The sequence below is a fragment of the Anser brachyrhynchus genome (genome assembly GCF_964034855.1).
Source record: "Anser brachyrhynchus genome assembly, chromosome: 5".
Classification (NCBI taxonomy): domain Eukaryota; kingdom Metazoa; phylum Chordata; class Aves; order Anseriformes; family Anatidae; genus Anser; species Anser brachyrhynchus.
Window position 1 is genome coordinate 41,209,248 of NC_137699.1, and position 121,896 is coordinate 41,331,143.

Sequence of the window (121,896 nt, forward strand, 5' to 3'; positions counted from 1 at the left end):
TATGCACATGCATTATACCAAATCAACACAATGATTGGATTCACAAAGCAAGCAAAACTTCCTCAAGCAGAAAAAAAAATTCTCTTCAGGAATAATAAGCTGCCTTCTGTTTTTTGTTGTTGTTGTTGTTTTTTAAGCCTCAAGATATGTAAATTCATTTTGTTCTCATCTATGTTTTAATGTCATATTGGGAATTACTGTAAGCAGGTCTCATTCCTTGTGTAAGACAGAGCAGTGTTTGACTGGTTCATTCCTGCGTCAAATGGATGAATTATACAAAAATGTCTGCAAAACAAAATAACACGTAGTGTAGTGATGCCCTATAGAGGCTTTAATGGTCACTTGTACAACTGAATTTGATCTTTATTTTACTAGCACCAATTTTACAAAAGGAGATCTTGATTTATTTCAGTGGTGGTGTTTCTCTCAATCTGTTCCTCAGCCCAGAGTGTCTGCTGAATATCTCCCAGCTGATGGTAGGATTTGGATCAGCCTCCAGTTAACTGAGTGCTGGTCTGCAAAAATATTTAGTCATGTGAGATGAAATTTAAAATAATCAAAAGGTACCAAAAGGGCAATTATGAAATGTTTACTTATTCCAGAGCATTTCATTGCCATTTTTGGTTACAGAACTATGCTGTCTGGAAAGTCTTTAAGTTTCTGGCAAGGTGACCAACAGAATTTTATTTCCAGTGCAGTATGCACTTTCTGCCATGCCTCATGGTATAGCCACAAGTGCTGTGCACCATTGCTCAGATCTCATAGTCAGTCACCCCTGCAGTCTCTGTAGCTGTGCATAGCCCCATTGCTCAATAGCGCTCACTTCCATAATCTGATTGTACTTACAAATTTGGATGCAGCACAAATATCTTGTTCATTTATTGTACTTGGAACTGTACATATCAATTATCTGAAGGGTCTTATTGCTTAAATTGCCATCATCCCGAGCTATTCTGTAGGCCTAAGACACAGCTAGATTTTCATGAGGGTGATAAAAAACACTTATCTGATGCAAAAGCAACCTACTGCCAAATTGCACATCTCTGCTTTAACACACAGGATCAGCAGAGCTGTTCGAAGACAAAAGTACACAAAATTTTGACTGCTAAGCACCTTATTTTCACCATCTGTAGTCTCAAAGATAGTATAACAAGGGGAAGATTCAATCATCCTTTTTTCTTTTGGCAATTCCTCATATGTAATTTTCTTCTAGGTAATTTTTCTTCATGGGAATAATTAGAAAGAAGGCCAACTTTAGTATGTGAAAATGTAGTGTCTTTCTTTACAATGAGAGACTCTCACAAGATTTTGGAGAGCCAGAAAGCCATTTATCTGTGAGGTATGGGAAAAAAAATAAGAACACTAGAAATCTGACTGCTGTTCCTTCCTGTGAGCTCTTTCTTTGACTCCTCTCTTTTCACTTCTGTGCATTCTCTAACCATGACTAGCACCTTCACCTCAACCCTCCCTCTAGATCCATGCATCTCTTCTCTGTATAAAAAAAATGCAAACAGTAAATTGTTATTCCATTATAGAATGCAATAGTCAAGATGAGGCTGAGCCTCTAACCTAGCACCACCTCCGGATCTGATATTCCTAGAAGATGGTCTGTGTTTAAATGCAAGCTTCTGAGTTAGCCTCAACTCTAGTAATTACTGATATGACCTAAAGCTATTAAGTCAATGGGAATCTTGTAATGGTTTCAAAGGACTTTGGGTCAGGATTTTTGTGCATATTAAGTCCAGTGGTGCATTAAGACCCCCCCACACATTTTGCTTCAGACACTGACATTTGAAAAGGTCAGTGTAAAAAAACCTTTGAGCCAATGATTAAGAGGAAGTAAAGATAAAATAATAAATTATTATCTCACAAGGAGTTCACTAAATGCTTTAACATATTTAAAGATATTTATGTTCTCTAAGGATGGCAAATAGAGACATAAAAATACCTCTTAAGACTTACGTTTTGCCTCTGTGAATGTTTCCAGAGTATGATTATCATTGTTGAATTTTCTAACTTCTGCATGTTGAAATAATTAGCTTTCAACCTCAGTGATTGTTGGAAAAGAGTGGCTCAGTCTTTCACTTGGTACTTTTCTCTGATATATTTAAGAAGTCAGCACAAACAAGGAAATTAGAAAATGAAACAGCTCAGTTAGGGCACCAGGTATTCATTGCTTAATGAGAAAACAGATCTCAATATCTGTAATAAGCTTCTCTAAAATTTACAATGCACTGGTGGCGTTGCTATTCCGTCAAGAGATCCCATTTCCAGTTTCATCACTCAATACTTTTATGCACCATTTTTGAATTCCAAAATCTCCAGGACAAGCTGTATTTTTGTTGTGATACTAAGACATGTAGTTACTGTGTCCTAAGGTAAATGATGAGTAAAAGAATGCATGAATGGATGGGAAAAAAATGGCTTGTGAGAAAGGGCAGTAGCAAGCACAAGAGAAATAATGAGATTCATCTCCTAGGAAAGTTAAAAAAAAAAAAACAACAACAACGAAAAAAAAAAAAACACACAAAAAAAAAAAAAAACACCAAACATCTCCTTCTTGTGTTTGTACCAAATGAAAGTTTGTTTTCTTATAAAGAGAAGCGAATCAAAGGTGGTTGACTCCACATTTACAAGTGTGTCCAAGACAAACCATACAAAACACTATTCACACATTAGCTGATGTCACTGTACAAGGAAGAGTGAAAAGGTAAGTCTCTAGAGGTAGCTTGCACTCATTAGCTACTCTTTCAATTCACTCCATAACCAGAGTGATTTTTCTCTGTATTAGGAAGAACACTTAGTCTCATTTTCAGCCTTATGGCTGGTGGATATCTGGGAGAGAAATACTAAGGAAGACATGAAAATGGACTAATTTTTTTTATTTTTTTTGATTAGCCACTAAAACTGGATTTAATTGTCTTTTAAATTCCTGTAACTTACTTGCCAGTATTGTAGTAGAAAGGATGACCTTCTACAGTGATAAAATAAACTAGATGCAATCCTACAATTAAACTCTGCCTGCTAATAAACATGGCCTCTAGGTCAGGCTGAAGATTGCTGTGTTGCTGTGGGAGCGGTGGATCATCATTCATGGCTCTGGAGGGTGTGATTTCCCAAAATGCATAAAGGGGTTGTAAAGACCTGAGATGTATGTTTTCCATGGGACTGCCAGAACCAGTTCAAGGCCTTATGATGCCAAATGCTGCACCTGTGGGAGGAAATCTTTGTCAGATGCAATCCAATGACTCCTGACAAGTGGAAAGAAGGGTGCAATATAAAGAGAGTTGTGAAACACTCTATCAATCACGCTCCAAAAAATAGCTGTAGTGAGGCAGAAATTATTTGGGGCAGGCTTTTGGACAATTAACTTGCTACTGAGCCAAATGCTGTCCTTGACTATGGAAAACCATGGGAAATATGTATGCTGGCATCCGTTTTCAGTAGATGTTGCCTTTTAAAAGCTTAAGTCCAGGAGAGGAGAGTTAATTGTGCCTTCATACAGCAAGACCAGCCTGCTTTGTATTTGGAAAGGAGTGATGCCAAAATGGAAAACTTCCCCCACCATTTTATGGGCAATTGTTTGCTTCAGGTGACAGATATCAATTCCTAAAACAGACAAACGGAAAACCTATATGCTGTGGACAAGGCAGACTCAAGAGCCAAAATTTGAGGATGTGAAAACTAATGATACTGACTTGGACAGATCAGGTTATACCTAAATGATGGAGCTGAATTTACAATCTGTCATCTCATAATATCATGAAAACTGAACTGAAAGGAAAAAAAAGAGATCTCTGAAGGTGTTTTTTTTGGTGCTTAATCCAAAAATAAGTTTCTATCTGAGAATCTTCTGCTGAAATTCTCTAGCCACAGGGAAGTAACTGGAAATCAAAGTACTGAAGATGGAGCATGCTGCCATCAAATGAAATTTGAAATTTCAAGAAATTGCATGATAGAAAGAAATGTTTAATATAATTGAAGACAACTAGATAAAATGAAGGTGAAATAACAGGGAGAGGGTAAAAGTTGTGGAATCTCAGAATACAAATAAATACTCAGTGCAGACTAAAAACGTAAAAAAAAAAAAGCAAGATGTGCAAGAAAATTGGTAATTAACAGTTGAATCTATGGATGAGTTACACCTACGCCTGGATACAGCACTGCAGAACTATTTGTCTGTTCCAGAGCTCATTCTCTGCACTTCTTTTTCATGTGAACCTCGTTCATCCCCTGCATATGACCAGGCACAGGTTACGTCTGAGAAAAGAGGTTTCCTACTGAAGAAATGTTGTGTCTTATGTTACTAAGCCTTGAATTGAACTTTGACATGACAAAAAAACTTCAGGCCAGGGGACAGTGTGTATATACCCTCCCTATCTTAACACTATTGCACCTATTTCATATAATCAATAAGTTCATATTCCTTCAGACCCTAAACCAGCAAAAATCCCTCCGCTCATCACCTGCAACTCATGCCTAACTGCTTTAACTTTAGATCTGTCTGGATTAGGCAGATCTATGAAGGTTAATAGTGGAGAACCTTCATTTCAACATATATTTTTTAAGTTAAAAGCAGCAAGGCAAATGTAGTTCATTTTCTCACTAAAGCTAATAGATCTGCACAGCAGGACCTGAAAGCATAATTGAGAGCCTTACCTCTTATACTTGTGAATGCAAAAGCAATTATTTGACTTAAACTGGACCTATTCTTATATCTCAGAGCCAGCTTTGTTTCAAAAATATCTACTTGTAAGACTGGGCACAATACCTAGTTATAGACCATTATGGCTGCTTTGACTGAGTCATATAGTTTTTAAGGATGTAAAAAACTGTGCACAGGTGACTTCTCCATTTCTTTTTGCCTAAATTTATGGGCATTGCTGATGGAATTAAGTTTCGTCTGTTCCAGAAACTCACACAGGCAGGACATGCATTTGATCTCAGATTTCGTTCACTCTTAGTCTCACGCCCACATACTCCCAAGCATCAAATGTGATCTGGCCACGATCACCTGTATGCTGCATAGGTACGTGGACTATTGAGTCCTTGTTAAATCTCTGATGTTCTTTTGTCTGGCAGTGGTGAAATAATTTGGGAGCAGATCTTTTACACTCTTGAGGAGTGTAAAAGGGACAAGTGTTATGGGACTGTCCTTTGCTTCAGAATCTTGCTTACTTCAGTCTCCATAAGCTGCATTCAAACTTACTCTTCATTGTCTGCTTTTTGAAACTGATGTCTGTTTTCCTGGTGGACTAACAAGGCAAGGAATGGTGTATGTGATGTGCTGCAACCTGGCTGCAATCATCCAGTTGACAAGTCATCCGTGCTGTGGTCTTATCAGTGCATAGGCCTTCAGATCTTGGCAGACACAACACATGCCTCAATTTTGTTGCTGGGAAAGGTTTCCTGGGAGCAGTGTCCTGGGAATGGTGCCCTTCATAAGCAGTATAGGCTTTTAACCCTTCTTCTGCTGTTTCTTCTGGTGTTCTTATGAACACATTTCCATTCATAGTTCTTTACGCTATTCCTATATTTCTGTTGCAGGTCTCTACAAGCTGGTCTTACTATTTTTGCCATTTTGGCTCCTCAGGGTTTTTGTTTTTCCATCTTCAGTTTACAAACATTACAAAAAATGTTTGTAAATGAGTTTCATTTCTTCTTCTTTTCTACTGGCTTGCAAAACACATTATAAATATATTTTTTTCTCCCATGTCTCACTCAATTGTTAGTACTAATGTATATTCCCCTTTGCCATGACTCAGTCATGGTACTGAGAAATAAGCAAGAATTGTTTATGTCTCAGAGTCACACCAGCATGCCAATAGAAACATTGCCTCAATCTGAACTGTAATCAGCAACTTTGAACAAGGCATTGCTGCCAGATGGTCAGATGTCAATTTAGCACTCGAACTAGATATGTCAGAAAGTTGAAACAAATCAATAAAACTATTTAAAAGAGATTTCAATGTGAGTTTTTTTGATAACTAGTTTCTTTCTTTCTCTCTCTCCCCCCCCCCCCCCGGTAGACTGATTAGATTAAGGCTTTATGAATAGTAATAAAAAAGCAGACATGCTTCTCAGTCTGAAGTATTTCACTCCTGAAAATTTAGGAAAAAAAAAAAAAAAAGAGAGGGAGATGTATAAATACACTATCTTTATCTAAATGTTAATAGATAGTCTCATATAGTCACTATGTCATTGCACTTTGTCTTTTTCATCCAAAGTGTCTATTCAGATAAGATAACCTATCAAAATATTTTAGAGTGAAATTCAGTATCACTTTAGACCTGTTTGGTGATGAAGCTCCACAGTCAATATTCTAGACAAAGAACAAAATTCAAGGACACATTTGCAAATAGTAATACTGAAAAACTGGCCATGTAATAGTTCTTTTTCAATCAGTACTTCTAAGAACAGACTGATTTTCCAGCTGAGCTCTTGCTGGCCTTACCCTACGTGTATATGGCTCTGCACTGAGGTTACAAAAGCAGCACATCCTTAGCAGATCAGTGTTCTCTGTAGCACAGAGAGGAAAGAGCAGCTGAGAACTGTCTATACCACATCTCTTGTCCCTTTCCATGTAGGAACTAACTTACCAATAGCATGCACAATAAAAGATGCAGGGGTGAATGCAGGCCGGATGAGAATGCATGGTGTTGTGAACAATTAAAACATAGCTTAACCTGGAACCACTTCAGCAACTTCTGTCATGCTAAAGTCTTCAGATAGGCCAAGGTCATAGAAGCAGTGAGTGATTTGAGTGTTAATGTGCCAGTGCCTGTGCACCAGACCTTTGTTCTAGCTAGCAAAGGTAATGACAGCAGCAAAGACAAGGTAGTGGGTAGAGGGTCATCACGCGGCACTTGCAGGGCAAGCAGGCAATCAGGCCCAGTCAGCATGGGTTTATGAAAGGCAGGTCCTGCTTGACGAACCTGATCTCCTTCTATGACAAAGTGACGCGCTTGGTGGATGAGGGAAAGGCTGTGGATGTGGTTTACCTTGACCTCAGTAAGGCTTTTGACACCGTTCCCCACAACATTCTCCTCAAGAAACTGGCTGCTCGGGGCTCGGACTGGCGTACGCTTCACTGGGTTAGAAACTGGCTGGATAGCCGGGCCCAGAGAGTTGTGGTGAATGGAGTCGAATCTGGTTGGAGGCTGGTCGCTAGTGGTGTCCCCCAGGGCTCGGTACTGGGGCCAGTCCTCTTTAATATCTTTATCGACGATCTGGATGAGGGCGTCCAGTGCACCCTCAGTAAGTTTGCAGATGACACCAAGCTAAGTGCGTGTGTCGATGTGCTCGAGGGCAGGAAGGCTCTCCAGGAGGATCTGGATAGGCTGGAGCGATGGGCTGAGGTCAACTGCATGAAGTTCAACAAAGCCAAGTGCCGGGTCCTGCACCTGGGGCGCAACAACCCCAAGCAGCGCTACAGGCTGGGAGATGAGTGGCTGGAAAGCTGCCTGGCCGAGAAGGACCTGGGAGTATTGGTTGATAGTCGGCTGAATATGAGCCAGCAGTGTGCCCAGGTGGCCAAGAAGGCCAACAGCATCCTGGCTTGTATAAGAAGCAGTGTGGCCAGCAGGTCTAGGGAGGTGATTGTCCCCCTGTACTCGGCTCTGGTGAGGCCGCACCTTGAGTACTGTGTTCAGTTTTGGGCCCCTTGCTGCAGGAAGGACATGGACGTGCTCGAGCGAGTCCAGAGAAGGGCGACCAAGCTGGTGAGGGGTCTGGAGAACAAGTCTTACGAGGAGCGGCTGAGGGAGCTGGGCTTGTTCAGCCTGGAGAAGAGGAGGCTCAGGGGCGACCTTATCGCTCTCTACAGTTACCTTAAAGGAGGCTGTAGAGAGGTGGGGGTTGGTCTGTTCTCCCACGTGCCTGGTGACAGGACGAGGGGGAATGGGCGAAAGTTGCAACAGGGGAGTTTTAGGTTGGATGTTAGGAAGTACTTCTTTACCGAAAGGGTTATTAAGCATTGGAACGGGCTGCCCAGGGAGGTGGTGGAGTCACCATCCCTGGAGGTCTTTAAAAGACGTTTAGATGTAGAGCTTAGCGATATGGTTTAGTGGAGTACTTAGTGTTAGGTCGGAGGTTGGACTCGATGATCTTGAGGTCTCTTCCAACCTAGAAATCTGTGATACTGTGATACTGTGACAAGGTAGTGCAGGCTTTAGCACAGTCTTACACAAGCAATCCTTCACCTCTGAATATATTCATGGATTACACCACTTCCTTCATCATTTCTCTGTTACTTAAGTTTATCTGATATAGCTGAAAACTGAAATCTTTGCCTACCCATGCAGCTGATTTAGGGCATGTCTGCTGGACATTAGCTGAAACTCAGATTTATGCGTATTCAAGTAGGGGTTGAATAAATAAATAAATAAATAAATAAATATATGCAAGAGCAGGTGAAGGCCATAATTTAAGAATCAAAAAAAAAGTATTGATTGTAGGTAAAGTATATAGCAACAGTACTATTTTTTTTTTCTTCAGAGAAGACTTCATTCCTTTTGCCTTTAGAAAACAAGTAATAAGGGCATAGCATCACTAACATCCTCTAGATTCAATAGCTCAAACCCAAGGTCTCAATAATTGTATGCAATAAGGTGCTTGAAATTCAAATAATAGCAGTACATAAAATAGAACAAAGCCAAAGTTCCATGGCAGTCCACAAGCCTGTAACAAAAAAAATGGCATTTACATTTAAAATTTTGTAAGGCCTTGCCCCTTCTGAAATCAAATCTGAAGAGAACCGATTTGAGGTCTCAATACCAATGTAACTGATGTACTTGAAGATACTAGTATCAGCACAAGTGACATCAGGATCTGGGGCAAAAACCTTGAAATATATATATATATTAAGTCTAGCTACTGAAATGCCATGTTTCCTGACTATTTACATGTGCAAAGACATGTCTGAGCTCAAAGCAGACAGATGCATGTTTAATTGGTTAGCCTTCCTGTAAAAATATCAGTTTCCAGATATGACAACCTTATTTGTAGAAAATTATTTCATAAATTTTATTCAGTCATGAAATCTGGTTTTCAAAATGTGTGTCTTTCAGATTAGCTCCTGCTACCTTAGAATTTTTTCTGTTAGCAAAATGTAGTCTGGTCTCAGAAATATGCACATATGCAACAGAAGGAGATACTGTTGAATGAAGGAACTCTTTATATCAAGTTGCCAAAAATGAATACTGAAATTCATGCCCCACTGAAATTTATGGTGTTTTCCCTACTGACTTCCATTCTGAAGAAATTTGATTTTAGTTCAAATTATAATATCTGAAGGGATGTTTAAAGAAGTATTGAGTTCTCTTGGAATAATCTATACCAAGCAGATCTCAACTGTGTTAAGAATCATGTTAATTCTTCCTTGTTCCTAAATGGCTAATGAAAGTATTCATACCTGATGGGGACACTCATGATTCTAGAGTGTGGAGAAGTGTGATATTTTTCCATAGGCAACAAGTTCTTCATTGGATTTTTTGAAAGACCTGTATGTGCAACACTTCAATGTGACATTTACAGCTTCACACAAGGCTCTAAAGAAGAAAAAATGCCCTTTTTTCTTGATATTTGCTTTTCCAATTTCCACCTTTTAATAATTATTTTTGTTTCTATTCTATGAGCCAATCAATCACTTAGAAGAGAACTCTAATCACAATGCACTACTAGATTGCAGATACCTGAATTATTAAAAATATGCTCACAAACTTATTTTCTGAAGGATTTATGGCTAAATTCACACAAGATCTTAGTAGTGAAAACACACTGCCCTCAACATACCTGTCTGCTCGGTGAAATCTACAGCCTTAACAGGCAAGGAGGCTCCCTATATAAAGCATCAAACTATTTGAAGAAGAGGATCGGCAAAAGCCAGCATCATGAAGGGATGATAGCTAATAGGAAATACTGAGGAGACAAATCAGCTTATAACTTCACACGTTTTTCAGTGGTGAAAGTTCCTTAGGGAGTGAAAAGACATTCTCTCATTAACAGCTGTGCTAGTAGAAGGCATTACTCTTCCGGTCGCTTAATACCACTGGCAAGGTGTACATCGCTGTGCCTACAGATATGCCAGGAGAACAGATGACACTTCCTTTGATAAATCAGGCAGATTTGTTTAGATAATTTTCACTGACTTCTCACGATCATGTTCCTGACTTTGAAGAAATTTTGGGAGTCCTCACATAGTCACTTCCAATGGCAGTGCTGTGAAGACAAGTTTATCCAACAGAGGCAGAATAGCAGGGTCCTTCTGTGTCCATTAGCATAACTGTTGTCAAAGGAGTTGTTGACCATACTGTCTTTCGTCAGATATTCTTTCCATTCAGGTAATTGTCTGTTGCTTCAGGCCCTAGCCTGGCTCAGAAGTTGTTGCATCCCTTTCCCATTCAGATGTGGGTTTGTGTTTAACACATACAGATGCAACATGACTGTCATGACTGTCTCTGTACTTGCTGTGTAGAATTGCTCTTAAACACAGGAGGTGACGGATTGCTTGAAGTTTAAGAGAATCACCAAATCAGGAATTTTGGAATTCACTGATAAGTCTTGATAACTGGATTTGTTCCATGAAGTGCTGGTTACACAACACAGACTTCTGAGTTAATGGACAAGTCCTTAGTGACTGTTCAGGTTGTTTTGCCTGTGTTTTGAGATCAAGAGGTAACACGTCTTAATTTTTCCAACGCTTTTAAAATTAAAATTATTTATTTTTAAGATTGTTATTTAAAATTATTTTCAAAATAAAATATATTCTTAAAATAATGATCTTAATAGTATTTTCTGATGCACATGGTGTTCAGAGCAAATTCTTTCATAAAAGTTGTTTTATTGAGTATTTCAGGAAGATATGTTGTACCATGTATGGACATATAGTGCAAGCAGATGCACATCAAAAAAAAAAAACAACAACATAAAATGGAAGGATGTTTTTGTAGGATGGAATGAAATGTTTTTTCTCTCAGTCTGTTGATAGTAGGTCTCTATTTTCTTCAGAAGCAGGAGTGAGATGAAACTTCTTCATTTTGCAAAAAAAAAGACCAAAGATCTCTTTTGCACCAATCACTTTTTTCCCTCCGTAAATGTCAAAAGTAAATGTAATTTATAAATTTATATTGTGACAATCTCATATTTTTTTATCATGAAAGCAATTGTTCTGAAACTGTCAGTGAAGACTAATTTTCTATTTGGCTGACTCATCTTGCAATTAGATAAGACGTGTGCATGTTATGATCTTTAAAGATGAATTCTGGATAGTATACTAAGAAGTAATTGAATTCTTTTGCATGCATAGTTTTTTAACAGTTCAGACGTTTAGTTCAATAGACAGTCTTGTTCTCTAATTGACTTTGTTGGTGGTGGTGGTAGCTTTTTGTTTTGATTTGCTTTGTTTTTATAATTCTGCTATCTCCATGATGACATGAGCTCTGCCTTTTCAGGAGGTTAAGCACAGAGATAAATGTAGCATATTGCGGTTCTTAGGAAAAACAAACAAAAAAATAAACAAAACTATTGAACTGGGGAATATGTAACAAATCTGGCTTTGGGTCCCATCAGATATCTATTAACTGTGATCCAAGAGATGCAGGGCTCCCAGAATTTTTTCTTTCTTTGCCATTTGGGCTCACTGTCTTAGCAGTGTTAATCCTTCCCTCTGTTTTGTGGTAAGGATCCCCACAGAAGAGTTGCCCTAGCCCCAAAAGCAAGTGCTGACTTCCTACATGCAGCAGTGCTTTAACAGACCAGCTCCTGGCTCCTCATACTATTTCCTTCTGGGACACGTCTTTGAGGAGCTAAATAAGGCTCCATGCCATGAGATTATGTCATGACAAAGTATATCTTACATGTTTGTAGTTTTTTCCTCAGTTGTTAATTTAAAAGCTCTCTCTTGAAATAACACTTAATACTTGAAATATTAACAGTTTGATATGTTTTAGTTCTTGTTCACCACACTTACTATAGTAATAGATTTATTTTATACTATTTTATCACATTAAATGTATCATATGTAGTAATGATATTATAACAATAAAATACTATTATTTTGCAATACTATTACATTTTTATAAAATAATATTGCAGGCTACAGGCATATCCAGACTTAAAATGAGAGAAGTACAGAGTAATTCCACTAGTATCAGCGTAGCTGCACTGATATTTGATGAATAACTATCCTTTTCTGATTATTCCTTAACTGAAAGGAAAATGAGTCATTGATAATGCTGGTAGTACTTGAAATCAGACTTTTAGTGAATCAAAGATCTGAAGAAAACACAGAACAAAAACATCACAGACGTCTTTATAGAGATAATTAAATCTTTGATTCTAGAGATTTGATTAATCTTTGTATGAAAGTAAGATGGTAGATGTGTATGCATATAGCGAGATTCTCAGGATTACTTTATATAGAGAGAGATAAAATCAATAATCTTCATAATCTTACTGATGCTTTGCTAGCCTTGTTAAACTATACCTCCATAAAATACTTCTGTTCTTTGATTTTGTCAGCCTCGCTTGTACATGTGTGTATGTATGTGTTTGTACAAGGTACAGACAAAATTCTTTACCCTATTACATGTCACTGAATTTGATTTCTTTTAAATGTTGATGTAAAAAACACATGAAAACAACCTTACATTTATAAGCTTGGGGCATGTGAGCAATGCCTTAAAAGTCTCTTTTAAAATTGCCCATTTTCACCCTTCTATACTGCAAATGGAAAACAAATTATGCCAAGATCAGAAGAGCAGAAACAACATTGCACTGTAAGACCCCACATAGCAGCTAAACACATTAAAAGGAGTGAAAATTTCTCTATGAACCCATTCATAAACATTCTATTTTATCAACTCTTTTCAGTAATACTGATACCTCCTCAAACTCTGATGTTTATTCCCTATTAATTTAGAAAATTAGTCTCCTCATGCTTCGCTTTTAAATGATGTAAACTAAATCAAACTTGGGATTTTATTAGACCTTAGCTCCTTTAGATGGTTCAGTCCCATCTTAATAAACATTAATAAACATTAGTCCTCTGGATTAAGTATTCCCATATCACTCAGTTTTCATCCACAGAGGCCTCCTTCTCCAGTCTGTGAATTATCTGTTTTCTAGTACATTCTTGAACTTTAAAAACTTTTTCTGCAAATAAGCTGATCAAAACTGAATGCTCTACTCTGCATACAGTCCAGACAGAGATCTATTAAATATTATCACATGATCCTTAGACTATGTATAGACTATACATGAATAAATAAACCTCCTGAGGCTGACCAATGCATAATGACCTGAACATCTCCTTGCTTTGTGAGAGTTTGAAACTCTTTCACAGTCCCAGATCTCTGCAGCAGATTGAAATAAACAATCAGTCCAAGCCATCTCCAGAAAGTTTTCAAAAGTGCTGTACTTTCATTTTGGGGATCTTATCCAACATTGTTAATCACTTCTTGTTACTGTTGCTTAAAGTTTCATCCCAAGTCTGTCAATGCACTTACAGGCAGGTCATCAGCTACAGCAACTTGGCTTGGCTGTATCAGAACAGAAAAAAATGTTGTTTATTCACCAGCCCTGGATCTGCATCAGACCTTAAACTGCTGGGGTTTTACCATACTGACTAAATTTTTGCTGTATCTCATGCACTATTTCTATTGAAGTGAGCTACTTAACACTTGCATTTTATGTTCTAAACATCCTTCCTCTGAGCCTTTTATTTAAGCTTTCAGGTGTATTGTGTAGCTGCAGCATCCCTTAATCACTTCCTCTTTTAAGTGCTGTGTGATAGTATCCCACATTCAGTTTGAATCATAAGGTGATTCATGTGTTCACATTTTATATAAAAGCAACATCATTTCATTTGTTCCTAGTTCATTTCTTTCCTTCATTCATACCCACTCAATAATAAGCACATGTGAATAGAAATACACTTGGTACTTATGATTTCATGGTGAAATCCTGACGGACCTTACTGTTCTTTGAAAGAGCATGACCCCTAGGATATACCAAGACTGCAACTTCAGTCTCCTGAAAAACAAACAAACATACAAACAAAAAAACACTACCAACAGGTACAAACAAACAGATAAAAATAAAAATAAAATAAAAGCAAAACAGGAAAGAAAAAAAAAAAGTTGCCTCATCTGTATAGCTAAGTGCCTGACTCTGGTCTGAGCAAATATAAAAGTACATAATGATTATATCTGGACATCTATGTGGGAAGAAGCTTACAGATAGCAGGAAGCTCTTTGATCTAGCAGAGGAAAAGCCAACAGCTGGAAGCTGAAGTTGGACAAACTGGAGGTAAAAATAAGGTGCACACTTGAACAGCATAGAAAATTAAACATTGGACTACCTTACCAATGTGGTAGTGTCTCCATTATTGTGTTGCATTAAAATCATGGTAGATCTTTCCCTGGAAGATGTATCTGTCATAGGAGATGGGAACACATATGGCATGAAGGACAGATCCATCATGAACCATTAGTTGTGCTGGTCCATATGCAGTTTCCATCACAGGCTGTTTTTTTTTGGCAATTGCCAAATATGAAAAATAAACAGAGCAATCTGTAAGAAGTATTTCTCAGCGCTTGCTCTCTTCCCACAGGTATCCATTATTGGCTAATTTAGGAGATGTGCTTTAATCCATACATCAGTCCTTATGTTCTTAGACAGGATAAAGAGGAAATGAAGAGAAGGAAATTTTGTAGCTTACCTGGTAGAATCACATCATTAATTACAGTAATAATTGTTTCTGTACATAAAATGTCTGAAAAAAACTTCCTTCTTTTGTACGAAAATTGCAACACTGTTGAGATCAAGCAGCTCCGTAGCTCAGGACTGAAATAGGCCTTGACATAAAGTAGATATTGTGCCTATAATTTGAAAGTGATGAGGCTGAGAGATAGTGAGTGATAATTATGACTCAGAAGAAAGGTGATTTCAAAATCAACAGTATCTTATACTGTTGACACACTCAACATGAGGCAGCTGTGTGCCCTGGTAGCCAAGAGGACAGACACATTTTGGGGTGCATTAAACAAAGCATAGCAGTCAGTCAAAAGAGGTGATTCTCCCAATATATTTAGCATTGGTGCAGCCTCACCTTTAATATTGTGTGCAGTTCTGGGCTCCACAAAATAAAAAGGATATTAAGACACTTGAAAGCATCCAGAGGAGGGCAACAAATCTGGTAGAGTGGCTGGAACATGTCCTGTGAGGAGAACTGAGGACACTTGGCTTGTCTAGTTTGGAAAAAGGAGGCTGAGAGGTGAACTCATTGCCCTCTACAACCTCCTGAGGAGGGGAAATGGAGAATGAGGTGCCAGTCTGTTCTCTTTGGTAACAAATGATAACAAGTACAAAGCTATGCCAGGGGAGGATCAGACTCGATAACAGGAAAAATACTTTTACCGTGAGGTTGCCAAACACTGGGACAGGTTGCCTAGAGTGGTGGTTGATGCCCCATGCCTGTCAATGTTCAAGAAGCATTTGGATAATGCCCTCAATAATATATTTTAACTTTTGGTTGGTCCTGAAGTGGTCAGGCAGTTGGACTTGATAACCTTTATAGGTTCCTTTACAACTGAACTATACTATTCTGTTCTATTCTAAATGCCATCTCTTCAGAATTGACCCATTTTTAGTGTACTATTTAACAATATACTGGGAGTCACAGTCAGGACAAAAGGGGGACAATGACTTACCAACAGAGAAAAGGAAATCAGCTCCTTCAAGTAAAGAGGGCTTGGGAAGCAAATCAATAAACTATCCTTCTTGTGTTAATATCTATTGGCAAGAAGGCATGCAAGGAGGATTTAATGATATATTGACTCATTTTAAGATATCAGTTTCCACCCAGAAGGCAAGTGTACTAACGACAACACAAAACAGCATTAGTACACTATGGTCAAATACATGCTAGAAATGTAAATATAATCATTACCTTCACTTTTCTGCTTACCAATATTTCCAGGTTTTGTGGTAGTTGTACCTTATCACAGACAGATAAAAAAGAAACTAGGTAATCCGTTCTTTTGTCAAGGTGAAAGAGATTGTCAAACTATGGCATCACATGAATGCCAAACATATTCCAGTACCTATTTATTCTACCTATACTGACTGTGGTGTAACTACCTAAGTAAAAGTGGGCCAACAGCAATTTGTAGCTCCTGTCAAGTATATTGGGACAAATGTATTTAGTATGAGGTTCAGAAAGATGAAGTCTCCACTATGAGAAATCAAGCAGACAAGCTGTGTGCAACTATTCAGAATGAAAAATGATTATTCCCTAGACAGTGTGTGAGAAGTAGTCAATCTGCACACCTTAAGAGCAATAGTCCATACAAAGCAAATTGTTTCATAAATTGATATGAACTGAGGATGGCAAAAAAAAAAAAAAAAAAAAAAAAAATTTAATACATTCATTTCAAAGGCAATTAAGAAAAGGTTGGAAGCACCATTTACAACCATTTCCCCTTGTCCCTCTTTTTTAATACTGAAATGCCTTTTTGATGCAATTAGGGTTAGGCCCTAACAGAGACAGATGCTATATGGAGCATGCAACAATGAGACAGCACAGCAAGACTCTGATTGGATACTAAGGCACAGAATGTCTACAGACAAACCCAAGCAGGAGTATTGGTTTGTTCTTCTGTAATCATTATAGAACAAACAGGTGAAAGCAAGATCACCAAGATTTACCTTGCTGCATTTTAACTTCAACCTTCACCTTTCCTAAGAGGGGAAGGTTTCCATCAATGTTATTTTATTTGTAGGAATGATCGTCATCACCTTGCTGGTAGGACACCTACTTGTTATAACTGCCTCAGTTCATGCATCATTGTCTGAGATTTGTCTGAAATGCCTTCACTTGCACTGCAGAGGAAACCTGGAATAAGGAGTTACAGAACTTAACTCTTCTTTTTCTTCAATTTCTGCCTAGCTGTCTTTGAATAAAGTACTCACTGGACTACATGTTTAATTAACCCTTTAACCCTTCTGTTCCTTTCCATTTAGCTCCATCTTTTCCACGTTGCTGTGAATGGGTACCCTTCTGGGCCATGGAAAATATTTGGCTGCCCATTAATGCCCAAACCACCTGAGCATGTTTCCAGTTTATCTGTAACACTGGGGAATGGCCTTCATTTAAAGGCAAAACTAACAACTCAGTGACATGACCTCGAGGGCTTTTTAAATACCATTACTGTCTGAAAGCTATTACACCATGCTGCCAAGTGGATACCACCACTGTTAACATAAAAAGGACTACATAAATAAATAGAGCTAATGAACTAAAGAAATGCTTTGTTTATAAACTTTCCATTTAGAGACCCAGTTTTGATTTCACTGTTCAAAAATTTGGGTGTCAAAAGTCTTCCATTTATTAATTATATTTACCACTAACGTATAATATATAGTGCAGACTGCAAATTACATTATTTTCAAATTCATCCAGAACAATATACTTGTAATGTTTCACTGTATCGAGGAATGGAATCTCCCTGAAACACTAAGGAAATCTGCATAGTCTTTGAAAATTGTCATTTAATGCATGGCATACTAATATGAGGGGAAAGAGATCAGACTGTCTGTGGTGATTGTGGTACAGTATTTTATGTTTGTTTTTTTTTCATCAATGATAATAGTTTCTGAGAGGTGGACAAAAAGATGGGTGAAAACCATAGTATTTTCACACATGCAGAAATCCAGACCGGCCTCATTCTCTTTCTTCACAGATGACCAGAATGTTCATCACTTTGAAGTCATGCAAGTGAAAAAAAAAAGTATAAAACTTGCTTAAATATGCTTATCGCTTCTGATTAGCTATTAGAATGTTTGCTATTCGAATATTAGCTATTAGAATAATTGGCCCTTCTGGGAATGGTAGTTCTCCTATTTCTTTTTCATTTTTTCTTGGCATCTTGGGAATCTTTACTGTCAATTTCCAGTGAAATTTACTCTGGCTCAGTTGCAGGTTTTAACTGTCCTATGCAGAAAGTAGTTCCTTTGCTAAGCTGTAGGTGTTAGGAGTTCTGGATTTTACTTTTAGATCTGTTACTTGCTTTCATTTTATCCTCGTTCAAACCTCATATGCTTTTACTTGCCTACCTACAGAAGAAATTATAGATCTACAGAAGAAATCAGTCCTGTAACTGATGATGTGAGATCATGGTTATATAATCTCTTTTCACCTTTTTTATGTTCATTTAGCATATCTTCAAGGTCATTGTAAGTCACATTGACTAAAAGGGGAGAACTGTGAAGAACTGAAATGACCTCATGTAGGATCTGTCCAATTCTCTGATGTTCTGTTAAACAGCAGCAGAAGCTTGCAAGCCCATCTGTCACAACTATCCTAGAGACACTAATTCTTGTTTTTGGATGCAGGGTTTACCGAGATTTATCTCATTGTACTCATACAAGACTGCTAGTACTGATTTCAGTGTGCTCCAACTGTCTAGATCATTGCATCCTTTGAAAATAGTTATCCAGACAAAAGTATTAAAAGCTCCATCAAGACTCTGACATGGAATCAAAAGGTAGCTTGGTCCATGGCCTGCTTAATGAACAGCTGGCCTGTTCATGTGAACACGTCCCAAAAGCAGCTCTTGAAGAATGGGCCATAGTATTTCTCACCAAGAACAATCGCATTTATGAAGGTAGAACCTTGAGCAAAAGACAAGGGGAAAACATTCTTACTGTGGGCCAAACTGCTGGTTTGCTAATCATGTTAGCTCTAGGAAAAGATGGTAGATGGAGATGTTGCAAAGAATTTTTACGCACAGAAGCATTTTGTCTTCTGCAACCTCTTTCCAGCCACCACCACCATTATCTTCTGCTTTCCCTGCAACTGCAGGCCGCATCTTACTGGGAAGCTGCTGACGCTGGCAGAGCTCTGAGATATTAACCACTCTATAGGTCTCCTTCAGAAAGGCATAGGCCCACCTTTAGCTGTCCATGTTGCAGCATTACAGGTAGATTTGGGCTAACTAGTCCCAGTAAAATCAGTAGGAAATTTGCTGAAGTAAAACACTAAATATATTTGATAATCCTATCCTGTAGTAATGGAATTGTTGTTAATAAAAGAGTAAACATGCATCATGTCAATGCTATAACTATAAGGGCAATGGAGGACTGACTAAATAAGGTGCTTGTAAGCAGCAGCATTTTATCCAGTCAAAAAAAGTAAAAAGTCATCTTCTTTTGAATTTGCTGATGAAACAGTGTAGAAATACCAGGGAAAAGTCTTGACAACTTTCCCTGCTACTTTGTAATTACACATTTGGAAGCCAAATGGAATCTAGGATCTCAGGGTGCCCCACGCCCATGGAAGCATACATCTTATTGTCTGATGTCCTAGAACTGTCAGTAAAAGGTAGGTGAGGACAAGCTGTTGTTTTGAAATATACTTCTTTTAAATAGCCTTACTTTCCTCCTGAGCTTAATAGCTTTGTGAGTACTGTAAAGAAGATGGAAGCTATTCCAATTATCTAAAGAGCTTTGGAAAAAGATCTCACTGGCTTTAGACACTGTGAGATCTCGAAAACTATTTCATAGCTATCTAGAGAAGCACAAAAGGAAAGAAGAACAAATCTAAACTGTCTTACACACTGTGAAGAAATAGATTTGATTTTCAAGAGCTTTGAGTATTTCAGACTCATATTTGTGACAATATGTAGACATGGATGAGATAGCACTTACAATCTAGAGCCCCATTTTCAGGGGCTTCAAAACTCCATGAAAATTATTTCTAGGAAGATGTTGGAATAGTTCCTGCTTTTTATTGCTTTAAAGGACTTCTTGATAGATTTTCATAAGGTTCTTTGAGCTGCTTTTAGCTTGCTCAGATGGGAAGATTAAAATTATGATTTTCTGTGATTGAGAGATTGCCTAGATGCTTCTCTGAACTCAAAGCCAAGAAAGTTGTTTGTGATTAAAAGTTTTATGCCATTGATATTAAAAATAAGGCCTAAATCTAAAGCCTTTATGTTAAATAGAAATAGCAGAATCCATTTGACCCATCTAACACCATCACTGAAATAAAAGAAGTTTGAAGGATATATATATATATCAGTCCATTCCCTTGGGCCAGTTCATATGGATTTCTTCACTTTTGCCCTCTTCTCAGGACCGCCCATGATAAACATAACCATACTAAACAATAAACAGTACAGATAGCCTGAGGCCTGAGTGGAGACAAACCTGCTAATGGTGTTGAAACAAAATCGTGGAAGAAAAATACCATAGTTCTTTGTGTTCCTGACCTTCATGACAGAGTGAATGCCCAGGTTACACCAGGAAACATGCAGTTATAGGTGCCAATGAGACACAGAAGGTTGTCCACGCTGTCCATGAGCCACAGGCTAGTGTTTGTGAACCCTTCCGAGGTCTTTGCATAACAAATTAGTGAGCAGTTTCTCTTCTTCCTCTTCTTTAAAAACAGGTGGAAGGGTGAGAAACTAAATAGTTGCAGTGCTAGTATTCAGCCTACCCCATACCTACATGAATGATGAGTGAAAGATATACAGTCTGGGAGGATTAAAGAGGTGAGACAGAATTTAAGATTTTTTCAGTGCTGACCCTAGAACTGAGGTGATCAGCCTGAGTAGAGCATATCAAAGCCAACTGTCACTTGGACTCCATGGAGAAGTTGAGGCAACTGGCCCTTCACTACATAGATCCCCATAGCATCATTTTCCTCACAGAGCAGTGAGGAAATAGAGAGAGAAGATTTGTGTGCTTGGTTCCACGCACACACCTCTCCAGCTAGGGGCTGCTGTGGCAGCTACTGCCTGGTTGCACAGCATCTGAACCACAGTCACTTTGCAAAATGAATCTCAGCTTCCTCACTTAACATAGAACTGAAAACATGATAAATGTTTATGGAGGGAACACTCTTGCATTTAATAGTTGCTAGTTTCTCATTTTAATTTATTTTTTTATAAACAAAATAACACGTTATATCATACCTAATAACTGCATGATTCTCAGGAGTTCAAATGATTTCTGCATTAATTTCTGCCTGCTGATATGTGGTTTGGCAACATTTGACTGTCAGCCTCCTTTTGAGTAATGGATTCAGTGTGGAAGGCCAGGATGCACACAGTGTTGTACCTCATTGCTCAGTTTCACAATGACTGTATAGTGGAGGGTAAAACTCAAAGCATTAAGTTTTAATTTAAAGCACGCTGAATTTCTTAAGCTGTGTTTGCAAGGTTAGTTTATCCTTTCATGGATGGCTGCTCCCATCTGCCTTTGTGTTAGTAAATGCCCCACAAAATCACTGACGTTCTTGTTGTGTGTGGAGCATGAACGGTAACTATTTTAGCTTTCCATCTTTCATATAGAGAATGGATCCTCCTCAAACCATGACCTTTCTGCCTGTCTTTCAGATTTCAGCCTTGTAGCAAAGCTAGGTTTGACTGACAAATCAAATTAAGGACAACAGTGTATAGGCTCTGAATTTTGCAAATTGAGAAACAGAATTAATTCACAAGCACAAATATTTATTTGGTGACCTCATTCTCCTCTCCAAGGTACCTTACTGCAAATTGAGGTGACCTATTAGCTCAATGGAACAGTAGAAATGGCATGGGTTAGATGAAATCTCAGGAAAATGCTCTTTAAACACAGATATTTCCTCATTAATGACAAGAATGAAGAATACAACAACAACAAAGGTCTCAGCTGGCAAAGGGGAAAGAGAAAGATACAACCTTTTCCAAGATGAGTTTTAAACTCCTGGACTGTTTCCCTTTCTCTGGTCCTCAGCTGCCAACACAGAAGCTTCTACATTCAATGATGAGCAATGCTGGTGAATTGTGTTGATGGACTGATTTCAGTCAAAGGGTTTTAAACAACCAATTTTAACCTTTTTTCCGTCTTTTCCAGATAAGAAGCAGGAAATCTTAAGCAAGCAATTTTAATTTTGTTTTGCATATATACCTTTCTTTTTATCCTTAAGAAATTCATAGATTTGTTTTCTTTTTCTGTATCTTTTCTTTTTCTTTTTCTCTTTTTCTTTCTTTTTCTTTTTCTTTTTCTTTTTCTTTTTCTTTTTCTTTTTCTTTTTCTTTTTCTTTTTCTTTTTCTTTTTCTTTTTCTTTTTCTTTTTCTTTTTCTTTTTCTCTTTTTCTCTTTTTCTCTTTTTCTCTTTTTCTTTTTCTCTTTTTTTTTCTTTTTCTTTTTCTTTTTCTCTTTTTCTCTTTTTCTCTTTTTCTCTTTTTTTTTCTCTTTTTCTCTTTTTCTCTTTTTCTCTTTTTCTTTTTCTTTTTCTTTTTCTTTTTCTTTTTCTTTTTCTTTTTCTTTTTCTTTTTCTTTTTCTTTTTCTTTTTCTTTTTCTTTTCCTTTTTTTTCTTTTTCTTTTTCTTTTTCTTTTTCTTTTTCTTTTTCTTTTTCTTTTTCTTTTTCTTTTTCTTTTTCTTTTTCTTTTTCTTTTTCTTTTTCTTTTTCTTTTTCTTTTTCTTTTTCTTTTTCTTCTTTTTCTTTTTCTTTTTCTTTTTCGTTTTTTCTTTTTCTTTTTCTTTTTCTTTTTCTTTTTTCTTTTTCTCTTTTTCTCTTTTTTCTTTTTCTCTTTTTCTTTTTCTTTTTCTCTTTTTTTTCTTTTTCTTTTTCTTTTTCTTTTTCTTTTTCTTTTTCTTTTTCTTTTTCTTTTTTTTTTCTTTTTCTTTTTCTTTTTCTTTTTCTTTTTCTTTTTCTTTTTCTTTTTCTTTTTCTTTTTCTTTTTCTTTTTCTTTTTCTTTTTCTTTTTCTTTTTCTTTTTCTTTTTATTTTTATTTTTATTTTTATTTTTATTTTTATTTTTATTTTCTTTTTCTTGTCATGCTAATCAGCAAATATACATGCCTCTCCCTGTATGTAAGCAACTGTCACACGCTCCCTGATAATTATGAGTTTCAGAAAGCCTTTTCCCTGTCCTCCTGCTTGCCAATGAAATTCCAGATAGGACTGCTCACAAGAAGTTTTATCTTTGTTACAGCAGGAGTGTTAGCCCCTCTGGCCCTTACCACCTTCTATTGAGGAAGGGACTGCAGCACCCACTTGCTGAAAACTGTGCCACTACCCCAGTTTTAAGGGTTGCCATGTTCCTAGGAATCAAGTTATTTGCTGCTTACCAGTTATATTATAAGTCCCTTATGAGAAAAAAAAAAAAAAGTTATTTTTTTATTTTTGGTAAGCTCAAGTAAGAAAACAGCAACAGCTTGTGTAGAAAAACTGCACAGAAATAATTGAAAAACCCTAACCCATGAAAAGATTTTACCTGCATTTTTTATTAGTTCCAAAATATTTCTCCTTCTGTGTTTTCATTTGACATTCATCATTCACTTAGTTGTTGTTTTTTTGTTTTGTTTTTGTTTTTGTTTTTAATCAGAGTTTTTTGACCTCTTATAGAAAGAATCTGTCCTTCAGTTTAAAAAGAAAAGAAACATCATTTAAAGATTTCTGGGTTTTTAATTGGATTAAACTGAATTATGTTGTATATATTAGAAAATCATCCATTAAATACATGTTTATTTAAAACTAATACACAAAAGGATATCTGTTGCGATCTCTGAATGGATGGATTATACCTGATCATAGGTGGATTTTACAAAGAGCTTTATAATTCATAATTTGAGTACAAACAATTAGGATTTCATTAGAAATATATATTTTTTCTATTTATTTTTAGTCATTTTGCCCTGCATTTGAGAGCTGATTGACATTGTGACCTATATGGGAGCGTTCAAGAACCTCCGAGAGGAACAAGCCTTGTGGAAATATTTAATGATAAAGCGTACTCTAACATGACAGTGGTAAAACTTCTCTTGTGGCCATCTGGAAGAGATATTGGCATGTGAAACTCAGAAGAACAATGTCGCTGATAGGACAGATGCAGTAAGCAAAAATGGGAGCAAAAATAAGTGTACAGAACTGGGTCTCTACAAGACTTAACAAAATGTTAAAATCAGAGCCCTGAGGGCACTAGGAGGCCTTAGTGGCCCTGACCAGTCTCACTTGAGACTCCCACCCGCAGACTCTGCCCATGGGCCCTGAAGCCTAATTTCAGCTCAGGCTTGAGCCCCCCGTCCCTGCCTGAGCTTTGCTGTAGGGGTGTCTTTCCCCAGTCCTGTCTGGCACATGGTCCCCTTGGACCTGTGCTGCAGTCCTGTCTCCAGTCCTGTCTTCAGACCCAGCTTCTGCTGCTCCTGAGAAGACTCCATGGATGGCTGCTGGGCCAGGTTCACCACTTTGCCCTGCCTGGGCCTGTCGATGGGCCCAGCTACCAGCACCCAACTCTGTCTGTTGTGTTCAAGTGCTCAGGAGCATGCCCTCATCAGTGAGAGCACGGCCTGCTCCAAGCTCACTTCCCTTATGAGCAAGCAGCCTGTCCTCACTGCTCCCAGACTATTCAAAATAGGATGGTTTTTTTTTTTTCCTGGCTTTCATAAATTCCTATGTGATCTAGACATAATACTCAGAGAAAGACAAAAAGCTGAGTGTAAGCACATCAAGAATGCACAACACTCAAGGGAAAGGCAATCCACCAGCTACTGAGACTTGGAGCCTGTATGTGATTATACTGTCCCTGGCAAACTAGAGGCAGATGAAAGAGAGAATCAGGATAATCCTCTCAACTGCTAAGAGACCTTGATCATGTAACACAAGCACCCCAAACAGCAGAAAATGTTCTTTATTCTTGGTTAATGTTTAAAGGCTTCAAAGTGCAATACTGCTATGGCTGTGATTGAAAAGGACAAATTCTGCTCACAAACACACATCAAGGTTTTCCTACTTATTTTCTACTCATAGCATTCTCTACTCAAAATACTGACAAAGTTGTTGCTCAGAGAGACAATGACAGTAGCTGAACACTATTTAATTGACTCTTGGAGCTTAGGTCCAGTAGGATAATGCAAAAGCTTCATTTTGCCCTATGAGGGTTGTAGCACTCATGTGTCTTTCCTGTTAACACCCTTGGAAAACATTTTAATAGTCCTGGTAGTGTAAAGGTGGGAAGACTCCAGCCTACACAGCTGTTTTGAATGCTGTATTCCCACTTCAAGGGAAATCCTGGCACTTGCAAAAGTATAGCTTATTTGGGAGCCAAACATGTGTTTTTAAAATTTTGCTACAGACATAGATTTCTGGAAGCACTTTGATTTGGAAAAATCTAACAATTTGTTTGATTAGTTGGGGTACTTCTCTAAGAGAACAAAAATAGCTATACTGATTCTTGGATGCTCTTGCCATGAAGCTGCTTTAGATTCCCTGAGATGGTCTTTACTCCTGGGAGTAGCCCTGGATCTCATCCTCTACACAGGAACGAGAACCCTGAGATTTGTGGTAACATCTCAGGAGCACAGAAATTCAGAAACTCTCTGAAACCAACTTGCATTTCAGGAATGATTTAAGGAAATAAACATGACTTGTTAGGCAGCATTTCCTAAACAGAAACAACAACAAAAAATAAATAAACAAAACCAACCAACAAACCACCGAGTGCATTTTTTGCTTCCATTTCCTGATCTTGTTGGTAGATTATAATAGTGCTGGGACCAAACTAGTGACCTTGTGCTGCTGTGAGCACGCAGGAAAACAGATACTGTAAACCAAACATTACTTCTGACCTGCAATGCCTTTATGACAGGAGACTGTCTTGGAGGGATCAAGAAAGAGGAAAACTCTGGTGTCCTATTGAGGTTTTTTGGTAAAATCTTCCATGAGTGGAAAGGTGTTAGGGAGTTAGGAGGTGGGGAGGGAGCTGCCCACTTAGCACACAGCTTTTGCCACCCCTTGGAACCTCAGCCCCCTCTCCACTGGCACCGCACTTCCCTCAGTGCTGGCCTGATGCCACTAGGTTTCATGGTTGCCCTTGTGAAGGACTGTGAGAGTTGGCCCTTAGGACTTGCTCTCCATAAACTATATAACCATCTGAATATGTATTGACATCTTTGCTGATTCCCTTCATGGTTAGTGAGGGCAGCATAGGATCTTTTCCTAAATCACATTCTCCCAAGATTTTAAATTCCCTCTCACAGAGTTTTTGGTGGAAACAAGTAATTTTTACAAAACAATCACAGATTCATTAAGATGGTGACTTGGAGCGTGAATCTCTCTTGGTTAGTATCCTTGTCACCACATACATTTTTTTCTCATCTTAAGTAGCTCATTATTTATATGGTAGGATAGCTTCAACTGGAGATACTCTGGTCTCAGAATAGAAGGTGGGACTGGGACTGAATTTGGACACAAAGTATGAAAATTTTGAAAGTTGGCTCCAGTGTCATGCTTTAATCTCTCAGGGTATTCTGGGAATTCATTGAATTCTGGTATTCATTTCTTATGAAAAGAGGTTTCTCTCCTTCCAAAAAAAGGACTTGATTAGGTGGTGCTTGGGCAGCAACAGGCATATCCTGCAGGTTTGGGTGTCAATGCATTTCTATCTTCCAGAGAGAGAACTTGCACATATTGCTCCTGAGTGTCCATGGCTGGCAACCGCAGTGTTTTGTCCTCAGCACACTGACTTCTGGAATCCTTTTCTTTTATTGCATGTGTTTCACTTTCTTCTTCAAGGCACTGGAACATCTATCCTGAATTCCACTAAGCACCAAGATAGCAGCTCTGTTGGTCTCAAGCATCAAACTGTATCATCCTGAGAAACTAAACCCTAGTTTCTTACAGAGCAGTCTAGGTCTAGACGTACAAAGAAACACAGAAAATCCCAGGAGTCAAGTTACTCAATATCTTCTTGAATCTGTGAGAGTAGTAACTAAGTCATTAGAAAGACTTGTCCCTCGGGTACACTGCATAAATGGATAATGTGTAATAGGTAGTCGCAGATTAATGAAGTTCATGTGGAGTACTGAAAAGATTTTCCCTTGAGGATCACGATTAGCTTTTGTATACTTTCGGTGTAGTCAATCCATAGCACTTTATTCTCCTTATAGTTGCAAAGTCTAATATTAGCAATATTGAGCTGTGATGGCTAGAAGAATTAGGCAAGAAGGAGAAAAAATATATACATTTGTACAACTCAATATTGAGCTGTGATGGCTAGAAGAATTAGGCAAGAAGGAGAAAAAATATATACATTTGTACAACTCCATCCCCCAGACAAACCCTTCCTCATCCCATTCCAGTTGGTTTTCCTTTTATAGGAGTCTTATTACTATTATTTGCACTTTTCACAGAAATACAATGAATGCCATCTTCACAGTAAGATGCTGCTGCTGCCCTTTACACTACTTCTAGATATTTGAAAAACAGTTTGTTATTCAGATATTGAAATAACAGCACAGTTGTGAGATTTAACACCATTGGGTGATATTTCAAGCTTCAGAACATTTTATGTTTCTTTAGGGGTCTAATTTTCAAGGTGATTTGATTCATTTTTGCTCCTGTATTCCCATAGCAACTGTAGCCAGAAATGCCTTTTACCGCTTGGGCAGGCTAAAAGGCTGCAGCCTTTTCACTAAGATGCAAGACTACATATCGGGTCTGGTGGTGACATCTTTGTCACAGGGAGTGGTGATGCCTACTAGGACTAAGCTTGCAGACTGCCTGGAAACTGTAGCTAATTCAAAATGCAGTGGTCTGCCAGCACAGAGATGAAAAACATTATACTAATCTCTAAATTGTACATTGGCCACCCATTGGAACCTGGTTTTAATTCAATGCACTGGTCCTTATCTCTAAAGCCTTAAGATTTGGCTGACTCTGAGAACATCTATTTTCTGCCTGCTAGCATGAAGCCTGCATGCAGCTGATGAATTTTTTAGACTTTTCAGCTCTAGACTGACAGACGGAGGGGGCAGGGGCACAATGCACCAGTTACTTCCCATTTCCCAATTTCATCTCTTTTTGCCTTTCCGACTGCAGTATACTAATTCAGATTTTCCTCTTAAAGAATATGGCTGGCAAAATTCTCTCACACATGCACTCAGGACAGGGATTTTTTTATTACTTTCCTGTGGAAGAAGGAGTCACGTCATCACTGGTGAAAGTATTATCAGCTCTTTTTTGGGAGAGGTCTGCTGTAATAAGTGTTTTTAAAATGTCTGTAATAATAAGCAGATATGGAAAACATTCTCCTCTGTTTTAGCTCACGACCCAATAAAACCTAGTTGACATGTACCTGACACATTTATGCCACCCAGCAGCTTTTAGTTCATCAAAAAAGGTTACTAAATGGACACAACAAAAAGATAACTGTACTTCAACGTTTGTTTCGTGAGTATTCACCAAATACAATACAATACAATATTCCTTGAGTACCGTATAAATACCATACCTTCAGCAAGCAACAATAGATACTAATGCAGTTGTGTCATTTCTAGATTTCAGCCTGTCATGCAATCAATTTAAGTGTGGCTAATGTTGTTTCTACCTGTAACCATAGTGAAAACAATGGATTTATTAAAATAACACATACTTAAACAGTTGCAGTAGCAAAGACTTAAAGATCAAGAAGATGTTTTTTACATTTATTTCTTCAGGTTTATTTTTCTTCTAGCATTTTCTACTACTCTTTGCATGCCTAAATCTTTATGTAGCATAGTTGTTACTGTATACAAATAAAAAGGTATGCTAAAAATATAAACAGCAGCACCTAAAGAAGCCAAAACCAAGCCCTGAGCCTGTATAAAGAATGATAAGAGAATGCAGATGGATGCAAGCTCACATTTGTGCTGAACACCCATCTACCTTACAAGTCAACACACATTAGAAGAGAGGAGGCTTTGTGTCAGAAATAAAGAAAACTGCCCCCCTCACAGATTCTTTTCTTTTGATTGTGCTGAAATGAATCAAGATTACAGAAACGATCAGCCATTTCCTTCCAAGTATCATTAAAGCTAGGTGAAAAGTCTGAGATGAAACTTGCCCTATCTACAGGTAGAAGATAGTTATTCACATTAGGCTCAAGATGAAGGGTTTCCACTTCTTGTGCAAGATTTTTTTTTTTGTACATGGCTGTGTTTTATAGCAGGTTGCTTTCTCTGAGGAAACTCACTTTTATCAGAAAATGTTAGATTTTTGTCTCATCGTGTGGAGATGATAGCTGTGTCCAATGCCTACAGACCTCAGGAGATCTGGGTAAGGGAAAAACAGCTGCGGAACCATGCCAATCTTGGCACTGAGCTGAGAGCTTGACCAAAGAAACCGGGCAGATCTGGACATTTGCATAAAAAAGGCTTCAAATATCTGTGGAATTTTAATAATGTTTTGGATAATACGTACAGATTTTTGGTTCATTTAGATAGCCACAGAATCAATGCTGGAACTCAGTTCACAAGTCTGGTCTTGGCGCTACCTTTTCTGCTTCTAGTTTCAGTTTTGGCATCTGAACCCTTTCTTTTGTGAAGTCCAAGAACTAAATTCAGATAACTGAAACCAGTTGGTGCATAGACTTGAAGCAGTCTAAAATTTATAGAAAAATGAGTTTTTTTTAATAAAATGTCCCCACTGTATCTCATAACGCTGAGCACACTGTGTGCTCACTTTAACTGGTGATATCTGGTGCTAGTCAGGTTTAATTGTAACTGCACTGGAAATCTGTAATCTTTTTTATTTCATTTAGCTTGAATTAATCTCCTCTAACAAGCACTCAGAATAGCCCTATTCCCTCTCAGGATGTTGGCCATAGAGCCATTGTTGTGACTCATTATTGAGAACCCTTTTTCTGCTCAGCAAAATTGAGACAAAGGAATGCCTCATCAAGTTTTTACTGTTCTGCTGCCTTGCATTTATAAAGCTCATATGAATAGGCAATATGCAAAAGTCCTTCCTGTACAAGGTCACCCAATTAACATCTAGTGCACAGAACCATTAAGTTTGATTAATGCAATGCTTTGCTTTAAACTTTTTCCATCTAAAAGCTTTTTTAAATTACTAGTAATATTTCTGAGTATGGTTGCAACTAATTTATAGTAATTAGAGGAATTACATCCCTGAGTCTTGTGTACCTACGTATATTTAGCTCTTCAATATTTCTGAACGTATAAACCTCAAAATATCTTTTTTAATCCAGTCCTCATTTTCTCATTGCTAAAGTTTCTTCAGAAAATTGCAATGTTTTTTCCCATCTGCTTTCTGTTGTATCAGACTGTAAATTGTTTGGGGTGAGAATTCTGTTTTATTTTGTGTCTATCCAGCACTCAGGACACTGATTTTTCTGGTAGCCATTACTAAAATAATTTAGAGAAGACCAAAAACAGGAGCTGTGATGGATGGCTGCTCACTTTCCTCCGTCTAGAGCATGTGTTGCAGTGGAAAGTGAAAGGAGAGCAGGAAATGTAGTTACTTGTAATGTTACCTCTCTCACCTACTTCCTCTTTTCTCTTTTCTACACTACTATGATGGGAGCCCAGCACAGGACTGGACATTTGATGCTGCTAGAGAATACATGGTAATATCTTTCCATAGCTCCATAGAGATTACACCTCACAGAGGTCATCCAGTCAGATGTCTTGCTAAGTAAGTGAGTTCTCTATATTTAAATCACAAAGCAGAATTAAACTGAAATACTTCTTTTCTCAGAAGATCTAATTGTTGCATGCTATGGGCAGAGAATAGGAGATCACCAAGCACTGCTGATATTCGAAGTTCCAATAGCTGTGTAGCAGGGAGTTAGTTATTCAGGTGGTCACAACAGGGAAACAACAGCATGTAATGTGGAGAAAAATAAAAACTTCTCCTTTTTGCTTGCACTTCTGTGACAATACCAAATCAACTCATCAGATATGGCCAGCATGCATAGACAGGGCTTGCAAACTCAGTTCCTAGGACCACTGTGTTCTACCCCTTGCTCTATGTCTGCCTACAGATAGCTTAATGTTTTACAGGAACACAAAGAAAAAAAAACTTGGAATACATGCAGTCTATCACGGGGAGAAAGAATCGTTTCTGATCCTTGCCTAGGTGGACTTGGGGGAGTTACGTTTTCCAAGGCATTTGAAAAATACATTTAAATTCTCATTTCATTGACAAATCATAAAGGTCACTTGAATGATCATGCAGTGCTTAACTACCCTAGCTGCCCTCACATTGATTGCACAGTATTAGAATACAGACACTCTTTATGAAACATTGGAGCATATTCTCTGTTATAATTATTATTTATAGTTAAGGCTTTAGTGAAACAGTTATAAGGGAATACTGACAGCAGTTGACTTGGTAGCAGACCCAAATTGGCTATAATTGCTGTGACAAATCAATTTCTCTGGGATTATTGCTACTGTAAAACTAATAGTCACTAAGAGTAATATGTCATTAAAGATGGCTCTGTATCAGAGCTTAGTAGTTAGGAAGTTAAGATATTAAACAGAAATAGAGCTGCTGGTAAAAATGATGTAAAAACTCTCTGAAAAGGTCAGCAATCAAAGAACAAATGAAAATGAACAATAGGAAATCTTGATAAAATTTTGAGGGTTACAAGAAAACAAAAATCACCAAGCATACTACCACACAAAGGTAGCGAACTGAATGCCTGAAGCATTCTCAGTCATTAAGCTCCCTGGTCTTCTATTGCTGTGGGAGTTGTGCTGTCATGTCATTAATAGAAGGGCAAGGGAGACTTCTGGAATGACACCACAATGAAACAGTAAGTGTGGCTCTTTCACCTGGACTAACTGAAACGCATTAAAATAAATGTCAGGATCAATCAGTGTAATATTCAGAATTTAGCTTCAAATTTCTCTCTGTTCTAAACAAGCCTTTTCAGTGCCGCATCTGTAGTTCATGCCAGGACAATTTTGGCTTCTGCTTACTAAATCACCCATAGATCCTTTGGTCAGTTTTCAACCCAAGAGGATCCACATCACTTTTACCTTCAAGAAACCAGCCTTTGAGAAATGAAAGATCGCTGTTCACTGACCAGCTTGGTCATGTTCCTCTGCTTGCATCTTTACTCTGTAAAAGGGGCAAACATACATGAATAAATTCACATTTGGAGTATTCTCTTCTTCATGTTGGCCAAGCAACACTGAATGCTGAGGGCTTTCCTGTAGAGTACAGGTTTCTGAATACGTCAGAACATTGAGTGATGAACCAGAGACAGTTCAATGACAACTTATGCTACATGTTTCACAGATCTGTTTTCCTCCCATCCCTTAGAGTACAGAGTACACTTCAGTGAGTTATTAGTTTATAGAGGTGTAGGGAGGTGAAGCCTTTTGGGGTAAATTTCTTGGTCTCTAAAACACAATAAATCTTTCCGCATACATGTACACAACTAGAAAATCTAGAAGCTTACCAAGGACTTTTTCTCAAAGCTTGTATTTAAAAATGTTAAGTAAAAACTTTTAAAAATTTACAGAGTTTAAAATACCACTTCCTATATCTATCTTTAAATATTTTGGAGGTACTGAAACATGTTGGTTTGCAGAGTTCATGGTTTATTTATCTTAAATAAACTAACTAGCTCAGATTAAAGATGAAATTATTTTGTTGACATGCTTGCCTTTCAGACAAGTACAACAGGGAAATATTAAAATGGGTTCGTAACTACATTTGACTGCAAACCACACTTAGTTGGATTATTTCCTGCTTTTCTTATGAGAAAATATAAATTTATGCAGATTATAAAATCATAACAGTAAAATCAATGCTAAAAAAGGGACTGCATACATAAGAGAAATATGTATATAGCAAACAGGAGGGAAGTGAGAACTCACTACCACAGTGTTCAGCTTATTCATAACCACCTTAATTAAACTGCAGGGTAGAAAGGAGAGAGAAGGTCAATGGCTTTTGCTGTGAAATACATTTCCCTTTTACTTTATTCATAACTTTTTGAAGAACGACTCCTCAACTCCTTAGATGTTGCTGCAACACATATCCTCCTATCTCACCAGCCCCTGTTTCTATGCATTTTAAAATGCTGTCGTTCAGATATTGCTTTCCAGACCAGGTCAAAACAAAGCCCACAAATAGCATGACTGCAAGACTAAAAACCACACAAGTACAAGGAATATGTTGGAGTTTTAATTAAATTTGACCAAACCAGCAGATTAAATCCTTATCCATTCTTGAGATGGGATAGCAGGAAATGTTGCAGCTACCTCCACCTTGTTTTCTTGAAGGAATGTTGATGCAAGGAAAGGATAGAAAGCTCCCGTCTCACTTGGACCCTGACAGAAGAGAGCCCAGTTGCATTCACTGGGCCTCTGCATAGCAGCAGAAAGAAATATTGCTACCTAACCACGAGCTTTAATTAATCAGACCTGAAACAATATGGACTGCATATTTTAGTAACTCTTCAGCCCTGGAATCTTAACAGAGTAGACAAAAAGGGGGAGTTTAGATATAGACCTGTCAGGCTACAGAAGACTGATGAGAATTTTATCCATTAGGATGCCAAGTACTGACTTGCCTCTACTGTCAATCACTATTCAGCAGGAATCTGACTCATTAATCAATCAATACATAGCACAAACGGGTAATGCTGAATACAGTTATTTCTCTGCAGATCAGTATGTCTTAACATAATGATGCTGTGTCTTTAAAACATGTTCAATTTCACAATCCAAAAAGAAGAAAAAAAAGAAAAAAAGAAGAAAAAAAGTTAAAGATAGAATGCAAATAACACAGGTTTCAGGTGTTTGACAATTTGACAATTCAGGTGCTAGTAGCTTATGGGAAATTAAAACATAACACAGGTTTCTGGAATAGTCTCCTGGGGCCTATTTTATAGCTGTTTTGCAGAAGGGTGTTTTTTTGTTTGTTTGTTTATTTGTTTTGTTTCTTTTCAGATAATAAGACGAGTTTTAAAATTATCACATCATATAAATGTTAGCAGTCTCCCAAACTGTCTTGTTTATTTTTCTCTTCACATCAGAAAATGAGTCTGATGATGCTTTGACTGAAGTCAATAGAATTATTCCCATTCAATTACACCCTAAACCTGCAATGGGATTTGCTAATGAGTATAATGTCAAAGACGGCACAAGTGATGAGCAAATGGTTTTTATGATGCAGTCAATATTGAACTTTTTTTTTTTCTTTTCTTTTTCTGGAAGGCCTTATTTCAGAATCAGGGACATAATATCAAATATGTATTTCAAAAGGATTAATTCTGCAACCAACACTCAAGCTAAACATCCAAAACTTGTTTCAGACTGGCTTCTGTGGCATTAAGTGATAGCTGAAGTGTATGAAGATGGCACCATTAGAGCTGATGTAAGTGATAAACATCAATAACAGAAGGAAGCAGATAAAGACCATTCTAAAGATAAAAGAGCGCCAAGAAATGCCTTCAAAGAAATCCTGCCCTCCATGTTCTTCTATAGACAGTGTTAGAAAAAACCGTCACTGGCTGATCAACTCAAATTCATAAGTCTGAAAATAATTCTGTCCGTCCCATAGCATGACAATGGTAATAAGATGGATTCTGCAGCTCTAATCCACCATGACCACCAAGAATAAATATCTCAGAATATTTCTGCCTGTCAGGCAACTGGGATCATGGCCTGAAACTATTCCGAAAGGAATGTTGAGAAACAGATGGGAAGGAGCTGTACTCACAGGTTGTTGGTTTTTTGTTTGTTTTTTACCACTATTAATACTGCCTGAGAATCATCTCCACATATTTTCCCCATATATGCAGGTAGCACTTCAGTTTATGAAAGCGAGAAGTGTAATATACTGTATGACATCTTCCTTTCTAATCTGTTTAGAAAACTCCATCTTTATAATCTTGGTTTTATTATCTGATAACCATATACTAGCACAATGTGATGTGTTTATTTCCATTGGTGTGGGAAATGCTGAGTTATTCATTCATCCTCCACAGAATCCCCCAAATGATATATTGGCTTCACTTAATCCAGTATTTGGATTAATGTAAACTCTGATATCACTTTTTGCAGGTGGTGGCAAATTCTGATAAAGTGAAAGAGGCTACTGAATTGGTTCTGACTTCAGCCAACAAGGAGAGAGATGAGAAAAAGCTGAGAGAGAGATGAGAGAAAGCTGAGAGAGAAGAGAGAGGGAGGCAGAGGCAGAAGGTGTCCTACCAGCATGTCTCTGAAAGAGACTGGTAGAGTGAGTGATGCTCTCAGAAAATCTGGGGAAAAGAGTGGAAAGATACAGGCTTTCTCACGCTACCAAAGGACAAGGTCTGAGAGGATCTCAAAGCGTGTGAATCATTATTAATTTAGGAAGGTAAGACTAAATGTGACCTATAACATCTATTTTCTTTGCATGTATTCTTGTTAATCCAAGAGCTTGGGGCTGAACATCCTCTAACTGAAAGCATATACTTTAAAAATCTTTTATTTCTTTCATTTCATTCATATATTATCATGCTTAGTTTGCATTTTGAGATGACAGGATGACATTAGGTGCATTATTGACTCCGACATAGAGATGAAATAACCATTTATCATCCCTGCTTCCTTCATGACCTTCACCTAGTCATTTTCTTAAGATAGTTTTAAATATTGCAAAATGCCTTTTCCTGTCTGAAAACTACAGTAACTAGATAAATGCAATGGGAGATAGTAGCTAGCATGATGGAAACAAACAACAATTTGTATTTCTTGTGTCAAAAGAAAATGAGATGCATAGATGGGAAATTAAAAACAAGTAGCTTGTTTTAAAATAGAGGTGAGAAAAAATTTACAAATAGATCACCTCATGCAAATTGCTTATGGAAATATTACTTTCACTCAAGACATGCAGATGAGTTTTCAACCTACATGAAGCTCTGCTTTGACCCCTGCCTTGCGGCCAAGATGTGAAGTTATGTGTTATATACCATGATATGCCTTATTGTTTCATATGCAGCAGGCCTAAGTTGGTCTTTCAATGCAGGAAGAATCAATGAAAGTCTTGAATTACTGCAGAGGATTTAGTACTGAAGCATCTGCAAGTGGTCAGGTTTTAGCTACGAAGAGCCATTACTTGAAATATTTTCACTGTTGCCATTATTCAGAATATTCTGTTTATTTCTTAGAAAGTGGAATAAAAAGTACTGGCTGTTCTAACTATTGCAATAAATCTATTTTACAATTGCATTTACTTAGTTGTAAATTTTTACTTTACAACTGAATTTTAGGTTATTAAGTTTTATTTTAAAAACAACTAGCCTTTGGCTTTTTCCTTTTTCTTTTTTTCTTTTTTTTTTTTTTTGGTCATGTAGGAAATTAAAATAGAAGTTCTTCAGCTTAATAACGTATACAAGATAAAACTGAAAAAAACAATTTTATCATGTCAAACTGGAAGATACCGCTTTCTGTTTTACTGTATGAGTGTTAGATGTGCAAAATGCTGCGCCTGAAATGTCGAACGGTCTTCAGAGATGTACAAGTACCATAGGTAGCCAAAGATAACTCTAGGATTATGCTTTTTTTTTTTTTTTTTCACAGTTAATCTTTCTCCTGCAGCTGGACTTGAATTTCAAAACACAGACTAGATCTGTGCTGTCACTGTAGATGTGTGCTGCTACTTCAGTTGTTAGCAGCCAAATATCCTTTTAATCATCTATTCTCATTTCCATGATAAAAACAGTTTCCGGTTGCTTGCAAGTAGAAAGAAACAATTCTACATCAGACTATGATGAGACATCAATTTTTAACAAGATTTACTGTGAATTATATGATTGTTCCCTGTACAAATGTGTTTCAGGAGTTTGAGAAAGGAGTTATCCATCAGGAAGATCATCAGACCTTTAAATGAAAATTCATACACTGAGAGAAGCAAAATAGATGCAATAAGTAATAAAATTTAACTGGGTGTCATACAGGCAGCTATGGTTATCCTATATGTTTACTTTGTTCAGAGCAATATTTCCCGATTTCTTTAAAGCTATTTGCATGTAAACAGGACCTCCCCTTCTCCCAGCCCGCCCCGTTCATAACTGATCATCCACTCGCTGTGCTCACACATTTATTGCCATATTTATTCTCCGACTATATCTGCCAAAATAAATACTTAGCACTGGCAAACAGTAGCCATCAGCATATATTTAAACATAACAATTACTGTAAAGAGGCTGGCGAAGACTAGTAACTGAGCCATTTCAAAATTAGGCTGGGCAAAGCACCAGAGAACAATATATGCTGTAGGAAAGTACTTTGATAGAAGGCAAAGAACAGATGACCTAAAACCTTTATCCCCAACAAGCTTTTGCAGTAATTATTTGCAATTACTTGTACTTAGTGATTAACACAATCTCCAACATAACAAAAGTCATAAATGTCACAGATGTTTTTGTTTAAATCAATTGTGAAATATTTCATTGAATCACTGGGAAAGTTCAGTTTTACAGACATATCTCAAACCCAAATTATTTCAATGGATTTACATATTCATTGAATACACATTTCTATCTCTGCTTGAATGACGAAAAATTCCTATTCTTCTTGTAACTTACATGAATATAGCTATTTAAAGATTAAGCAGTTCTCCAAAACAAAGAGTTTATAGTGAGTCACTTTTACCACACAAAACAATTCCCAAACCCCAAAGATTACACAGCAGGGAATCAGTAAAATTATACCAATACATAGAAAGAAGCAAGAACAAGTAGAGTATTTCAAATTGTATAGAATTATCCACAGAATTAAAATGATGATTTTAATCATCACCCTTGATGTAGGGATTACAACATGAATTTGTGAATAAATTGTGAGCTTGTTCTATCAAAAGGGGTTTCTGACATTTCCATTTGACAATGAGAATTTTAACAAGTTTTCATTTACTTTCATTTCCTTGCCCAGTTACAGAGAAGAGAGAATAAGTAAAAGCAACTCTATTCTGCAACTGAAATAAGATGTTATTCTTCCATTTACTGACAGATGAAGTGGGCAAAATTTTCTTCAGGGGTAATGTATGAAATCCCTATTGGTTTCAATAAGGTTTTGCACATTTACCCATAAGAAAATTGAGATATTTTATCCTGTACAGTTATACAAGATAAAGAAAACTGCTTCAAAAAACAGCATATTTCTTCACCACATGAAATTTCTTTTAAGATTATCTTTGTGTCAAGCCTAACTAAATTATTTCCAAAATGCTTTTTGGCTTAAATATAGTAATACCTATCAGTCATCTTGAAATGCTGCAATTTTATAGGGGCTAAATGTAAAGATAATAATAATAAATAACCTGTTTTAAATACCTGTGGAAGCTTCATGGCCATTTTCCTGAAGAATGTACTGTCTCCCTTTAAAACAGATCTCCATACTCAGAACTTCAGACAATGCTTTTGGCTAAGATCAAGAGGGCTGATAGCAAAAACTGTAAACCAGCAGCTAGTTGATTGTTTCTTGAAGGATGTTAGGTTAGATACAGACTCTAAATGTTACCCCAAAAAAGTAACTGTACACTGATCTTCTCCTCAAGAGATACACCTAAAATTATACAAATCTTGCCAAGGTGAGAAAATTACAGTGAAATGAGTCCAGACACCAAGTTTGTAAGCTGAACACTGAATGTTTTCAAACACCAGGAATGTCTATAGGAATCCGGTCACAAATCCACAAATCCTCCATGTTCAAGTATGCTGTCATAATGACTGGCATCTGAGACAGAAATGCTCTGCCCCTGGGCAGAATGCCTACCACTGTGAAACCTCAGAGGCAAGACACCGTTGATGTCATGATCCATGCTCAGCAAAGTCAATAGAAATACAGCAATTTTCAATTGTTTGAAGATGTTCCCCTTAGAAGGTATCCCTACTTCCAAGCTAAGAAATAAAACATACAATCTTCTTGCAATTAATATTTAAGAACTTGGTTTATGCCCTTTGAGGTAAGGAGACAAGTTGTCTTACTTTGTTAACGCAAAACGTTTTTCTACTGGAAGATGCATCGTAGCACAGTATGATGTGGTATTATTTGGGGACCATCACTTCTGATCTATTCTTTATCTGTCTAGAACAACACATATAGCTCTCTCATTCTTTAGAAATATTCAAGTTAATCAAGCAGTAAAAACAAAACAAAAGAAAACAAAAAAAATATATATATATATGCAAATTTTATATCTGCTCTGTTCCAGGCAGATTTTAACTAGGCCTGATGAAAATCTGTTAGATATGGTTTGTCCATGATGATGTTTACAGCCAAAACACTCGGTAGCCTCTCAGCTGCACCTACTGCTGTGGCCACTTTTCGCCAAGTAATTTTTCTAAGGGAAGCAAGGATTAAAATCAAGATTCCAGCCTCTGATACATCAATACAAACCTAGTTATTTACAAGTCAATAGAATTACTCAGATTTGGAAACATGTATCTGAGATCACAATCTGACACGTTTTACCTTGTTTGCTGGGGCAGCAACCATGTGTTTGAGAACTTGGGGGAATGTGCTGTCAAGACATGTATTCAGCCCTCGGCTCTTCTGGAAAAATATTGGCATAGAGTCACTTGTTGTATGATTCTGCCAGATTATTGATTTCAGGAATGGTACTCTGCATCATTTATTAACTATTATAGTAGAAAAAGTGATGAAGTGGGGAGAATTACAATACAACACAGCTTTTGTCAACCATCTGATTTTAATATTTTCAGCAAATAAATCTGAAATAAATGCATCTGGATCAAGAGACAAAGAATCATTTGTATGTTCACTAAGCAACAGCTTGACACTTTCTGTGATGAATTTGGTTTAAAACATCTGTTTCTACAGAATAGATGTTAATTTCTCAATTAATTGTAAAGTTCAAAAGACAAAATTGTCCTTTTAGAAGCAAATGCTTTCTAACATACTATTATAATGAATCACTCCCATCTGTCTATTTGCACTGCATTTTCAACCATAACTATAAATGATGTAGAGTTTAGGCTGTAGAGTTTACTCTGTTAAAGTAAAATGATAAGAATCATGACATCTAAGATACAATAGCTGTATTAAAACAAAAACTTCTTAAAAATATGTTGACATTCTAGTGAAAAGTTAAAAACTCTGCTGATTCACAGCACATCCATTGATACCTCTCATAAAGTAAGAACAGAATTTACATCTGAGTAGTTTAAGTGGCCCAAAATTTTCTATCTTAATCAAAAGGTCATGAAAAATGTATGACTCAAAAATACGCAATTTAAATGGGTACTGAATGATTTATAACAAAACTATAACAGATTACAATTCAACTGATTAACCAAACTACATCATATTTTGCTATTTTGTAGAAATAGATGGTTGTAAAAGAGCATTCAGTCATTAACTTCTCAGCAAGATTTATGAAACATTCAGTTGAAATGTACAGGGTATCTGTAGTTTGAACAGGAGACACTTTACCAAGTTATTCAGTGGAACCCCATCATAATGACTTCAGGCTACCGAATTGATTTTGATTTTGCCAAATTTTCACGGCATATACAAATCAGAGCAGTTTCACAGGCTACTACATCACTGCTGTGTTGAAAAGTTGAAAGACATACATTTTCCAGGTTTTAAAATGCATAATAAATTATCTTAGGATCCCTTTTGAGTGCCTTGGCTGTCTCCTTTTGTCTTCTTACAATACACAAGGCATGGTGACACTATGCAAAATATATGTTAATTGACAGAAAACGTATCTGACATGAGCTGTTTGTAGGGTTTTTTTTAGATGGGAGATTTTGAGTGGTGGCCTTACACTGCTGTCAGGAGACATGTTTGTCAGAAGACTGTTTCTAATTGCCACTGACTTTCATGCCTCAAATACTTCAGATGGAGTTGAATGGGCTGGCATGTAACTGGAAATAAAATGAAGGTTTATTCTCTTCATATCAGAGCAGGAAGTGCTCCATCAGCTAGTGCAAAAGCAAATGTACTTGCCTGGAGTTCAGACCACAAGGAAAAGCATCTGTGATTTTTACAGTCCACTTGATTTTTGTTGCCTGTCTCCTCAAAATTACACTTTGTAAACAAATTAGACTAAGAGATATGTATGCCAGACAATATTTCTGCTGTAGTTAAGTAATTCAAGTTCAGGATATGATACCAGGGGCTCAGGGTTCAGTTTCTGCATGCAGTGGTGACAGGTCCCCCCCTCTGCATTTTAGGGAGCTCTGAGACTCACAAGAGAGCTGGGGGGAAGATCCTACCCCAGCATGGTAGTCCCACTGCACCTGCAGCTCTGGGCTTTGCCTCCCATAAGCCTAACCCTAAGACTGTGGTCGGGATGGACCTTATCCTGATACTCCAGCTGTGTCCCAGAGAACATGGACAGGGGAGAAAAAGTTTCATTACCTTCCCTTTGGCAACCCCTCTTAAGATTCATTCCCCTTGGAGCTATTGGCTTTGTCTCTTTTCTAACCTGTTGTGGTGGTTTTACCCAGCTGGGCAGCTGAACTCCACCACAACCACTCTCTCACTCCCCCTCCTCAAAGGGAAAGGAGAAAATATGATGGAAAGGGCTCAAGGGTTGAGATAGGGACAGTGATATCACTCTGCAATTATTGTCACAGGCAAAACAGACTCAGCATAGGGAGATTAATATAATTTATTGCCTATTACTAACAAGCTAGAACAGTGAGATACTAAAAGCAAACTAAAAACACCTTTCTTCTCATCTACCCTTTTCTGTGTCATCCCCCCGAGCAGCACAGGGGAATAGGCAATGGGGTCTGCGGTCAGTCTCTAAAGCTTCATCTCCGCTGCTCCTTCACGGTCACTCTCTGCCCCTGCTCCACGCGGGGTCCCTCCCACGGGATGCCGTCCTTCCCGAACTGAGCCTGTGGGGGCTGCCCACAGGCAGCAGCTCTTCAAGAACTGCTCCAACATGGCTCTGTACCACGGGGTCCATCCATTAGAAGCAAACTGCTCCAGCACAGGCCCCCACGGGCGGCAGCTCCCCCCCGACCCCTTGCTCCTGCGTGGGCTCCTCTCCACGGGCTGCAGCTCCAGCCTGGGGCCTGCTCCTGCGGGGGCTCTCCATGGGCCACAGCCTCCTCCAGGCCACATCCACCTGCTCCACCGGGGGCTTCTCCACGGGCTGCAGCGTGGAGATCTGCTCCGTGTGGGACCCATGGGCTGCAGGGGGACAGCCTGCTCCAGCAGGGGCCTCTCCACAGGCCGCAGGGGAAGTTCAGCTCTGGCACCTAAGCACTTCCAGCCTTCCTCCTGCACTGACCTTGGTGCCTGCAGGGCTGGTTCTCACTCCTTGCTCCCTCAGCTACTGTTGCACAGCAGTTTTTTTCCCTTTAAATCTGCTCTTACAGAGGCACAACCAACATTGCTTATCAGCTCAGCTCTGGGCAGTCGTGGGTCCCTTTGGAGCCGGATGAAACTGGCCCTTATCTAACATGGGGCACCTTCTGGGCTCTTCTCACAGAGGCCACCACTGCAGCGCCCTGCTAGCAAAACCTTGTCATGTAAGCTCAATATGCCTGTGTCTTAGGGTTAGGTTAAGAGATTGGGCCCTATCCTGAAACTCCATCCTGTGGCCCAAAGGAGAAAGTCCTTGGAGAAAATATCTGTAGAGCCCTCTCTTACCTTATGCAGCTTTAGAAAAAAAAAAAATGTTTTTTTTTTCACTCCCTTTTCAGCTGGAGCTCTTGTCTCTCTCCAGGACCTAAACATAAGCCTAGGTGTGGGATGAGCTGTACCCTGAGATGCCTAGCTGTGTAGCAGAGGAACAAACATGCAGCCTCTCCCATCATTTGTTTTCCCCCTTGCATCTCACCATTACAAGCTTCATTCATGTCTCTCCTAGCTCTAATTCTAACCTTAAGTGTGGGCTAAGCATTAGCACTAGGCTGCCCAATATGGCCAAGAAGAGAGAATTTTGGGGAGATAATTCTTTTTTCACCCTGCCATGGGAAACAGGTCTTGCTACAAAGATGGTGTAATGGAATGTATCCGCATGCATCTTAGGCAAACCTGCAGCCTGTGTTGAGAAGGTCAAGCTGCCCTTCCCGGTTTTGTGACAGGAGCATTATAATCACAAACTGAGACCTCTGGCCTATTCTTTACAGTGAAATCCTTAGGTAAAAGAAATGACCATTAAAAAAAAAAAAAAAAAAGTCTAAGCATGTTCCCAAATTAGAGTTTATTTGTATCAGTATTTCTTCTTTACAGGACTTTTTGATTGTTATAACTATTCCTTTCATTTCATGAGGGTGAAATGAGACAATTCTGATATTTATAATGGTGTTATATCATTATTGGGATAATAAAACATATTATTTGTATTCAAGCATTGCTCCTTTATCAAGCAGTTAAGGTTAGAAATATCCACTTTTGAATCATGAGCAATAGACAATTGAATGTTGGCAAAGATCTAGAATTTCTCAGTAAATTAATATATACAGTGTGATAGAACAATTGGCTTAAGTGACTAGGCAAGCATTCAAACAACTCATTTTTGGAAAATGGCAGTATTCTCTAGTGTGAATGTAATTTTCCATAACGGAGGGAAACTTCATTGAATGGAAATACAGAAATCCTCAAGACTTATAAGTAGGGCACATACTTACTTATTGAGAGGTACATGGTACCTCAATATAATTATGATTATAATGATATTTTGTTTTTCTGGAAATACACATCAACTAGGTATATGTATGATGCCTAGTGAGATTAGTACCTCCACAGGAGTTACAATTTACAGGTAATTTATTTTGAATCATTGCAGTAAGAAAGAACACCATGCACAAAAGTACTTCAGTAGAAGAGCTTTTACTGATCCTCTTGGGTGCAGGGCATAGCCAGCTGCTAGCATGGCAAAGGAATGGCTTAAAATAGGCCAAAGCATGAAGAAAGTGTCCAAAGTACCTTCATGAGTGACTGTGTGTTTATATGTATACAAATGTAATGGAGAACCATGCAGACAAGAACTGAAATTTTGTGCTGATGACACTGCTATTAATCAGCTTCAAAATCACTCATTTTTGCTCCTGTGTTCTCAGAGGATAGTATTCTATATGAAAGTAATATGAAAGTATTAATATGAAAGTATTCAGGTTTATAGTCGAACTATTGTTAAATTTCAGCTTACAACAATACAAAAGAAAGAAACCATTTAATCAATACTCCATAAGTAAATGTCCCTTAAAACAAATGCTCATGTAAACAAAAATTGGATTATATTTGAACTATAGGTTTTCAAACAGACTAAAGTGCTGCAATCAAACAGATGTTCTTATTGATGGGTTTGCAGTTATTTACTTATGCTCGTCCTCATATCAGTGACTGAAAGCTGATTCACATTCTCCCAGAATATAAATTTTAATGAAAATAATTCTCCAGCTGAATTTACGTAATTGTAGAGATTTGAACAGTGTGAGATAGTATACTGCAAATAAAGACTTTGCACTTTGTAGTTAAATATAAATCTTTTCTTTTTTTCTTTTTTTTTTCCACTGTATACTGGAAGTTCTGATCCTAGTATATTAGAATATACAACCTCTAAAACTCAACAAAGTAAAATTTGCATGACATCCCTAAGTGTTCTAACATCTAGATAAAGCACTTATATACAGCAATAGTCCTAAGACTATTAAGATCATTTGCAGAGGTTGCTCAATAAATGCATTTCTATACATGAAAGTAAATACAAAAAGTCCTCAAAATGACCAAAAGTCACTAAGAACATCATTCAAATAGAACTTAAGTGCAATTACTAACAAATGGGTTGGGTGTTTTATATTATTTTTTTTTTTATTTTATACCATTACATTTCTGTGTAAGATTTTATATAAATCTACAGTCTCCTTCTTATTCACAGCTTGCTTAAGGCTCCTGCAAAAGTGTGCATTTGTTAAACATAGTACCTATTACAAGGTGTCAAAAACACACACTGGTCCCATTGGAGTGTCTGGGTGTATATACTGGTTGGAAGTGGTGATTGATATGAGAAAAATCATACAGTCAGAGAGATTACATGTATGTGTTAGAATTGCTGCTGGTGGGGATAATGGGTATGTAGACATATAATGTGTTAGAGAGAATAAATTCCTGATGATGGGTTATAATGAACTGATGGTAATGCTGTGTGTATCTGCATATTAAAGTGGTGGGTAGTGATAATATGTATAATTGTGAGGGTGGGCAGACAGTGATAACGAGATGTGTGAACCGTAGGAGGTGATGGGCATGCATGGTAAAATGAGTAGGAAGCGAGGATGTACGTGTGACGCTGTGTATAGTGATGTTGTGGGGGGCACATGGCAGCATATGCATTATGGTGATATTTATGCGGTTTGGACCTGCTGTTCTTGGAAAAGTAGGTGGTGCTCATAGGTGACAGTTCATGTGAAGAAGCAGGTTGGTCTCCATACAGGTGAGGTGTGCCCACACATATGTTGTGGATACAATAGACAGACGCAGTTATTAGTTTTGTACATCTGTATGTGCTGAAGGAGTCTTGATGCAAGCATGGTGCATGCATTAGTGAATAACCGTGTCTAGCTAATACAGAATGGGCAGGTGGTGGTAGTATTTGAAAGCTGGCTAAGTGGTTATGTGCAAATATGTAAGGATAGACTCTGCATTGAATGATAGCATGTAGAAAGATAAGAGACATTGCCTGGAAGGAGGTGTGTATATGAAGGTGATCAAATATGTTTGCCTAGGGTGTAGAGGTGCAGTAACAGGACATTCTGCTGGTGTTCACATGTGTTTGTAACTGGCGTTGTGGATGAAGTGTGTGAGGAAGCAGCATCTGTCTAGGGATGACAGCATGAGTAACTATTGGTTTTGATTGTCATTGTCTGGGATTGGGGTGTGTATATGAAACAGCATGGTATAGATCAGTGCGTAAAAGCAGTTTGTGGTGCACATCCCCAACAGGGATATGCAAGTGTTTTAAGTGCCGTATTAAGGTGTGTGCATGTGCAGCAGTGGTGATACAGCATGTGGTGGTTCAGTTTGAAGTGCTACTGGGAGCAGAAGCAGTATGTGAGGGGACAGAAGAGTGGACAGATGGTGTGTTCGTGTGGCAGCATAGCTGGGATGTTCTTGGCACCATCACGGTGTAGACAGTAATGGTGAGCAGTAGTGTGCAGGCTAGTGCCTGCACTTCTAGATGTGAGAAGCACAGAGGCAGGAGTTGTACTAGGGGTGTGAGAATGGGACAAGGTTCGGGACATAGCATGGGCTGGGGTGCAGTGCCGTAAGGTATTGGATGCTGCTAATGTGTGATGGCTGGTGGTTGTGGTGGGATAGGACAAGGTGGGGAGCATGGAGCAGCAGCACGGCTGCAGGAGGCGGTGTAGGCACCGCTGGTTTCAGGCAGTGCTGTGCATGTATGGTAAAGGCTGTGGGGTGCGTAGTCAGTGCCGTGCCTGGTGGCAGCACCATGGGGCGGGCAGCGTGCATGGTGCGGCTGCAGCAGCTGTGCAGGGATGAAGCATGCCAGCCCAGGTAACACTGCCCACCCACTCCTGAACAAGCTTTTGTCCCGAAGCCGGAGGCATGGTCCCTTTGCCCGGGGTGCCCCTGGCCACGACCCAGGTGCCGTGGCAGGTAGGGAGCAGTGCAGCACGGAGGGGCAGGAGAAGACCCTGGCCGCAGGGGGACCTGAAGCTGTACGGCGTGGGGCAGGGGCAGTGCGGGCAGCAGGGGCAGAGCGAGGTGGGGGCAGAGGGGCCGGGGGTGCCTGCCCTTCGGCAGCCCCGGCTCTGCGAGCAGCCGGGGGGGCGGGATGGGAGGCGGGGGAGTGTGGGGGGGAGGGACACCCACTTACGTCTCCTCCCGCAATTTTTTTTTTCTTTCCCTCCTCCTTTTCGTAGCCGGTGACGCGCCGCCGCCTATTAATCATTCACCAGCCGGGGAGCAGCGATTGCTGCCGCTCGGAGCGAGCGGGGCCGGCGGCCGCCTCCGTCCGTCCCCATGCCAGCGCCCCGGGGCAGCGGCGCCGGGAGCCCCGCCGGGATGCTGCGCCCGGCGAGCGGCGGGAGCCTGCGGCTCTGAGCCGGGAGCGGGGAGGTCCGGGCAGAGGATGCTCCCCAATGGCACCTGCACCAGGCTCCCGGGCGGTGCAGGCAGCGACAGCGGCGGCAGCGACAGCGGCGGCGGAGGAGCCGGCGGCGCCTTGGAGGAAGCGGCGGCAGGGGGCATGGACTCGGGCGGCAGGAACTCCTCTGGCGCCCCGAACAGCACCCTGAGCGAGTCTCAGGGCAGCGCCATCCTCATCTCATTCATCTACTCCGTGGTGTGCCTGGTGGGGCTGTGCGGCAACTCCATGGTCATCTATGTGATCCTGCGCTATGCCAAGATGAAGACGGCCACCAACATCTACATCCTCAACTTGGCCATCGCAGATGAGCTGCTGATGCTCAGCGTCCCCTTCCTGGTCACCTCCACCCTGCTGCACCACTGGCCCTTTGGCTCGCTGCTCTGCCGCCTGGTGCTCAGCGTGGACGCCATCAACATGTTCACCAGCATCTACTGCCTGACTGTGCTCAGCGTGGACCGCTACATTGCTGTGGTGCACCCCATCAAGGCGGCGAGGTACCGCCGGCCCACTGTGGCTAAGATGGTCAATCTGGGCGTCTGGGTGCTTTCCATCCTCATCATCCTACCCATCATCATCTTCTCCAACACAGCAGCCAACAGTGATGGAACAGTGGCTTGCAACATGCTCATGCCAGAGCCCACCCAGAGGTGGCTGGTGGTCTTTGTTGTCTACACCTTTCTGATGGGCTTCTTGCTGCCTGTGGTGGCCATCTGCCTCTGCTACATCCTCATCATTGCCAAGATGCGCATGGTGGCCCTGAAGGCCGGCTGGCAGCAGCGCAAACGCTCGGAGCGCAAGATCACTCTCATGGTCATGATGGTGGTGATGGTCTTCGTCATCTGCTGGATGCCCTTCTACATCGTGCAGCTGGTCAATGTCTTTGTAGAGCAGGATGATGCCACCATCAGCCAGCTCTCCGTCATCTTGGGCTACGCCAACAGCTGTGCCAACCCCATCCTCTATGGCTTTCTCTCAGACAATTTCAAGCGGTCCTTCCAGCGGCTGCTCTGCCTCAGTTGGATGGACAATGCTGCAGAGGAACCCATCGACTACTATGCCACTGCCCTCAAGAGCAGGGCATACAGTGTGGAGGACTTTCCCCCGGACAACTTGGAGTCAGGGAGCATGTACAGGAACGGCACTTGCACCTCCAGGATTACCACCCTCTGAGGAAGCATTCCTGCCCCACCGCCCCCCCACTGCCCCCAGCAGGAGGGTGAGCGAGGCCAGGGCTGTGGCATAGGGAGGACGGGAGGGAGGGGGTTTTGGTCCAGCCCACCGACAGCAGCGTTTGGCACAAGAGGGAGCAAAGAAAACCCCATGTCCTCGGTGTGCTGCCCCATCCCCCCTGCCTGCCTCCCATGAGAGTGGGTACATTTGCTGATGCTGTGATACCCCCTTAGTAAACTGCCGCACTCGGCTTAGGCTCTGGCAGCCGGGCTCTGCCACCCCTCTCTGTGTCTGATGAGCAGCTGTGCGGGTCCCACAGTGACTGTCCTCTTTTGTACAGGTCCCCCTCCTCCTCCCCCTCGGCTGGTGGGACCCCCCTGCCACTGAGCAGAGCTTGCCCCAGTCAAGTCCCAGCAGTCTGGCTCAGAACCCCCTGACCGACGGCAGCCCTGCTCAGCATCTACAGGTACGCACATGCCCTTCAGAGAACAGAAACACTGGGAAAAGTCCCCCCGTGCACACCTGGCCCTGTTAGCAGCCTCTCTCTGCCTTCCCAGGGGGAAAAACAATAAAAGAGGGGAGAAAAAGGCCCTGAGAAAAGGAGCAGCGTAATCACGGAGCTGTCTTCTGCTTTGCAGACAGCTCTCACCTCCCTGGGGCTTGGGCTCTCTGTGCTGCTCTCAGAGGAAGCAGAACAGAAAAGGTCTTCAGAAGGAAAGCTGCTTCTTGCTGTGCTTCAGAGCTGCACAGCCGGCTGCTGATAACAGGAGATAAGTGGTCCCGTGACCCACAGGGAGCGGAGCACTGAGCTGGGGGCAAGAGGGAGCCTTGAGCCGGGGCATGTGTGAATGCGTCCATACATCCAATAAAGTGTGCAAATAATAAAGTTTAAGGGGAGCGCTAGACTGTGAAGTTATTGTCTTGTGCCTGCTCCATTAGCCATGAGATGGCAATGAAGTGAGCTGAGACAGTTCTGAATGACCTGGGTGGCTGCAAAGTCACTTTAGCCTACATGGAAAAAAGGGGAATTCATTCAAAATCTCCATCAGGCTCTTAAATTAATACTTGACAGAAAAGTAGCTGTTTGACAATAGCTATTATCCTAGCTCCTGTTTCTTCTGTTGCACTAAAAGAAAGATAAAATGTGTTTATCATATGTTGCCAATGTAATATACTGGCCCGGAGCTTCATAATGTTTCATTTCTCAGAACTGTTGTTTTTAGTGTGTGCCAGATGTCTTTTTATTTGATTTTTTTTTATTTGATTCGTGTCACTGTGTTGTGAACGTGTTTCTCTGAAGCAATTTATACTGTGTACTTATGTCTGTGGTGGCTACCTGCAAGAGTGCATTTAAAATGGGTGATGCTCAAGAAGGCTCCTTTTCAGAGAAAAAGGTTGTAACTTTTTCTAATATGCTCATCTACACTGTCTCCCCCAGAAAAAAAATCTCTTGAATTTTCCCTCTTTCTCTTATGAAGTAACATTTTTCATATATGTGAATGAAGATTTCTTGTTTGATAAACGAGCTGATTAAACAAAAACCTTCTCTCCCTGCTCCCCTTATCCCAGATGCAAGAATTAGTACAAAGTGTATTAAGCAGATAATGTTTTTTTGTTTTCTACCACCTGTATTGACAATGTCACGGAGTGGCAGGTGTCCTGGTAGTTGTGACAAATCACTTCTCGAGCACAATACTCTGGTGGTATTAATTATAGCTACTGACAGTCTGAAGCAAAAGACTGGAAAAAAATCTCCAGTAGCAACACACCCGTAGCCCTGTACTGGGAGCTACAGTGCTGAAGAAGTGCATGCAGTGTTAAGTGTAAGGCTGGCTGCAGAGGCATCTAGCACTCAGGGTGGTGGACTTACTGCAGGTTCTTGTCAGATTGTACCCTTCAACTTTTCTCAGCAGCAAAAAGCAGGAGACTACTTTGTACATTTCTTTCACCAAAAATTAGATACTGTTAAATGAATGTATAAATTTAGTATTTCAAAGTTGTCTGATTCAAAGCCCATCGAAATGAGAGAAAAAATCCTAGTTCACTTCAATGGACTGTGAGTCAGCTCCTTTTAGGTTAAAAATTGCTAATGTGGAAGCTGTTACATCTTTATTAAAATATTTTGTGAAAAGCTTTAACAATTGTAGTTTCTTTTCTTTTACTTCTCAGTGGACCTCATTTAAAGAAAACATGCAAATATTAGTTTTGTTAATGATTTCCATGCACATATGGGGGAAAAAAAGGACTAAATCTCTCTGTAAGCTTATTTAACTTTTCACAGAAACCAAACATCTGCCAAAACAGTCAAATGCCCTGCGATACCACACGGTGCTATTTGTGGAGCTTCAGTTAAAATCTCACTCACAATCTCTTTAAAATGGTATAAATCTCTCTCCCTCTCTCTCTCTCATCTAGGCATACTGTTATGTATGGTTATACTAAATAAAGAATTTGTCTACTTTCTATTGCTGGATTTGTTTAACATTAGACACTATGAAGTAAAAGTGAAGAAGCAGTGATTCAAATCAGCTTTGATGAGAAGTTGAGCCTGGTTTTATTGCTTTTTTTTTTTTCTTTTTCCTGATTTTGCCTTTAAACAAAAATGTTATGGATTTCTGTACACCTGCCAGCACATGCACTTTAATTTCAGTTTCCCCAGGCAGAGCGAAGAGGGTTGGTGACTGTACTTGGCAAACTACCCGGCTGCTGCAGCAGAGGCTGTCGGTGACACAGTAGATGGCAGGCTTTCCTTCACAGAGATGCCCTGGCTCACTTGCAGCCAGCAGTGCTGGTCTGACTCCTGGCTAAAACACACCGCAGAGTTTCAGTTTGGAAACAAAACCTGCTTATCCTACATTAACAGTTCTTGCTGCTATTTTTCACCCTGAGTTTAGTTCAACTTTGGCAGTGGGAGAGGTGATCAAATACTGTAAATCACTCTTGATTTCCTTTGGAAGAAAAAGTTTGTTTTGTATTATTCTACCCAGTAGAAGATACCTACCAGAAAGTAAGTTGTCCTTCTGAAATAGTGTAGTATACCAGAAAACAAAGAGAACTCTTTAATACTTTCCAAATTGCAAATAATTCTTAAGATTTTACATGGAAATTATTTGAATTTATGCTTAATTCACTGAAAAAACACAGTACAGCACCATATTTATTGGTGAAATTTTGTCCCTTTATACTGTAACGTAATTCATTTACAACTAGGTAAACCATAACTTATAACCAGTGGTGTGTTGCTCAATTTTCCCTGTGAGTTTAATATTTAAAAAATACTTCAACTTTATACACATCACTGAATCCCAAGAAACTTTTCCCATTCTTTGTTTAGCCTAAGACCTATACAAAACAGTATGAAAGCTCTGAATAACATGCAGTGGACTGCATCATTTCCCTGGGTACAAACAAAGAGAGAATGGCCTTCACATGGATTTTCCTAGCACATACACCCAATACTTCTGCAGCATTTTCCCACTCAAAGAAGAGCAAGTGGAAAACTACTCTTCTTTCTCACCAGATTCCCCAGGAAGCATGATTAGATCTAGAAGTGCATCCAAGAAGACACATCTCATCATCCAGGGGCTAACTGCTGCCTGCAGACAGTGAGCTTGGAGCAGACTGGCTCTTCCTATCTCAGCTGTAGATGAAGGGAGTGATGGCCACAGGTAGATCCTCTGCCTTCTGAGATGGCCCTCACAGCAGAGAACATCACACAGCATACATTTTTGCATTTAACACTGAAAAAATCCATCTGATTTCTTCACAGAGAAGAAGCATCAGATTTCTGAATGTGATGTGTGCATTTCTGAAATGCCAGATTCCCATTGTGTTGGGATAAAACAGTTTTGTATCAGAATAAAATGGATTTCTGGTTGTTTTTGTAAAACTGAAAGTCTGCATTTCAAGCATAATCTTGCATGCTGTATCAACTTCATGGCCATTTGTCCATATATTCTATGTCAACCAGTTTCCTAAGATCAGCATCATAACTTTAAACATTAGGCTTAATGTTACTGAAATAAAATGATCCTCTGATGAATGATTTATATAGGATTTGACTTTTCTCTGTCATGTTTCCAGAACAGCAATGTGTAAATTAGTGTGTTAAAAAAAATAAATAAATAAAATAAAATAAAAACAAACAACAAGCAAACATAAATAAACAAACAAACAACACCAACAACAAACAGAAAAAAATAGTCAAGAAAATAAAAAATCAGTCCAGTGTTCTATATTTCCTCCCCTAGAATCCTTACCTGACTCCAGGGCTACAGACAAAATGTTAATTGTGAATCTCTAGAGGAGAATAAAATATTTTTACTGCATTATGTATTCAGCACTTCTGTCTTCTTTAACACAGAGCCTTGTTGGACCAATGACTGCAAGCAAAGCCACAGGAAGAAAAGGTAATTTACTAATTAAATTTCGCTTTGAGAATAGTGCTTTCAAAATATTATATTTTGTAGAGAGAAATAAAAAAGAGCAGGTGAAACAGAGAGTATTTCAAAGTGTTTCATTAGACAGCTACAAACTAAGTACAGTTTTCACAACATGCTTTTCAATAAAATCTCTCTATGCCCACCCCCTTCCAACCCTGCTTCACCAAAACCCTAAAATCTGGTTTTAGCATAGTAGTAGGCAGCCATGAATCAGAAACAGCAGGATGATGGGTCCTACCTGAAATATATGGGTTTCATCTCCCGTCTGGACTGAATACATTTGTCATTATATGCTTATCATTTCTATGGCAGGTAGAGTCACCTTGAAAGCAGTATTAATGTACAAAAGGCCCATTCTACTCTCTCTTTAAAAAATAAAAAAATAAAAAAAAATTCTCTGCATGGGTTCTTATGCTATGAAACATGAGTAACACTGCAGGGTATCTCTGTGGGTTATTGAGTTTCCTAAGTAGAAAGGTTAAGATAAAAGTGCCAAGATGCATAGCATATGAGGGCTGGAGGACAGCTAAGAATCACACATTTATAACTTGGGACCTGCTGTTCATTGTGATGATGACTGTAACTGGTTTTTATTAGCTCACATTCGACTGCTGCTGACAGTGCTGTTTTCTGTATGTAGGAGCCTCACCAGTCATAAAAGTGGGTATGAGAACAGAGGGGGAGACTGTGAGCTTCTGCAAGGGTGCTGTAGTGCCCTGTACTTGGCACAGCTGAAGATGCTGAGTAACGTTGCTGCTGACAGACTGAGGCAAGTCAGGGGACTAAGGTTCATCCGTTTCATGCAGGACTGGTAATCACACGCACATTTACAACAGCAGGTTCAAATGGTCATCTGGAATAGTTCAAAACGAGACACAAATATCCAAAGCAAGTATGTAATATACATGTAGCTTGCAAAATGCATAATTATTCTATTTGGTCTGTTAGACCAAAAGAGATGGATTAAGGTGTTATGAAGGTTATGAAGGAGCTCATGATCAATAGAATTCCAATTAGAATTTCTGGACAATTAGGTAGTGCTGTTTTACTACATAAAATATCGAATCATTTATTTCATAGAATCATTTAGGTTGAAAAAGACCTCTAAGATCATCAAGTCCAACCACTAATAGGAAGTCTTTTCTGTTTTTTTTCATGCTAATTTGATGTGTAGAGGAAAATTGAAGTCTCAGCTCTGCTGCAGAGGTGAGTCCATTGCTGGAAAGATTGGAGCTGGTAGGAGAAAAAGCTCTTGGAGGAAAAACGTTTGGATAAGAACTGGAGTGGCTTTATATGGAGATATCTATTTGATACTCAGAAGGTTTGAAGCTTGCTAACACACACTGAGTGTTGCAGGTGCCCAGCACTTTAGGAAATCACACCTCACACTTTCTACGTGGACCAACCATGCCTTGCCTCAGCTAGGATAATGTAAGCATCTCCATCTGAGGCCTAAACATGGAAACTAAGGGAGGCTTTGATTTGGTTTCTTAATTAGTTAGGTTAAATAGGTTATAATATGTTGTAACTGAATACAAAAGCACCTTGTCTATCAGCATACTGGCTAAAGGCTAAGGATCTTCTTGCCCTCTGGCTTCTGTTAAATACAGACATAGATGGATCTTGCCCCTCTATCCAGTCAATAAGAGACAAGTCATGGATAAAAGAAAAATTTGAAAAGCGCTGGCTTACTGAGCAGAAAATCAATACTAGTGTTAGTGAGTTTATTTTCTTAACATTGCATCAGAATTGTTGTTTATATCATTTGGTCACAGAAAAGAAAAGATGCTTCTAGAAGCTAAACTGACTGTACAATATTGTAAAGCAGCTTTTTTTTTTTTTTAAGGAGCTATATATATGTCTTCTTGAAAAAGTAGAACAACTTTGATATTAAAACAAGTTTATTATCTAATGCCTTGTATTTCCTATATCATTTTGTATTCTTTCTATAAACTGAGTGTCTTCATAAGAAAAGATGCTTATTTACCCATTCTTGGTGACTATCGATAACTCATTTCAGTGATGCTTTGAACAGCTACACCAGCTAAAGACCTGTTTGATCCAAGGTTCATGCCTTAGATTCATACAAATTAATTACACGAATCAATTGCAAGACCAAATGGATGAACAAAAGAAAATTCAATGAAAGGAAAGATGAGAAGCACAGAGAATGGATTTTTTTGATGGATATTTTGTTTTAATTTTTAGATCAGTAGACATTAACTGGTCACATGACGAGACCAGGAGAAGTTGAATCTTACTTTCTACTACTTGTGCTACTACAGGATGGTACAAAATCCTCATCAGTTAACCGTGCAGAAGAGTGATGGGATTTGTGTCTCAGGTGACTACATGTGAAGTTTTCATAGATGTAGGGAAAGGTGGGGTTTTAACTCTCCCTGTTGCTATTTCTGTTGTTTAAGGTGGAAAAGGAGATGGAAAGGTTGTGGTGTTTTACAGAGTGTTGTATAAGAAAAAGCAGAACATTCCAGGTATGTTCACAGTGGGGCAAATGATTGTTTGGATATTTGGGGAGAATGGACATGAAAGAAGGCAGAATTGGTGGATATCTTACCACCACTAAGCACTGAACAGTAGTGCTCAGAGCCTTAGAAAGAGGGAATCTGAGATGGAGAAAAAGCAAGTGTGTGATGTCCAGGAAAGGTCATTTAATTAAGAAAAGAGAGAGAGGGGAAAAAAAAAAAGTCCAGTACAAGAGTTATAAAGTAGGATTTAGTTCTTTCATGTAATTAATTTAGATTGTTTAGGGTATGGCAGATACATTAATTTTCAGTTCAGCAAAAAGGATGAAGTTCTGTTTTTTATGTCAGTTGCTATTTTCAAAGCTGGCTGTTGCTTTTGAAAGTTAGAAAGTAACTAGGTATTTATCTAAAAACTAAGTGATAATGTAAGTACTTTATGAAATTACTAGAAACTTAGGAAAGCAATGCAGAAAACAGATAACAGATATATTTTTTTTAATGTTAATTTACTGTGGATTTTTCTAGTGCTTTAAATTTCATGGGCTATTTTCTTTCCTTTTAAATAGAAAAAAAAAGTCTTACCATTTTTTTTGCTGAGCACAAAGAACTCTACATCAACAAGACAGAAATGTAATGTAGCAACATATTATCTTCTCTTTCACCATCATAAAATAAGATTTGCAGAATTTCTTACTTTAAAAGCATCTTCAATGCTATGGCTGTGAAAACTATTTTCCATAAGAGAAACACATGCTCTTAAGAACAAAAGGTAATGTTCACATATTCCTCTCCACAGACCTTGAAACTCCGAACTTTGTTTAGCGTGAAGGCAGAGCTGCATTCCCCAAATGGTTTATCTAATTTACAGAGGATTTCAGGTTTCTGTGTACTCATTTGAGAACCTTTAAGTAGAACTAAGATTTAAAAGAAAATAAGTAAGAGAATAAACTACTCAAGCAAGGAAGGAAATCTCCCAAATAATGCATACTTTTGGGAAAAAAAAAAAAAATTGTCAGTCATACTTGCACTTAAGCCAATTCTAGAGTCTGTAGAAGGGCTTCTCCTAACTAGACAGATTTTTGCTTAGATAAACTATTCCCACAATCTTAAATTTTACTAGGAGAGCATATTCTCTCTAAAGGTAAATAAATATATACAAGTTTTCATTTAAACACTAAAGAAAAAAATGCATTTAAACCTAAGTTCTTGTCTTTCACTGCAGCAAAGTTGGCATTATCTAATGAGCCAGTAGGATGTTCTTTTGAGAGATCTAAACTGGATTTATGGAATTGCAATGGATATCAACAGCATTAGCGTGGACAATTTATCTGAAAGTAATGAAAGCTTCCTCATTACTATCCAACTGATATACAGGCAAACAAAAGAGGACTCGTGGTGTAAAAGCTGCAGATATATAATAATATGTCACTGCGTATAGGGCAGAGCAGACCATGATGAACGTTGCATATTAACAGGTTGATGCTCTTGTACTGTATTATCTTCTCATCCTTTTAAGCTTCAGAATCTGGAAAAGAATGAAAATCAACTTTGTTTTACTTAGGAAGACTAACACATATGTTGTTATGAATAAGTATTCTCTTAGGATATCAGAGTTGCTTCAAATGGACCCGAATCTGCTTCATCATCTCAGTGGTTAGGTATAATTGAAAGAGAATCAATTCACTTTAAGTGCCATTAGCACTGCAGAGTTGGAAAGGTTATTGCTGAGAAATGTAGGAAGCTTGTATTCTGAGAAACAGCTACATGCACCACATACACACAACTTATTACTTCTTTGAAGAGGGAAGAATTAAAAATATACAGGGGGAAGGGGCTGATTTTTTGTTTTTGTGTTTGTGTGGGTCTGTGGACTACTATCATGGCAGGCTGACTAGCACCTAAAATTACAGACATCTTTAATAACTGTTAGTTGGCATAACTGGTCAGACAGCTGACAAAAAAGACCCTGATTTTGTCCTAAGAAATGGGTAATATTTGGCTGAACACTGACTATAACATACCAAAAACGAAAACTTTGAGTGAAAAGTATATATATATATCATTCAAAGCAGGGAACTGCATATAAATTAAGGAGGTTTTGAAAAAGAAATTAAAAGGAACAGCTAAAAAGGTAAAAGCTTGTAGGTGGCACTGGAGCTATTTAATGATAGGGGAACAGATTAACACATATTACCTATCAAAAGAAGACATTACTAGACCCCTTTCCCCTAAGTTTAAAAGTAAAAGTTAAACACTACACAACAGAAAAGTACCTAATTTACAGTTGAAATCAAGTACAAATAAAAAAAAAAAAAAAACAAAAAAAAAAAAACAAGGAACTTTAGCAAATAAACGGTAAATTCTTAAAGCAGACAAAACCAAAAAATGTCAAGGAACATTTGCCTAAAGACACAGTAACTACAAATGGAAAATGCAGTAGAGGAGGAAAACGACCAGTGTGCTCACTGCTGATGAATGATGATTGTATTTAAGAACGTTTCAGGAAGAGCCATAGGGGAAAAAAACGTGAAATCTTATTGCCTGTGTTCATTATGGACTATCCTTTTTCTTAAAGAAGGGGAAAGGATGAGACTGTGGAACTTCACCAGAATTAAGAGTTTGTAGCAGTTCTGGTATAAATCCAATAAAGGACAGTACAAAACCATCAGCAGAGGCTGATGCTCTCCTAAGACTTCAGAGGGAATTCTGTAATGAAAGAGCTGTACTATGGATGGTGGTGAAACCTGCTGGAAACCACAGGGCTCCCTCTGGGGAGTTGTTCAGCTCAAATGTCTCATAAATGATCTGGGGAAAAGAGAGAGAGAGAGAATTCTTTGTAAACATCAGCACCATTCTCTTCAGTGGTCAAAATAAACAAATGGTTTTCTTCATAACTTAAAAAAATATGCTGTTAAGCTATCATAAAAATAATAAAAAAAAATATACCTGCAATAGTTTCTAAATTTGTATTTCACAAGAAATCCAGCAGCATAAGAAAGGGTGCAGAAAACTATAAGTAAACCATCAGGTCTATAGAATATTTTTTTAAAGTGGAAATTGACTCGTCATCTTGGCTGAGTGAAAGAGTGCATGGCAAAGATACAGAAAATTGAGAAGATGAATGGGTCTATTTTCTCATGTCACATGTAAATTAATTTTGCAATTAATTGATATGGGATGGTTGGATGCTAAAAGTAATAAATAGGATCCAACCTCTATTAGACAAACTGATGGAAGTCTACCATGTGTGACATCAATGATACCCAGTCTCAAACTCATTTTATAACCTGGTAGAGTATCTAGTAGAAGTGCCACTTACAGATGTCAGCTTTCCTATTCTATTTCCAAAACCATTTGCTATTGTCAGAGACCGATTTCTGATTTAGGTGACTTTTAATCTCACACAAACTATCTGTTCTTATGTTCCAGGGAACAGTGTAAACCATTCTTATCAATCCAAAACACAAGACCTACTGGTTATGTTCCAAAAAACAAATCACACTTTGCTGAAATATCACAGGCCATGTGCTTTTCCTTGATTAATGACTGAAAATTTTTATTTGTTTGCAGACCACTGCATTCTAAGTAACAAATACCTGAATAAATCTGCAACAAGAGGATGTTAAGGATGGATTATCCTGGTTAAAGATGGATACTTGCCCAAATTTCTTCTCTCTTCCTCCCGAGCTCTTCCACTCCCTGGATTCTTGTTCTTTACTTTATCCAAGAAATACATAATAGTGTTTGACTTTCCCCCATCCTTCTGCCTCAGACTTGCAACGGAAGGACTGGCAGGTGGCAGGAGGGACAGGACACTATAAATGTGGGACCACCACCACGTCTCTCCCTTCTCTGCCTCTGCTGCTGCCTTCAGCTACCTCACCTGTGGTAAAGTGGTCCTTCAGTCCTTCAAGTCTACAATACAAAAAAAGGAAAAGAAGGCTTGCTGGACTCCCCATTCACATCCACGTCTTCCAGTGCCAGAGCTCTACAACTCCAGGGGGGAAAGGCAAGGCTATGTATTGGGGGAAGAAGGAAAGGCATGAAATTTAACCTAGTTTGAAGCACTGGGAGAGTGATTACTGTTGCTGCCTCAAGTTGGTTATATACCAGTTAAATGCATGAAACACCTCTCTACAGCCTTGATAAATATCCACATGCTGTAGAAATGGAAAATATTTTTTCTAGAAGGAACTTAACATGTATCAGTGATTAAGCTCCATGTGATAAATGAGGAAAGATAATGAGATTTGAAAATATGAAAAATATTAAGTGATGAGAAATCATGTTTCCTGGGGGAAACACAGAATCCATTCATTTTGAAATCTTCTTTAAGCTGTACTGCACTCAAAAAAGGAGGAAAGTTCTTGGAATGTTTGAATTTTGCCTACATCCACTTCTAGCTTTCACTTTAGTCCCACATCACACTTAATCAAGCCCTCAGTAGTATAAAATATTATTTTTAAAATTGGGAAAGTCAAAATTTTATCTCTGATTATCTGATGATTACAAACCATTAAAAAAGCATTATATACTCATGAATAAAATGTGCAGCCAACAAATGATGTGCCTATTAGTCAAACTATCTTTGGAGAAATTAAGGAAATCTAAACACTAGATTTAATGCTTGGCAGCAGGTCACACTTTTTGGACCACTGTGATACATTAGAGGTTTGGACATTCCTACCCCTTGCAGAAATCAGCATTTTTAGACATGGACTCATAGACTCTTGTGTCCACTATTTTGTTAGCATTACTTTGTTACATTCAGTCCCCTAGGGAATTTACAATTTAAACAAACCACCCAAAAAGAACAACAAGTAAAAGTACTAGATCACTTAAAATCCCCCATACAAATCTAAAACTCACAGATACAATGTTTATAGTGACTTACATAGTTTTAATATGTGAGAAAAGATGCACTGGAAAAACAGATTAAATATAATACGCTTATATAATGTAAATAAAGTATTTTTAGTGAAAGGAGTAGTATGTAATATTAGGGTCAAGAGGTCAAGATTTGTCTTAATCTCTGCTCTGTCTTGGAAAAATATTTACATTTGATTTTGTGTTTTACATACTTTGTTAAATAAAAATTAAAAGAAAGTTGCATCCAATTTCATAACTAGACACTTTTAATGTAAGTGTTGTTATGGTTATCTGTACTCATTATGACCTTACTTATTACCCTCATATGGATGTAAATAGGAAACCCTGCAATGAATCTGCCTAGCATAAAACTGATTCATCACTGTGATATGAGCCAACGGTACATGATACAAGCCAGCTATCTATTTGTTTCCTACCAAAGAAAGACACAATTTAAATTGAGAGTGGAAAGTAAAAATGATTTACCCTTTCTCCCAAACCCTCTACTTCTTGGTCTGAACCATTACAGAAAAGGAAGAGAAATTTGTCCTCTGCCAGCTCAGGCATTTCAAACGCATTCAGGTGTCAACCAAATCCAAATGCTATTGGCTTTATATTCTCTTGGCTGCAAAAAGAAGGTAAAGCAGCCCACAGAGAGAAAACAGGAATCTATAGTATGTAAAAACAATAGTGGCTATGGTGACCATCTAGCTTTGAAGAGATGCAAGACTGTGAGCTTGTTTTTAGAAAAGTGACTTGCACAGCTAGAGACCTAGCTTTGCTGATTTTTCTGATTTAATTTTAGATCTGTGTTTTACGGTCATTTAAATCCAAGTAGGCTCCCTAGGCTGTCTTTTCAGCTGATGTAGAGAAATGGTACTTTTAGGATGCAATTCATTGGTCCTGTTTTCAGCTTCTATTCTAAAATGAGTTTAATTTTTATCTGCATGTACATATTTCTCTCCATTAGAAGAGCAGGTGAGTCTAGATGAAAATAATGCAAAATAATCTCCTTTCAACTGAGTCAAATTACAGACCAGGGAAAACAACAGAATCCTTGTGTAGCCCTTTAGACACGTGTCTAAAAGGATGATCTAATGCTTAATCCTGAACCTTAAGTGTAAGAAAAAGAATTCTGAAATCCATATGTGATTTAACAGGAAGCCAATGCAAAGAATGAAATGAAAATAATATGTTGAGACAGGCAAGTGGTTTGTAAGAGTACGAACTTGTGCATTTTAACTGAATAGACTGAGTCAAATCCTGAGAGATGCCAAAAAAAAAAAAAAAAGTAGTCAGTAACAGGCACATAAGTCAGTGCTTAGATGTGTGCTTCATAAGACTCCTGAAACAGAGAATCGGAGTATTTCTAGAGCTTAGAAAAATGTCCCTGAGCAGTCATACCGCCCAATTAGGCGTTCCACTATCTGATATGTGGGAAAAAGGGAAAACATAGAAACAATAACTTCAGGAGGCTCTCACTCACCTTAGTTTCACTGCTACTCGCTTATGGAGCCCCTTGTAGAAGCATGGAGCACACTGTGCCCTGGAACAGATTACTTACAGTGATGGTAACGGAAACAGTATTAAAAGGAACGGCATTAGAGGCTTAGTCATTTTCCATATCTGTGCACATTGCAACGTAGAATCAACCTCTTATTGAAGCTGAAAAACGCTTGCCTTTTGTAACACAAATGTCAGATAAACAGATTAGAAAAGTATGCAAATTGTGAGATAGCTTTGTACTGACTAGTATTCTGACCTAGCTGGATTTAATTCCTGTCATAATAATCTAGAATTTATAGCTATAGACAGCCTAATGGTTCACAGATGTCTGGGATACCCTTAAGAAAACAAAAGGCTGTCTCCCAGAAGGCTACAGACTATCATCATTAAAACAAGGAGAGGGAAAAAAAAACACGCTATGTCAAACTTTATCCTTAGCAGAAGTTTATACCAGATAAATCATCAAGTCTTTGCTTGCAGGAAAAATAGGCAATAATACACTTTATTGTTTGAAACAGAGCCCTCCAAATTCAAAAGGAAAGTCACAATATGAAAGTAGTCAAAGGGTCAGGTCAGCTCTGAAGGGAGGAAGAGAGAAAAGAAAAGAAAAAAAAAAAAGCAGCAGCTTGGCAAGGCAGCTTAGAAAAAGGCATATTCAACTGTAACATACTCTTAAAGGAAGAAAATATTTCCCTCCCTTCCATGCACCCCAAAAGGCTTGGATGAGCTCCTGTGTCTTACTGCACTCAGAAAACCTTGAATCAATATTTAGCATTACCACTTTAATTGAAAATCAACACTAACAATAGGTAGTGAGCATCAGCACTCTGAGCTGCGCTGAAAGCGAGTGGTGTGGTCAGGAGGAAAGCTGCTTTATGGGAAATTCCGAAGGGAAATCACAGAGGAAGTGTTTACCTCGATTAGAAAGGGGCACAAAGGGTGAATTCTTCTTTCCTTGCTCTCAAGGGACTCCATGGAAAACAAGATTTCAGAAAAGCGTGGGATTCGCATGCTGTGGACCCATGTTAACCCTTCTCACAGTTTGAGAAGTGTGCAGGCACCTTGTCTGATTGCAAGGGATCCCCACGCTGCAAGCAGAAACCAAGTTTTGTACCGACACACCCTAGGAACAAAATTGTAACTGGAAAACTTGTTGTTCTGCTACAATAAAAATGAATAGTGTATGAAGTTACAATCAGAGCAGCAATTTAGGCTTTAAATAATCCTTTATTCTTTCCATCAGCTGAAATATAAAACTGAACCCCCATTATCCTCCCCCTTCCTTAGCAACTTAGTGACCTTCAAGGTATAGAAATGCTCTTCGTTTATAAGAATATCAGTCTGAAAGAGTATGGGTCACAGTTTCCTCCGAAATTACGGCGGTTCACATCTCCAAACGCCCCAGCAATGAGCACGAAAAGGAGAGCCTCCGGTCGAGGAACGCCGTCTAAATCTCAAGGCACGGAGCGGTCCAAAGCGTCCACTTCTCAGCTGCTCGCAGCAAGGCCCCCGGGGAAGTTTTCTGGGGAAAAGGGAAACCCGCAACCGGCTGCGGCTGCCGGTGAGCGGTGATTTTGGAGGCCGGGCCCGCGGGTGGCGTGTGGCAGAGACCGCCAGGGAGCGACAGGGAGCGGGGTAAGAGCGGGGCAGGGCTCGGTCCCTGCCGCCCGTACTCGCCGCCCGCTGCCTCTCGCGTCTCCGCGGCGCCCGCCTCCGCCTTGCTGCCGCCCGCCGCCGGCTCCTTGTCCCCGCCGGCCTCCGGCTTCTTGTTGAAGCACAGCTTGAAGACCCCCAGGACGGTCATGATCAGGATCACCAGCACCACCACCGCCACCGTCACCAGGATGAAGACGTAGTTGGAGGAGGAGGAGGTGGACGAGGTGGAGGAAGGCGGCGGGGCCGCCGGCTGCTCCCGGCCGGCGGGCGGCGTGGCGGGCGCCCCCGGGGAGCCGCCGGGGCCCGGCGCGGAGAGGCGGCTGCCGCCCGCGGCTGTGGGGGCCGCCCCCGGGGCCGCGCAGGGCGCCCCGTCCCGCCCGCCCGGGGCGCAGTCACAGGCGAGGCCGCCGCTGGCATCGCGGCACTCGGCGGCCGGGGCGCACTGCCCGGTGCCGGGCCGCAGGTAGCCGAAGGGGCAGGGGCAGACGGGCTCGTCCGTGCCCTTCCAGGCGAAGCCGCCCGGCTCGAGCTGGCAGGAGAGCCGCACCTCGCCCCCGGGGCACGCCACGGAGAGCACGGTGCCCGGCGGGCTGAAGCCGGGGGCGGCGCTGCGCTCGGCGAAGGGCAGGCGGTAGTCGAGGCCGAGGGCGGTGGTGGGGCGGAGGTCGGGGCAGGCGCCCTCGTCCTCGTACCTGCAGGCGTAACCCTGGCTCTGCCGCTGGCAGTTCTGCTCCTGCCATCCCCAGCCTGGGTCGGCGGTGGCGGCCGCCGCCAGGCGCAGCCCGGCGCAGCGGGCGGAGACGCAGCTCCGCACGGGCTCCTTCACCCAGCGGCCGAGCGCCGCCGGCACCTCCCGCGGGGCCGCCCCGTCGACGGAGCCCTCCCAGGAGAAGCCGCGGAGCGGCTGCCCCACGTCGGTGCAGGCGGACGCGTTCCTCTTCAGCCCGACCCAGAAGAACGCGGGCCCCGCCGCCACCTGCGGCAGCAGCGCCAGCAGCAGCCGCAGCTCCGGCTCGCCGCCCACCCAGGCCAGGCGGCCCCGCCGGCGGCCGCAGGCGCTCTGGGCCTCGCCGTACGAGGCGTTGGCGAGGTGGGCGCTGAAGCAGGCCCCGGCCGCCTGGCAGCGCACGGCGGCGGGCGGCTCGGGCCGCCCCAGGGCGCAGGCCGCGGCCAGGAGCAGGCAGCAGGGCCCGGCCCGCCTCATCGTCGCGGCGGGCTGAGGGGCGAGGGATGCCCCGGCGGCTCTGGCGGAGCTCCGCTTTGCCCGGCTCGGCCTGGCCCACCCCGCGCCCACGGCCCTCCCCCGCGGGCCGCCGGAGGAAGCGTGTCGAGAGCCGGGCTTGACCTCGGCATCCTCCGTTTGTTGGCGGGCAGCGAGGAAACGTTGGCCCGGCTCCGGCTGGCGGGGCTCCAGCGGCGGCGGGGAGAGGGTGGAAAAGTCCCGGTGCCCGCCCTGGCCCCGAGAGGGGCAGCGAGGCCCGGAGGCCCAGCGGCGGCAGCCCTGCCTTCGGAGCTGAAGGGCTGAGGGTTAGGTGAAGTAGTGCAGCCCCGCCGACCCCGACACACCAGGCGAACACTCGCCAGAACTGATTCCACACTCATGTTTCGAGAAAGTTGGCCTGAACGCATTTATAAGTGTCTGTGCCAACGCCCAGTGGGTTGTTTTTAAGTGAGCTTAACTGAGCTGGCACAACTCTTCCACAGGCAGTTTGCGTGTCACCTCCTGTTCATACTGGGATATCCCTCTGCTCTTAACCTCACACAAACGTTCAGGTGCAGCACACATCAGTTTCATTCCCAGGCATTTTACGTGGCATAAAAATGATACATACGTGTGCATTTCATTTTCCAGGTTTCACTTCAGAAGAACCCATGTCAATGTTTTCAGTTTAGTAAGCGCGATGCAATACAAACTGCTAGCGTCTCAAAAAGCAGATAACTCAGAGAAAGCAAATAAAATAGCATTAAAAAAAAGTGTCATCTATTTGGAATTTTTTTAAGAAAGTGAGGTTCATCAGTAGCTGCTGTTTCTGGAGGAGTGGCTTCTACAGTCGGATCAAGGCTCCACATAGATTCAGTCCTGAACAAAGTCCCCACCCTGCTCAAGCATGCTAGTAGGCTCTGTGTCTCTACAGCCCATTCTTAAGAATTTAATTTCTTAGGTGGAGTAAGTGTGGAGGACAAGCCTGATTCAACTAGTTTTAGACTGATCCGCATGGATCTCATTGACTCTAGGCCCACACTTACTTTCTCTGGCTTCCTCAAAGAAGGAGTTGAAAGACCAGCATACAGACATACAATGTGATGAAGCTCAGAAGCGCTGTATATTTTTGTATATTCTAAATATTTGGCAAATTTTACAAGCTTTCCAGCAGGAAACTGTCTTGACAAACTGTTTTAGAGACGGTGTCCTCATGAAGCCCAGCAGCTTCTGCTGCAATGTCAGAACTGCAGTAAACCATACTGAAGAAAAATCAAAAGCTTAGATTCAGGCTGTTCCACTTGCCCCAGACCCTGTGTCCTGAATCAAAAATGAATGCAGGAAGCACACAGTGGTCTCTATTCACAAAATCTCTCTTTTTTTATTTTTTAACAAGAAGATGAGGGGCAAAAGGGTAAAAAAGTCATCTATATCAGTTCTGTATAAAGTACATCTATGGTATCCTGTATGTAGATATGTGGTGGTTTTACTTGGGTGGGCGGCTGAGCTCCACCACAACCGCTCTCTCACTCCCCCTCCTCAAAGAGGAACGGGGAGAAAATACGATGAAAAGGGCTCAAGGGTTGAGATAAGGACGAGGAGATCGCACAATAATTATCGTGACAGGCAAAACAGACTCAGCGTAGGGAGATAGTGAGATTTATTGCCTGTTACTAACAAGCTAGAGAAGTGAGAAACAAAGGAAAGAAACCAAAAGCACCTTCCCCCCCATCCTCTCTCTTCCACCTCCTCCCCCCAAGCGGCGCAGGGGAACGGGGGAATGGGGGTTATGGTCAGTCTATAGTGCTTCTTTTCCACCGCTCCTTCTCAGTCACTCTCGTCCCCTGTGCTGTGGGTCCCTCCCACGGGATGCAGTCCTTGCTGAACTGATCCAGTGTGGGCTGCCCACAGGCAGCAGCTCTTCAAGAACTGCTCCAGATATGGGTCCGTACCACGGGGTCCATCCCTCAGCAGCAAACTGCTCCAACCTGGATCCCCCACGGGCAGCAGCTCCTGCCAGGTCACCTGCTCCTGCGTGGTCTCCTCTCCACGGGCTACAGGTCCGGCCCAGAATCTGCTCCGGCAGGGGTCTTCCGCAGGCCGCAGTCTCTGTTGGTGCGGGTCCACCTGCTCCACCGTGGTCTCCTCCACGGGCTGCAGGGTGGAACCCTGCTCCACCGTGGTACTCCATGGGCTGCAGGGGGACAGCCTGCTTCACCATGGTCCTCACCACAGGCCGCAGGGGACTTCTGCTCCAACGCCTGGAGCACCTCTCCCCCTCCTTCTTCACCGACCTTGGCGCCTGCAAGGCTGTTCCTCACTCCTCTCACTCTCCCAGCTGCTGTGTGGCGCAGCATTTTTTTTTCCCTGTCTTAAATATGCTCTCACAGAGGTGCAAAACAACATCACTTATTGGCTCGGCTCTGGTCAGCGGTGGGGCTCTTACCAAACATGGGGCAGCTTCTATATTCTTCTCACAGAAGCCACCCCTATGGCCCCCTGCTACCAAAACCTTGCCACGTAAACCCACTACGAGATAATATATCTACCCATGGAGATGGAAACACTTTAGAGACAATGCTAGCAATTCCTTGTTTTGTCTGTTTTCCTCCTGAATACTTAATGACAAGAAACTGCAGCTAGGTGCAAGCTGCTTTTAACCTCCATTTTCTGCCAATATTTTGGATAGCCTTTGCATTCTTATTTTCAAAATGAACACAGAGGACACAATAAAGAAGAAAAACAAACAAAAAAAAATTAAAAAATATGTCCTAGCTTCCCTTGTTCCATTTGGTCAATTCTTAATAATTAACAAGATTTTTTTAAATTTTCAAATAAAGTAGACTTACAAATGTGCTTTATGTCTTTTCAAGTAGAATGATTTAAATACCTTTTTGAGATCTATAGAAAACACAGTAATTGTCTGTCCCCAAAATACGTATCTATTAGTTACTTAATTTTTGCTTTGGGCAAACATTGCTAATTGCTTTTACGGTCCCGCTAGACACTCACATATACAGAAATTCTGTTTATCACAATTGTAAGAGCTAGCAAAGCAGCATTTCAAAATACATGCAATAGAAAAACTGGATTAGGGCTAAACTGAATTCACACATTCATAACTGTGTTTAAGCAGACTATTACATTCAGTTTGTATTTCTTTTCTCATGCTATTCAGCAGAACTGAAACTAGGTCAAATATTGCCTATATTCTTACAATTATTATATTTCAAGAGCACAAACTGCTTAAGTAAAAATACATTAAATTTACTATATACAGCTGGGAGTGTAATTAAATTTGGGTGGCAGTAAGACTCGGCTTTATGGAAAGCAGGTTTTTATAACCAAACAATAACCTGTTGATTGAATTCTAGAGGAAATTAGAAATTTGATTAATCAAGACATATAAATGATGGTGCCACCGAAGTGTTTCAAGAGCTCTGCTGCCTGCTGGAGCTGTTGCCCCACGCTCGCTCCTCTCCACAGTGCACCAGGGTGGAGGCACCGAGCCATGAGTCTACGTGGGCAAGGACAGGGTGATCCCTGTGGTCTTCCAGCACTCCCAGCTGTGGAGATGCAGCTCAGTTTGCATCTGAAAGCTGTTACCATCTCATATTCAGATCTCTAATTCTTCACTGGATCCAGCCTTGAACGTACCCAAACTAAACAAACCATTCCTCTGGTCCAGTGATGGCTCTTGATGATGCAAAAAGGTTACAGTTCCACAAATACCTGTCAGCTTGGTATCTGGAGCCACATATAGTTGATGATAGGTTTGGGAGAGGAGAGTTTGTTATATTGGAAGCGCTAAGTTATATTTACTACTGCCGTCTTTCTCAGGACTGCTGACAAGTCTTTGCCTAATACGCACCTGTAATCCTACAGCTTCATCTCTTTTCTCTTTCAAAATGGAGCTAATGTATTGCAGCTGAATAGAAACAAACCTTTATAAACACAATGAATAAAATAGAAGGAACAAAATAGTCTGTTGTGCTTCAGACCTCAGGCCGTGTCCCTAGAGAGGAGAATGCAATTCAATCTCTGAAAACATTTGCTCCCTTGCTTCTCTTTTCCACTGTCAGCAAGGGCACAATGTGACCTGTTTGTGATGGCCTGTCCACCAGGTAATTGGCAGGTACTACCCGCTCATTTCACACAGGCCATGAGTTTAATTTCCTAGGCTACATTTGAACCAGCCATTTAGAAATAAGAGGTTAGCCACCAGTGCCCTGGGCAGTCCTGTCTCATCAGAGGAATTCATACCAAACAGAAACAGCAAACACTACATGCCAATGCCAAAGGCTTTCTGCAGCAGGGAATAGAGATGGGAGCTGTTTGTTTGCTGGATCTGCCTGTACACCTGCTGTTTTCTCCTGCAGCTGCACCCAAGAGTCCTGCAAAATATTTTAAAAGTACTGGGTCTACTAGATCTCCAGAAAGCAGCTCTCCCTCTGGTTTTCAATGTTCTTTTGTTTCCATTTTAGGCAAATAAGAAAACACCCTTTCATTAAGTGCCGTCATATGGCTTTTCCTGAAGAATTCCTTTCTTTAATGAGAGGATTAGCTGCTCACACACCAGTCAACCTGTGAGGCAGTTAAAATTCTATATATAAAGAAGACTTTACTGTGTGAATGGGACTGCTTTATGACTAATTGATGTCTAAGTCCTAATGTAGCTGTTTTGCTCAATAGTAAAAGCTTTATTTAGCTATAGTCGTTCCTTAGACTCCTGCCTGTAAGATCTGAGACTCTGAAGATACAATGGCTTCCTTTAATTGCAATTTTAGTGAGAGCAATTAGTTATTTTGTTTCGTTGTGTGACCATGTCTGCCTTATAATAATAGGTATGCTTTGATTAAAGAGTAATGAGCAAATTAATAAAACTACTTTTTTTTTCTTTTATGGTGGATTATTTCTTGCATTTTTACATGGTAAATTAAAACTATTTTTTTTGTGAGTAACCAGAAAATATGTCAGCCATATTCAGGCACATGCTTTACACCTGCTAGGGCTTAAGGGGGTACGTTTTCGTTACAAGTAGGATTGCAAAGAGGTATAGTATCCTTTTTTTACTAAGAACTGTATTTTGCTTTACCGAAGTAGAGGAGATGAATGGTGCAGTAACAGATCTGCCTGGCTGTGAAGGGGACAAGTAAAGTGATTGCATTACACTGTGATGTGTAGGTTAGGAGTAAAGTAGCTCAACTGGCTGGTGACATTTCCGATAACCAAAGGGGATACAGGAAAATGTCTGGAAATTGTTGTTTGCCCATTCTGCCACAAACCTGGAAATGGTATTTAAAGGCAGAAGCAGCTTTTATTTTGTCTAAAGGGTTGCCTCATCCCTGTGAACTTGCTCCTTCTCCTTCATCCTAACCAACATCCCAACTGGATCCACACATCTTCCTGTTGAATTTACTGTGATCAAAGTCAAAACATATTCCTTGTCTTTCAGTGCTCTGCCAAGAGATAGGTAATAATTTAAATGTCCCAGTGGAAAGAGGTATTTTGAACAAGTGAGGATCACAGTTGTTTGACAGCACACTTCCAACATTATCCTCCCTTCCTCACTCACTGCTTCATGAAATTGATAATTGTGTTTAAGAAGTGGTTGACCAAATAATAAGACAGCCTTACATTTCACATTTAAGTGGTGTTTAAGCAAAATATTTTCTCACAATAGGTTATATTCTTTAAGAAAATGCTTAAGTTAAAAAAACAGATACTCTTGAAGTCAGTGAGAACTGTCTCATTTCATCAGTTTGCCAAGATTTCTCATGGATTTCACTGCATTCAGTTAAATAACTTGCAACAGGGAGTAAAAATGCCAGGTGAAATCTGGCATGCCTTTGTAACTTTTTCAGGAAACAGGACGAGAAGTGAAAATAAAATTTTCTATCCTATTTCAACAACTTCCACGACCGTAAAAATGTAATTATTCATCTCTAAGAAGGACTATACAGATAACAAGGTTCACTTATACAGTTTGGAAAAGATAACCCAGCAGGGGTCATGCGAGTTCCTGTCTACTGTAATAACAATTTCTAGTGACATTATCACGTAGCTAAGAGACTTTAAAAAAATAAGTAATAATGTTTAACTGCTGTTATGAACACAGTGATATATGTGTTACATTGATGATGTGGACATAAAATTTAACTAATCGTGATCTGCTGAAGTGGCATTTAACAGATGGAATGCGTTGACAAAAACAAACAAACAAAAAAGATGTGACTGTAGTGTTACCCAATATGCATATGTTACCCTTAAAGCCTGTTTCAGTTTTGATGTTCATGTTTCTATTAGAAATTATGCAAGAAAATAATGTATTCTGTTAACACTTCCACGAGTTATTAAAAAAAAAAATCCAATACTGTAATTAGCTAGGGGAAATGAACTCCAGAACTCTCAAATTAAACACTTTAAATCTTTTCCAAAAATACTGTAGTCTATAAATATTTTTTATTCTCACTCTAGCCTTCCTTTTGTTGATTGGATAATTCAAACTCATTCTGTCCCAACCTCCGAAGTCTTCAGATCTGCTATATTATGTAGCAGGGTCTGATTGCCCCTTTTGAGGTTCATATTGAGCACACATTGGTGTGAAGGGGGCCACAGGAACTGCAAAGAGGGTATAACCATATCTTCTAGTTTGTGGTTAACGGTGTCATAAGTAGTAACAGCACTGAAATGGGTCATGGCATGATCAACCTTCCATGCATCATCTTCTCTTTTCTCTGTACCTTGAATAACAGCCAGCAGAGGCCAGGGCTTTGATTTGATGTTCTAGTGGCTCACATGAAGTGTCTACATGCTGCAGAATCCTTTTCAATTTCAATTGATTCAAGCTTTCAATTGTGTTCATGTGTGCGTACATGTATTAAGATGTTTGTATGTAAAATGTGCATATAAATATATATGAAAATAAAGACATTTTAAGTACTTGTGATTTCAAGGAGTTTTTTTAAGTGCAAACTGGTATGAAGTTTGTCATCTTTGTCTTCATAACTCTATAAGGAGTTTAGAAGAGGGGGGCAGGAATGCAAATATGACTCCTATCATTGATCTCATAATGTCTGACACCACCTCTGTGATACCCAAGCAGTGTGGTGTTAAAATAAGGCTGAGAGTATAGTGAAGGGTTAAGTTGAAGGAATGGGGAGATGCTGCACAGAATAAAATGAGTAGGCAGGATAAAAGTAGAGAATAGGGAAGGAATTAAAAGAAAAGACAGGAGATTTAATATCGCTCATTAGTGTGGAAGCACTAGGAGAAGCAGAGGGAGCCAAGGGGCCGTATCCATGCACGTGTGCTGGTACGTGATATGGTGGTGACCTTAGGCGTGTTTGCACAGCTGGGCAGCCCCCAGAACAGTCTGATTCCAGGCAATGCAGCGCTGTCAACATGGGGTCAAGATAAGAACAACGACAGATAAAATAAAAGATAGTTACCCTGTAAGGATTGCGTACAGTTCCTCAACCATATTCCTATAGGCAGCTGTGGGAGACACACTATGGACTGAGGGGCCGTCAAAGCCTTAAAGCAATTTTGTGGCTCAAAGGCAATCCTCAAAAAGCATTATTGTCAGAATGATCTTGACGTCTTCTTTATGCCATTTCCTTTCTGGTCCATAGGGATGTTATCAGCAGGCTTTGTAAGTCATAGGTTTCAAAAGTCTGGGAAAATGTTGTGTGCAGTTCTGATGTCCTCACATCCTATTTAAAAAAAAAAAAAAAAAAAGAGAGAGAGAAGAATGAGCCATTAATTCAAATTCACCTATATCCTATTATAGGTTTCTAATCTTGTAACAAGTTTTACCAAGCTAAAAACATTTTGGAAAATTAATGAATTTTTATTTGAAGTAAGAAAACCCATACTTTTAGCATCTTCTTGTAGAACTGCAATTATCTAACAGGCTTTTGGGACTGGCAGATTATTTGGAATGAAACAAACTTTCCTAGGGAAATAAAGTAAAATAGAAGGAAATCTAGTGGTAAAGAGGTGATTTCACTTCCTGGCATTTTGCCTAGACTGACCATTTAAGAGAGAGTCTTGAAGTATTTGCTTGAAAATAGGCAAGGAATACAAGCTAGTAAGAATAAATTCAAGAGAGAGCAGCTGTGAAATGGAGAGGCAGCAGATGCTTGTCTACACAAGCAGTTAATTCAGAATGAAAAAAATAAAAGGAAGGAAGAGTATTCTGAGCCTAGTGAATTAATTGTTGTGGAGGTCATAAGAGGTAAGCATGCCTTTTATAGAAATATCTATTGCCATTTGTTTTGTGAGACTGGACAGTCTAAAAAGGTTTTAGTTCACTTTACTGATGCATTTTCCCCTTTTCCCTTTATAAATAATCCCCTTTCTTGAAGCAATTCCTTCTCCAGAAGGTCTAATGTTTCAAATGTACCTCATTGTTTGCTTGCAAAAGATAGAAGCAGAGACTTTAAATTACTTGTGTCCTATAGACGGAGAAGATTTCAGAAGAACTTGCTGTACAGCATGATGTTTTTTTGTTTGTTTGTTTTCCTGTTTAAAAAGACAAGCAGTGCTGTTCTTTGTACTTGTATTTCAAATGTGTGCAGGGATACTTATTCTAGCTGTCTTAAATGGCTCTATACTCATAAAATGGTACCTGGGATCTCAAAATATTACGTGACATAAAAATCACAAGGAAGTTATTGTTATACTCTGGAAGGAGTGAATTTTGAAAAGAGACAGGCTCAAGAAACAAAATTGGAATTTGCCTTTGGACTTTCCATGCTCCAGGATGTGGAGTGTTCAGAACTGGGGTGTTAATCCATGTCTACTTAAAGCAGGAAAATTAAAATTATACTTTAAGTAAAGAAGTGTTTACTTGCCAGAAATGGCTAAGGTCTAAGTGATGGATGGGTCATAGCTGTATTTCTTTCATGCTGCAATTAAGATCCTAGCAGTAGTGACAGTCTTTCACAATTTAAATTAAATAAATAAAACATCTCTGTTATGACATTATGAGAATGTTGTTTTAAAAAAAAAAAAAACTTTTTAAAGTTAAAGTCTATAAATGCTGGGAACCAAAGACCAACTGTTTCCACAAAGAATAAAACAAGCTTCTGCTTAGCAAACCCAGTTCAGAAGACACAGTCACATATTCTATACATAGAATCATACAATCATTAAGGTTGGAAAAGACCTCCAAGATCATCTAGTCCAACCAGCCCCCTACCACCAATGTCACCCACTAAACCATGTCCCTAAGCACCAGGCCCAACCTTTCCTTAAACACCCCCAGGGACAGTGACTCCAACACCTCCTTGGGCAACCCCTTCCAATGCCTGACTACTCTTTCTGAGAATAAATGTCGCCTGATTTCCAACCTGAACCTCCCCCAGCACAACTTGAGGCCATTTCCTTGAGTCCTATCATTAGTTATCTGGGAGAAGAGGCCGACTCCCAGCTCCCCACACCTTCTTTTCAGGTAGCTGCAGAGAGCAATAAGGTCTCCCCTGAGACTGCTCTTTTCCAGACTAAACAACCCCAGTTCCCTCAGCCACTCCTCACAGGACTTGTGTTCCAGGCCCTTCACCACATTCATAGCCCTTCTCTGGACACGTTCCAGGGCCTTGATGTCCTTCCTGTAGTGAGGGGCCCAAAGCTGAACACAGTACTTGAGGTGCGGCCTCACCAGAGCAGAGTACAGGGGTTGATCACCTCCTTGCTCCTGCTGGCTACACTATTTCTGATACAAGCCCGGATGCCATTGGCCTTCTTGGCCACCTGGGCACAGTGCTGGCTGGCTTATGTTCAGGTGAGCAACAATTAGCACCCCCAGATTCTTTTCCTCTGCACAGCTTTCCAGCCACTCTGCCCCAGGCCTGTAGCACTGCATGGGGTTGTTGTGGCCAAAGAGCAGGACCCAGCACTTAGCCATGTTGAACCTCATCCCATTGGCCTCTGCCCATTGATCCAACCTGTCCAGGTCCCTCTGCATGGCCTTCCTACCCTCCAGCAGATCGACACTACCCCCAACTTGGTGTCGTCTGCAAACTTACTGAGGGTGCACTCAATTCCCTCATCCAAGTCATCAATAAAGATCTTAAAGAGAATCAGCCCCAACACCAACCCCTGGGGAACACCACTGGTGACCAGTCGCCAGCTGGATTTCACTCCATTCACCACTACACTCTGGGCCTGGCCATCCGGCCAGTTTTTAACCCAGCAAAGCATGTACCTATCCAATCCATGGGCTGCCAGCTTCTCCAGGAGAACATTAACAGCTATGTACCCACAAAGTAGACTTGATCTTGCAATTTTCATCCACAAGCAAGTTTTGTTGTTATGATTATTGTAATGTTATTTTTGTGTTTTGGTTGCGTCACAGGCCATGGATCCCTTTTATTTTCACAGGTCCTGTGAAAATATCTGCAAATTTAACCAATATTAACATCACAGAGCTGCAGACAACATGCAACCATTATGTGTCTCCATTAGAACTAGGTGTACTAGCTCCCACCTGAGTGTATAGCCAATCCATTGGGTTGTGTGCTGTTCCCTGTTGTGTGTGTGTGTAAAAGCAGCAGTGTACACGTGCGACCTGCAGATCCAGACTCTTTTGCCCATGTATGGACATTTGTTATTATTTGTCCCTATTATTCTGGGCATCATTGAGAAAAATATGTAACCTATTCATATGATAAAATAAAGCCCTAACTATTGTTTAGCTGAAAAAAAAAATAAATCATATAACCATATTTAAAATAAATCATGAATAATAACCTATGAGAACAAACAGTAGCCTCACTTCCTGGCTTCATTTAGAGTAATGCCAGCCACAGGCTGCCCTTGAAGATTATTTGTGTGCATGGGTTTTCCCTAAAGGGAGGGTCTGTCATCACTGCTCTGCTAGTTTCAGACCTCAACCACCATATACTTTGTCAAATGCTATGTGGTACAAAAGCCCAGTCACAGCAATTTGTTCCTCAGCTTAATTTTAATTTTAATAAATTAATTTTAATTTAATTATTGACTGTAGTATAAGATGGGGGAGAGGTTAGAATCTGCAGTTTATTTTAGCCAGCGATGGACAGTACAGGCAGACCAAATTCCCTGAGTGGTGTGCTCATAATCAGTAACATTTTTTGAGGTAAGGCAAGCAGTAGCATTGCCGTCTCTCTAGCTGCCCGTTACTCAGGGCGACAGCCTGCAATCCAGCTGCATCACTTGGCACTTGGTTCAAAGGGCCTTGGTTTAATACTAGTTGAATAGGAAAGGTCAATAAGAGGTTAGAAACAATTGAATATTAATAAATAAAAAAGGAATGGGAGCTACAAATGTTTGACCCATCCCTGCTGATCCGATATCGATCTTAACTGGAAAAGAAATGTCAAACCGTTCCCCACCCAGAGATCTAGAAATTATTCTGATGTCTGTCAGTAAAAGATAAGGATCAGACCAAGAATAAATTAGCAGAGTGACAGAGAATAAAGCATAAACAAACTAAGAACAATAGTTACTGTGTGTCATCTACAAATACCATGTGCTTATTTGACAGAGCACATCCTGCTTATGTCTGCTCCTGCAGGACAATGTGGGCATGCCATAGAGACTTGTCCTGGGTAGGGAGGTCAGGCACGAGGAGACTGCTTAGTGATGAGGTTGCAGGCTCTTGGAACTGCAACTGTGGCCTCACATGGAGGGAAGATTGGAGGCAACGGGTTTTTCTCTACACAGAATTTCCATCCTATTCCTTTCCATTCTGACTGTGTAGTGTCCATCCTGCATATTTTACCCTGAGAGCACCCAAATGTATCTACAAAGGACTTTAGGCATCAATCTACCATTTCTAGTTCAAGAGTGTATCTTCAAAACCTCCATTGTGCTGTGATTAGCCATCCAGAGACAATTCCCCAACACTCCCCTTTTCCTACCTATAAAGCAATCTACATTTTTCCCACTAGACCCCCATGTACACCTTGACATCAAAGTTAAGAACTGTCCCTCCTGTATTATTCTTATCCTCTGATCACAGGTGAATCGAACAGCCAGTCACACGAAGTGCATGAAGTCTTGCACAGAATGCAGTTGGATGGTAGAAAGGCACATCAGGGAAATCCTGTAGCCTGAATATTAAGGTATTTTTCACAACAAAGCAGAGTTCTGCTGCAGTGATTATTTCTGTATTTTAAATCCAGTGGTAACATTTTTTTTCAGAAGAGACTGATATAGAAACCTACATAAGATTGCCTGATCTTTTCCAGAAGCATGGAGTTTTTGCTTTATATCCCTGCTCCACAATCTGACAGAGGAAGGATTTGAACTTTTATCTCTGACATTCAAGTAAGCATATTAATCACTAAGCTGTCGTGTTTTTTTTCTTTTTTTCTTTCTTTTTTTTTTATTTTTTTTAAGATAGACTGACTTCATATCGCTTTTCTGATTTACGGGAAGTATACTAACTGGGGATTTGGTCTCAGCAAAACTCCTTTCCTTCCTACTTCCAGACAGAAAGCCCTTAAGCATGTCTCCATCCTCAGCTGAGTTAGGAACATAGTGCATTTGACAGATCGCTCCTTTGAAGTCAATCCTAAACTGAGATGTGTCTGCTATATTCAGATTCATACAAAGGAAAGAGCTCTCCACAAAACATCTAGAGAAACAGTGCTTTTTGCTGAAATGTTCTGTGTTTGCCTCTTGCCACTTCAGGATCAGGATGGTAATGTTTGCTGCTGTAAAGCCAGTAAGAATCATCCACTTTTAAATGTATTGGTTTTAGTCTTAGCCGATCTTTGCACCAATGTATGAAAAAGGGATTTTTTATTCTTTACAGTTTAAATATTCCCCCCCCCCCCTCACAAAAAGGGGGTGGGGGAGGAGGAGAAGAAATCACTTTCTTCAGTAATTCCCCAAGACTTTATATTTCATTTTAATAAAATTTAGGGGAATGAATACACTTAATCTCAGCTAAAATCTCAACATTATATTTTAATAAAGATGCTGAAATAATTATGACTTCAAGTTACTGCTCACAATTGGTAACATTTCCAGGGGAAACAGGAAGGGGGCTGGGTCAGTATTTTTAATTTAGCCAATTCTTTGGTGGAAGACAGACAAGGGAGACAGCCAGAAGAGATAAAGCTTCCAGTTCTGAATCCCCCCTGCCAGAACAGCCATATTAGTCACTACAGAGAGAATTTATCGTGTCCTTCTGACACTGTAAAGATTAGCTTCCTGGTTTAATTATAATTGGTTGTACAACATATACAGTATATATATATACATGTATATATATATATATTTATTTTTTTTAATGTGAGGGGAATCTCCCATGCTTATGAGAAAAGTCTGTAAGAGGCACTGTTTTCTCCCAGGCAAATAAGTAAAACAGGATTAAGAAATCTTAGAAAAATTTAAATTACTTTTTTTTTTTTTTTAGGTCAAGCAAGTGTTACATGAAACATCTCTCCTTGAAAAGTAGGCTTTATGTAGACATCCAGCTTAAGACTTTAAGTTTAAACTTGTATAATCACACATATTAACTGCATGTGAATATGCAATGCCAGTTCAAAGAGGTACTTAACTACATTCATTGCTGATATGCTGGATTTATGGCAACTGGAAGAGAGAACCATGAAACCTTGCTCTCCCAGTTCCCAGAGGGGCTGAAATGTTTCTACTGTTCAGTAGTCCTGTATGCTTGTCACCATTAAGGTTCCCCTTAATTTATTAGTCTGTGTGTGACAAATGACCTCTTGAATACAAATGTGGGACTTGCAGCCTTAGATCACGTGGGCCCAGTAATGGGACAGGAAAACAAATGTCTGTAAGACCTTTTTGTGCTTTTGGCGTTCTGAGTCTCACTCAGTCTGTGGTATAACTTTCTATAGATTCATGGCATCTTTACATCATGCTACGAAGTAAGAAAGTTATTTTGCAGTGCAAAATGTGTTCCAGGCCAGGGTAGCGTAGCTGCATCACTGGCTGAGACCTCTTATACAAAAGGAGCAGACTGAAAATGGACCTTCCCAATCCTCCCAATCCACTCTTAATTTTGAATTCTGCCATTTCACTCACGGGAGGGCAGAGCGGTGAGGGGAGGTAGGAGAAAGGCACAGGGACTGCTGGGAATCATCCCTTACATGGCCAAGAGCAGTTGTGCACCTCCTGCTCGGGAGGAGACGCCTCGGGAGGAAGCCTGCCAGGCTGGATCTATCCCTGTGCTCCAGGCCTAGCCAGAAGACATGGAGGTGGCAGATGGAGGTGGGTCGCAGGGCCTCTGCTGCTAGCCAGAGAGCACCAGAGCTGCAGGGGGACAGCAACACGTCTCATCTTCCCCATCCTGGTCTGTGTGCCTGCAAGCTAAGGCATTTGCAGAGGGATTTACAGGAAGCCTGAATGTGTGTTGGCCTGAGAAGTTACCACCCTCCATGCACAGCCTCCCCTTTCCCCACTGCCCAGGGGCAATAACTTCAGAGGGAGGGCCAAGACAACTCAAGAGGTTCTGGTCATTCCCCTGGTGCACCCAGACGTTTCATCTCTTGCCTTTCTTGGACATTGCACTGTTAAATGAACACTGAACCTGGCGGTGTGTATAACTCTGCCCGTCATGGGCTGCTTACTTCTGTGGCTCCTTTGCGAGACAGTGACCCCCTCGGGAGGTGGAAGTGCCATGCCATGCCTGTGTCGAGCTGCAACATGTAATGTGCAAACATCCTCAAAAGTCATTCACATTTGCAGGAATAAAACTCAATTGCTCCTGTGCTGACAGAAAGTAAATTCAAAAGTGTGGGTAAAATGGCATCATTTTGATATCTGAATGGGAACGACAAATATTTTGCAGCTGTCTCATATTTTCTAAGGTGACCTATTCGACTCCAACTTGTACTCCGCAGTGTGTTTTATAGATTATCCCTAGTGCATATAAACAATAGATCCCTTGCCTGAATGCACAAGGTCTCCCTGCACGGAATTTGTGCCATTTAAAGCAACTTTCTGTGCCTGAAAAACAGGGAAAGGGGCTGAGTGAGCAGGGATCATGGCAAAACAGCGAAAGACATGCTTGAAAGCTGAACTAAAGTGGTCTACCCAAGTGTGTACACAAAAGAACAACTGTATAAATGTGCATACTTGGAAAACAAAATCCTTACTTCCATTTATAGCAGTGTGAATTTTTCCACTAGATTCGGAAAGGCTAGAATACCATTTAAAGCACATCAGAAAGCAAAAATTAATAGTTTCTGGAGAAAACATTGAAATGGGAATGTCAAAAATATTTTTCTTAGAAGGGAGAAAACAGCATTTCTATTTTAGAAGAATGCATTAAAAAATATCTATCTCACTCTGGCATTGTCTTGTTACTATACAGAGCAGAAGTGAAAAATGGCTATTACCCAGCAAAGAAGAAGTAGGTTACTGAAATTACTGGGGAATTAGTGTTTCAGCACTTGCAAGACTAATTCTGCTTTCTGCTTTTAAGATAAAAGGATTTGATATAGTATTGTAGCATAACAGGGAACTTTCCTATTATCTTTAGTTTATAAGCTGGTGTAGATTATAAGCATTTAAAAAAAAAAAAGTACACAACCTGGTGGGAGGCTGGTACAGATTATTGATGATAGGATATGACTCTCCTCTGCTTCTTTGTCCTTAACACATTGCTTTTTAAGTTGAATAGTCTCAGGATGCCACTCCTATGTCTAGGCAAGGAGTCCAGACTAATTCTCATTCCTGCAATCATCTGCCTGATAATAGCTAAAGACTTGTTGACCATGGGCCAACGTGCACTGTAGTTACCAGTGTTGTACACGTTTTGCAGAAGAAGCAAGCAGCTATTTTTCCAGCACTATCTGCCTGCCACATACCTTCAAAAGTAAAGTATAAAAAAAAAGGAGACAGGCAAAAACTGAATTTATTGTCTTGATTTTATATGGATAAGTCCTAGGCAGCACTGAAAAGCAATGAAATCAAGCACAAAGAAAGGTTCATCGTGTAAGCTGTTTATTTTGTTCTTTGTTTGCAATTCTTGTGAATACAAAATTGAAACACTAAGCAGCTGTCACCTCCTGTTTGTGCCTTAGAACAAAAGCCCAACAAAACCCAGAGTTTTGCATGGTTCTCTAACAAAACCATAATTCAAGACTGTTCAACTCACTCCTTTCCCAAAATATTGTAGCAAAGTAGGCAAATTCTACTTCCAGGCTTTCTGTTGGCTTTGTAGATCAGGTATACTGATAACACCATATCTCCTCTTTCTGTAGCACAGTCTGAAATCCCTAACTAAATCCTCCTGGGCAAACATCAGCATTCTCCTTGAAAAACAAATTCTATCACAACAGTGTTCTCCATTTTTCATTCTATTTATTGTTTCATTTTTAATTTTAAAAAATACTTTAAAATAATCTTGACAAAGACTGAGAATAACACATTAGCATTGATAGTTTGGAATAAAATCCCTGAATAAGTAGAGAAGGATCCTGACATCCTCATTTTACTTCTGAATTTATCCTAAAGAATACTGCACGGTGGTACACAAACAAAAACAAGAACACATTTAACTTTAACTGATATCTATTTCTTGTACTAACTAAAGAAATAAACTATTTGGTTCAGCTGAAGAAATGAATAGTTAAGTGAGTGCAAGTGTATGGTTAAACCTTTGGGGAAATTCTTTTGCTGATTTGTTTATTATGGAGTGGGAGAAAGATGGGGGAGATGTCTTGGAGGTCTTTGAAGGCATTGGTCTGGGAGAACTGAGGCAGTTGTACTGCTGGTCTTTGACGGGTCAAACAGAAAGCCATAGTGTGTCTTCTATGCTTAGAAAACATGCCAAAGAGTCAGTCTAGGAAAATCCATTGCTTTAGCATTATCAGGTCAAAAGATGCTTAAGAGGAAATATTATGGTTGCACTTAAACACAGCCATCTGGGAAGTGTACATCTAGAAAATGCTTGTGAAGTCTTTGACTAGTAGAAATCCTTTTCAACAGGTCTTTGTAAGCTGTGTCCTTTGAATTCAAGGTCCTGTATCTAATAGGGTTTGGGAAAAAAAAAAATCAATGAAAACATCTTTGATTACACAACTAAAATTTATTGCTGTGTGAGGCCTCAAAAGCAGTTTCCTAAATTTTTCAAAGTCTTTCAAAATGAAATGAAGGAAAATATTGCTTTTTATGCTAAATTTCAAAAGGCAATATCAAACAGAGAAAGAGAGAGCTGCTTCTGTTGCCTTAATAGAGATGCATTCATAACAGTGCAGAACTCTGAATGTCAAGATTTAAGTGCCTCAAATACCAATATTGACAGATTTCTCCAGAGATCATATGCAGTTATATTAACTAAAAGAGTAAAGTACTGTTTCTGGAAGATGTTTAATTTTTTCAACTCCCTCTGAACTTAGTGGGAAAGATAAGGGTGTCCAGGGCAGGAGAAATTAGAAAGGTATTGGATAATGGCATTCATCATCTTACTTCCTAAAATGCAAACTCCTTTGGGTTTCTTTTTGTCTCTCATCGCTTCTAGATTAAAGCTCAGGGAAAGGGTAGAATATTAAAATGCCATCCAATTTATAATTGGTTACGAAAGTCAATTCACAGATGACCTTGAAAAAGAATTAATCCAGCAAGCTTATAAAAGCAGATGACCCAGTCAGTCTGATTAACATCAGAGCAGGTGATGGAACAGCAATGGGTTGGGGGTGAAGGGAGACAGAGGAGAGAGACTAAAACACCCAGTAGTTAAAGGATCTCTTTAGAATGTTCCTCTTGCCTTCCACCCTGACAAAAATCCACAACTTTTAAGCCAACAGTATAAATTTATTACAAATTTAACATCTAGTCAACAGCTCTTACTATAAGCAAATTATGCAATTTAAAATTCTGTCAAAATATTATTAGTTTGAATTTTCCATATAAACTCTGTATTAAAAATGTAAGCCAAATGAACATTCAAGAACTGGGAATTAATTTCTATGTTTATTTGCTTGTCTTTTAAAGCAAAATTTATAAAGTCAGTTTAGTGTGGGAGAAGATTAAAGCTGTATGGATTAACGGGGAGAATGGTGAGAGAAATGTGTTTGGTTTTTCATTTTTCAACATTGTTAGAAAGAGCATAAAATTGGATGCTCTGAATTGGTTAATATGGACTTAAAAATATAGAATTTCTGACTTTTTTAGGGTTTGTTTTTAAATCAGACAGCTATGAAACTTTAAAAGTTCAATTTTTGAGTATTTGGAAGGAATTGTCTACCATTCACACTTTCTAACAACCCAGAACATTAAAAGTTTAATTTGACAGAGAGGGGAAAGAAAAATCTGAAACAAGCTTTACAGGGTGAAATCTTCAGACCACAATATACCAAGATTTGTCAATAGAATAGAATAGAATAGAATAGAATAATACAATAAAATAAATAAAATAAAATAAAATAAAATAAAATAAAATAAAATAAAATAAAATAAAATAAAATAAAATAAAATAAAATAAAATAAAAAGCTGTAGTTCGCATGCCTCATCAATTTGGTAAGCTTAATTGGATACTTTTAAAAATTCTTATATTGGGAGACTTTCTAACAAAATTTTAAAATAAAAACAGGGAAAACTACAGCTACATGAAATGGCTGTGCTCTGATTCCCTCTATTTACCAGAAGATTTCAGAGAGGAAGCACCTCAAACTATGAGTCGTACAGTTCCTTACAAGGAGTTCCCAAAGGAAAGCAACCCAAGGGCAAGAAGACAACCTTGTCTGAGACCTTAGGAGCTGAAAAAGAAGGCAAACCCTGTCTAATGTCCCCTGTTGAAGTTTACCTTCAGCTCTGAACGGTGACAGTCTAGCACTGCCCTCCATAACCTTCACGTCAGAGGTAACAATGTAGGACTGTGTAACAATAAAATCAATGAACACAAAGCAGTAGGCCTACATTTATCTATTTTTTTTAAATGAATACTACACTGAACCTACAACTTCTTCCTCAAGGTAGCATGAGTAACAAGTGACTGACATGTTGCCCATTGTATTCCTGGAGGCTTTCTGATGAAATATGTAAAATACAAACAGAATAGACAACTGCCTTGCATTAAGTAAAAACTTTGCTTCAGATCAGAAACTGTACACCTGCACCAGTGAATTTTAACCTATTTTTAGTCCTCCATAACCAGACAAAGTCTGTATATACGTGGTAGAGAGGGAGATGTACAATACATTTGCGGCTGAAACACCAGCACAGGGGATGATCAGTAGGTAATGGCATCTCCAACAAGTAAGCAGGTTTTCTGTCTGGCAGAACTGCAAGCACATACATATTAGTGGCTCAGCACCAGATTTCAGTCCTGAAATACTGTCACTTTCACTTAGACTGTTTATCTAAACACTGTCTGTAATTAACGGGAATCCTTATAAAAAGTGAAAATAACAGAGCCAAATAACCCAGTGTTGTAATTCTGTGTGACTTTCTCAACAGCTAGTATTAATGTCAATTTAATTACAGCAATGCTTCTGGTCATCACCAAATTTTACTTAAATCTGTCTCTCTACAGTTTCAGTGATCCTCACGTTAGTAGAGTGAATATGAAAACACAGTGTTTAGTACTAGATTTGATAATGCCGTGTTTTTTGTAGCTGATAAATAAATGAACAATCCTGCCTTTAGATTTTGCAGTAATTGTTGTTTATTCCCTATTTTTAGCAAGCGTAGTAATGGACACTGAGCCATTTTATTTTGCTCTGTGTAAGTTTCATTTTATTTTAGCCATGGTTTTAATTTTAGAAAGTATACACCTATTTGACTATCTTGTCAAACCAATATTTCTTAACCAGGCAGACAGTATAAGAAACCTTGTGGTTAGTAACTCACTATTGTTCTCATATCTTTCAAAATCAAATCATTTGAAAGTGCTTATTTTCTTTGGAGATAAACATCCCATTTATAATCTACACATCAGAAGCACCTAAGCCATATTTTGTTTAATACTTTTAATATATTTTACCTGAATCCGTCATTTACTACAGGGGCAGAAACATCACACTTATTTGAATACAAGTCACATTCAACCCCAAAATCCTCTTCAAAAAATAAAAAATTGAGAACACAGAGACTGCAACAGTAGCTCATCTAGTACAATATCCTGTTTCCAAGAGCAGCCAATGCCAAATGCTTCAAAGGGGCAAAGAATTGAATTAAAAATCCATGAGTCTACTGAAGATTTCAGCCCAGCCACATCAATATAAGGGAAGTTAATGTCTTCAAGCATTACTTCCTTGAAAACTAGAGATGTTACTTTTCTCCTTAGAGCTTTAGACTGTCCCAGAACAACTCAACACATAATGTAGGTATAGTCATACCTCACTAAGGAACTGACTATCACTGGGGGTTGGGAACAACATAACAGTTATAGCTATTTCTAAGTTTCTTACTTATACAGGAAAAAAAAAAAAAGTAACAGAGAAAGCAAGATTAGGATTTAATTGTGTCATTGCCTGTAGCATTAAGGAATTTTGTTAAACACCAATTCATCATGCTCTAGTGATACAGCTAGAGGATAAGGCTCTGCTTCGCTCCACTGATATGTGTTTCTTTCTTCTCATGCTTGACAAGCTTAGAAACAAGCATTAATGCAAAATTTCAGAAGAATCAATTCAGTCACTTTGAGGTATCAGACAAAAAAAACAGTTGGAGTGGTTTAAAGAAAAATCAGCTGAAGTTTCAAACTTGCTGCTCTCGGGGGAGCTTAAAAATCAGCTTGTGCAACCTAAACTTACAGAGAGGTTTGTGATGGTCTGGTCTGATCAAGAAAACACAGTAGCATCTATTCAGTGTGGCATTATTCTATATAAGAAATTGTCCGTTTGAGTGTATGACCCAGAGAGTCATTCCGAGTCTGTAGTGTCAGTGACTTTGCTAACTTACGGTCTCAGGAAATCTGTTCTAGTTCACTCTGACATACACTTTTATTCTAAGGCATCAAAAACTCACTCGATACAGCAATGGTACTAAGGAACAGAAAAGTGTCAGACTTTATGAAGTGGTTGTTATTAATCTCTAATTATGATGTTATCCCAGGTACACTACTATAGCAGGCTTCATTAATCCTTTTTCTTTCAAAATCTGGACTTTGGCCATTACTTAGATTTCAGCCCTCTCTCCTCTCAAGCACAGCAGGATCCCACTGGGTTTATACAGCCTTCAGGAGCTGAGTATTTGCAGCAATTTCTGGGTCCCAGTCTCAGCCTGATGCACATTAGTACAAAAAAAATATCTTCTCTTTGGCTCTGAAATATGGCTGGGCTGTGCTGCAAGCTCAAAGTGCTGTTTAGAGATGTTTTGCCAAGGCTTACACATAGTTTTTCCTTCATTGTTTCTGGTGTCACTGAATAATTCTCTCTGTTTCTTTAATTTCTTTGTTGTGGATGAGCCTTTTTGGTGAACAAGAAAATGTGTTACAATCTAGGGACCTGATCTTGCAAGGTGAGGAACACTCTCACTGCTCAATAAATCATGACTCTGACAAATGCTGAGATATTGCCAGAGATTAGCAGACAGCTCTATGCTACTCTGTAGGCAGTACTGAACATGCTGCTATCTTACATTTAAACCCTTTTTGGAGCTGCAGCAGCACCTCTCATACCCCTGGAGAGAGGCTTTCATTTTCTTGGTGAGGGATCACTGTCTTTAGCCTTCTCCTGAAATCCAGCTCCTGAGAGAGAGATTTCTTCTGGAGTCCTTATTTGAAATGACTATTTCAATATTTTACTGAATGACTGGTTAATATAATGCACAAATACATTTAGGAGTCAGTTCCCAATGCAATGTCTTTCCTGATAAACTTCTGAACTTCCAGCCTTGTGTCTTGTACCCAGCTCTTGGACATCATGTTCCTCTGTTGACCTTTGAGTACCTGCAGGGAAGGTAAATCAGCTTCAGCTGATGGAACACTTTCTTACTCTTTGCTTAAATGGTAGCCTAACAGCCATTTGCTTAAATAGTAGGCTACGCGTCTCTGCCAGGGGAAACAAGATGGGGAGTGCCCCCCAAGAGAAAACTGAGCCCCCAGTTTCCCATTCTCTGTCTAACACACTGAGCTGGGAGCAAAGGAACTCCAGCAGCACTATTTGTGATACCAGCAAAATTATCCCATATTTTTGGAATACATCTCCCAGACCGAGTACCAGAAGTGATATAAGCAAAGGAAGCTCTGCTGTATTTCAACTTACTGCAAAGCTCTTTATGACCATAATTAATAGTAAAAACATGGTTAGATCAGAATTGGATGTGTAATTTTTCAAGTTTTTGTCTCCAAATAGTTCTGATACACTTCATGCAGGGTACCTAGTTTTAGTCCTGTATGTGATGCTTAATTAAACATGTCAGTGCAGGCACTGACTAGTGTTTTGAGATGGCTTGTTAACACTTGCTCATTTGACAGATTTTCTGAGAAAGAGGGTATGAGAACACTGCCACTCTTGTTTGTGCTAAAAAGTTCAGTTTACATTATGTTGAGCATTCATGCTACAGCAAAAACAATTAAGGGAATCATTTTGTTTTTATTCTGTAGATGCAATCTACTAACATGTTTTGCAGTAGCTATTTCAAATTCCTTTGTTACACCAATAACACCATGAACATTTAGAAAAGCAATCATTGTTTAAAGCACATATTTAATTTGAGGAGAACTGGATGTTTGTAATGGCTGCTGATGTATTCCGTGATAAGAATACATATAAGTCTGAGGTAAAATTAATGAGGGAGAAGTGTGGTATTCAGAATCTGACACCACACAAGGTTCAGTACATCCTCTTCTCTGCCAGTGTTAGAAGCAAGGTATCTTGAAAGCAAGATGAGGAATAAAGTCATCCTCTCCTTCCCCCCCCATCAGCATTACAAAATATCTTTGAGGTGTTGGAAATGTTGTGCAGATCACCCAAACCACAACGCAGTGTTATGCAAAACTGTTTTGGGGGTAGAGTGTTGAGTAAGGGGGCCTTTAAGGTCCCCTTAAAACTGCAGGCTTACGAACTGAAAGCAGGCTTCCAAATTGTCCTGTGTTGGTTAGCAGCCAACGAAAATCCTCTTTGCAGAGGACTGGCAGGGTGCTGATTCCAATCCAGAGAGGCCTGGAGCCAGTGTCTAATCTCCCAGTAATCCCCCACCCCGAAATTTTTGGAGTCAAATTGAACTAGTATCAAGGGAAAGCAGGAAAAGACAAAGAACAAAACAATAAAACCTTCAAACACATTCCTAATTTAAAACCCCAAAATGTATTTGTGTGGAAGTGTAAATAATAATAATAACATCAGTTCTTGAGCTCATCTATAGGATTGTACAGAGCTGAACAAAATGGCTACAGTATCAAGGGTATCAGCTAGCAATAACCCATGTTCTGAATACAAATGAATATTTCCTGTACTGTTGTCATTTCAAATCTCTTTTTGGTTTCAGCTATTACTTTCCCAAGCTCAGATATATTCTTAATTAAAATCAGGTAAAGAAAGCTCCAAGGACAGCCTATAACAAAGACTCAGAACAAATTATAAAGGCTTCAGTAATTGTAACATTGACATTTTTTCCAGCAGGTTTAGTTTAAGGGACTGATCAGCTGTTAAGGACAGAAAAGTGTAGATTAAACCTTTAAGTCTTAAAAACCGAGTATCTTCACAGCTTTGTAGCAGAATTAATTTGGCTTTACAGACCTTACTTCAGCCAAATTAGCTTTGAAGTTAGTCACCCTTATAGAGTAGTCCCTACCCCTGACAGTTTTACCAACTGCCTTGTAATTGCAGCTATAACATACTGCATGTCAACAATACATCATGTCAATATTACATCATAACTTTTAACTGGCTTTATCACGACAATCTGTCAAGCCAAATGTGATCTATTATACTGCTAGCCAATCTTCACTGCGTAGACTTGTGAGATATCAAGTGGGGAGCATTTCATTTATATCTGCTCCTAGGGACTGACCTGTCGGAGTGCCAAAGGTCATCGGCTCCCAGGGAAGCCCAGTGGAACTGAAGCACCTTGAACCCTCAAAGACCAGATCCTAAACTCAGTCACCAGCTGTACAGTCATGGGGAACCTTGCCTTGCTACTGAAACAAGCTGCACAAACGAGTAACCTTGCTAGAATTGACATTTCAGCCCAGGCAGTTTTAAAATATCAGCAGTCAGGGGCGAAACCCTTGGGGTGTTGAACCTCCTGCTGCTGACCTGGCTGGCAGTTAAAGCTGCTCAGCCCACCACTCTGCTGCTCAGCTCTTACCTGACTCAACCTTTTAGGGTCAGTGGATGTCATTGCCTTCAAGGTTAGTAGCTTTAAATGACCATTGAAACATATAAAAGCCCCCAGCCTTTGTCTCCCCATGCAATTACAATGCAGCAGTTTTGCCACAGCAGTCGTGAGTGGGTTGGTCATAATTTTTTTCAGCCTTGGCTTTGACTACCCTTGAAAGCTTGCCAACAAAGAGTAAAAAGGGGAAAAAGTTCTTGCCAAGGATGCAGTGATGAATAGGAGGAAAAGATGGGAATGGTGTTTGTTTATGTTTAAGGGGAAAATAAGTGATATCATTTTGTTGAATTGGTTAAGAATCGTGAAATGAATTCATTCACGATTTCAGTAATCACACAGATACCTGCAATGCTGAGTTAATACCTTAACAGTAATAAGATGTAAGTCTTGATGAAGTATATATAATTTAAAATTTTTTCCTTGGTGGCTTCCCCTTTCCAGTTAATATGTATTGGATTAGATCTTCATTGCATACAAGAGGGGGAAATGGGGCTCCTCCCAGAGATTTCCTTCCTACCAAAACCTCCTTAGCATGTAAACCCAACATACCAGCATTTCACTTAAAGGGTCCTAATGCAGTACATGAACTCTCAGATAAAGATATGGCTGAGCCCATCTAGTCAGGACTGTTGTGACAGTATCTGCTTTGCCTGCAGTTTATAAATAAATAAATAAATGCCATCAACAGTACAGTACAACCAAAGCATAACACAAAATCCACCATAATTCATTTCAGGTCACTGAAAAACTGGATTCCTGATCAAACTTTCAGGTCAATCTGAAAAATATTTCAGAAGTATCTGTCAGACTGAAAACACTGACTGAAACTACAATGACTGGTTTGAATATTTTCTTTATGAAATCTTGATCAAGTATTAATTACTTAAAGCATTTTTACTCTGTTAACCATTCCTTTTATCTCTAGAGGTTAAGAGACAATTTATATGCTTTCTGAATTACACACCTGCTTTGTCTCCTCATGGGCCATCTCCACTATGACATGTGAAGTCACCAGAAGAAAACTTGCCTAGAAGAGACTGGAGAAGTAATTCAAAGGTAAGGCATTTAGGATACTTGCCACATATATAGATTCTCAACCACCTAAGGTTGGAGCCTAATCTAAACAAAAAAGGAGCCTAATCTGAACAGTCGAGTTAAATATTTGTTTCCATCTGAAAGGGTCACTTTGCACTTAAACTCACACAACTGCTTGCTCTAGTAGGTCCTTGCAATGCCCTGGCCATATACCAGTTCCTCTCCCATTTCTTGTCTCTGTGTTGCAGAAAGCTGCTGAGTGGTACAAAGGAGACACAATGATGCCTGCTGGGTTCGCCATGTTCAGCTTCCCCACTTCTCTCAAGAACAAGCTCCAACATATATGGCTCTGCCAGTAGGGCATACTGAAGGAGTCTCTGGTCTCAGAAGGCAAGGCTAGGCTTGAACTTGTCCTTTATTCAGAGCAATTACAAGGTATCTCTCATCCAATCAGCCAGTGGTGTGCACACTGCTAATGGGAGCCTAATTACCTGCTAATGGGAGCCTAATTACCTAATTAATTGGCTGACGAGCAGGGCTCAAAGGGTTGTGGTAAATGGGGCCACATCTGGCTGGCAGATGGTCACTAGGGGGGTCCCTCAAGGCTCCATTTTAGGGCCAGTCCTCTACAATGATTTTATAAATGTTTTGGATGGAGGACTAGAAGGTGTTTTGAGCAAATTTGCTGACAACACCAAACTTGGAGGAGTTGTGGACTTGGATGAGGGTGGAAAGGCCTTGCAGAGAGATCTAGACAGACTGGAGAGTTGGGCGATCACCAACCACATGAAGTTTAACAAAAGCAAGTGCCGGGTCCTGCACCTGGGACGGGGCAACCCTGGCTATACGTACAGACTGGGCGACAAGACGCTGGTGAGCAGCCCTGCAGAGAGGGATCTGGGGGTTGTGGTTGACAGCAAGTTGAATATGAGCCAGCAGTGTGCCCTGGCGGCCAGGAGGGCCAACCGTATCCTGGGGTGCATCAAGCACGGCATTGCTAGTCGGTCGAGGGAAGGGATTGTCCTGCTCTACTCTGCGCTGGTGCAGCCTCACCTCGAGTACTGTGTGCAGTTCTGGGCACCACAGTACAAAAAGGATGTAAAACTGTTGGAGAGTGTCCAGAGGAGGGCGATGAAGATGGTGAAGGGCCTAGAGGGTAAGACGTATGAGGAGCGGCTGAGGTCACTGGGCCTGTTCAGCCTGGAGAAGAGGAGGCTGAGGGGGGACCTCATCGCAGTCTACAACTTCCTTGCGAGGGGGAGTGGAGAGGCAGATGACCTATTCTCTGTTATCACCAGTGATAGGACCCATGGGAACGGTGTTAAGCTGAGGCAAGGGAAGTTTAGGCTGGACGTCAGGAAGAGGTTCTTCACCGAGAGGGTAGTTGCACACTGGAACAGGCTCCCCAGTGAAGTAGTCACTACACCAAGCCTGTCAGAATTTAAGAAGCGATTGGACTGTGCACTTAGTCACATGGTCTAAACTTTTGGGCAGACCTGTGCAGTGCCAGCAGTTGGACTTGATGATCCTTATGGGTCCCTTCCAACTTGGGATATTCTGATTCTACATCCACCTTTCTTCCAATTGTCATGGGAATTAGGTGGTGGGTTCAGAAGTTACTGGCAGAGTTGTTCACCTAGGTTGCTAACAGGACTGCTGCTAATTAGGCTACTAATGTATCTGGTTCTTTCTATGAAGACTTTTTTTTTTTTATCCCAGCTGATGAGCTGATGTCACATCTTCATTGCAGTAGAACAATCTCAGGTTGCTCACTTTCTAATGGGCTATTGTGCAAATGAATCACTCTGGTTTGGGTGCAATCCACTATCAACATGTCTGACGTGAAGATTTTACTGATGCCTAACAGCTGTGCCTCTAAACCTGTTTAGAAGAGATAGAAAAATTGGGGGGATTTCATACCAAATTGTGGTCTGAGCTTATTTTTGGGTAAATCTACCCTGCATTATCACATTGCAATACCTGTCCTGACATCTGCCAAGTCAGACGTATAATGCTGGATCACCTTTTATTGGCGTACTTGGTTTGTGCTTGTCAAAATTCCTCCTTGTCTTAGGGAGAGTCAGAAGCTATTGTGTCTATGTTGGTCCCTCTACACAGACTGGCACTATGTAAAGTCAATATTTCCAGAGACAGGTGCAAATCCATTATAACTTCTATACTGGGAACACGTAGAAATATGGCATGTAATAATTACTCAGAACAACCTCTGGGATCTGAATCACCAAACCCCAAAAAGGAAACAAAAACAGATCCAAATCAAAGATGCTCCATACAGGTAGAGAAAAAACAAGCCAATTCCACACTCTCGGTGCTCAAGACAACAAAGAGTGCACTATAACTTTAAAATGAATCAGAGTGTTTTGTAGTAATTTAAATGTGAACTTTCAGAAAATAAATTACTATTCTCCGCTTTTACAAGGTTAATTTTTTCATGGCCTCTTGATCACATAAGATGACTAATCAACACCCAGATTTAGCTTTGGAAACCATTTATTTACTCTCTGGTTTCTTTCAACGTTCTTGCAGTGTGTAGTTTAAGTCTTCTTTAATCTACTTCAATTCTGGAAGACTGATTAATAAATATTAATTATAAATATGCTGAGTAGGCATTATGAAAGAGAATGAAGTGGAGGTAATGGCTGGGGAACGCAACTGTCTTTCTAATCTGCTGTGTATGTCACTACACATGAGTATGTCTTTGTGTTCCCTCTCATACTGTGTCTAGCAACTGCTCTCGCATACCTAACCCTTGACTTCTGCTGTCACATATTTGAAGCTAACTCTCACACATTTGCAGCACTGTCTCGGTCTCTTCTCACCCTGTGACCTATTGTGCCAGACCTTGTCCATCAAAGGTTTGCCATCTGGCAGTCTGTTGAGCTCAGAAAAGCCCTGTTCATGAGCAGTCTCACCTGCTGCACTCTTGGGCTGGGATTTTTCTCAGATGACTTGATACACTGACTGCATCCTTGAGCTCATAAACTAGCCCAGTGCTGCTTCATCAGAGATGATACCACCTGAGAAGTCTTTATGCCAGGCACCAGCAGTGAAAACAGGGCACGGTGGGAATAAATTGCCATATTCATCTTTGTTTTCTTTTCTGTACAATAATTTTTGACACTTGGTTGAAAAAAAAAAAAGTTGCAAACATGAAAGTCTGCTTAATTAGACATATAACCACACCATCAGTGTATGCCCCTGAGAGCTCAAAGGATAATGTCAGCAGTAGAGAGCACTGTGATGGAGCAGGGTATGCTGTTGCAGCAGAAAATGCCAAGGAGAATCAAAGGCATTTATAGAAAAGGCAAAGCTTAAAGATTTTATTTTCCAAGTCAGATATGTGAATGAGGATAATGTTCTCTGGGGATAGAAGTGGAGAATAAAATTCCAGCTAATAGAACGTATTCATCCAGGAAGATATATTTAGATCTGCTGAAAAACAGTAACAAATATTTATGGGTATGAATTGTGATTAGCTAATGCATGTCCTTAATTTCTCCTCCTTGATAAACCCAACTCTTCACTAACACAGCATATCATTTTCATATTTACTCACTGACAATATTATTTTGTGGATGAGCTGGTGAACTGCCACATCGTTAAATTAACTTATTTTTTGTCTGACAAACCCATTAAAATGGAGCAACATGTCAGAATAATATCTTCAGGTTTGGAAGCAAGAGCCTCTGCTTTACCTTCCCCACAAATACCATGATGTTTCTGTTGCTACTGTGGTGGCTGCTAGCTGGTTGCCATGTCCTTTCTGTTGTCATTGTTCCTTTATTACAGTACATGAAATTGCTGCTTGCTGATTAGAAAGGTGTTAGATGGGTTTAATTGCTGATTTAAATCAAAACAGAAAGCACCTACTCACTGTTGTCAGTCCTAATGCATCACTTTGTAAAAGCAGTTCTTTAAGGAAAAATATGAAGTCAAGAACAAAATCAGGAAATATATGTTTCATAAACTCAAAGGCCCCTCAATTATATATGTCAGTAAAGCACACTTTGACACGGGAGAAAATTTACAAGAAGACTTTAAGGGCTGCAACCACCCGTCAGCTCTGTTCATTGCAGGCACAACGCCCCATGCTGTACACCTAAAGAGTGATTGCCCTCCTTCGCAACTCTTTTCCTCAATCCTGTTTGCAGACACATCCAGCATTGCCCAAGCAAAGAATCCGTTCAGTTTGCTATGTGAAACCATTAAGTTGTTCTCCTAAAGTCTCATGGAGCAGAATGATACCAGTCTTTGAGAAAGGTAGGGTCTTTCACACTAAGCACCATGCTCTGGTTTTCACCTTAAAGACCTAAAATCCTGCAGAACCACAGTCACCCTTCAGCTCTGGTGCTGGAGTAGACTCAGGAAATACGGATTCTTTTTACATGTCACAGGTTTCCTGTGTCGTCTCGTACGAGTAGCTTAGGCCAAGATTTAAAAACATGACTGGCATTTTTAAGTGTCATTACTTGAGAAACTTTAAACTGTTTTTCCAAGAGAAGATGCTCAGAATATACAGGAAGCAGTAAATACTTTTTAAACGCTACATTTTCCTTCCCATCCTTACTGTTTTTTTAATGCAATGGTGAGTGGTTTTTACAGTGAGGGGAGTAGCTACAAGTGCTGAGAATTCAAAGTTAACAAACAAATCTCTTTGAAGAAGCCCTGACTTAAACCCTTAAGCCTGAAGTTCTCAGGGCTCATTAATCAACTTCTTAGTATTTATCTTGCTGGGCTTTAGCTGCCCAGGCAGTGCAGAGGCTGTATAAATATATTTGCATCCGGTAAAGGTGCTCCATGGAAGGACTTGCAATGAAGCAGACCCCTTAACTTCAGAGGGAGGACTCAGTAAGCAAAAGTTTCTGACATCTTTCTGTCACATGGAGGCTTTGCTGCAGGGTCATTGTCTTTGCTTTTTATCTTCCATGCCCCACATATTTCAAAAAACATCTTCACTGGACACTTACCCACTGCATCTTTAATGTCTTCTTCTAGATTACCTATTTCATTATAAAGGAATATAAATTTAGATAGCTGCAATGATTGATTGCCTTTTCCATGTTATTATACCATACCATTTTACTTGTGTGTTTTCAATTTCATGGTGGATTAAAATAAATATTTTGTTCACCAGCAAAAATTGGCATCTGTTCAAAATACTATCTTAGAGATATATTCATTCCTATGCAGGTGATGTTCTAATGATTCCTTCCATTTTCAAAGCTATTTTGAGGCATTCAAAGTCAACTCTATTAAGCTGATAGATCCAGACTGGGGATTTAGGAACAGAAAAGTTCAGCATTGCTCCTCCTAACACATAAGTGTCTAGCCCTCATAGTGTCATTTACAGCTCTGAGTTATGTACCTAAGCATGATATTTCATAAGGCTCTTAGCTCCACCTGGCTTCACCCCAAAACAGAGAACTTCTGGAAGATGGTTTTTATTCTCCCTAGATCCTATTTTATTGCACCCCTGGGTACGACTCTGTGAAAAAGCTGCTTCTAGTCTTCATGAAATATTACTTTCACATCCTGGCTGAATCTAAATTAATGCAAGAGGCACTGTCAAAAATTCGCTCCTATATTTTAGCTGACATAAAATGACTAATGATTATTTGGCAGTCATGGCATTTAAATATTGATAGTCTTCCTTAAAAGCTTTTATTTCATTATTTGATATTTGACTGTTTTACTTCATATAAATGTGCAAGCAATTTGAACCTAATTATGCACTTGTCACTTAACTCCTACTTGCAGTTTTCCACAGCACTATTCTAGATAGGCATGAATTAAAATGATTTGTCTGCATCAGATCAACTGCATTTCTCTTGTAAAGTCTCCACATCCAGGACTACTGATGAATAAAAAGTATGTTAGGTTCCAACTAAATAAGAGTAAATTAATTATGCAAACTCCTAAAGAAAGAATCCAAAATGATTATTGCTTTAAAATGGCTAATCAGATGTTTGGGGATGAATCCCAATGCATTAGTGAATAGGATTACAAATAAGAAAGTTCTGGTATTTGAACTAGTACAATATACCCTAGCTATACCTTTGAGTTACCTCTGCTTTTCAGATGCTTACACAATTGAGGCATCACATTATATGTACAAGTCCTCTGGTATCACAGAATGATGAGGAGCTGGCTTGACAGTAACGTGAGTTCAGATCGTGTGTTTTGGCCAAAGTTACTGTTTTGTGGAAATAAAATGTTTTAGGAAGATAATTTAGCCTACTTTACCATAAAGCAATATCTGCACATACACTGAGTGATACTCTGACCATAGTCTCACACAAATTTTCATGTATACTACTGTCCAGGTAGTAGTATCTACTCATCTATTACATCTACATATCAGTTATTTTGGATGGAAGTTGTGATGGCAGGGACTTAAATGAGCTTTTGAAATGCTGTCTTTGGAAATGGAAATGAAAAATGTCCCTCTTGCCTAGAACTCTGACTGAAATTTGGGAGAAAGGCAGGAGCTGTCAGAAATCACTCAGTGAATCAAGTTTTGATAAATAACATTTCCCCAAACTGATGCTTACATGGAGGCTTTTTAAAAATGTTTTTGAAATGAGGAAGCATGATAATAAAAGTCCAAAGCATTCCATAGTAATTCTGGCATATTAAATTTTAATAGTATTGATGCATTCTTATAAGGAGTAAGCAAGAATGGTAACTACTTACTAGGGAATGCAATTGCAATGAACCTGAAAAGCATGTAAATATGAGAGGTTGTGTCTGAATTTGTTCTTTAATGAGTTTTCATTTCATAATGAAAATATGTTAAGTCACAAAGAATGCATCAAAGGACACTGCAGTAAAGGATGAACATATATGATGTTAAGAAATAATAAAGCTGATGATTTAGCTCATGATCCAAAAGCCATTGTGTTCTTTGATATGAAAGGGTTGCAGGACCCAAGGGACTATGAATTAGCTGAGACTTGCCTGTAATATTCCTGCTTCTGCCAAGCACTGCTAGCTGTACACCAGTGGGAGAGCCTGCATCCCAGCCGGCTGGCAACCTTGCTGAGCAGCTGAAGCTGAGTTCCTTGTAGGGGAAAGGGGGAAGGCTTTTAACGTACTCTCTCTGTGTAGAAACAACGTTCCTATTGGTAACTCAAAACTATCTACACATCTTTCTATGTTTATTGGGGGAACTGTTCCCTAGGATCATCGCAAAATATGACTGTTTGGTGAGATGCCTTTATTACCAGTTTGAAGGAGATCTAACATCTGTCTGTGATTTCTGTATCTCAGAACCACAGGAAACCTGCATGTGTGCTGGTGTACAGCATAAGGGTTATGGCTTGCCTACCACTCTGTATTTGGCAACACAAAGAGTGTTCTGGTGCTTTATTCAACCTATGTTTCCCACAGAAACATCAACTGGCAGTTTGTAGCCTTCAGAAGTGCTTTGCAGTTTAACAGATAATTAGCAATGTGGATGGCTTATTTTTGCTTTTCAGCCTATTTAGAGGAAAGATGCAGAAGCACTCTTGCACAAACTTTTCCTGAGCATAGCCTTGCTTTCAGAATTTGAACTGCAAAGAGCAGAGCAACAACTACTTGCATGATATTTCACAGTTTCTGGTTCTGGTTGACATTGACAAGTAGGGAAATACGAACAGTGCACTTTTCCATGTTCTTTGTGATGAGACACGATGTAGCACCTCTGGGAGAAGTGGTTCCCCAGGTGCTGAGATCAGAACCTGCTGGAGCATGCTGCAGCTCTCATCTCCGATGGGCACCTGAGCTTTCTTCCCATGGAAACCAGGGAGTAGGTGTGTGCAGCTGTGCCTTGTCCTGAGGTGGAGGAGATAGGCAGTCTGAGCCTGCAAACAAAACCCCTCAGAAGCTGTCTAGGTTGACGCCATTCCCCTTAACTTAAGTGTGCTGGAGTGAACAGGCGATAATAAAATCATACGAGCACTGAAACTGTGAAAAACCAAGGAGAAAACAAGAAATAAAACAAGCCTGGAGAGATCTAGGAGACAGAACTATTGAAACGCAAAATGAGCTTCATTCAATATGTAAATCAAACTGAATCTGCATTTGCTTCCTCTCCTACAGCAGTCTGTAATTAGGACTATGCTGACTGCCATTTGTTGCTGATTTAGGAGCCAAGAGAAAATCTAGTTAATTCCCTAACATTGCAAAAGCCATACGGCTAAGAGAAGAGTTTCATTTAATGAATCAAAAATATGAACATGGTCCCCTGATGCTCAGGATGCTTTTATACAAAGTAAATTAGTCCCCTTTACATACAGTAACATTTCTGGCTATCTCAAAATCCAGCTAAAGATTAGGGGAGGGGTGAAAATAAAATCGTATTAATAAATTAAAGGTCTGAGTTTGTCTGTCTGAAATCAAAAAAATTAGGTACTTAATAATACAGTGGTTCTATTTTGTAGGTATATGTTCAGTTGCTGAGAAGCTACCATAATAGCTCTGTAATGTATTTTGTTGGGTCTTGGGTATCATTAGTGGTTAACTTTAAGAGTATTTTGAAAAAAAGTAATTTTAGAATATGTAGCCTTTAAAGACATTTTCAGCTGAAGGTCTTCTGTATTAGCTTCTAGTGAGTTGCATGACTTGCTTATAATATGTCTGGAAGGTTACAGTGGCGTAGTTTATGATAACTCAGCACATAAATCTAAAGAGATACTTAGATTTGTTTTGCCTTTTAAATTAACCTAATCAAAACTGTCACCTTAGGAACAGGGTCTGAATTACCTAAAAAACCTGAAAACTCTTAGATCACATTGAGAAACAGAAAAGCCACCAAAATGGACATGAAAGGTGACCGTATCACACAGCTGGATAGCTCCATGAATAACTTTAGGAAGCGATCTCGAGTCTTTATTAAGAGTAATATTACTCTTTAGTAAAAGTGATATTTCTAAGGACAGAAGATTGTTGTAAAGATATCAGGCTGCCTAGATTTTACCATAACGTGTGTTAGATGTTGTGGAACCAAGCTGTAGCCATCCTTTACCATGCTTCTCTGAAATAAAATTCTCTACAAAATTGGGATCAAAACTTGCAATGGCCACTGTGCAAATATTTTGCCATGTTAGTGGACTAAATAATTTTCTAGGTGCATTTTATTTACTAATTATGCTCACAATAATTCTCACAATAATTTCTGATTCTATTTCTTTCAACATTTCTCAGTAGGTTTCAACTGCCCTACATGAGCTCCAGGAAATTCAAACTAACAGTTAATTATTGTGGCAAAGCAATTAGCCAAGTTTTAGAGAGGAACTTAAAAGAAATCTACAAAAACTATATCACAGATTTAATGCCTACTGTCATGAGGTTGAGACCTGGATTTATATCCTGGAAGTTATAATTAAAATAAAAAAAAAAACACTAAAACACAAAGACGAAAATACATTCCAAATCAAAATTAGTATGTCATGAAATAAACCTGAAACATTCCAATTTAACATGCAATCTCTAAGGGCCAAATTCATCTGACCTAAACTTTACTGAAGCCCATCTCAGATGGCATTTTCTTAGAATGGTTCTTCTTCTGAGAAGCCTAACCATGCAAAATGGTGTCAAACCTCAAAAAAATCTTCTTTTTAGAAAAACAAATCAAGATATTCCAGCAGAACACTTCAATTTTAACAAATGACTACCACTTTTTTTGTTTGTTTGTTTGTTTTTAAGCTTCATCAATCTTAAACAATAAGCTTTGTGTCAATTCTGTTTGGCAAGCTTTTCACCCAGAGCTGCCAGCAGTGCAGGGTACTGTGAGCTCATGCTGTAGGTGACAAAATTCAGGAAGATTTCCTCCTCTCTTGCTTGTGCCCTTCCTGCAAGAAGCAGGTGACACCAAGATGATTCCTGAAGTTTCACAGTGAATTATTGCATTGCACTAACATTTCAAACAGCAACATGTAGACCTGATAAGCCTACATGCCAATAATGATATGTTTCTTCTCTTAGGATAATAAACCATTTTAATTATCATGTTATCCCCCCAAATCCTGACAAAGACGTGATGTTCACTTCAGAGCTGACTATAGATTTCTTCCACAAACATTTACGATAGGGAAGGCGAATATCATACTGTTTAACATCATTTTTTTCCCTATAAAAACCCAGTTCTGTAAGAAGCAGAACATTTACAACTTCCATTGATTTCATACAAATTAGACGTTCAGCTTTTTCACACAATTGCATGTAATAACCGGGTATGTCACATCTCACAGATGCTCTGTTATTAGTCTATGAATAACGTCAGTTGAAAGACTGATCTTTACCAAAACTAAATTGCTCTAAAATACATTTTAAACATTGGCAGTATGAATTTAAAGATTTCTCTGCAAAAATCAAATGCCTTCAAATTTCATTCTTCCTCTGCAATCCCAGCAGCTCACAGCGCCAGGATGAGATCACATTCAGATTTCTTGATGCTCCTCTAATCATAGTGATTCTCTTCAGTTTTACTGACTACAATGACATGATGTCCCTTGTGCATGGCTGTCTGCTTTTGATCATTTTTCTTTCTTCTCTCTTAAATACAATTGTTAGTGCTTCTTTTTTCACTCTTTCCTTCTTGCCTATAGAGTGAGTTACGCTTACAGAGGATTATTGCAACATTGCATTAAATGCTTATTGCAAAGCTGTAGGTGTAGAGGATTCACAAAATAATATCACCTTCTCCCCTTGAGACCAGATGCATCAGACACTCTAATCTTTGCTCCTTCTGCAGTAATATACAACTTAGGGCTTTATTATTACATGCAATTTTACCACTATACAGTGACATGAATAATAAGCAGCACAATCAGACATTCATAGAACAAACTACCTTGCTATGAATGCATAAGTCTTGCCACAACCACCTAATTAATCTTGGAGAACCTCCTACACTAGGGGTGACTGTATTATAAATTGTTCAGCTAAATAAGATACCAATAACACTCATGGGTAAGGCTTCATTTGTACTTGCAAATAACTCCACATATATATATATTTATATATATATATATTTATAAAGAAAAACTTCATGCAGCGCCATTTTAATTTTGGGCAACAGTCAAATCCACAACCATCCTTGACCCACATACCCATGTATTGTTGTGATATGGGTACAGATCCTGACAATGAGGCATTAACTTAACAAGTTTGAGAGCATCCTGGGGACAGAAGCAGAGTTGCCAAAAGAGGTAGTGTAAAGAAAGTATCAGAATGCCAATCTGGGCATAAATGGCTTGAATGTGAACTGCAGTCACTGTATCTGTCTTTTACATGTTGGTTTAGCTTTCAAGCTTGTGTACTTAAATATGGATCAATGAATCAACTGGCACAGAAACTTTGGGAAAACCAGAAAACATTTTTTTGCCAGTTCACCTGAGATGAACTTTGTGCCGCCAAACAATGCCTTGAAATACATTTGGAAACAGTTGGACATTACTTATTCATATCCAGAGAATTCAAGTGTACGCTTGCTCTTTTATTCATACAAAATTTTCAGTTAAATTTAATTAAACAATGACACTCTCACCTCCTCTTACAGTGCCAGAACTGCATGTGTCGTGCTGCATGTTGATGTTACGGACTCTGTGTTACAGCTATGTAGAAGTCTGCCTCATGTTAAACTCTACCTCTGCTCTACCTGTAGGTTATTGGCTTTTGTGAGCCAACAAGATGAAACGTCCGTGTGTTTCAGAATATGGCCCTAAACAACTAAAAAGATCAGAGGTAAATTCCAATTAAAATACCTCTAAGCAAGGCACAGCATTTAAGCTGAACAACCGTAGGATCTGAGCAGAGAGTTGCTATAACTCAAACATACCTCTGAAGCATAAAATCTCTCTACTTCTGATAGTACTAATGCATTATCAAACAACCCCAGCAGAATTTTGTTACTGTTCTCTTTCTAGATTAGCTAGCAGTAGAGAAAGGTATCAAGAACTCTATTTCTCATCCATTTCCCCCCACTCACACACAGAGCACCTTTCTTTCACACACAGAGATCCTTCTTGTGTAAAAAAGCTCAAAGCTACTTGACCAATTAAAAAATATATATCCCATTTAGTAATTCTCAGCTGAAAGTAATTTGACATCAAGAAAAGAATATTGGACTAAAATAGTAAAAAAGAAACCAAAACCAACAACAACAAAAACACACACAAACCACTTGTCATTAGTAAGGTTTTCTTCAAGTTGCATATTCTGTTTAACTTATAAAAGTAGCTGTTTACTATGGAGGAGCCAGAAGGTTCAGGGACACTAATGATTCATGCAGCATTCAGCCCATCAGTAGCTTTCTTGGTCTCTAATGGGCCTTTAAAAGCCACTTCTTTCATCTCGTTTCATATAGAAACAGTACATATTAATCCCTTCTAATGGAAGATGTACTGACCAAAAAAAACAAAAACCATAGTACCCAACTGGCAAAATCACTTGGGTTTTCTTGACCTCTGAACTGATATGTCCCGTGTGTTATTATGGAGTGTGGGTAGGAAAGAAATTAGTCACTGTGATAGATGTTAAACATTTCTGGCAAAGTCACGGTGAGCTCTCTCACAGAGTTGTATAATCCCTGCTTGTGTGGCTGTGCCTACAAATAGTATCACTGGAGCCAACAGGTCTCCTGCCAGGGATCAGTGCTCACCATGGTTGAGGAAAGACTCTGTCTGGCTCAGAGGTATTTAACAGAATTATTTCTATTTGCTCCATTGTTTGAGATTGCAAGAAGCAGACTTTTGTTTATACTGGGCATGTTCCCTGTCCAGGGAAAAGTGTCCTTGCAAGAAGATGATGAAATAGTAGGGTTTATTATTTGTATGTGATTTATTGCATTTAAATCATGTCACTGCAGGATTCTCTTGAGAACACTGCAAAATTTCCACAGGGTTACATTTCAGTAGTGTACTGTATCAAGGATTAATTAGTTAAATGAAAACAAGATGTATATATTTGTCTCCGAAAAAGAAGTACTGCGCAGTCAGCTGGAAGCCCTCTCCCTCCTTTCCCTTTCAGCAAAAGTGGACAGACTGTGGGGAGGATGGGAAAGCTGTGTATTTAGTAACTGCTACAGACTTGCAATCCTTCTTGCCTTCCTACTTCCTATCTATTAGTCTGGAAGCTCTGTGGAGCCAGTGCTCCCTCTTTTATAACATATTTGATTATTTCTGAAAAAGCGGGGCTGGGATGTGAGTTAAAGACTCTAGAGGTCCCTACCCCCTAGCAGGAATGGCTATAGTTGGGAAAGTTTGGGTGAGACTTTCTCTAAACTGAATTTGAAGTCAGACAGGTTCATCACTCACTTGTGAAATTGCTTTTATGTTCAAGAGGGAATGTAAAAGGAATGGATATAGTAATACTTCTTAAAGTAATGCACACTGAAAACATGCTACTGCTTCAAAAACAGCATTGCAGCTTCTGTGTAACATTAACTGCTGTTCTATTCCTCCTCAATCTCTTAGGTTAGGAAAAATAATGTAGGTAGATGAGGACAGGCCTTATTTTATTGTTTAATACCAGGAAAAAGCAAAGCCCAAACAAAATTCAAATACCTTTATCACCCCACAGAATCCAACGTATTCAAGTACTCGAGACAATAACAAGGCAAGCCAAAATTGGGGTAAATTAAACTACAAATCATTACATTCCACATGATTTGATAAAATACTTTTCAACATCTCATCTAGCAACTAATGAGAAACAATAATGAAATATGGTCAAGCCTTTTGTATTTTCTGGTCATTGCTAGCTAGAAGCTTATCTGAGAGTGCTCTGCCAGGCATTAAGGAAATCAAATGTCTTTTCTGCTCTCGGCAATGGTTTTCCTTAGTTTACAGCGTATTTAACTATATGATTAAAATAAAAGATTGAACTAATAATTTATTAACCTATACTTAGTGCTGAAAATACAGGAGGGACAACTTGAATGTTCAGTTAGTGCCACAAGGGGGTTAAAAGGAATGAGGATTGATGGGTTTGATAATGAGGATGTAAGAACAAAATGAAGGCCAGCATTTTATAAACTGAATAAGCCCTGTGTGCAACTACTAGATAAGTTAAATAGGAGTGTTTTCTTGCATAGTAATGGATTTACCTTACAGAAATAATGCATTAGGATTTTACAAGCTTCTTCATCATACCTTCTGCCATGAACAGGAAAAATTTTGTTTTCTAAGTTATGGTATTGCAAAGGACTGCACTGCAGTTACTAAAGTATTTTCCCATGCTGACAGTGTCAGAGTTATATTGAGACTATACTATACCATATTTCCTCTCCTGGTAGAGTTCTTGGTTGCATCCCGTGTGCACTCCTATTTTACTGAAATTAACTTGCACTAAGGACCAAAATTAACTTGAACTAAGGATCAATAACTTTAACAGCATACAGACAAAATAGTCATTTCAGGAGCTCATCCTTCTCCCCCTGTCCCACAGGCTCAATATAGTTTATACTATTAATGCTTTGCTTTGTAATGAAACTGTACTATTAGGAAGTTTAACTCCATTCTGCTTTCCCCTTGGTCCTGTCAGGGGCCTTCTTACCAAGGTCCTTTGTTATGTGTTTTTAGATATATACTACTCTTACATTACCAGACCCTTTGGAAGCTGCAACTCAAGTCAATATTTTGGTAAAGTTTTTTGTAGTTTACCCTAGGTTGAGTTGTCAAGTAGCATCTCAGAGTAATCTGTCTCCTGCACTCCCATGGCTGGCTGGAATGCAGGGTGCTGGGAGATTAACTGTTTTCTCCTTGTTCTGAAATGCTGTGAGTTTTCACATGTAGATGCAGGGTCAAGGAAGTAAGCTCTTTAGGTGGAACAAAAGCTTTATGGTACAAGTTTGATGAATTTCCCCCTGCAGCATTAAGAAGCACCTTTTACATGGCTATGAGTGGAGATGTCTGTGTTCAGGGACGATATGAGATTCACTGCTAAGCTCACCCATAAGCCTGAAGGCAAACCAGTAATGACCCTTGCAGAGAACAGCAGATCTCAAAGTGCACATCAATACATGGCATGGTGTATGTAGATTACAGAGCTTGAAAATCTCATTAAAGCTCAAGACAAGGTAAAGACCTGCTACTGTTTATTCAAAGAATCATAGAATGGTTTGGGTTGGGAGGGACCTTAAAGCCCATCCAGTCCCAAGTCCCCTGCCATGGGCAGGGACACCTCCCACCATACCAGGTTGCTCAGAGCCCCATCCAACCTGACCTTGAACACCTCCAGGGATGGGGCATCCACAGCTTCTCTGGGCAACCTGTTCTAGTGTCCACCACCCTCAGAGTAAAGAATTTCTTCCTGATACCTAATCTAAATCTACCCTCTTTTAGTTTAAGATCATTACACAGGTATGTCTCCTTGGATCTGCTCTGGTTTGTATAAATGCTGGTTCATGGAGGCAACCCTCCCAGCACCCACTTGGCCATCAGACACCTCCTGTGCAATACAGAATGATAGGTTATAGGTACTGTTGTAAATTAGTCCTCTAAGGTCTTTCAGAGCCCAAGTGTCCTAACAACAAACGTATCAGATGGTCATTAGTTATTATCCCCTTCTTCCCATTGTTTTCAGAAAGCATTGCGGTTTTCTTATTCCTCAAGTCTGGGACATTTCCAAAGAAAGTTTCTATTTTCATAAAACATCATTTTTTAGGAAAGAAATACAATTAAAAAAAAAAAAGGAAAGAAAGAAAAAAAAAGAAAAAGAAAAAAAAAAAGGATCATTTCCTTTCACAAACATCTTCATTAAACCCCAGTCATTTTACATCTGCTCCAACTTTTTTATCTTCTATTACCTGCGTCTATCTGAAGCTGCCTATCTGTAAGTGGCTCCATACACAGTAAGTGCCTCATCTCAGATTGCTTTAACAGTGTCCCTTTTCTCTTAGGCTGGCTCTGGGCCAGTCCAGCTTCTTAGTGCAGCAATTGCAGTTCCAGTATAATAGGCAAGATAAGCCACTATCAGTCTCTCTTACAGCAAAGTCTTCAGTAATTGCTTTACTTTGGAAGAACTCCATCTCTTTGCTGCCCCATATAAAATTCTAGAGACGGGTTTGGCTAAAAAAAATGTTTCCCAAGCACACATTGCATGGCACATTATGTAAAATTATTGCCTGTTTACGATTAATTGGACATAATGACAAGAAAAAAGTCAAGTGTTCCAGAAATGTGCATATGCAAATACACATCTGACAGAATTCATCCTATATGAATTAATTCTTTTTAAGTTTAGTACAAGGGATCCTATATTCTCTTCACTTGGTATTTACACAAAAATATCGCAGTTCTTTACTGTATAAAGGAGGTCATTCAGATCTGCTGCTGCTCTCTCCATGCAGCAACAGTTCATTCAGAATCAAAGCCCCACATGTGTTGAGCAAAATCTACCCAATGAAAGCAATGGCGTGAATTTTGATGGAAATTAAACACACTCCTTTTTCCTCTACTGCCAAGTGGTCCCTTCACTGTATGTCAAGGAACTGAAAGCTATAAATTGTGGCTTAAATCATGTGGCTTAAGAATGTATGTGATGCAAATTTTGCAGGTAAACATATTAACTTATAGGACTGATAGATACAGCTGAATGATAAGATTTCTGGCATATGAGCCATTTCTATGGTCTGAAACTGAAGTACCAAAATCTACAGGGAAGAAAAAAGTGGTTGGTACCTGTGAAGCAGGAGATGTTGTCAAAAGAAGAGGTGAGAAGGTACTTAGCCCCTGTGGCTAGAAGAAATAGAAACGTATTTATCGCCTGTAGCACACTAGAAGATTGATTACAAGTGTGGAAAAATTACTGTCTGTGATAAAATCAAATACTTCTGCCACTTGAAACTGATTCATTTGATGGCAGTTATTTGCTTCAGAGAGTCTATCAAGGTGCATAACCAGATAGGTTTTACCATCATCTGTTCCTTATGAAGGCATATAATTCACTGAATACGGTAAATACATACTCAGTGACATGGGAAGTGGATTATGTGAAAAAAGGTATGCAGATGAGTCTGAGAACGCTACATATTCCCTATGGCTTTCTTCTGGATAATTCCACAGAAGGTGCTAGCATCAATTGCATTCTACATCTTTCTTTATGTTACTGCATTTAGCATATTGTTGTTTCAGTTTAAGGTTTTTTAGAACTATTCTTGTTTGTAAAAGCAGCTATTGTTTTGTTAAATGAAAACAGAACTTTTATTCTGAATCAAAACTTCTTTTTCAAAATAGACAATTCTCCTTAAATACAGGTGGGTAAAATCAATAGAATGACTGCCTTAAGAACTCCATGTTTCATGATCTATAAGCTCAAGTGAAATCATTATCCAGATGTCCTTGTGTTTATAATGCAGCTCAAAATAAAACCTCTTAAAGAAAAACAGCATGCATTATAATTTGTTGTTTTCCTATCCTAATGCTAACGACTATTCTCCAGTCATTTGAAACAAATATGCCCAACAGGATCCTCATTTTCATAATTCCAAGGTGTGTTTGGGATGATCTTCCCAAGTCTTGTGCTCTTCAGCTGAACAGAGCAGGAGGACCAAGGCAACATAATTTCCTTCTTCATGCATGTCTACCTTTAGAATCCAGTTTGTCACTGTCAGGCTCTCTAAGGAAAATCTGCTGAGAATTAAAATGAGTAGAAGGGGACATGAGAACAGCACCATGCTTCTCTCTAAAGTGGGAAGCTCTTGGTGTAACATGGTTTATGCTCTGGGGCAAGTAAAAACATGGAAAGATATAACTACTGCATGACATTGAGAGAATGACATTGTGAGAACAGGAAAAACTGGACAGATGTATAACAGAGTAATCCTGGTGTTCCTCCATAAATCCTTATAATACCGGGTTGGATTTTGATCATTTTATCTCTTATTGCATGCCTTTAACTCTGTCTTTGATTGGAAATTTTCGTTAGGAATGCCCTCTGGTAAAAGTCAGAGTTGTTTTCTTTCTTCACATGTGAGCTTCACCCTGGGGTGTAGAAAATGGCTAATTATCTTTTGGAATAGACCTGATGGCTACTTCAAGGAGATTCCCAGACCAGATTGACTTTTGTGAATTCATCCAGTTGAAATCCTTTCACAGGCACAGCTCCAACTAACACAAAAGAGTATCACCCAGAGAAGCCTCCAGCCCTAATCTGAAATAGAGAGGCTAGTTAAGGTAGTGGTTCACTGACTTACAGTAACAAAATCAAACTGAATGAAAAATGCTGCAACTGCATTACACACAGTAACCATAAAAGACAATCACAGTTTGCCATTTAAAGTATGCTCAAACCTATTTGACCCAATAATACCTTTTTACCAAGAAGCTTTATGGTGGTTTAATTAACATACGTTGTTCCACATTCACCATAAAGCTGGTATTAAAACTACTATAAACCATTTTTTTTTGTATGGGCCTCACTGATGTGCCCAACTTTGATGGGTTAGGTGGCAGTGCAAAAATTCAGGGTTATGGCCTGCAAAACCATAGCCTCAACCTCCAATACTTTTCTGGTACTAATAACAACCATGAAACTTTATTGAGTTATGAGGGTACTTAAAAAAAGAGTGGAAACCTTCCCAAGGCGTAAAGATTAACACAAGTTATTCTATTGGCTATCACACTGTAGGATGCCTGACTTTCTTCGTGCATTTGAAAATCTGTCAGTCTGAACAAGGGCACACTTTGAATATGACACAGCGGGAATAACCTAACAGCTTCAAAAGATCTCGGCTAAATGTGCAACAAAATCTCCACAAGGATTGGCTCATGAAATGGTCTTCTCTACATCCTTGAATTACAAGTTTGCACTTTAAATTCAAATTTTAAAAATCCTGTAAATCTATATGCTTATAACTATATACTTCATGAGGCAAATAAATGCTTACCACAGATGTACGTTTGATGTTAATTTTGTTTACTAGATCCTCAGGAAAGGCTATTTCAAAACATATCTTTTTTCAATGAAAAACCAAAGCTTTTCCGTTTCCTCAAAATAGCTTTCTGACTGCAAAGCCATAATAGCTCAGATAAAGTATATGTGAATGTGTGTTCCTATCCTGTAGCTCACAAATAACTGACAGACATCAGTTTGTAGTCCCAGAAGTTATAGGCTACTTTACCCAATAAATCCCAATCAGGATCACCTAATTTATTCTACTAACTTATTCTACTGCTATAAAGGTTGCATGCTGTACAAGCTTTGCCATTTTTAGGAAACCAAGTAGTGTTTTAAATTGTGTGAGCTGGCACCCATATCTTTCTTCAGTTTTATGATCTAATTTACAGCATTCTCTTCTGAGACAAATTATTTTTGAATGTTAAGAAGCTGGAGTGGCATTTCTGTTCTAAGAGGAAAAAATCTTTGCCAAATAAATGTCAAGGATATATGGTTAAGTATGAAGATATTCCTTGGGAGAATCCTTCTACAGGATATTTCTCTAGATAGCTAACATTCAAAGCAGACATCAGAAAACTTCACTAATTCAGACATTTCTTTGCCATAATGTGGCAAAGTTGAGGTGGATATTTATACCTGATCTAAATATTCCATTTATAGATGTCCATGTGGGGAATAAAATAGGATTATCATATTCCCATCACCCCAGCCCAATGAGATGAACCAATGTGCCTTTTATTTTGTTTAAAGGTGATGTAAGGCTAGAGGTTTTTCCTTAACCTTGTATCTGCTTCTTTTTTTTTCTCATGTGGAGAAGGATGTGTTACAATTTTCTTGTAAGTGTTTTAATGACCATGCTTTAATGTTGTTAAAACATCAGCTTTTGTGAGAGGATTTGGTGTAGTCTTGTAAACCAATCAAGGGAATTCAAGGGAAGATATTACGAAAATCATAAATATTTTTATTTATATGGAAAATGCTCACATCTGGCACTTTAAAATCCTAATGAACATCTACTTATGCTAGAAGTTTCATCAGAGGTTTCTTTCTTCCATCCTAATGTGACTGCAACACTGATATTCACTTGATAAATACAATTTGGACATTTATATCAAACACTTGGATATACTCAGTAGAGAAAGTTCGCTGTAACCTTTAACTGACCACCAGTGCTAAAACACCAGTGCTAAAATCCTGAAGTCTCCATCCTGCAATTTGCTGTAGAAGTCAGGATGGCTGAGCTGGTTACCAGCTGTCTCTTTTCAATGAGACAACCATTTGGGACATGATTTTCTGTAGTTCTATACAGCTATCAATTATTCACTGCCACAATGGGCCATTAAAGAACCATCAGTCAATGATTCATGTCTGGTGGTTATTTTAAGAAGTCTAAAAGGAAACCAACAGAAAAAAATAAAAAAAAATCTTCATAGTTCCTTAAATTCAAGAAAAAATCTACTCATAAGAAGAAGAATCTCCAATCAAGAAATGAATTAATCCTTTTGTAAGGTTCCCTAAAGTCTATCTGCAGCTACAGGTTAGAGCCAGGCTGGAATGGGAAGGAAATGAGGCAGGGTGTCGACAGAAATGGGATCTGAGGTCTGGTAGAGGATCAGAGAATTGGGCCAAGCCGCTGAGCGCGGCGGAGTATGAAACACGGTCAGGAGATAACCAGGGTTCAGAAAACTGGCCAAGCTGGGATATACCAAGCTGTAGAGCCAAAATAACGGTACCACCAGAGACTGAGTGAAGGCCAGAAAGCTGAACAGTCTGAGTAAGACAGGGCAAGGGGGAAATAGGGCTGAGCAATGTCAGACAACCTGGTCACCATCAGTGAGCAGTGCTTTGCCAGGAATCAGGTGTGAGGGGACGGAGGGCAAAAGCCAAAAATTAAGGTACAGCAAATGGAGGGAGAAGAGGCTTAGCCAGGATCTGCAGCCAAGACTGGGGAGCAGAAGACACAAACAAGGATGTGAATGAGAGATGCTGAGACAAGTGACAAGCTTGCAGCAGTAACCAAATTGAAGAAAAGGGAGCAACCGATAGGATTGTCTCATGTCTCCAGTAAGTGGGACAACCTGTCAGCCAGCCTTAGGATGCCTGGCCTTCTGGCCCTCCTGACTCCCCAAAAAGCTGATGACAGGCACCATCTCTAGAGCTAGATGATGTCACCAAGGCTGAAACAATTAGAAATAGGTAGGATTTGGGATTTCTCTAGGCAAATAACAGTTAAGTGGTGATTCATCACAAACTAGGATTACAAAATACAAATAAAATCTTCCCTAATATTCTTCCAAAGAAAATAATAATAATAATAATAATAATAATAATAATAATAATAATAATAATAATATAAGGTAAGCTATAGTAAATGTTGCACCAAGTTTTCTTAGAAACCAAATAAGGATGGAGAAAAGAACTGTGACTTGACTAAAACCAATACTACAATACGGCCGAAAAAAAACTTTTTTTGACTTTATGAATGAGATGTTTTAGTGTTTTGGTTTTTGATTTTTGTTGTTGTTGTTGTTTTGTTTTGTCTTTTGATGTTTTTTGGTGTTGTTTGTTTTTTTTTCTGAAAGATGTTAAAAAATTTGTAAATGATCACTAAATGTTTCAGGTTTTAGTGGAAAAAATTTGTGGCGGTGCGTGTGCCCATTTGTGCATGTGTATGTGCATGTAAGGGAAAACAAAGAGGGAAAAGGGGAAACAAAGAGTTTCCTTCCCATGTCCCCACCAGTTCTAATCCAAATCATTGTATAATTATGTCTGATAATGGGCTGCCAGTTTTTCTGTCTACATAGAGCCATCAAAGAACATTAGGAACTCTAATATTTTACATAAGCATTCTCCAAGTTATTTTTGTCTCAAATACTGCCATCTCAGAGAAATTCAGCTGTTCATATGTCCTGCTTGTTAGCTTCAGCACAGAGCTCTACTGACAGAAATATTGGCAATGTTTCTAAAAAGTAGCTCAAATCCCATGTAGACCAAGAGAAAGACTAAGAAACACTGGTATCGTAAGATTTGAAAAGGTCACTTGAATAAAATTTGTACTGTGCCCCCTTCGACACTGACTGAAAAGCAGATTACCTCTCCATATAGCTACCTACTATTTCTTTTTAATCAATGGCAAACAGCATTTCAAAGAATGCTCCTCAATAGGCATGAACTAGTTATAGGCATTTTTCATCTCATACTTAATTCACAGAGAATTACAGAAGTAGGTGATTATCATCTTGATTGACTTAGAAGTTAAAAAAAAAAAAAATCCCACAATTTGAATAAGTATATTTAATCAACCCTTCTACCGGACCCGATCCAATTATTTACAAGTCTTTTTCTGGAATCAGTAAATAGCTTTTAAAAGTACTCTTCTAGAGTGACAGGATGTCAGTGTCTTTAAGAACAACATGCTTTTATTGCATTTGGATCAGATCGAGATAAAAATAGAGGTAAGTATTATAATGAGAGCTCTAGTACTTTCCAAACTGACTGTTTTGAATGACTTTGCTAATAAAAGATTTTAGACATTGGCAGTGAAGTCAGATCCCAATTTGGTGTAGAATCCCTGTGCAAGACTTTGAGTCTTACATAACATGCTCAAACTAAAGAGGGGGGGGAGATCACATTTTGTCCAAAAAAAAAAAAAATAATCCTAAAATCCTAAGCTTATCTTGTGTGTTATCTATGTATGTGGTGGAACATTTCTGCTTCATTTCTTCACAAGCCTGTGCAGTGACTCTACAAACTGATATGCTGATTCACAGGGATCTAAAATAGATCATCCTTTTTTTGCAGCTGAAATTCAGGTAAAATTTTCTAGAGTATCTCAGCCATATAAAAACTCTTAAGTAGCTGTGTTTGTATGTCTGTGTTTTGTGAAATGACGTATATATATATATGCTGTATATTTTTATTTATGTATATATATAAAATAGCAAAGGCCTTTTTTTTGTTGTTTTTAATACTGGGAACAAAAGGCAGCAGCTAATATGCAGTTTCTTTGGTTTTTGAAACAGCCTTGCCTAAACTTTCAAGTAAATTTACGTAGAAAAATAGATTTGGGAATATAAAATCTTTGTGTAGTTCAGAAGGGATTCAGAGATCCTTATAGAAGATTTTTTACTGGAGAAACTATTTAGAATGCTCAGCTGAGAGGCTGGTGCAGTTATCTGACAAGTTACTTTTCCTTCTGATAGCATTAATTGCTCAAGGACTGTGATAGATGGGGTAAAGCATGATCATTAAAATTTAACTGCAAGAGAATAGTAGTATTACATCTGCCAAGGAGTACTGGGTAGCTGAATGATAAAAAAAGGTAGCATTGACATTCCTCGTAATAAAACTAGAAGAGATGAAGTCAAATTATGAATTCTTCAGAGTAAATATATTATTTTCCCCAGTGTATTCAAGCTAGCAATGAAACAACTGGTATTTCCAATATTAGATTTTATCTTTGACCATATGGTGCAGCTCACAGAAGTAATTTTGGCAGAACCTGATGCCTTTTTTTATGTGCTTGCTAAGTCCTTTCTTGGTACAGGCAGATGCCAACATTAAAAACATATCACTGGGTACTATTAGAGTAGGTACATTATCTAGACATTAAAAAATGAGCCAGCCTGTATTTTCTTCAATGAATAAAGACGCATTGCATGTTGCTTTACATTCATAGGTCTAAGTCACTGTCCTTTAAGTGTGATAGTCATAAAAGACCTGAGCCTATATTTCTACCCAAAAGCTTCTTGTATGATCTGAGCAGAAGAGCCCTGCTGATTATTGTTTTGGAAAAGATTGTGATTTGTGGGTAGATGAGCAACAGCTCAGGTGGAAAAGCATGAAAATACATTCAAGTTGAGAGAGGGAAAGACATTTCAGCACTGCCAGAGCCATACTGCTGTGTAACTGGCAGAAATCCAAACAAGTCGTTGCACAGGTCGATGCTGAAAGAGGTTTGATATCTGGATCAGAGAAGACATTTCTGGAAGTTTGTTTCAAGATAGTGGGACTTTCACTACCCTGCAACCAGCAATTACCAGTTTCTCTTAAAAAGCATATGGGATCTTGGATTTTGGCTAGGTTGGACGTGTTAGCAGTGCATTATTTGAGTTTTTATTTTAGTTTGCAGCACTGGCTCCTTGTTACAGGTAGACTAACTTGGAATAGCTGATGCAGCTACTGCCCCCTCTGCCTCCCCCAGCCTTCTGGCATCCTTCTAGCAGACATGAAATATGAATCACAGTCTGGATCCAGAGCTACTAAATTCAGTAGAAGCCGTTCCTTTCTCTCTAGAGAAACTGAACCGGTGCTTGGAGCCTCTGTGCTACCTCCTGAGGAAGGCCACGGAAAGATGCCTCCCTGCTTGCCTGGATCTGGTGCTTACTGAGCACAGTCCATCACACCTCAGCACGGGGGGCTGAAGGAACAAAGAGTTTAGGTAATGACTGCAGGGAAGAGGACTGCTAGGGACAGCCTCGCAAACCCTAGTGTCACAAGGATTTCTTCTGTGCCCAGCTCCATGGTGGCAGCTCATCCGCTGGCTTGCTGCTGGGAAGCAGCATGGGGGAGCAGCCGGTGAGCAAGCAAGCAGAGCAGCCACCGCTGAGCTTGCTGCCCACAGAGCTGGAAAGCAGTGAGGAGGGGTTGGCTGCTAATTCCTCGCTATTACCAGCTGCTGAACCAGGGAATGAGCTCATCACCCAGAGAACGGCAAACATATAAAGACAGAGAAGTTTGCTCAGCCCTAATGGGAGAGAAAAAGAGCAGATTCCTCTTAATTAAGAAAAGATGCCAGATTGACATCCTACTAGCAAAGTTATTTTGCTCTTAAATTTTGCCTGAACTGCTCTGAGTATAAGGAATTTTTCTCAAGATGTGTTTATCTTTACTTTATTGAAAACCACAATTTTACTTTAAATATAGAAGTTAAATTCTAAAAACCACAAAGAATTAATTCTTTCAGGGTCTTCTGGCATATTAACAAAAAAAAAAAAACCAAAAAAAAACAGAATGTAACGAGATACTTTGCCCCAGCAGTTAAGGTGCTAGTTAGTCACAGATACCTGCATCACTAGTGATTTGTTCAGCAGCAGCAGCCAGTGTTTAGCTAACATTGTCTTAATGTGATGTGGAATATATAAACACACAGGAGGCAAATATCCTTTTTATATTTAGTTCCTGCCATTTTGCTGTCCTTGTTAAAACACCTGGAAAACCAGCCTTCCCTTTGGTAGATGCTATTAAAGGGTTACACTAAATTCATTGTCACAGTTTTTGTATTTCTGGTGGGTAGATTTAGGATATAAAGCAAAAATTGTCAGAAGGAGTTTTAACATCCACCACTGATGTAAGATCTAAATGAAAGATGTAATTTTCCATCAGACATCAACTCTAATGTTGAAAATATTTCCCTTTTATTATGAGCTAAGTAATCTAATCTGTGTGTAAGCCAAGAAATTTTATAGCTCTTTCTATTCATGCAGTTCATAAATACCATGTTTATATAAGCAGATTATGTAGGTATTTATGTAAATTGGCATCAAAAGCATAAAAAATAGACACTGAAAATCTAAAACGTTATATGACAAATCTGTCTTGACTGCCTTTATAAATAGTTATATTGTGAAAAAACAGAAAATCAGTCTGAATCAATCTGAATCAAAACGATTAGCCACATGAACTACCACACAGTAAAAAAGTACCCTATGTCAATCGATCTGTGATAGCTATCTGCATGCCCTTAGCAAATGTAAAATACTGAGAATTAGTTAGGTTCTTCATAACTGAAGGCCAAGCTAACTCACGTTACCTGACATCTTCTGTAGGCCAAATAAGGCATTCATGCTGAGTCTGAGCTAAGAGCAAAGGTTCCTTGGAGGAGTCAGGTAATTATCCAGCCTAATTTCAATTTCTAAAATTAGATTATCTGAATACTCCTTTCTGAGGTGCATAGATGACAATATATATTTGCAGGTGTTTTGTTGTTGTTGGTTTTATCCTATTTGATCCTGATCTTTAATGCTTCATTCTTTACTCAGGATGCTGGGGGGAAAAAAAAAAAAAAAAAAGGAGAAAAGAATTTTCTTCTTCCACCTTGCCTTGTTTCATGACTATCCTGTATGCTGACACTGTTTTGTTGCTCCACTGCGTCATCAAAAAAAGACTGCTTGACCTTCCCAATTTCTCTTCTGGTTGGCTTGCTCCTCCTGAAAACTAAGATGCTGCTTCTTTGACAAAAGTAGTCCTGCTGTGTTACATAGCTGCTATGTTCAGAGAGGAACCATGACCTGCATGATGTCTAAGGCCAAGTGATGTTCACACTTCAGGCATCCACACCTTTGTGTGGTGAAAGGCCGGATTAAGAAGGTGTGCTCTGAATTTGCCAGCAACATCCTGTCAATGTCAGAATTGTATTCAGAACAAAGCACCCTTCTTTGAAAAGAGAAAGTAACTCAAGTGCCCATTTTATTGTATAATAGTTAAGCGATTAGAGCACTTCACCAAGGAGTGGGAGACTTCAGCTCAATTCCTTCTTCAGCTTGACAAGATTCAAAAGTACATCTACAGCCTCCCAGGAAATCGTTCGTTCTATCTCCATAAAACAGCCTGAACTGAAGCACTCTCCATTCTGCCTGCTGAAGTGAGGCCACTAAATATGAAGTAGTGTCAGATTTTTAGCACTGAAGGAAAACAAGAAAGAAGAAACTTAACTCAGCCTGGTGACAATTGCATTCTGCTGGAAAAAATTCAGCTGTGGGGCCTGCTCCCAGTCCCACATCACTTTATGCACTGCATTTAATGATGGCCTAATGTATAGGATATCTCTGGGAGAACTGGGAAAAAGAAAGGTGGTCTGAGCTGGCAATCTTATTTAGCAATTGGGATGGGCTAAAAGCCGTGAAAAAATGGGCTAGTGTAAGTAATTTAACAGGCTGTGACTGCTTAAAATTCGTTAACTTGATCAACTGCCATCTTGCAAGTGTGTGAAATATGTTATCAATTACTGTAACAAAATTAAAAGTAGAATTTTAAATGTGATTCTTCTGTAGGTATTACCACTTGTTGCAGTAGGAAACAAATTGCCAAATAGGCCAACTGTGTGAGTTATGATATTCAATGTGGTTAATTACTGCAAACACTGTTTTTCCAATTTACTGTTCAGGTTCTGAATTGCTCATATGGCACCATGCTTAGGCTGTTCAGGAGCTCTTACTCATCTGTGCAGGAAGGAGACTGTGTTATTCATTCCTCACTGTTCAATCTTACCCATTTCTTTTGTTTGTTTCTTTGTTTGTTTTAAACATATCTGATGACAACAGAGAAAACAGAAAAAGAGGCTGTGGGATTTAAATAACTACCTGGATTCCATAGTCAATTCACAAGCAAGCCAAACAAGACTTGGGTGAGTACAGGCTGAAGATTGCTCATCCTTTCTATCAGACAAGGACTTAGTTCCAAAAATTTCAGAAGAAAATTGATCAGTTCACAAACTATTTGTAGATGAGAAAAATGGAGCTGCTTTCATCAGATACAATCATTCACAATTAATAATGTGATGTTATTTTTAGTACTCTGAAAACAGAAGTTTCCTTTAAATGCCAAAAACCTACTACGTGTTTTGATTACTACTGACATAATCATCCTCTCTCTATAAAAGCATATCTTTCCTGTTGGGATTTTGTGTCTTGTGCCATCACTAATTATTAACAATGAAGGGAGAGGAAAAACAATAAAATTCACACTCTTCCCACAGTAAAAGTAAATAAACATTAAAATGTGGAGACTGTTATGAGACAAATTTTAGTCCCAGAAAGTGATATCCTCAAATCCTGACATGGAGAGCTGACATGGAGGTTGTTGAGACTATTTTTGTTACTGACAGAGCAACAAAAGACATGGAATATATGATAATCAAAACCAAAAAGTAATGCACAACTCCCAGATAACCACAGGAAATACCTCTAGAGTACATCTAGTGAGGTAAGAGCCACAAAATCTGAAGGGAACAAATGGCATAACCTTTCTATGATGACAATGCAAATCTGCCAAGTCTTTTCCCTGTGTACAGCATTGTTTACTTTTACACACTGTATACGGCTCAACTGGTTTCAGACATTTGCCTGTGCCTCTAGAACAAAGAAAGGTATTTATGCAACAATTTTATGTTATATGTACAGGAGTTCACATGCACTGGCTTTTTTGCCCAGGAGTTGATCTATTTTACTTCACCTGCACAACAGTTCCAGCACTTCTGACACGAAAGACCACTGCCTGACATGCATATATAACCACAAAAGTTTAACATCAAAAGTACAGGTTGGATACTATTTAGGCAGGTCAATCAGGCTGAGTCAGTAGGATCTGTAAAATTATATTTACAAGGAGACTTACCCGTAGGAGATAACAGGAAATCAGTCAAAGTCTGGTAATAGTGATGTTCTAGCGCTCAAATATTATAATAATGAGCACTTTATGCAGTAGGTTTGATACATTCTAAAGCTATCTATTGAAGTGAGCCACCCAACAGGTATTTTCCAATTATGAGAAAAAAAGGTTCGCTGATTTTTTTTGAAAGTTCATGGCAGAGTTTATCAGAGAAACCATCTGGTTTCAGCACCAAAAATAATTCTTTTGATCATAGCATCCTTTCATGATTAGTCATGACTGAAAACTAACCTTCCATCTTCTCACGCAGCACACAGCGCAAACTATTAACAATTTGTTTCACTGTGAATTGAGTTTATTAAAAATGTCTGTAGTTCCAGACATTACTATTATAAGCCCTATTCTAATAAGCCATATTATTATACACTGGATTTCTGCATTTCAAAGGCTTTCCAAGCAAGATTTTGTTCTTGAAGGGACAAAAAAAAAAAAAAACCTATTTTCAGAAAATAAGAAAATGAGATATCATTTATGATTTTTAGTCTTATTTTAATAGTTTGCCTTTCAATAGTTAAGCAAGGTATACCACTGAAAAAAAAATTCCTCTGTGGTATTACCAGTCTTCAATTATGTGAATTCATATGTCTTCCAACAGGACAACTGTTGTCCGTATGTCTATGTAGTACATACTTATAGTGCTCTGAGAACTTTAATATGCACGTATGTTACCAATGACAGAAGCTCTTTGCAAATGCACTGAATTTGTTAGGATAGTCTGGGCAACATAAGCCCTTTTCACAAACAAGGACCAGAACTTGCTACCTTCGACCTAGCAACACAAAAAATGATAATTCAGATGTGATATACTCTTTGCCATTTTCCGTCAAGGCAACACCACCACACACATATGTTCGTTGAAATACACACCTAGACACCACTTGAGAGTGAAATAATAAGAAAAAGCATTAGAGTAATAAGCACCAGATGAATTGAACTAAAGAAAGAATAAAAATGCTCGTGTTAAACAGGATAGTGCAATACATGAATGATATTTTCAGAAACGAATTATTTGTTATGATTTACAGAATGTCTGCACAGAAATTGCTTTTATGATGTTGTAAGAACTGTTTGAAGTTTGTAGGGGTCTTTATTGCATGACATCCTGGTTTCTACATTGCCAATTGATGACACCCACAGTAGCAGACTAGAGGTTAACAAAGCATTGGAAGAGAAAATAATGTGAAAAAGTGCAAAGTGAGTAATAAAATTTTACCAGATGCCTCATATTCCTAGCTAGCAGTCAGAGGAGCAGGACAAACAGAAAGGTCTGTTTAGATCACAGCAAGAAGGATGCAAAAAAAGATGGCTGAAAAATAAAAGGTAAGGAAGAGCAAATCTAAATGAGTATTTTCAATATTCAATAACATTTTTCATTTCTTTTTGGTGAAGGGGCATTGTAGTGGTTTAACCTGGCAGCCCACTCCCCTCTCCCTGAGTGGGATGGGGGAGAGAATCAGAAAAAGAAAATAAAACTAAAACTTGTGTGTTATATGTTATATACATTATATGTTACTACACATTGCTGACCCAGTTTTCTGACATGGAGGGTGTGCAGTATCCACTGACTTACTAGACCACTAATAGCCCACTGACTTACCTCTGCATGGTAAATATACATATCAGATATATATCAGAATATAATTTGCCTAATAACCACAGAGGAGTGACAGATGCACCAGGTGGTCATGCAGCCGTTCATAGAGATCTCAACAGGATGGAGAAATAAGCCAACAAGAATCTCATCAAGTTCAGTAATCAAAACCCTAAGTCCTGCATCTCGGCAGGCTGGGGGCTGAGAGCCTGATCCACCTACAGGTCCTGGTGGACAACAAGCTGAAGGTGAGCAGCATGCCCCTGTGCCAAAGATGACCAGCAGTGTCCTGAGCTACAAAAGGAAGTGCTTTGCCAGCAGCAGTTTCAAGGGATGTGGTCTTTCTCTTTTATCCTGCACTGGAGAGATCACACCTGGAGTGCCAGGTCCAGGAGAGACATGGAAAAGTTGAAGTCCAGTAAAGGGACACTAGGATGATTAAGGGACTGAAACGTGTCATATGAGGAGACACTGACAGACCACAGACTGTTCAGCCAGGAGAAGAGAAGGCACAGAGGGGATTTTATCAATGTGTATAAACACCTAACAGGGGGAGTGAAGATGACAGACCCAGACTCTTCTCAGTGGTGCCCAGTGACAGACAAGAGGCAATGGGCACAAACAGAAATATAGGAAATTCCACTGAAATGTATGAAAAAACTTTTTTACTCTGAGGGTTCCAGGTGGAACAGATTACCCAGAGATATTGTGGAGTTGCCATCCTGGGAGACAGTGAAAATCTTACTGGGCACATCCCTGAGCAAGCTGCTCCAGGTGATACTGCTCTGAGCAATGGAGTTGGCCTAAACGACCTCCAGAGGCCCCTTCTAATCTCAGCAATTCAGTGATTCTGCGAAGCTGTGATAATGAAGTATCTGCCTTGCCATTTTATTTCTGAACTGCTTCTGAAAGATGCCAGCTTACTGCCATTCTGAAGTAAAGACCTACAGCTAGGTTTATTAGTACTTTCCATTTTCTTGTAGCCATGGTCATTCTGACTCATACAGCAGCCTGGACTCTCCTGAACAACCAAGCAATTTGCAGCAGTGACGGTGAATAAACCCTAGAAAAGAATTGCTTTGCAGGAAACATTTGTGTTGCCATTGGGGGCAAGCTAGCAAAAGGAATAGCGATGACCTGTAGTAGAAAGGGGACTGGATCAATGCTTCAAATCTGTAGCATAATGAATTCTTCCTGTGTACGGCAAATGTCACCTTACTGCTCAGTTCCAGTATATGAGGAATAAAGCGTAATGGGGGAAGGGGTGGAGCAGAACGCTCCTTCTCCAAGCTGAGGCTGCATTATCTCTTCAGAAATAAGAAGGGAAGATGCAATAAAGTTAAGGTGGTAGCACCTAGAAACAAGAGTGCAACAATAATAGCAAGCTGAAAAACACTCTTAGGAGCACTGTTAACTTAAAGACATAATTTTCACAGGCCTAGTTTCCAGAAATGCACTCTGGGAATTACTTATATAAAAAGACAACCTTAGTAGTTGGCAGGGGATGACGGTATTGTAAATAAGTGTTTGTCCAATCATTTTTCTCTCTACCATGGATGGCCATTTCTAACAGAGCTCAATGAGGCATATCCCAGGCTGGCTTTATTGCTGCTTGACAGGCAATCAAGTTTGCTGATGCCAAGCAAACTTGCTGATGCTATGCCTCCCTCCATAGAGCTTCATGAGGTTGATTATCAACCCAAGTGCTACAACACAGAAAGCAAATAAGAACTGATGTTTTTCACCTATCCAAGTCATGTTTTCAAGCTTTTTCTTTGAATTTATGCAGGATAAAAGGGCTTTTAGAAAGAATTTGAGTTTTACATACAGCAACATCCCTATGATGTACACTTTCCTTTCTCTTGCCCCCAAAATATTTATGGGAATCATGACTTTAAATAAAATATTGATAACACAAAGAAACTTTTGCTCTTGCAGTGGCTTCACCCTGATGGCACCTAAACACCACTACACCCACTCTCTCACTCCTCTTCCTCAAAGGAAGAAAAGAAAATATGGTGAAAAAGAGCTCAAGGGCTGAGATAAGGACAGGGAGATCACTCAACAATTACTGTCATGGGCAAAACAGATTCAACTTAGGGAGTTTAATGAAATTTATTACCTATTATGAACAGGCTACAGTAGTGAAAAACTAAAAGCAAACTTAAAACACCTTCTCCCCATCCACTTTCTTATACTTCCTCCCCCTGAGTGGCACAGAAGAATGGGGAATGGGGGCTGTGGTCAGTCCCTAAAGCTTTGTCTCTGCCGCTCCTTCATGGTCACTCACTGCCCCTGCTCCACATGGGGTCCCTCCCACGGGATGCCGTCCTTTCCGAACTGAGCCTGTGGAGGCTGCCCACAGGCAGCAGCTCTTCAAGAAATGCTCCCACATGGCTCCATACCACGGGGTTCATCCCCCAAGGAGCAAACTGCTCCAGCACGGGTCCCCCAGGGACAGCAGC

General features: G+C 39.5%; 2 protein-coding genes and 3 long non-coding RNA genes across 5 annotated transcripts; 3 read left to right on the top strand and 2 right to left on the bottom strand.

The window, feature by feature from the left end:
- The first annotated feature begins 44,676 nt into the window (after nucleotides 1-44,676).
- On the top strand, nucleotides 44,677-50,510 carry SSTR1 (somatostatin receptor 1). The gene is made up of 2 exons (XM_080592922.1): nucleotides 44,677-46,280; nucleotides 46,649-50,510. Exons 1-2 carry the CDS (start codon nucleotides 46,262-46,264, stop codon nucleotides 48,043-48,045), a joined length of 1,416 nt encoding a protein of 471 aa, XP_080449048.1. The 5' UTR covers nucleotides 44,677-46,261; the 3' UTR covers nucleotides 48,046-50,510.
- Nucleotides 50,511-62,559: 12,049 nt separating this feature from the next.
- Nucleotides 62,560-64,603, bottom strand: CLEC14A (C-type lectin domain containing 14A; the record flags this gene model as incomplete). Its single annotated transcript, XM_080595728.1, has 2 exons — nucleotides 62,560-64,514; nucleotides 64,568-64,603. The coding sequence occupies 2 exons, from the start codon at nucleotides 64,601-64,603 to the stop codon at nucleotides 62,793-62,795; spliced, it is 1,758 nt and encodes a 585-aa protein (XP_080451854.1). The 3' UTR covers nucleotides 62,560-62,792.
- Nucleotides 64,604-65,845: 1,242 nt separating this feature from the next.
- LOC308195485 lies at nucleotides 65,846-115,435 on the bottom strand. The gene is made up of 2 exons (XR_013951538.1): nucleotides 115,205-115,435; nucleotides 65,846-71,917 (listed from the first exon to the last, which is right to left on the bottom strand). It is a non-coding gene; the product is annotated as an uncharacterized lncRNA (long non-coding RNA).
- LOC308195484 lies at nucleotides 75,145-111,807 on the top strand. Its single transcript, XR_013951537.1, has 3 exons — nucleotides 75,145-76,517; nucleotides 89,381-89,511; nucleotides 108,124-111,807. It is a non-coding gene; the product is annotated as an uncharacterized lncRNA (long non-coding RNA).
- Nucleotides 112,224-121,354, top strand: LOC308195486. Its single transcript, XR_013951539.1, has 2 exons — nucleotides 112,224-115,280; nucleotides 115,434-121,354. It is a non-coding gene; the product is annotated as an uncharacterized lncRNA (long non-coding RNA).
- The last annotated feature ends 542 nt before the right edge of the window (nucleotides 121,355-121,896 follow it).